Source organism: Strongylocentrotus purpuratus, unplaced genomic scaffold (assembly GCF_000002235.5).
Source record: "Strongylocentrotus purpuratus isolate Spur 01 unplaced genomic scaffold, Spur_5.0 spur5_scaffold_17, whole genome shotgun sequence".
Classification (NCBI taxonomy): domain Eukaryota; kingdom Metazoa; phylum Echinodermata; class Echinoidea; order Camarodonta; family Strongylocentrotidae; genus Strongylocentrotus; species Strongylocentrotus purpuratus.
In genome coordinates this window covers 21,080,848-21,225,026 of record NW_022145602.1, presented here as the reverse complement: position 1 = coordinate 21,225,026, position 144,179 = coordinate 21,080,848, and the positions used below count along the sequence as shown (strand labels likewise).

General features: G+C 36.0%; 4 protein-coding genes and 1 long non-coding RNA gene across 5 annotated transcripts; 3 read left to right on the top strand and 2 right to left on the bottom strand.

The window, feature by feature from the left end:
- Positions 1–8,207: 8,207 nt before the first annotated feature.
- Positions 8,208–19,792, bottom strand: LOC115925106 (synaptotagmin-5-like). Its single transcript, XM_030988302.1, has 5 exons — positions 19,706–19,792; positions 19,129–19,311; positions 16,594–16,714; positions 15,356–15,504; positions 8,208–10,463 (listed from the first exon to the last, which is right to left on the bottom strand). The coding sequence occupies exons 1-5, from the start codon at positions 19,790–19,792 to the stop codon at positions 10,308–10,310; spliced, it is 696 nt and encodes a 231-aa protein (XP_030844162.1). The 3' UTR covers positions 8,208–10,307.
- A 45,687-nt stretch (positions 19,793–65,479) lies between these two features.
- On the top strand, positions 65,480–67,018 carry LOC115925061. The gene is made up of 3 exons (XR_004064541.1): positions 65,480–65,586; positions 66,199–66,309; positions 66,914–67,018. It is a non-coding gene; the product is annotated as an uncharacterized LOC115925061 (long non-coding RNA).
- A 637-nt stretch (positions 67,019–67,655) lies between these two features.
- Positions 67,656–73,728, top strand: LOC115925105. The gene is made up of 8 exons (XM_030988301.1): positions 67,656–67,774; positions 68,540–68,794; positions 69,370–69,482; positions 69,954–70,173; positions 71,230–71,346; positions 72,155–72,276; positions 73,060–73,198; positions 73,688–73,728. The coding sequence occupies exons 2-8, from the start codon at positions 68,545–68,547 to the stop codon at positions 73,726–73,728; spliced, it is 1,002 nt and encodes a 333-aa protein (XP_030844161.1). The 5' UTR covers positions 67,656–67,774; positions 68,540–68,544.
- Positions 71,990–82,271, top strand: LOC105436572 (adhesion G-protein coupled receptor G2-like). The gene is made up of 10 exons (XM_030987908.1): positions 71,990–72,276; positions 73,060–73,206; positions 73,688–73,873; positions 74,668–75,096; positions 75,418–75,582; positions 76,194–76,306; positions 78,003–78,274; positions 79,375–79,441; positions 79,910–80,168; positions 80,361–82,271. The coding sequence occupies exons 3-10, from the start codon at positions 73,838–73,840 to the stop codon at positions 81,051–81,053; spliced, it is 2,034 nt and encodes a 677-aa protein (XP_030843768.1). The 5' UTR covers positions 71,990–72,276; positions 73,060–73,206; positions 73,688–73,837; the 3' UTR covers positions 81,054–82,271.
- Positions 82,272–101,791: 19,520 nt separating this feature from the next.
- Positions 101,792–123,240, bottom strand: LOC752447 (synaptotagmin-5). The gene is made up of 7 exons (XM_030987907.1): positions 123,050–123,240; positions 120,270–120,621; positions 114,996–115,099; positions 114,413–114,619; positions 111,610–111,730; positions 110,367–110,515; positions 101,792–105,483 (listed from the first exon to the last, which is right to left on the bottom strand). Exons 1-7 carry the CDS (start codon positions 123,221–123,223, stop codon positions 105,328–105,330), a joined length of 1,263 nt encoding a protein of 420 aa, XP_030843767.1. The 5' UTR covers positions 123,224–123,240; the 3' UTR covers positions 101,792–105,327.
- Between the last annotated feature and the right edge of the window lie 20,939 nt (positions 123,241–144,179).

The following is a 144,179-nucleotide window of genomic DNA, read 5'->3' as shown; positions in this document are numbered from 1 at the left end:
TCAACGGTAATGTTTACGCTACTACTAACAAATAATAAAATCACAGACCACTAATGACTAAATATTACCAGAGCACTTTCGACAAAATCTATGTAGAATGTAAAGTAGACGGAGTGAGGAAAGATGAATTTTTGTTTAATTGAGACCTCATCTTTTTTTTGTGTGTAAGTATTGACAAATCAGAGAATCTTACAGAATAACCGAAAATGGAAAATGAACTAGTTATTTATTTTAGTTTAATAACATTAGTTTATTGTATAAATTAATCCAAATTCATTCCGATAGTTTGATAACTTTATCGTTATGTTTGATGTTGCCATAACTAGTGTTTAAATAAAAAAAATATATTATATGATTATCATACATTATATTATGGTCGATAATGCTAATAATGATAATAATAATAACAATAATAATAATAATAGCAATAATAATGATATTACTTCTACTACTAATAATACTGAATATAATGATCATACTCATAATATAAACAACAAAATAATTATAATGAAATAATGGATATAATACTGATAATATATAAGTATATCAAAAATTTATCAGATATTTACTGGACGTTTTATTTTTTAACTGTGAACATGACAAGCGGAGCACCTACCTGATAACAAAAATATATATTGTGGAGAAAGCGCCATGAGCGACTAGCTGGCGGACACCGGCGCTATAAAATACATCGTTAACATATGTAACATTTGGTTTATGAAACATAGTGCCTATTTTCGCTGTGGTGGGGGACGGGGGACTTTGAATGGGGATACGCTTCATAGTAAACTCATTTAACTCTTTATATGCCCCACATATAAGTCTTCACCGATTTAAAATGGTGGTCATGGAGCTAAGCAAGACCGCAAATGGATAATTTTGCAAATCCATTGTGATACATAAAGCAATCCTTCCGTCAAACGGTGCTCAATGTTTTTTGGCCAAAAATGCATGCGTGGCAAATGAGCCAACGCGTAGAGAGGCGGTGAAAGCAGGAGAAGTATTAAGGATTGATGAATTGATATTGTTCTCATCTCATGGTCTTTAGTAGGCCACGCATCCACTGGAAAACACAGCTTCAATTCAAGGAGTCGTCCTTTTTCTGTTTTGTTTTAAGGAGAAATGAAAGTGGATGAGCAGCTGTACAGGTTGGACATGTGTTTGAAATGGTACTCTTCTATTGTCTGTGTCCCTGTTATGTTTATTGTTTTTACATTACGTTGTTAATTTCTAGGGTTTTCCCCCCTAATGTATATGTTTACGTGTTATGTGCAATCGTGCAATTTGTTGTACTGTATTTCATGTTGATCAGTGAAATAAACGAAGCATCAAGTGTATCCAACGTTTGGTGATGATCAAAAGAGCCAAATTACACCGAAGGCCGACATCAGACAAACAAATGTATTCTTTACCACGAAGCTAGTGTGGGATATTGGTCGGTTTGGAGTCAGTTTAGGGGCATGGTTACAGTTTATTTCGCGCATGTTGCTACAATTATCTTTACATAATTAATCTTCTTTTTATATATATATAAACATATTTTACCCGGTGTGGCTTTCTTTGTTTTTTGTTCTTTTGGGTATTTTTCTGGTAATTAGCTCCCCAAGTGTTAAACACTTCCTTGGGCCACCATCCCATCTATTCAAAAACTGAAGAAAAAGTAGGAAAAAAAAACCAAAAAAAAGATGAAGAAGGATGGGGAGAAGAAGAAGATGAGGAAGAAGAAAAAGAAAAAGCCGGTTACGCTGATGAAACACAAGGTTGCATACTTAATTACCACAACAGTCTTAAATCCCGCATTGTCTCCAAAACTCTACATGTCATCAGGCGATGGCAGCCTAGTACCTGACACATCAATCATAGAGGTCTAATCTGCTTAACACTCCACTGCTTTTTAAACGATCTTACCATATACACACTACAGGCTAAGGCATTGGAGTACAAGGCGGGTGGATGGGGGTGTTTGGAGGTTTCAGATCCCTCCCCCTCCCCCTCCCCCGAAATTTTTAATTTACCCTCATTCCGATCGTACTCAACTGTTGTTATATCTTACCTTTTCTACTATCCTGGTAGAAATTAAATGTCCACTATTATAATGATAGATGGTCAAACTGATCGCTCACTTCGTTCGCTTGCATATTTAGCAACCAGAAAGCGGATATTTGATGAGCAAAGTATGTTCATAAGCATATGCGTTGGGAAATGAATGAATGACTGGATATATTAAAATCTGTTAGATATTAAGGGGTAGGCCTAAGAAATGTTCATTCATAAAACCAATAGCTAGATATGGTGGTAAAAAATGTAGTCGGGTTTTTTTCTCGATAAAAACTGGTTTTCAAATGAAGGAAACGCAATTCTTACTTTGCACGATACCCATCCCTACTTACTTCACCATCGACGCAAACTTCAAAGAACTACTTCATAAGTTCTGTCAATTTGCTCTGTCCAAATTTACCATTGGATTTCTGAACATATTTTAGCAGGGAAGTTTTTGTGAGTAATAGTTACTAAACCTACATAACTTTTAGCTGTTTACTGGTACATAATAATCACGTATTTGATTAAAAGTAACAACCGATGAAACGATTTGGATTATAGCTTTCATCTCGTCTCGTGAATAATATATCTCCCCCATCTGTCTTTACTGATGACCTTTTAGTACGGTCAGCATTTATTAGCTCTTTATATGCCACACAAGGCTCACTGTGCTACGTCTTTTTTAAACTGCTTGAAGTGGACGATTGATCTTTACTGGAGGAAAAAAGGATTGCCATGGAGCTAATTAAGACCATAAATGAATAGTTTTGCAAGGCAATTGTGTAACGTACAGAAATTCTTACGTCAATTATCTCTATTTCTTGTGGAAAATTGCGCGTGTGGCAAACAAGCAACTATGCACAGAGGCAAGGAAAGCAACCGAAGTGTTAATATCAGAAAACATAGAGAAGATGAAAATGAAGGTTGATTGATGTATCATCATTCCACCTGTTATCAAGTTGATGCCATCTGCTCTGTCTACCAAAAATATATTCCAAATATTCATCGGCAAATCAAGGAGTCTGCGCCGGGGAAAGGGGGGGGGGGGGTTCAAGATCTCAAAAATATATGGATCATCTGCCACTGATAGCCCTTGTCGGATTATGGCAAATCCAACAGAGTTGTAACAATTTGTTGTATGTCTTGACTAAAGCGTAGCCAACCGTAACAAACCACGACACCCATCAATTATTATAATTTATTAAATTATAACATCGTCTAACTCTGACATCATGTAATTCTTTTTATGACATGGCTTAAATACTCACTCCAAGCAATTCAATATTATGTGTACCCAGTGAGAGTATGGGTCTGTTGTAGGATGAGTGTTAAATTATTCGAATCTCTTATATTATTGTTCATGACTCAGTTCACCTGTGAAATAATTAAAAGTCTTTTTTTAAACATGGGATCAAATTGTAATCAATACATTACTGATGGTAATGCGTACAGATCATGCATGCAACTAGAACAATAAAAGATATGTAAAAGCCACTTACTCGTTTGATACTCCTTGTTTCTAATCCAAAAGTCAAACGATGGTTTATGAATTCAATGTCACATGTTATTTACTGAATCAGGTACCTCGCGTTGCATGCCTACACGTAAACACTTAGAATCCAGGTACCTGCGTAGCGTCCAGACGGCATCCCACAGTACAAGACAACATTGATTAAAATCCCGGTTTTGCTCCAGCCAAGAATTCGCATGAGCCCGCGTGAATTTATCTGTAGACGGCACATAGAACCGAGTATTGTGACAAAGATATTCTTGCAATCGATCGCAATGAAGTGCCTTTTCCGCGACAGTGTTCACCTACCACGCGTCGCTGACGCTGTCACTGATAGGCTCGTGTTACCAGACGTTTGATGCAAAATATATTTCATCAGGAGCTGTCATGGTAGAGACATTAAACATCACCCGAGATCCTGCAACGACATGTACCTAGAAATATTTGATTAAAAACATTACAAGCAAATAGTTTTAACCATAAAGTTAACTAACTGATTTCAGTTACATTTATCTGGTCTCGTCAGTTTCGGCAAGAAGGAGAAACAACAATAACAAAAACAACAACAACATAATAATAATTCCATATTTGTTTCAATGTTTGTCACTCTATCTCCCTCTCTCTCCACTTTTGCTCTCTTTGTGTGGATTTATTTTGATAACTATATTTTTCCTCTACAGTCATGAATCCTTCCAAAAAAAAAGTTGTTTTATATATATATATATATATATATAAATATTGTTCATGTTTATAAATATATATTTAGTATAATCATGTTTAACTCTCAGTCTAATGTTTTTGATGAAATAGATCAGATGTTCGACATTCATATGTTCATGACTAAAGACAGAATAATAATTAATGATCAAAATATTTATATTGTGAAGCATAGAAAATAGGCATGATGCTACTACTACTCAGGAATAATAACTGCGACAGACACCCTGCTTTGCGAAGTGTAATTCATAATGGTCTACCGCCCTCTTGCAATAAAAACGTGAAATGTTTCTTTTATGAAGAAAATTGATGTGTTATGCTTTCTTACACTTATATATTTATACATCTCAGTTGTAAAATTGAGTGGATTACAAACTACTAAATCTAAGAAAAAAAAAATCAGATTTCAAGACTTGAATCATTGCAATGACTAATGTATTTGTATATCCTTATATTAGGTTTTCGTATAAAGAAAGAAAATGTTAATATCGGAAACGCAAAAGACAAAAATAACGACAACAAAAGGGTTATTATGAATTAAAATATTCAAAGATTATGTTTAACCCACTGACTGTAGAAGGTTTATTTTATCTGTTCATGTTCATAAATACAGGAGATCCCGATCGATCTCTCTCTCTCTCTCCTTCTTTCTCTCTCTCTCTCTCTCTCTCTTTCTTTATCTCTCTCTCTCCCTCTCTCTCTCTCTCTCTTTCCCTATCTGTCTATCCCTCTCTCGTTCTCTCGCCCTCTCTGTTTATCTCTCTCTCTCTCCCTCTCTCTCTCTCTCTCTCACACACACACAATTCCAATTTCCTCCTCTTCCTCTTCCCTTTTTTTACCCATTCGTCCATGTCTTCTGAACCCTACTTGTAAACTCTTCTAGGACATTCACTAAAGCTGACTTATTTTTCCTTAATACCCATTTACTTCATTGTTTTCCCTCTCTGTCTCTCTCTCTCTCTCTGTTTATCCTTCCCAAATCCTCCCCAACCCTTATTTCCTATTTCACTCTCTATTTACAAATGTTCTTTACCCTCCCTCAATATATCTTCACTCAACATTCTTTTACTAATTACATTATTTTCCTTTCATCGGCATTATTCAGTACTTGGACAGTTTAGCAATTTATCAGTTGGATGTTTTGATTATATGTTTAAGCTGGTGTGACTCTATACATTTTGTATTCACAACATTTCTTGTTATGATTCATATTTTGTTTCGCATAATCTTTGTTTCTTATGTCATGTTTTCAATATTACTTAAGTCTGTAAATATTTTATATACGTTGTTGTTAGTGTGCAAGGCCCTCACGGATAGCAGTTTGTTAACTGAAGAGGCAACACTGCTTTATTAAAACTTGTATGAATAAATAAATATTACTATTTTTTTTTTTACCAGGGAAGCCTCGTCAGAATCAATGCTGTTCTTCCTGAGGTCCACGCAATCATTATTACCCCCATCGATTGCCAGGTATCCCATCAGCCCTCAAATCGACAGAAATAAAGAACACAATGCACTTCATAAAAGCGACTTCCCAATATAATCGAAGTCCATTTCAAAGTGTTTTCTTCGTTTGTACAATTTGCAAATGTCTGCTACATAGAATCAATGAGACATAGACACAAAAAAACATTCCAAACAAAACATCTTACATTAACAAATATATTCAATAATAGGTAAAATATCAGTACAATACAGTTTTGATATACATGTCAACATTTGTTTTAAAGATCTGTTTCATCAAAATATAGAACTTTTATCCAATAAACTATATCACATTCTGAAATTAAAACACAAGAGCACCGTACATACAATTTAACATCGAACATACCTTACGAAGGAAATCAATAAATAAATCTTCTTTATCAATACAGATACTACAATATTTACAGAAATTTATAATTTCAAAAAAGATTAAACGTGAATTCACTGGAAGCTTACGATGACGGTAAGTTTGTAGGATATCATGCAATTCCGATAAGTTCCCAGAGTATATCGTGAGTCTTGTTAATAATGTAAAAAGTGGAGGCCTATTTTGTTTGTGGACTATTTTGTAGCGATTCTTGGTCCTCATGGATTTAAAATGAATGAATACTCGGACACTCAGCTTAAAGAAACCGGAATCATCGTTTCTCTTGTTTGTTTTTTGTTTTTCTGGTAATGTCTTTTAATTTTTGAATGCCTTTATAGACTGTGCAAATATCGATATATTTCGTTTCAAAGATTCGCAATAGAGTTTCGAATATGTATAATACTTTCCAACTCGTTAAGGAATAGTTAAGACATAGTTAGTTACAGACCCAAATACCATGGAATAGTGTTAGATAGATGGTGGGTTATATATTTGCAAGAATATTCAAAGAAAATATCGCGAAATTAAGTTCACCTGCGTATACATATATATATATATATATATATACGTAATACTCACCATAAAATTCTATTTACATCGCTATAGATCATATGACTGTAAATTCATATTTACATAAAATGTAAAATCACAGTAAAACGCCATTTCAATAGGTAATGTTCGATAAATCAGAAACGTGTATCACTAAAAATGTATTAAATTCCACACATACACTGTTGGTCATAATGGTGGAATATTTATTTTTACCCCAGTTTAGGGAAGGATTTGAAAAAATTATTTATTTCTAATAGATCTAGATAATGGCATACATTCTCAGATTTTATTGAATATTAATTTGAGAGTGTTTGTTTTGCATGACTGCTTAATCATATGTGTGCTACTATGCTAATCAGCTAAGGGACCAACGTCCTTAAGTCATAATTGACAGTAATGAGGATTAATGCCTCACAAAAGGGCACTAATATATAGCTGATCGACACGATTTTTATCCTGGGGCCTCACAGTAACGAGGCCATTGCTTAGCCCCTGAATTATGACTGTACGCAGTGTTTGCTAGGGTACGCGGCCCCTTCCACAAATCCCCCAAAACGAAGAAAATGCAATAAATTGTCAAAAATTCATTGCATTTTCCCCCGGCCCCCAACAGGAACAATTCCTCTGTGTGGCCATGCCTTGAACCATAATGCATGGCCCTACAGAGGAATTTTTCTGTTGGGGGCCGGGGGAAAATACAATGAATTTTTGACAATTTATTGCATTTTCTTCGTTTTGGGGGATTTGTGGAAGGGGCCGCGTACCCTAGCAAACACTGCGTACAGTCATAATTCAGGGGCTAAGCAATGGCCTCGTTACTGTGAGGCCCCAGGATAAAAATCGTGTCGATCAGCTATATATTAGTGCCCTGTTGTGAGGCATTAATCCCCATTACTGTCAATTATGATTTAAGGACGTAGGTTCCCTAGCTGATTAGCATAGTAGCATACATATGATTTAACAGTCACGCAAAACAAACACTCGCAAATTAATATTCAATAAAATCTGAGAATGTATGCCATTATCTAGATCTATTAGAAATAAATAATTTTTTAAAATCCTTCCCTAAACTGGGGTAAAATAATTATTCCACCATTATGACCAACAGTGTATTTATCATTAAAACATTTCAAATCCGAGAAAATGTAAAACTCGAGGTAGTATATACAATTTGAAACAACAATCGATACAGGATACGAATATTTAAGAGGCAACACAGATCATTCACAAAACTTAGCCTCATCGTAAACAATTATCATGATTTCTATTTTGGGAGGTGTCTATAATCCATGAGATTATATGCTTTATATTCTCTAGTGGATACGTCGTCGAACTATGTATAACATGGTTTGCAGTCTGAGTCCTTTGACAAGGCATTTATCTTCATTTGCCACTCTCCACCCCTGGCGTTATAATGGGTAACTTGCGTGATGGATACGTGGGCTATAGAAATATCCAATGTTGTTTTTGTTCTTCTTATAATTTTTTCCTTCTTCTTCTTCTTTTCCCTTCTTCTTCTTCTTCTTCCTCTTCTTCTTCTTCTTTTACTTCTTTTTTTCTTCTTCTTCTTCTCTTTCTTATCATCATCATTGTGATGTTTCCACGCGCCATTGTAGTATATTATCTTGGAAATCGACTTTCGAAAGATTCTACATCAATGGCATGGTGGACAACTACCCCAAGAAGACTAATTACTATGGCACGCTACCAGGAAAAGTACCCGGGCTTCACAGCAACCGTAACGCCCATGCATTCACAGAATAAATCCTGCCAGGTATCCACTTACTATTCCTGGGTCGAGAGCAAATGTAGATTCGTGTCGGGCCAAAGGACGGCAGTGCTTCGGCGTGGATTTGAACCCCATACCTTGTGCTGTACAGTCAGGAGACGTATCCACTAGACTTCAACACCTCTATGCAATAGAAATATTACTTCGGAAAACTATCATTAAATTCATGTGAGTCCTAGGTATCTGAGGACACAATAGATTAATTTTCAAAGGGTTTGATGCATTTCTTTCACATATTATTTGTGCATATGTAGGTAAACGGGATTCATACTGTCTTTGGTACATTATAATATAATTATAATAATTTTGTTTTTCATTGGAAACCTCGTCGCATCAATGCTGCTCTTCCTGAGGGCCCTGCAATTACTATCACACAACAGTTTCCATGTACCCATTTGCATCTGGGGTTAAGTGGCAGATGTGGATTACGGCAATGCCGCGCTAGGATTCGAACCATCAACCCTCGGACTGAGGGTCAAGTGAATGAACTTCTTTACCATGGCACCTCCACATTACAGTCGTTAATACCAAACCAACATAATAAATCAAGCACATAAACCATCTACATTCCCTGAGGAGTACTCCTACCTTGTAATCACTGCGGGGACGTAGGAATTAAAATCGGATAGGCATCTGGTGTCCCACAGGGTCCCTCTATTTCCCATAGGTACATAGCGGCAAATTCTGACCGATGTCTTGTCATCCGACTTAAGTTGAGAGCTTTAAAATAAAGGTTTTAGTGCAACTAATTTATGTCTAGCTGTCGGCTGGTCTGTTAATTTGCATTTTCATCCTAAAATGTTGTGAGTTAATAAGCGCTTTGCCGCCCGAATCAAGCTTAAGCGAATAAATATTCTCCAAGGCAATCCAATGTTTGTCAATTAAAAGATTGGCCAACGGAAAGTGTTCTTTTGGACCCGTATTCTACTGACAATTTGAACCCGAGTTTGGCCTTCAGCATTTGTCCAAAATCGTGATTAACTACGGACGCTAGTGTGATGTCGAAGTTTTGTTATACTTTTGTTATTCTTAGACCAATGCGTCGGCTTTAACGGAATTACTCGATTCGGACTTATGTCGACATTATTATGGTATAATACTGTAATTCTCAAATTAATCGTTTTAATGTTCAGACAGTGCTACAATTTTAGTGCGCGGCCATGAAGCTTCCCTACATTATTTTATCTGCGAAAGCTTTAATACTAAACACTATATGAAGCGATACCTGAATTTAGATTTCACCATAAACACCATGTCCTATGAAATATTAACATGTTTCAAACTGTGTCCTATTTGTACACCCATGGTTTTAACGAAGCGTACAAATACAAAACACATTTAGTCGTATCCGTACACAGTGGCTGACATAACGTGGAGTACCAGGGTCATCGATGAACACACTCTGACATCTGATATCAATTAGGGACGCTCAAAATGCCATTATTCCCGCAATGACTTGAATTAATTTTTGTCTGATTCTCATTATTTGATCTTTCATTTACAGGCTATGGCCCCTTCCGTGCCATTGTGTTGACCTATACGCTTTGCTTAAACTAACGTCGATGTTTTTTTCTTCGAGCAAAGATACAGGTTCAGTTTGGAATATGTAACCTGCAAATATTGTTGTACGTACAATTTGTTAATTAAGCGAAGTGAAATAGAGTTTAATGAATTGAAATCTCACTCGTATAATTCATTCGTGAAACTTGTCCTCAAACTTGGTGACGAGTTGAGAAACCTAAAGTTACTTCAATTGAATGACTTGTGACATGGCTTGTGGCACATGGCAGGAGTTTGTTGCTAATCTATCAACATCAATCGGAAGGATTCTTGTGGAATGGGTTGATTCATGGTCTCAGCGTGTGCCATACTGATACCGGTTTCCTTGGAGTCTGGACCATCTCAGTCCATTGGTCCTGGCCGAGTCCTCCGGAATGAGGTCCAACCACTGTTTCTCCTATCTTCTCACATTGACCCAGAAGATCATAGTCCATCACGATCAGCTGAAATGCAATTAATAAAATATAGTTTTTGTCTTCTTTCAAATAAAGTATGTATTCTTTTTGTTTATGGAGTATACTTATCATGAGTACAAATAGATACTGCTCCTATTCTTCCTCTTACTGCATGTAATTATTTCCCTTCTATTACTTTTCTTTTACTATTCTATCACTACGGCTACGATCACTACTAATTTTACTACTACTAGGCCTACTTACACTACCTCCACTACTAACAACAACTCGAACCTTAGTAGAGTCATCGCCTTTTCTATGTAGAAATGGAAAATATTTTCAATGGTACACTTCATTCACAATATTTGAGATTCGCATACAACAAGGGAACTCCCAACTTTTAGATTTCGAAGTTCACTAATCCCCCTCCCCATCCTCCCCCTACCGAAACCGGCATTTGTCTGGATACCGCACTGGTGATAATTTATTTTAATGCTTAATGAGATATTCAGCCTTGATAGACAAAAAATCCAAAAGAAAGTAGAAGAATCAGAGAAGCAGTTGGCGATAGTTCAAACAAAATCTGACAAAAATAAGAAATGTATGACTTTTGGAAAGATTTGGTCACTATACATATGGAAGTTTTAATTGGCTGAATCGGTCATGTCACTGTTATGTAGGTCCGAAAAATTTTCGCATCTGTTTTTTTTTCTTCAAGGTCCTTATTCAGAGGACCTACGGAAATTTATTATCCATAATATATGTGAGTAGTGCCCAAATGAAGAAGGCATTAGGAGGATAAACAAATATTACTAATATTTGTGTACACTAAAAAAAGGAGAGATCTCTGTCACAACGTCATTATCCACTGAAAGCATTGCCAATTTCAGATTCACATAGGTGCTGAACGTATCCCATAGTTAAAACATCATAACCGTCTTATTGTTTGTCCGACTTATTAAAAACTATCTCCGTTCTGTTTCTCTTATTTTTTCTGCTTTCATACAAATGAGCTTAATAAATGGTTGGATTGCCCTTCTAGACTCGTTTAGATATTAAATGGAAGACCACGGTGGTCTTTTTTATGAGGTAAATGTATAGGCTTCATATTTTTGTATCCATATTGCTTCGATTTTCCCATTTTCCCTCGCTGGAACATTGCCAGCACAAACCACTGACCTCTACTTCCTGGACGGATCATCGCCCATTCCCGTTCACTACACCTTACGTACTAAAAGGCTATATTGTCTGACCGTTCATGAATATTCATGTTTTTGCTTACCTCGGCAAAATGTTTGCTTTTATTAAATGGACAAATTACGGTGGGGGGTTGGATGAAATGGACATAATGGACCAAGCAGAAGTGATCTATGATAATTCATGCTTCTTATCCTTCGTGTGCTTGACCTATAATCTTAAAATCGCTTGGCAAACTGAGTCCAAAGTTCGACTTGTTTCACATGTGTATTATAGGCAATGACGAGCTTGCCACCTATTTTGATCAAATTACGGTGGGTGAACTTTCAAAAGTCAATGGGACATGAGGGTTCCAATGAAAGAGCTTGTGATAACGTAAGTTTGGGTGGATGTGCTTTTCGTTTAAACAAAAAATGAATTGTTAACGATTTGTTTTGTACAATTCCATAGGCTAACGTGTATGGCTGCTGACTCTGACGATAGGGGGCGATGTGAAATGAGACTAAACGGAGCTATATGTGTACATATAGCTCCGTTGTACATGAAAAACTATAGGCCAATTACTCTCTTAAATGTAGATTATAAAATATTGTCGAAAGTATTAGCTACAAGGGTAAAGGAGGTATTGGAGGATATTATTCATTACGATCAGGTGGGCTATGTTAAATATCGGAATATTGGGGAAGCGGTTCGGTTAATTGATGATACATTCTTTCAGTCCTTGTATCAGCCTGTAGGCTTTTTAATTGCCGTAGATTTTGAAAAGGCTTTCGATTGCATTTCCCATAAACTTTTATTTAAAGCTTTGGAACAGTTTGGGTTTGGTAAAGTTTTGTGTTCTTGGGTTAAAACCCTCTACACTAATGTTAGCAGTTGCGTGATGAACGGGGGACACTCAACAGGATATTTTGGAATTAATAGAGGGGTAAGACAAGGCGACCCCCTATCTCCATATTTATTTGTAATAGTTATCGAAGTACTAGCTCGTTATATTAGGAAAGATGAGAGCATTAATGGGGTAGGATTCGGGAATAAAGAAATAAAGCAAGTTTTGTATGCAGATGATATTACATTGTTTTTAAAAGATATGGATTCAATTAATAAAGTGAAGAAAGTTTTCAAAAACTTTGAAAAAATAAGTGGATTGAAGATAAATATGGATAAGACAAATTTTATGTGGTTAGGAGAGGAAAGTGATAGGCCAGGTTTACCTTTTTTTGGACATAGGGTACAACATATAAAGATCCTAGGGGTATATTTCGCACGTCATTCCAAAATAAAAGATGATTAATTTTGAACTATAAGGAAATTTTGAGCAAAATCAAAAGACTAATCGGTTGGTGGAAGCAACGAGATTTAACGATGTTTGGCAAAATTAAATTGTTGAAGATATATGTATTTTCAAAACTAAATTATATTTCGTCTATTATGACAGTCCCACAAAACATTTTTGAAGAAATCGAAAAGATTTCTTTTAATTTTATTTGGGGAGGGAGAGACAGAATAAAACGGAAAATTTTATATCAAGATTACTGCGCTGGGGGACTCATATTTCTTTGTAATTATGATATAAATAAAATGGACTTGAAGGGTATACCATCTTTTTATAAAGACATGTTGAAGGCATGGCAAGAATTAGATAAATGCAGACACTTTGGAGAAAATAAGAATAATCCGATTATATTTAGCAATAAGTGTATATGTCTCAGCAATAAAACATTTTTTGATGTCGAACTATTTCAGAAAGGTATACTTCAAGCATCAGATATAATTGTCAGAGGTCATTTAAAACCGATCTTACATTTTTTAAATTCGGGTTTTGCAACTAAAAGCTTGCTTAGAATTCAAAAGATCTTTTCAGCAATCAGAAACGAATGGATACAAAGTGATTTTATGGAAGTAGACACTGAAAATTTTGAAATAGAATTGATGATATTTGGACGTTTACAGAAACTATGTGATATAAAATCTAGGCGGTTATATGATTACTTCATTGAAGACCTTCAAAATGAGTATACATTACATGTTACAGATGGCAACTGTCAATTTGATCTTGGAAAGACGGAGTTGAAAGAAACATTCACAAGGATGAAAGGTGCAATGCTTTGTAATAAACATAGAGAGTTTCAATACAAACAATTACAAGGGGCTGTATATACGAAAAGAGAGCTCTTTAAATTTGGTTTTGAGTCAGACCATGTTTGTTCCTTTTGTAAACTAGAAGTAGAGACATACCAACATTTATTTTTAGATTGTCTTAAAGTTAAAAGATTATGGCAGGAGGTAATTCAAAAGTTACATTTAATCGAAATTGACATTGATGATTGGAAACCAATATTCATGGGAATATCCGGCAATACTACTAGAATATTTGTAATAAATTGTATCATAATTTTAGTAAAGTATATCATTTTTATTTCTAGAAAAGAAGGAACTTTGCCATCTGTACAGAAAACAGTACATATGCTTAAAAATTACAGAGACGAGGAAAACAAAATAGCCTTCAAAAAGGGGAAAATGGGGATGCACTTACAGAAATGGGAACAAATCGATGCATTTTTACCTTAATGGATGTGGGTATTTTGTGGGTATTATTATTATTAGTAGTATTATTAATTCTCTCTCGTGTACAGGTGGACAAACCGGAACAGGTTGCATGCAGCGTGTGTGTCGGCGTGAAGGGGGTGTGAGATGGGTGGGCTAGGGGGGGGGGGTGGAGAGTTTGTGTGGTGTGAGTTGAGGGAACAGGTTGCATGCAGTGTGTGTTTGTGTTTGTATGGTTGTTTATGTGTGTGAAAGGGGGTGTGGTGTGGGTGGGCTAGAGGGGGGGGGGGGGTGTGAGAGTGTTGGGATAGGATGGTAATATGTAACTTTAAACCTTCCTCTACTGTTATTTTGATTATACACTGTTTCATGCAAGACTTTCTTTCTTTTTTTTCCTTTTTTTCCCTCTATGTTTATTGATTAATGTAACTTATGAAATGTCTTGTATCAAAGATCTTGTTTTATATTGCTTATCTTGATAATTTCTTGCTATGTAAATTTCTTGCTATGTGAAATTATGAGGAAGGAAATAAAATATCATTTAAAACAAAAAAAAATCTACACTTTAAACCTTCCTCTACTGTTATTTTGATTATACACTGTTACATGCAAGAATTTTTTTTTTCTATGTTCATTGATTGATGTAACTCATGAAGTGTCTTGTATCAAAGATCTTGTTTTATATTGCTTAATTTGATAATTTCTTGTTATGTGAATTTCTTGTTATGTGAAATTATGGGAAGGAAATAAAATATCATTTAAAAAAAAGAAAAATATGTGTTATAGCACAAAGCTCAGTGAATACGCGTAGAACCTTTTTGCCCTTCTTCCCATTAATTTTGCACGATATAAATCTTGGGGACGTTTCACAAAGATCCTAAGTCGAACTTAACTCTAAGTTGGACTTCAAAATTTATGGAGAGCCATTTGTAGCCTTAAAATAAAATATTTCCAAATGCAAAAATTTAAGTATTTAAGATTTTTCATAACTTCCACATCAAGAACATGAAATCTCCTTGATAATACAAAATATGAATGATTTGAATCAACATTTTATGCCTTTTAAAATATCGTTTACAAAACATTTTAATGATGCTAACGGCTTTCAATAATTGTTAAGTCCAACTTAGAGATAAGTTCAACTTAGGATCTTTGTGAAACACCCCCTGAACGAAACTCGTACGGGAATACAGCCTTACCTCTAAGCTACATGCGTTGAGTGCAGCAGCAGGTACGTTGAATATTATAGCCTCGTTCCATGTCGGATTGCAGTTGCATTTCCTGACGCTGGTTTTCTTTTTCTTCACCCTTCTGCCTCCCTGAAGCAAGGACACCTTCACGAATGGATCTATAAACAAGATGAAAATAAAAAAATACGATTTGAATTGATGAATAGATAAATACATGAATTAATAAATAGACAAATATATTTTAAAAAAAAATAAAAAAAACTAATGATATTTATAAAAAAATAAATAAACTACTAAGCGGTGACAAAACAATTAAATAATTAGACTGAAAAAAGTGTTTCGTTTGACCGTGTTTCAACTAAACGTTAAGGCAGCCGGCATCGTTAGGATATTATGTAATATCATATTCGAAAAGCACTTCCCAGATAGTCAAACTCAATGCGAATTTACAAATTGTTCTCATGCATGAGTTTTAATGATGTAATGCTTTATTATATTAAGAACAAGTTTTCCTCTTATCATTATTATGATTTGCATATTTTAAGATGGAATGGGCTCCGTATCATCCGAATTTCCAATTATTTGACGCTCCCTACTAAAACGCTCGCCGCACATAACACAGCTGTTTGTATAGTTTCACGACTGATTTAAATAAATTAACCATATACGAGATTTCATACTACATTGTGAAAACAATATCAAAACGATAAATATACTAAAACAGCGCCATTTACCAGCACTATACACGTTCTCTTCACTTATAATTAATTTTATATTTTGCAAGGGATGAGGTAAAGAGTAAACGAATCACAGGTTGAATAGGCTAGTTGATACGTCTTCATATTCATTATCCCTGTTTCAATTTTTTTTTATGAAAACAGGGACATTCGGGATAGCATGTATTCGTAATAATGACAATTTGAGAAAAATCCCAACATGTAACCGCATTACGAGTTCATTCTACATCCTTTTTCATGCGAAAAAGACTTCTACATTGTTTTTAAACAATGTGATACAACGTTAACATATGTAGAGACAGATATTCCAAAGAGGTTGACATTTATAATACAATTTTCATTTACCTTTGCCTAATTTACATTCACACTGTTTCATTTAATAGACATTTAAAAAATATTTTTAACTATTTTGAAAAATACAAACAATTTTGAATCAATTGAAAAAGGGGAAACTAATTCATTAAACTTTAGGGGAAAAAATGGGTTAAGGAAGCCTTAATCATGAATTACCCGAGCTTCCATTGATGTCCATTGTTTTAAGATTCCTAGCTTTAAGCACCACAACCGTCAGTCTCTCAGCTGTAGGCAGATAGCTGACTGAAAACAAAATGTCACCGAGTTCCTCCTTTCTCTGAAAACAAGCCAATAATATCTTGATTTGTTATTGTAATATGATTTATTTATTTATTTTATTTTTTATTTTATTTTTTTTTTACGAAAAAACTTTCATTACAATTAAATTACGATTTTTGAAATATGAGATATATTTCAATAATAATGTTGTTGCGGATAAGAAAATGATTGGAAAAATATAAAAATAAAAACATCTTACGTCGAGCATTTGAGATAATAAGCAAGGTAGTCTGGGGAACAGTTAATAGGAGGTATTCTGGATACTTGGACTTGTTATAAATAATTAATAATAATAATAATGTCATAAAGAAATCAAGATTTATATCGTCTTTCATTTATTGCTCCTATAATGCATCTTGAACCAGAGGTGTAGGTTCGGAAGACGGGGGCATCTTTTATCTATTATTATATTAAGAAGAAAATAATGGAAAAGAAATGAAAAATAAGAGGAAAATAAGAAGAGGAAAAGGACAAATGAATATAGTATTGATAATAATATCAATTATGAATTAAATAATTATTGCAAGTAATGAAAAAAGGGTAAACAGGTTAAATTTTAAGACTGGTTTTCAATTAGTCTACAGTGACTGATGGAAGAACATGATGAAAGAACAAATCAATAAAATCAAGTAGAGAAGAATTTATTTAAAAAAGTAAGAAAAGGGATATTCCCTTGAGAAATTATTATCAAACCATCTGCCTTGTTTTTGAAGAAAGGATTACCTCTTATGTTACACTAACCTGTTATAAAATACTAAAGAAGACAAGAACCTAAATCCATTTCACCCCTCCTCCCCCCCCCCCCCCCCCCCCCTAAGTAAAGTAATGTAATATTGTGTTATAGTTATTCTATAGTTGTTGGACATTGTATTTTAATTGTATCATGTACTGTATTCATAGCTCTCTTGTAAAGCAGTCTTTTTGTACTGAGGAGACTGCCCTGGTAAAAACACAAATTAATTATTAGTATATTACAATGTATCGTATATGTTGTACCCCTTTTCATGTCTTTCTTGGAAAAAAGCATATAGTCTGGCGTGTTTATATAAAGACTTCCTTCGTGCGACATTCGTATGAATTGAAGGTATCTATCCATGTAAACAGGTCTGATATTAAAGTGAATAGATGAATGTGTGAACGAGCCCTGGTGAACACCTCGAGGGCTGGACGGCAGATGTTACTTGAATTTCTGATCAGTATTGTATCGATTTCTATAGTGCTGCCCTAGAGAATGTATCATGGCACACTGAACTATAATAAGACTTCTTACAATTTGATCGGAATGTACGATTTATTTGGGAGGATTGATGGCGGGATCGCACGGGGGAAGCAGTCAATATGAAATGGATATCGATAGATGAATATTGTTTCCTGCTTCAGCGGGTATCTTGCCAGTTGCACTCATCTGGAACCAGTTTTTAACATATGAACTGAAAGCGCATGGGAAAATGTTTTAAATTTGACAGCTGAGACGGTGTAGTTCCTCTCCCAGCAATTTTCTCAATCCAATATTTGGATCTTAAATACACAAAAAAATTAAAGTGTTATTTTTGTTTCAGATATCGTCTGCTTTTCAACCATCTTGCCACCAGTTTGTAACATATGAACAGAAAACGCAAAGGAAAATGTTTTATATTTGAGAGCTGAGACGCTGTAGTTCCTCTCCCAGCAGTTTTTCTCAATCCAATATTTGGATCTAGAATACACAAAATTGCTAAAGTGTTATTTTTGTTTTAGATATTGTCTGCTTTTCAGAAAGAAAACATCAGACTTCCTGGCCCGCTTTTTTATATGTTTACGCAGAAAGAAGAACCGAACAATCGAAACAATTGCTTTTGCTTTATTATCTCATTCATATCAAGTTTGATTTTTGTTTGTCTCAAGTTTCTTTTTGTCAGTTCATTTCTTTGCTTGATTTCCCTTCGTTATTTTATTTTCCCCACCGCTAGATTAAACAAAATGTTATTGAATGTGGGGTTTCATGTTGTGCCGCTTGTGTACTTACATTGATAATATATGTGGGGTAAGTAAGTGCGTGCGTGTGTGTGTGTGTGTGTATTGAGGGGTGTATCCAAGATTGGTTATTAATGATGGAAATCCTCCATTTTGTGACTTGGTACATCAGATTCGGTATTAAATTCCCTAAAATATAAAACGGAATTTTAAGAAAACACGTGTTTCCTTTTTGTGTAAGTAATTACGTTCAGTGTCTAGAATTGAGAAGTTGATTAAATAAATGTCAACGATTCCTTTCAAAGGCGGGCATTTTCCATGGTCAAAAGATTTGCGGATATTTGGGGGTCATGTGCCATCTACGAACTTGTTCACTGTAAGAAGAATAGCTGCTAATTGATGTAGCCTTTTAATAGCAACATCAGTTTGCGATGTATGCAATACATCACGTGATCTTACCGACTGCGGTGACCTGAGTTCGCTCCACACATCCAGCTCACGTGACACATCTACGTCATTGATCCTGACCAATACCTCACCGATTGCATCATGGCGGGAAAACTTATCAAAGTCAAAGACTGAAAATCGGACGGTCTTTTCTTGCAGCTCTTCATATGTTGTAGGGAACTTGAAGATTTCATTTCACACCGGGTTTAGAGTCCGCCTTTGTAATAAGAGAGAGGGATAAAAAATATTTTAAAAAATAACAGAGAGCGAGAGAAAGAGATGCGATGAAATCATAGTAAATCATTTGTATCAATGCAATCTTTATTTGAGGAGTATACTCTTTTTTATGGAAATTCAGGGATCAACCGATAAATGGCGTGTCGTACGATGTTTATGAAATAACTTTTAATAATAATTGTATAGATATTACCTTTTTTTTTTAAATATGCCTAAGTGTTTTTTTTAATAATTTTACTAACACTGTGTGTCACCGTTTTTTGGTAAGCAAGAGTGCGTTGTAGATACATTTAATGTATTGTATCATCCCATTGGGTTTCCATTTAAGCATTATTTGGAAATATATACTTACTTGTACTACAGACTGTTTAATCTTTCTTTCCTCATCAGGTTCAAGGGATATCTTGACGTAGGGGTCGCTAGAAACACCAATATCCATCGCGGGTAAATGATCGGCTAGGATCATTGAGAATGAAAAAATAAAGAAATTAATATTAAAAAACCTGTATGTAAAGTTTAACCGTATTTCGTTTACAGTGGTTGGCATATGCATAATGACGAAAAGTGGCTTTGATTAAAAAAAAAAATACTTTAGTACTGAAGTTTCGTCCCATCGACATTGACAATCGACATTAACACGCCTTAAATCAAAGAAAATCATAGCTATTGTTACACATGAATTAACAATAACAAAGAAAACAATATTCATTCAACCACCTCCATCATCTCCTGGACATCAGTTAACGCCACCATCATCGTGGGCGTCATCATCATAATCACCATAGTCATCAGCAGACACTCATCAACTGAAAATCGTTTTACAGTGAATGCACAGAAAACGTTCAACATCCTATCTCGCATCAGAGAAATAATTCGTTTTGCCACCTTCAAAAGACCCCTTAACCCCTTCACTACTGCATTCCAATAAGCTTGAATACAGGAGTCATACCGTTTCTGCAGTATGGACTAAGAAATCATCACCCCCCCCCCCCTTTATTACCATCATCATTACCATCGTTATTATCACCTATTGTCATTTATTTCATCATCGATTGTACACGAATAGTTTTCCATATCACAATTGAAATAAGATATGAGAAGTAACTGACAATAGAACAGCTTTATACCGACTAAATTACTGCGCTTTACGTATGATTTGCATCTAATAGGCGATTAGTTTCCATATGGTATTGCCATGGTAACGATCCGAAAATTAGCCTTGCCTGAGTACAACCGACCCCTAGATGCAATCCCTAGATGCAATACATTAAATCAGAACTCTAATAATTTATCATAAAACCAGGGCAGTTATAATCTATCAAGTCTTTACCACGAATTTAGTATAATTCTTTTTTTAACAAACCGATCATGCACATAATCCAACAGAGTCCAATTTTAGCGACTTCCAAGTTGTAGAAAGACTTATCTATGACTTGGGAAACAAGGACACTTGATAACCAGAGCTTACCTCCCCCTCTTCTCCTCCCCCTCCTCCTTCCCCCTCCTTCATCTCTCTCTCTCTCTCTCTCTCTCTCCCTCTCTCTCTCTCTGCCTCCGTCTCTCCCTTCTTCATCTCACGCACAAATACACACGCACGCACACCCCTTATTTTTATTTTGCTACCACTGTGTCAAATGTATGCTACTAGTACTTTATTCCCCCCTTGTATATTTCTCTGTCTCTCTGTCTCCCTCTTCGCCTCTCTCTCTCTCTGCCCTGAACCATATATATATGATCCACATTTGTTTTAATTTCCCCACTAAGTCCGTCTATAGCTTACAGGCGGAACGGACGAATACAGATTACCTAAATGTCAATCCTAACTGAAAATGAGGCGTTCAGCGATCTTACTCTCCTGTTCTACGTTCACCTGGTTTGTGATGGGTTAAGTAGGGTTCAGATATTAAAATTTATCCAGTCCTTCACATCATCCTAAAGGGTTATTACCCGACTGCATTTTTACGCCATGCCTACGCATTTATAAAATAAAGTCATAATGCGAGTAATTGTGATACCTAACTAAACTCGTGAGACCATCGTCAACATGTTCATCAGTTGTGTTAAAAAAGAGGTCTTTGTATCCCTTTCGGCAAGTTTATCTTAAAATAGATGATTAAGTTTAATGATATTTGTGCGTGTGTAGACCGTTGATTTAGAATTATACGTCAGTTTATAATAGAATTGCAGGTGTTCAGAGGCCATGCGGATTCTGAGAGCACGTATGGAAGTAATCAGATACTCACCATGAAATTGCATTTTTATTATACATGGAATATTCCAAAGTTATTTCAATTCATCGGATTCATTTGTGGTACAAAGCATGAAACCTATGATTAATTGCTAATATCCCCTTTCATTTTCTTGTTGCATTCTTCTCCTTCCTTTCTTTTCCTTTTCATCATTTATCTGTATAAACTCTTCTCTTTTCTTCTTCTTTAACAAGAAAATAAAAAAAATAAGAAGACTAAGCAGATTTCAATATTTATACATTTAGGTTAAAGCCCTCTGCCACCCACATTTATTGTCTCTCAGTCTGTTTCCTTCTCTCTCTCTCTCTCTCTCTATCTCTATTCTCACCTTTTCTCACCTGTCTCTCTTTCTAAGACCTTTTGTCTCAAATCTTGTTGTGTTATCCTATCCCCTCCCCCTTCCCCCTTCTCTCTCTCTCTCTCTCTCTCTCTCCTTCTCTCTCTCTCTCTCTCTTTCTCTTTCTCTATCTTTCTCTCTCTCGTTTTCTTATGTTAGATTCCTTATTTAACACAGTCAGCTGCCGTTCAAGAACGTGGTAGTGCACGCCTGTAACTCTAATACCTATTACGGACCATTCACTTGACCAATATTTGGATCGAACGCATTTTTGTTTCAATGACCCAAATTACTTTTCTTTTTATTCCTTCGCCATCCGTTTGTCGTTCTATTACATTTTGATTCATATCACCTATAACCATATCCTTGATATAACTTACTGTCACCTGTTTAATTGCTAATAATAATACCAATAGTAATAAGAGCACGAAGAAGAAGAAGAAGAATTGTAGAGGTATATTTTTTCAGATCTTTTTCAAAGAAGTAAAGTAAAGTAATTTAATTACATCCATTTTTACATGTTTTTCTTTGACCATACACAGATCGGAGGGGAATGAATTAAAACAGCATGGCTTTTATCTTGTTACGAAAATCGCATGTTGCATGTCGGATATATTGTTGTACTTCAGGTACCCTAATTCTTATTACGTTGGAGTTATGTTAACTATTATGTCAAATTGAAAAATTATATCGTCTTATGACAATTTAAAGCAAGTTGAACAATCAAACAGAAAGATTAAACGTCAGGGCTTGGGATTTGTAATGCTTGTTGGTTCATGGATTTAATACATATAAGCTTAGGCAAAAGGATTGAGATAGATCTGGATAAAGGGATTACAGTGTCTGAGACATATGATATATCACTTAGATAACAGACGACTGACTCACGTCCCAAAGTAAGAGCTTGGTTTATCGACAAACCAGGGGATAGCTCAATTGTTTTCCTTTTAATTAAGAAGACACCATAGCTTATTTCACATCTACCATAGAGCATATGGAATTTATGCTAATTCTAGTTCTGAGTGACGTGTTTGCAGATGCCATGTTTCTTTCGTTTGGGGAAGACGTTAAGGATGCGAAAGTCCTACTATGTTGTTCTAGTTAGCCAGGAAATGTCGCCATAGAAATTGAATACAAAATGCAAACATCTTTGTTAAGTCCTCGTTACGATCATTGTTTTCCAATGGTCAGAATTGCAAACATAACCTGGTGTGAGGTAGGACAAGGTATAATATTTGCACAATGTAGCAACAACTTATGAATGAAATTTGCATCTAGACTATTGAGATACAACTCGGATGGATATGAAACTAAAAGTTCGTTGCTAGATACATTTGAATGAACTCTGACATTGGTTTATGTTAAATTATGCTGCAAAACAGAAAATACGAGTAGATGTAAAACATGTCAACATTTTCCTAGTTGTGGTTGATACATCTTTTTGAAGAATTATTGTTGATTGACGGAGCAACAAAAAAAGCCCCCCCCCCTTAAAAAAAAAGAAGCCAAATGGCCCACCCCGTCCCCCTTCATCCCTCGATCCCCTCCCTCTCTCTTTCTGTATATATCTTCATGTTTCGATATTATGTATCACACACCTCATACAAACACCTCAAATCACACCCAAACGTAAATATTTTCGCGCACACACATTCACCCACACACACCATCTCCCTTTTTTTTTTTTGTATCTCTCGTAATGTTTTGATTTGTCTCTGCATATCTCTCCATTTTCTTTCTCTCTACTGTATCACACACATATCACCAATTTGCATGTACACACATACATATACCTTTTTTGTTCTTCTCTTTTTAAATATTTTTCTTTTATTGATTCCAAACAATACAAATAAATCTTAGAAATAAAATAGTGTGTATACGCGCGCGCATACACACACACGCGCGCACACACACACACACACACACACAATCACACACACACACGCACACACCCGCATAAACACGCACACATACACACACGCATACAAACAAAACAAAATGCACAATCAAAAAGACACTCATGCCTTTGGTTACACTTTGGTTAATATTTGTATTTACCAATTCAGTATTGTTATTATTATTATCGTCGTTGTTAGTAATATTTTGATAATGATTATAACTTTATTTTTATCATTATTCATACTAAAAAATTTTCTCTCTCTCTCTTGTTATTGCTTGGCCCTATTTGTTTTAACCATATTAATTTAGAAATAGACAACAATTAACCTGACATTATGATTGCCTCATATCAAATTTTACGTTCAGGACTACAGCTCCTAATCATTTCTTTATTGAAACATAATCAATGTAAACTACATTTGTTGCTGAATGTATGCTCAATTATAAACAGCGGCAATAAGGCAAACAGCAAAGTTTATAACCATGGTTACGAATACAGACACGAACTGTGTCACCCGACTAGCACGTTCAGACTCAATGAATGACAATCTGCTATCATTCATTGTACATGACCTTCTATGTGTATATTGTTCATGTTCTATATAATATTGTATAATTTCGTCAGCCGGTTTTTAAATGAGTTACATACTAGATATATTCTAGTTCACTGATACATTTTGTCTGTTCTACCGTTCTATACATGTTTTAGTATAGAAGGCAAAACTGCTATACGTAATAATACTAATTGACAAGTATTTCGAATGAACGCTTAATTCAATGCCTAACTCTCTTCCCAAATCTTACAGTAACTATAGTCATAATGAGTAATGGGCGTTTCCAACAATTTCATTTCCGTTTTTTGCCTCCTGCTTTGAATTGAATTTACTGTACTCTTGTATTCATTTATTGTTTACCATAATGCCAGTGAGCAGGAAATGAATGTGAATTTCTGTTGCAATTTCAATTATACGAAACAAGTATAAAGAAACATATCTTAACAAGACTAATTGACACGACAGTTATCCAATCATCGGTGAGAACTCACGGATAAGCCCCGCCCAGTTATGCGGACGAGTTCCCTTTCGAAACGATGCTCAACGTTCGTTTCAGTATACGACGTTTATATGACGTTCATACCATTACAAAACTGCTTAATTAGTGAACCGATATACGATGCTTATACAAATATACAATAAAAGTTGGTAGTGTGAACGCGAGGTAAGGGTGCGGGGGAACAGCATGCAGCGATGGAAAGGGTTATAGCATGTATCATGCCGTTGAATTATTGACGGTCAATCAATCGAGCGGTGTTAACAAGACCTAAATTAGACCTGATGAATCGACTTATGATTTAATCATGACCTGAATGGCTTCTAGCTCGGCCTCAAGAAAGGTGAAGCCAGTCGCGTTCTGTCACAATTATGATAAAAACTAACCATGGTCTTCTTTCTCGTTATGATGATAAAAAATACGACAAAGCATTTATCAAATTTTAATACAGCACCTTTAATAACCTTTGACATGACAAACTATCAATATAATAGATGACGTATTAGGTGAGAGAAATGAAGAGGAAAGGAGCTGAAATAAAATTTAAGGGTAGAGGAGGAAGACAAATCAGATGAAGAGGAGAAGGAGAAAAAGAAGAAGAAGAAAAATAGAAAAAGACCAAAAGTGACAGAAGAAATGGAATAAAAGAAGACAAACAAAAAAAGATGAAGAACAAGATAAAGAGGACAAAAAAAGAGATAACGATGAGATGATGATGATGATAATGATGATGATGATGATGATGATGATGATGATAAAGAAGGCAAATGAGAAGAAAAGTAAGAGGAAGAAGTATAATTTTTACCTTGCATTTTTGTCGTTGGGGGGGGGGGGGGAGAAATCAATTACTTCTCTTTCAAATGAATTTACATCTAAATTTCGCACTATTCCACTATCTCTGTCCCTTTCAACTATTTGAATAAGTTTGCGAGGATAGTAGCGACGGAGCTCCATGACATAAAGCCTAAAGATAGAATGGGATTTCAATCCACATGTTTGAAGAGATAAGTGCGATCGCTACAAATTGAATTCAGTCTAGCTCAAACCATGAAAGAAAAAATGCCGCAAAGGATATGATTATCGCGTATAAATCCTGCTCAGCTGCGTGAAATCCATTATGCCCTCCTGCGTACAGAACGGGTTCAAATGCTATTCTTCAATGCATTAAACTTATTTAATCTGGATTTTTAAAAATAAACCTTCAGATGAGTTTAACTGGTATTCAGCAGAGAAACAAACATAACTCATGTTTTAATAGGTAATTACTAGATACAGTATATTAATGTTTTGTAAACATACGCGCAGACGAATGTCATGGTTGTTGAAAAGGTGAGGTGAATAGCTGATGACACCCCCCTCTCTCACTCCCCTTGCTCTATTTTGTCTCTTTAGTCCCTTTTACTTCCTACCCACACATGACCCCACATACCCACACACGTGCAACGCGCACGCACACAATAATATAATCCCTCTTTATCCTGTGTTCTGAATGGGAAGGGTTGAGGCAGACGCCAAAGAAGAAAACTAAAATAAAAATAGGACCTTTAAAAAAGGAGTAGGGTACTATTGGTGTTCAAAAAGTAAAATGTACAGAAAAGAGAGAATGAGGAATAAAGAATGGACTTAAGAATGATGATGATGATCATATCATCATCATGATAATGATGATATCAATTACAATATTGATAATCCCACAGCAATAGCTCCTTGCACCCCTTTTGTCTCTCTTTCTCTCTCTTTCTCTACATCACTAATTTTCTTTAATTTTGGAATATGATTATCAATGATTATGATCAGTGAAGAAAAGAGTACTGACATATATTAATATTTTGGTATGCTCACTCTTACAAATAAGTTATACAAATACAATATGTGAATACACATGAATAACCTTCACAATTCGTGAAGTAAATATATATGAAAAAATCTCTCCATAATAGCTGAAATCGATTTAACCAAAATTTATTGGTCATGGCCAAAAACAAATTAAGTTTCCTTAAAAATATATATTTTTTTTAAATGGACATATTAGATGAATATAATTAAGACATGAATGTAAATACTTTAGCAAAGTAATATCTGTGCATGGTTTAAAAAAAAAGAATAAAAAACACAACACAGTTATAGAGATGACACAGCCTAACAAAATACATCGATAGGAAAACAAAATAATCGTGCAGACAAGTAGAGAGGGGAAAAAAAACATGTGATAAGAGATAAGCACGGATAAATACAGAACAAGTAAATAATTGTTCAGTTGTAAGAGAAAATTTAGCAGAGTAGGATTTAAAGAAGAAATAAATACAAAGAGATGGAGGAGAGGGGGAAATAGTGAAACAGGCAGAACAGGAATATTGTCCAAAAGGAGAGAAACAACATAGAAGATATAATGATTATAACGGGGGTATTGTAATAGCCAAATTATGAATTTTTTCAAAATCAACAGGGTTCTTTACACGTAATGAAGCAAGGACGAAGGCCGTTTGTTGAGTTAAGCCCAAATCAATATACTGGGAGGGTGGAGAGCGGCAATTTTACCCGTCCAAATGAAGGAAGGAAAGTCGGACAAAATTGTGAAGTAGAATGATAATAGATGAAGCAATCTCGTGTAATGGGCCGGAGGACGATCGTCGCATTTATCTAAATGTTTGCCGGGAGAATTGAGATGTAATTGAGTTTGTCCCTCAACATCAATATTTAATGAACGGAGACAAAATAAAACAAAAATTAAGACTAAATGGCTTTGCCAAACTCACACTTTCATGTTAAATTGACGTTGGCATGATCAAATATGAAAGGGACTGTCATATATTTAAAAGAATGAGCTATAATGCAGCTTATATTCTTTACTTAGAGAAGCTTCGCTTCCGTAAGGATTAAAGTACGAAGTATACCACAGGGATTCGCTTAGATATTTTCTTACAAATAAAGGCTCGTTTAGACATTATAAAACACCGCCGCTACGTCATATCTAAACGAGGCACAAGTATAACTATAAACTATGGTAGAAGCATAACATTAAAAAAGGGAGAAATCCTCCTACTTTGTAAACATTTGCGGGCATCACTATATATGAATATACATAATAATAAAACATATTGAAGGCCATGCAAACATAAGATTTGAAAAGGAATTGGTACTTTTTGAGGACGAAACTCATTTAATTACGATGATAGACAGAAAAACGTTTATTGATTAAACACAACAAAACATAGACATCAATACGGCAAATCTGAATTGTGATGATTTTACAATGCTCAAAGTATATACAAAATTGGTTAAATCCCCCATTGAAGAAAAATAACAAAAAATAACAAAGAAAATTTTGACTGAATGTCTTTCCTTTCCTTACACGTATAAGAAGGCAATTATGTACTAGTTAGTGAAACAACACTTCTGCTAATTGCATTACATTATCAAATATAACCTTCGGTACAACCCCTTATTCTTGATCAGATAACTTTCTCACAAATAATATACCCAAATGAAACATGATAATTCCCCCAACATGACTAAAATATGTAAATTATGCTAATTTTTAGTCATTTGGCAGTACCTATATCGACACGATGCGCCATTGCTGTAGCGCATGCGCATATATGCACTCACAACAGAAAAAATGCTTTACCTCCCTTGACCAATCAGAGCTCGTCTGACTAAAATAGGGTGTAAATTACACCCCTCAAATGACTATTCTGTACACCCTTGCGTATTTCCGTGTTTTATTCCCTAAAAGGTGTAATAGGGGGCGCCCTATTTTTCCAATTTCGTTTTACTCCCCAAGAACACCTTTTATTTATCTGTGTGTACATCTACATGTATATACACCCTTACATGCACCCTTAAATACATACATGCATGCATACACTTTTGTATACATTTCTTATTTGTTATACAAAACAGAGATATCCACTGCATGTTAATTAGCATAATTAGCAAAATGTCCAATTAGCATAAATTTCACCCCAACAGATACATCACTCTATGTACAAAAGGCACTCCTGTACTAATAGATTGCTTCGACAGAAGTTTGACATACGAATACTGTCTCATATAAAATCTCATATTTCTCGTAGTACTGAATCGCCAGAGTTGAACAGAGAGAAAGAGGGAGAGAGAGAGAGAGAGACCAACCCACAGACAGGCACATTTTAAAGGTACTATGTCCCATTTGCAGGCCCAAAAAAAATGAAAAAGGTTAAATTCCAACGGCATTTGAAAGATAATACTAATTTAGAACTTCCCTAAAAAAGGTGGGGCTTGAAAATGTCTTCAAGTGGGAAAATAACGACTATTAGTTGTCAAATCGACTTAGGAGCTATAGAGCCAATAAGTAATGGTCTTGATTTTCAGACCATTGTACCGAATGTTCATACGTTTTAATGCTGCGCAAAGATACAATCAGTTTAATTTTGGCAATCAAAAGAAGTGCGTTATTGATGTAGACAAATGCTCATGTTCCCTTTACAGCTCAGTTTATGTATGTTATTATCAAAGAAGAAAAAAAGCCAGTCAGTCACTCAATAGTGTCTGACAGTGAAGTCTAGCAAGTAAACGGGTTTCCTTGCATAATTTGAATATTAGGACACTGCTAACGTTTAAATTTCAGAGATAGGACATACATGACATATTCATAATTCCTGCAAAGTTCTACAGAATTTGAGGTTGGCTGCAAAAGGGACATAGTACCTTTAATGAACACACGTCGGAGCATTGCACAGCAAGTTGCACCCACCATTCCCTGCCCAAGAGACGGATAAGGACGGAGAGTGGGAGAGAGAGAGAGAGAGAGTAGGGGATGTAGAGCGTGTAGGATACTTTAATAATAGTAATAATAATAGTGGGTTTTGTATAGCGCTCATGTCAGTCAAATTTGACCCTCCTGGTGCTCCCGATTATTACCCTGGCTTTAGCACGGCTGCCATACAGCGCTCTAGCATTTCAAGGAATAAATTACTACCAGGTACCCTTTACTTCACTTGTGTGGAGTGTGGCAAATGTAGATCAATGTCTTGCCATAGATAATACACAACATAATGTTTGTGATTTTGTCTACAAACGGTTGTCATAGAACTGGATGATAAGTTTATAAATGCATTGTTTATCGTAAGATACGTAATATTTCAAAATTGCTAATCACCTATCAAAGTCATTAAAATTGAAATCATTATCTTCAAATAGAGAGAACTTTTCTGAAATTCAATAAACAAACCTAGGTATGTCAATTTCATTCATATCTGTATTTTTTTTGTTCAAAATCTTTATTTCAATTCATCATAGGTCGTAAGGTGAGTGATGGCCTTATATGTAAGAACCAATGCTAACTTCTTACGAAATAGATCGAACCCATAACCTCTCAAAATTGACAACAGACTTAACTCCGTTTCGTTGACGATCACCCGTGCATGAAGTCTTTCGTCTACGGCTAATTGTCAACGAAACGGAGTTATGTCTTTTGTCAACTCTGTTTGTTGCTACGACAGCAGCCAGTGAAAACGAATTCGTTTGATAAAATTATGGAAATGCAAGCACTAATTTAAACAAACAGAACCTTGTCATTCCTTGCTCATTTTTCCTGATTTAGGTGTCATATCAAAGGGCAGAAACTCAACTTTCTAGACATGTGATTTTCTCCTTGCAATTCAGATACCGTCCGTCAAATGACTTGTTGGTTTCCTCTCTTCAAATTGATTTTAATCACTCATGCGTGAGATATGCATTATATGAGATGCATAAAATAAAAGAGGAGGATCTAAGCTTTCTAAAAATGTATCATTTATCAATTATGATTGTGGTTAAGGTATGATAAAACATCGATAACTCTCGGTTTTGTTTTTTATGGGACGCACTGTATATTATGTAATTTGAAATCATTTGTATAATTTGTATAATTTACATGACTTGTATTGAAAGAATACAATGAAATTTTAAAAAAATCACAATTATAAGTAATAAATCTAAGCTGTACAAATATCTGTCATTTATTAGTTATAAATGTTATTAAGTTATGATAAAAGCATCAATAGTTCTCTGTTTCGTTTTTTCTGGGACGCACTGTATAGTATATTAACAAAACAAAATGTTTCCTTGTTCGTACCGGCAGCTTTGTTAGCTTTATAATTATTGTGTTTTCCTTTGGAGCCTACAACCAACGACTGTAAGCCGATATAGTTTTGTATTGTACAGTTATAAAGATTGTCGCGTGATATGTAAGTGATGAAATGGACCGTAATAAACTGGAATACACTAACATATTCAGTGACGGCTTATTCAACTTGAAGGTTGACATTTGATATATTTGTATTTCCCCCGCAAGGGATCGCAGCAGAGCGCAGGGAAAATGTGGCTTTCCCCCTTTATTATTTTTCTTTCTATACTTCCTCTTTTGTGGAATGAATGCAAAGCGTCGTGAGTAATTGATTTCAAGAGAATATTGAGTTATGGTTAAGGTAAAAAAATAAATTTGCTGAGCCTTTCAATTTTGTTTGTTTTGTTTGTTAGGGGGGGGGGGGAGGCGGATAAATGTAGAAAGCTAGGGAGTCAGAGAATAAATTCCCACTATTAAAAAGGGACTGCTTTTCAAATAAAATGCCCTGATACTTAAAATAATTTATAAAAAAGCTTGGAGGACTTGATCAAACTTTTCTGCAAACGACGTGTAAGTCCTACATACAAATTTATCTGCGCAGTGTTGTCCATTGTATTGGATAATTACAATCCCCTGGGAAATTACCAATACGACCTTTACCACCCACCCCCCCCCCCCCCCCATGACAAAAACCACAGAAAATATTACCCCCTGGACAATTTCCCCTGGGCGATTACCCCCTATGACAATCACCCCCTGGAAAATCACCCCTATGATAATTCCCTTCTAGATGATCAACCCCTGGACAGTTATTACCCCCACAGGATAATTATCCCTGGACAATCACCTCTGCAAAATCACCACCTAGGACAAAAAAAAGCTTAGACAATTTCCCTTAGAACGATCAACCCTGGACAATAAACCCTAGGACAATTACCCTCAATAGGATAATTACGAGGTAGTCACTGGTAGAAGAAATTATATAATCGGATGAGGAATATATTAAGTGCTGATCATATACCATCTCCTGCAATTCTGATATTGAAATAAAAGTGAAAATGATGATGATGATAATAATAATAATGATAATCATCCTAAAAACCAAAATAATGATATTAACAAAATAATAATGAATGTTATTATAATAATAAATACAATAATATGGCATAATTATGATAATAGCTTTATAAGTCTTGCCTATGCAACTTTGTACTTTCACGACTAGTCCTCTTCTCTGTTTAGATTAACTTTTTGTTCAAAATTCAAATCATAATGTAAACAGATCTCAAAACAAACAATATCAAGGCCTTAATTTTAATACCTAACTGTAGTTCCAATTGTTAATCCTCATGATTTTATGCAATTGTTATACATGAGTTTCTAGTTCTCCTTCTTAATCTTTCTCTTTTCATTTCATATTTAATCTCTCTAGTATGTCCTTTTCATTTCTTGTGTGTATTCCTTTTAATTTCCCTGTTGATGTAGCCTTCACGGCGGCTTTGCTGCTCTGTCGATCCCAATATGGTTGATCCTCGAAACGTGCGGAATAGTCCTCTGATCGTGGGAAGTCCACACACGCCCATGCATATGGGACTGAAAGAACAGCTAACCCGCCGTGATTAAAAGCTATTATTGACGTTATTATTTAATGATATTTTTACTTGTATATTATTGTATTCTCAATGAATCAAATATTAATGTTTTGTATTTTAATCGACATTTTATATATTTTACTCTGGAATTCTAAATACAATTTATTTCAGCCTAATGGCTACTACTTCGATGATTAAAAAAAAGGAAGAAAAAACCATATCAAATCATTGTACTTTGACTTTGCATTTATTATTTTTTTCAAATATGTGGGTTCTTTTTCAAATATATGGGTTAAATAACACTTTTTTTAAAACCCATATCAAATAACAATTTTTTTAAATTTGCATTTGTTTTCTTTTTCAAATATTTCCTCTTTTATGACGAAACAACGAAAACATAGTGAGCTTATTTAATAAAAATCCCCTGTTTGAACGATATAGTACAAATACTAATGATGTTTTGACAGTGTGCATCATGCGTGCAAGGCATATATCTATGCCAAGTATTGCCACCTATTAAAACAACACACTCCTCGCCGCTTGATTCGAGAACAGTTCGGTCATGTAAGCAGAACTTTGTTTGCGGTATAGGTTACCATTTGCTACATAAAATCATAATGGATAGCTGCATGGAAGTTTAGTTCCCGTCATTTACAAGCTGCAATTCATTCACAGAGAAAAGGTAAGATATCACAACAGAATGGGGATATTGGGGACTTTCTCAGCCACCTTTTAACTCACAACAATGCTAATTTCGTGCATATGCTAACTTTTGGTTTATCCCATCGGAATACGTGCGCATGCTTTCCTCAAGGGGGGGGGGGGGGTTGAGTCCTACTGCTAGAACACCAACCATCCTGTTTCTAATTTCTTTTCTTTATTTGTGGACGGTGCCCTAACGGGGCCCTTACGATTTTGTCTGTTAAAGATAAACTTTAGTACTGGTAATGCGATTGCATTGTGAAAGAAAAGGTGTGGAAAGGATCAGAAACAGTTGATCATGTAGCATGAAAGTATTGGTGTGCACTGCAAGGTTCTGGAGTCATCATAATCATAATAAATTTGACCGAGTCTTGGTAAAGTAACAAGCACTCACATAGAAAGCTATATATGGGACAACACACATGGTGTCGGGGCTAGTACTACCTTGATTTCCTTGTCTTTCTATGCTCATTACTCAGCCAGTATACATTTTCTTCCAAAATTGTTTGGCACATGTCATTTATTTGTAATCTTGAACATTCAGTGTAAGTTTCGTTTGATTCTGTGAGAATTTTTTTTTTTTTACCAATACTGGAGTTTATCTTTAATTCTCAATGTATAACGTAGCTTTGAATACAGAGGCGCTGATGTCAGAGGAAAATAGTTCAGTGCGCCGCACGGCAGCCCGCGAGGCACCGTACGGGCGCCTTGACGACCCCGACCGGGCCCCGGGAGCCATGGGGTGGACATGTTTATCTGACGGAGCCCGTACGCTTACCGACCGGCACCCTTAAAGGGTTTTCATTTTAACTCGACCAAATTTTCACCGGGCACCTTCCGGGCGCCGCAGAATATGTGACCACACACGACGTAGACATAACAATCGGAAGGGTCCCCTACGGTCTCTGAAATCCACGGGAAGCCGCCGGGTAGGGAAAATTGTACGGGGCCCGGTGTATATGTGACCTAAGCATTAGTGGTGATATTTTGAAGAACATCAGGCGAAAAGCTCAAGTTGACAAATAGCGGACGAATCGAAAGAACAGTCGGCGACATTTCGCGAATGTGGCCAATGTTTAGCGATAATTACACTGTTTAGAGACAAATCAACACCAAACTTAAAATGACTAAGTAAAATTGTTGAAGGTTGATGTAAAAACTGCGTACATCTTACCTATCTAACTCTCTTAAATGCAAACAATCCTGACAACATTCTCAAACCACAAAGATATTTATGGTTTTCTTTGAAGGCGTCACTGTGCGACACCCTCTAACAGTAATGATAATTAATATAATAATGTTTATATAGCGCTCAATACATCGATCCAACGATGTGCCTGAGCGCTTTACATATATATTATTAACCCGGTCATCGGATTCAGGCTTACTCACTGACAATGTATGTACATTCTCCACTCCAGTCTCCATTTTACAAGCGCACACTTGCTCGTCCAACTACATGAACTTTCGCATCCTACCGGGTACCCATTTAACACCTGGGTGGAGAGTGGCAAATGTAGACCAATGTCTTGCCAAATGACATTAGTGCCGCGGTGGGACTTGAACCGCGGACCTTGTGATCCACAGTCCGGTGACATATCCACTCTTCAACGCCACCTCTACAAATTCTCCCAATTTTTGAATGCTATCCAGCCTTTTTTCCGTGAAAATAAGTCATTAAACAGGCTTTAAAACTGTTTCAACACTTAAATGTCTGGCATGGTATATAGAGCCAATTCAGTGCTTTGTGACGACTTACACTCGCCTCAAATTTAATTAAATTATAATAATATAGTTGAGAGAATTCAGGAATCGATCAGATCAGTTTTCCCCAATTTGTATCGTTAATAATGGCCTGTTTTCAATCAAACTTTCAGATTATCTTTAAGTGTACATCTAGCATTGAATTCACTACATAAGCACCATTTTCTTTCATCTAAACAATGTTACCTAAGCGCTTAGGTACATCGTTGGATCGGTGTATTGAGCGCTATATAAAAAACCGGATTATTATTATTATTATTATTACCAAGTCCTTTTAAGGATAGCCTTTGAACAGTCTGTGAATATTCCAGAAATAATATCCTCGTGAGATCACACTCCATCACTGTAGCCTACCCTATTGGTTCATAGTTCTTTGCAAACTCTGATTTCCTGCCTGCAGAACTTACTCTCTTTGCAAACTTTTCTCGAAAGACAAATATATGTTTAACTACCCGCTAATCCCCTTTTTTGTATTCATATTTTGTATTTGACGAAGTTGCCTTTTTGCTGAAGAATATACTGTCATTCAACGTTAGTTATTTTCTTAAACAAGAAACTATGTTTTATATAATGATAATTTTCATGTAGGGCCTATTATATATTTCTATTTCATACTCCTCGGGAGAGTTTTGTCTGGTGGTTTGTAAATGAGATATATGTTGCTTATTATTAATGACATTCTAGTACACTGATACATTTAGTCTGTTTGGTGTCATTGCAAGAAGGTTCGAAACAATGGACGCAGTAACATGTATTAAAAGAACCTATCCTCCTATGCCTAACTTTCTTCTCAGTTTCTACAGAAACTTGTCCTTACGTGTAAAGGGCGTTCCCAACACAAGCATTTACTTTCTGGGGTTTCCGACTACTTCTGCTTTTGGATTTATTTACTGATTCCTGTATACTCTTCTATTTGTTCATTGTTTTTCATAGTGTCAGTGAATAGGAAATAAATGTGAATTCCAACCATCTATCTCTAAAAGAAAAGGGTAGTTTTAACATTCCTCCTCATCGTCGGAGGAATAAGAGTTTAGCAATTTCCAAATATTGAAAACGGCAGTACCCTGTTACATTTAAAGAGGGATTTCCAGAATCAAGAGATGGCTTACACAATTTCTCAATTAATCTGTAACTATTCTTCTAGTATTCCTCAACCATCCTAGTTTTCGCTAACTATTCTGTAATTATTTTTAAACTATTCGTCACGTTTTAGGGGGGGGGGGGGCGAATAATTGAATAAAAGTTCTCGATTTAAAAAAAGGTTTCCAGACTATTTGAATTAGGAATAGCTTATGACAGTGGTGGACATTTGCAGACCACAAGGGATCGTTTAACAATGTTAAATCTGAGATACACTGTCCTACATGTTACCAGTGTCTGTGATATGGTGTAATATTGAAGCCCTAAAAAAATCGCGCTTCAAAATGATCAAGAAGTGCCTCAAAAGAGTAAAAATCTTTTAGTGACCGGTTTTACCATACTCGTTTTCCCCAATAGACTGTAGTGTTATGGAAACCGTTCGGCGAACGGTTTTCAAAATTTGTAATTCCAATCATTAATATCTTAATAATCAGACAGGCGATCGGCTTGTAAAAGTCATGGAGTTCCTGACTGACCTAGAGGTTTATAATTATCATTGCAGCATGAGCTAAATCAAGGATTATTTCTAAAGGATCTAAGACAAAGTTACCGGATCCCTAAATGACGGTGCAATTGGGGGGGGGGGGGGCAGTGCAGACTTGCATCCACCTACGCGTTTTTGACAGAGGGTGCTGCTATTATTGCAGAATTGTACCTTTATTTCTCAGTGTGTATTATAAGATGATGACGTGGATCATAATCAAATGATTGGTTAAGAGCGTAAACGTGACCAGGCATTTATTTTGCCTAACGTGTAATTTGGATAATGACCGGTCATTATCAAAACTATGTTATAGAACATAATTTTATGAAAATGAAGAAAAAAAAACATAATTTTATAAAACAAACAAAACACATCATTTTGTTCGTTCATTAATAAAATTACCCACAGTCGGTACCTTCAAAACAGTCCAAACTCCCTCGACCATAACCTCGGGCGTGTTCCAAAGACTGTTCCAAAGGTACCTCGTTGGGTAATTCTTACTAATGCCCTCACTGCTGTGTATTATTTGTATATTGACCGCTTTCGCCAAAATTTCGCAACCCAGGCGACATTCCCACGTTAGACATCTCACTGCCCGAAAATATATAAAAGCCTTACTTCTTATTGCTATCATCATCATTTGCATCACTGTGCGACATCACACATTTTTCACCAAAATAAAAATGGTAATCAAAAAGAGTTTTCTTTTGGAATTTTAATCTAACCAGGAAACTTAATGTAGTATTCTGGTAAAGTCACACATTTAATTTGGAAAACAGTTTCCTATCCTTAAAAGGAACTATATGGGTGAAATGAGAGCTATTTGAATTTGCCCTCTTCCTCTTCTCCCGATGTGCTTGAATAGCAATAGACCTTTGCATGGCTTTCACAGTTCATTCACATGAACGAGAACAAATGCAGTAAATATAAGCGGAACTATGAAACGTCAAGGGTGATTGATCTTGATACATGTTTCATAGAGAAAACGAGTGCCAAAAGCGATGTTCACAAGGGTTTTTCGTATTTAAGGATATTATTTACATTTAGCCTGTGATTGTCTGTATGTGCGTCATTCGAACGAGTCATAAAGGAAAGGATAACAGACAAACTACGAGGGTCAAGTACGTGAGGGCGAAAGGGTGTGCGTGCGTGCGCGTATGTTTGTATGTTGTGTGCAGGCGCGTACGCAGACGGGGGAGGGGAGTTTGGGGGTCGAACCCCCCCCCCCCACATTTTCTTTTATGTGGTGCTAAAGGGTGACCAAAAAAGGTGACCTTACCCCCCCCCCCCCCTCCCCCACCTGAACGAAGTGTTGGACAGCCAAATTTTCAAATTTTCGGGACACAATAATAAATAAAAAAAAAGTGCTATAACACCCTCCTCCCCCCCCCCCCCCCCGCGCGTATTCAGTGGCTGGCTGATTCGTTGCGAAATTTTTCATTAAATCCTGGACCAAAACAATATATTAAAAATGTGCTTTTACGAAACTAGGCCTTCATTTCTAGCGTAGTGCAAACATTACCAAATTATATGTACATTTCTTTTTTAATGATTTATGTAACTGTGCGTCACGATATTAAATTTGGCACTCATTGAGCACTGGTGGATCTGCACAGCTGATGACTTTAGAGCAGAAAAGAAAGGGTATCTCAAAAGGCACACCTATATTAAGGAGAGAAGCTCATCTATAGACTTTGTTCAATATTACAAGCCATGGGAAATGAAGTCGGCAGCATATGAGATGTGATTTGCTCTAGCGTTAGCTCTTGGTGTTCGGATAATGATTTAGACGGATCCCGATTCGAATGATATCAATAATAATATTAAGGTCTTATTGATCCAGGTTAGCCATATCATTAATAAAAAGGGTTCCTCAGGATCATGCAATAACTGGATTTAGAGAAGCACAAATGTGGGCAAAACACCTTGTCAAATTAAAGCACCTGATAAGGATCGAACCCAGAACCTCTCGTATGAGAGTCAAGAATCTTCACCAATATACCACAGTGCTCCCATAACGTTTTTCAAATCGAACAAAGATTGCAATAATCATTGTTTGATTAGACAGTCTGATTTATTGCATTATTATTATCATCATCATTATTTCAACTTCCTGTACACGAATTCGCTCGATTCCATAAGCCCACGTGACTCCCGATGTGCTTGGATAAATAAATGTCTACTAAGTACACTGCTTGCTTATCCAAAACATTTGTTTCTGCAATCATCCTTTACAACCAAATTATTTGTCTCCTATTTCTACATCCTGTTATTTTGTTTACAAGGCAAAAAGAACAAAACAAACCGAGGTCACATATTATTTTATGGTAAGGCATAATTTATCCTTTGTAATGATGTCGTTTGATCTATACCAGTATAATAGTGACTCATTTGTTTGTCGTGGCACGAAGTGTTAACGAAATATACATTACAATAAATTATATTTGTATTCAAATATTAGTATTTGTTTTTAATTAGTCAATATGCATATTAGTCTGATATTCTCAAAATCTAGTATATACATGTATAAAGTGCGTCCCAGAAGAAAACGAAACCAATGTTTAACGATGTTTTATCATAACTTAATCACAATTATAATTAATAAATGACATATATTTGAGCCTCCTCTTTCATTTAATGCAACTCATAGTTTTCTTTAAAAGCGGATCTTGGACTATATAAACAGGCTGGGTTCAAAGGTTTTGCACCCTTTGCCCCACGCCTATGGAATAAAATCTCTGCATTTCTAAGAAATAATACTTCACTTGACTTCTGCAAAAAACATTTGGAAAGATACCTCTACAGTTTATTTTTCCTGATGTGTTGAGTGACTAAGAAACAGCGCTTTGCATGCTCTGGAAAATGTGCTATATAAATCAAGTATCATTGTCATTTTACAGGTAGTTATTACATTCAAAATATTGTCATCATCATTATTACATTAGAAGTTATTGTATCGTATTATATAGATCATAAGTTTTTTATTTGAATTCCAGTGGCATGAACGAAAAGAAAATGAAGAAGTGTTCCGGAAAAAATCACTCAGTTGTCCAGGTTCTCCTCATTCTTTGGATGACATCCCTCATCCACACTGCAGTTGGTGGTAAGTAGCATTGAATAAACATACACCGGCTACGAAATTATCTGTTTAAAAGGTTTATAAGGCCTAGATTTCGGGGAAAATTTGAATGTTCATCTATCACTGCCTACTATATGTATTACACGTACACATCAATGAAATGTTTAAAAAAAACGAAATATTCTAAATTGGAGTAATTACTTTTTTCTATTATTTTACAGTACTATACAATCCACGTTAACAGAAATGAAATATGAAAAAAATGAAATATCCTTCATTGGAGTATTACAAAAAAGAAAAAAAAGTATTTTTTTACAGTCTCCTGTAATTGGTCGTGTTGGTCTAGAGTATAGGCACACGGTGTACACTTAATTTACACGTAGACATTTCCGAGCACGTGAGAGTAGGCCTTTGTACCAACATTAGTCAATATTAATATAATTTCGTAACTTATGTATAAAAAACACACGTTTAGAATAAAGAAAGGGTGCAGGAACAAAACTTAGAGTACATATTGCATTTAACCAAAACAATAATTTATAGAATGAGTGTAGCTATAATAAGAAATGAGTAAATAATAACATTCACTATTCTCTTCATGGTTTTAGATTTTTTTCCTTGTTCGGGGTCGAACATGAACGTGTCAGCGACGTTGGTTTGCGATGGATATTACAACTGTGACAATTATGAGGATGAATCAATGTGTAGTAAGTAACATAATAACTCTTTGACATTAATCCTAAAATTCTTTCTGACTACATCCCCGTGTTCTGACAAATTATGTTCCGCTGCCTACTACCATATACATGCTATAGAATACAACTTAGGACAATTTGCAATACCCAATTAGCATATCCCCTAGTCATTTTTGTCTACCAACGAAATAACGTTTATGAGGTAGATGGCATGAAACCGACTCGACTTTGCGCTCTGTTTTCGGAGCGCTGACAGATATGTCAATATACGGTCAGGTCAACAACCTTTTTTAAGGAATTACCTGTATGGTTTTAAGTAAATTAAGGGGGTCTAATCTTTTGGACAAATATTTTCTTTTGGAGGAGGTTCCTAGATTAGCCAGTGCAAAGTGAGGAAGCTAAACTACTAATGCCTAGTTAAAGAAACATCTACAAATTATAATACGAAAATTACTTGTTTTTCTTTTCTTTTCTTTTTTCCTTTTTTTTAAATTTTTTTCTTTCTTCTTGTCTCATACAAATCTTTTCTTACAGATTATCCAACATCTTATCTTGAGAAAGGCAAATCACATTTCATCTCCTTACCATACACCACTAAAAGACGACTGTATAACGCAACCTTACTACAAACATACGCTACGAATGGATTCCGAGTTGTGTTCCAAGATTTGTATCTCGATTATGGTGATGAAGTACAGATTGGGACAGGCAACGATCCGTCTGACATACAGTCTGTCATCACAAATATCCATGGATATAGATCTTACGCTGATGATGTCTATGTACATACCAATGAGATGTGGTTTGCTGCCATAGGATCAAAGAGTGACTACAGGCGTGAGATGGGCGTTGAGATCATTTCTATTAATTTATCAAGTGAGTGTGGGACTAGTTTACTAAAACATATCGGTGGAATATAAAACTCTGTGTATTAAAGCAGTGATAACTGGCTTCTTACTAGTAGTCAGGTGGCTTAGCGTCAAATGTATCGATTATCGTTAACTACCGGATAAAAGCACCATTTTTGGTACATGGCTTCCTTCGAACCTACTAAACAATATTAGGCTAGGAGCCTCCGGCAAAATATTTTAATAATTTAAGGGTGTGGGGGCGAGGTCGTCTTTTCGCAGCCCCCAAATAATTGTATAACATTGATTTGTTGTTGTATAATTGCCATCTTTGGTTCAGGGCTCTCTTAGGACCTACTGAACGATTAGGGTAGGAGCCCCCGGCAAGAATAGCATATGTGGGGCGGGGGCGTCGCCTCAAGGCCCAGAAATAAATTTTGTTGCCCGGGGCTCCTAGCCTAATATCGTTTAGTAGGTCCTAATGACGCTCTGTACCAAAAATGTTGCTTTTATCCGGCAAGTAACGGTAATTTCACTGAGCTACCTGATTATAGATGTAAATCGACAATTATTCAAAACTGGTCGTAATTACTATAGGTATCAAAGGAAACCTGCTGTAATAAATTGTAAAATTTCCAAGTATTGTGAGTTTCTCATCAATTACGTTTTCTCTATCTTCTATATTTAACTTGTAAATGCTCATGGGAATCACGATAATTTTCATCATTTGTTTTGTATGATTTGTTCTTCTATGTAATCCTCTGTATACACTTTGTTTTGCCGAATAAATAATAATAATAATAATAATAATAATAATAATAATGCTTTTAATAAGATGAACTGAAAGCGCCTAATTACTATAAGTAATCAAGGAAAACCTATCGTGATCAATTGACAAATTTTCAAGTATTATGAGCTTCTCATTAGTTACTTTTTTCTCTATCTTCTATCTTCTATACTTAAACTTTTGCTCATGCCGGACCAGCCCTGTTGAATTCGCCTCTACAGAGGCTGAGAAACTCCAATTCTTCAAAGTCTTTTAAGAGCTGCCTTAATCCCATTTGTTTAATACTTCATTTTGAATACAGACATTCATTCATTCTTTCATGTTTGTATTTTTTTTTTCTTATGTAAATGTACACGATTCCTTTGTCATGATGTAATATGTTCCTTATTATTTTGAAGCTCCTTGATCATTTAATTAGAATGGATGATGGCGCTATGTAAATCTCATCTATTATCATTATTCTATCAGCATTATTTGCTTGTTCGAGCTCCAACATGAGCGTGTCACCAACTGTCCTGTGCGATGGGGTTTACCACTGCAATCATTACGAGGATGAAATAGCATGCAGTAAGTCATAGAACAACTTTAATTTAGTACTGCTTTTCTAAAAAAGTATTACATTTTTTGTGTTTTATGAAGCATATGTTAATAAAAACCTAATGCGTCTTCCCTCTGATACAGGTATTATAACACTGCAGCTAACCTTTTCAATATGTCTTTTTAGTTATTTTACGGCGTGCGTTATCAAAGGAGATGGTAATGCTTTCTTCGTATATAATGGCACATCAATGACAGAGCTTCCGGAAGAGAACCCAAAGCCTTTTCAATAGCACCAAACTTTGTCAATAGGAAGTTGTATGTCATAGATATTAAGCGAATTGTATTGTTTCAACCCATATCCGCCTACTTCATTATTATATGTAAACGCCGTTAGTACCTAGTCACTACACACAAATATTTGCACTAAAAGCATTTTCACTTTACATCTCTTTCAAAGGCACAACAAATAAAGGAAAGTTAAAAATGATAGATCAAAAGAAAAAACATAAAATTGCCTTTATTATGATATAAATTCTCATCCATTTTAGCCAATCAGAAAGATATAACAGTTGACTGAAATCAAATATGAGTTATGAACATGTGAATAATAAATATCAATTTGATATTCATTCATATATAAACAATATTATCTTCCTTTGCAGTTTGACTTGAACATCATTTTCAAAATATTGAAAACAAGAGCTTTACAGTGATTATGATACATGCATATCGTCACCGTTTAAGTATGAATAACTGAAGAAGTAAAAATATAATACCAGTGCTCTGTTTATGATAAATGGTGCATTTTCCATACGAATGTCATCTACTGAGTCCGAGTTTTCCGCACCACAAGGCTATAATAGAGATGTCGTGGTCGAGTGGATATGTCACCGGAATGTGGAGCACAAGGTCCGCGGTTCAAATCCCACCGCGGCACTAATGTCCTTTGGAAGACATTGATCTACATTTGCCACTCTCTACCCAGGTGTTAAATGGGTACCCGGTTGGTTTTGAAAGATAATTAGGTTGGATTAGCAAGTGGCGTTTGTAAAATGGCGACTGGCTGAAATGCTCCCCAGTTAGTGGAAAATGTGCATACGTTGTGTTGCGTCAATTTCATGAAAACAAAGTATCAGAAACCGCAAGATACAAAAAATTATATCACCTTTGGTATTTTGATAAGGAAATAAAACTTCAGAGATAGTAAAGTATCTTATTTAGAACGCGATGAATATCCCCATATGATGATATAATGTTATTCGGGCACTTCGATGCCAGAATATCGTCATTATTGGGGCAGCATGGAGACCGAACATAACCTTATTCAATATTTTAATTGTGTATCCAATTGGAATTTAAACCATTACAAAGTTCCCCTTATCCCCTCGTTTGATTTCCTTCTCACAGATTCTGGCATCAAGATAACCTTCATTGAATGATTCTTTTCATCTAGTATTTAAAATAATACTTTGGCAATATAAAAAAAAATCCATTTTTCCCTCATTGTCTTCCCTCTCTCGCATTATTTGGGATCCGGATAGTATATTTTCGGGCAAGAGGCCCTCACTCCTAAAATGTTGTTGTGACCAAAATAAGTTGAACAGCGCTGATCCAGTAGACTCAAGACTGATTCCCTTCTCCACCCCCCGTATGACTGGGCCCACGCTACGCCAGTGATAATCACAATAATAATAGTAATACAAGGGTACAAGGGTGTGAAATTCAGACTATTTGATTAAACGAGTGCGCTCGCTAAATTCGATTCCACAATTAATGCCTCAGTCACACCTTTGGGTATTGGGCTTGCGTATTGCTGCGTATTCATGGCAATCGTTATATTTACTCCTATTTCTTGATATCGAGAAATTAAAATCTTGATATCAAGAATTACCATTGCTTTACAACTTTTTATATTTTTTTATATCAAGAAATAGGAATAAATGTTAACACGGCTTGCCATAAATACACAGCATTACGCAAGTCAAATACGCAAAGGTGTGACTGAGGCATAACTGTCGCAATTTTTCCACAAAAGACATTTTTAAGGCCTTTTGTTGAAGTTCTAAATTAGTATTATCTTTAAAATGCCGTTGGAATATAACCTTTTCATTTGTTTTGGCCTGCAAATAGGACATAGTAACCTTAACATTAACCACTATCAGACGAGTGTGCAATACATCATTGCCTGGCTACTAACAGTTATTGTAATTTGTTATTGATAACAAGCTTTATGAAACTGGTTCCACGTACATGAACACAGAATTGTTGGAATACGGGTGCGAAAATATGAAAACATTATTATTCGCATTTTTTCACATTTTTTCTCCACAGCTTTATGAAATTATGAAATCCATTAGTGTATTGCATTTTTGCGATGAAATTCCTGGATTATTTTGAAGACTGACTTGTTTTGTCGGTTTCGTGGTCTTTGGGGGAATATTTTAGTGGCTTTTGTTCTCCCGGCTTATTAGGGTATCCCTTTATGTTCCAACGACCTTTCGCAACTTGGTAGGGGCAAGGGACTTGTCCTGAAATAGTCACCAATTTCACTGATAATTAATTGATAAAAAGAGTGGCAGACTTAGTGTAGCTGTCGGGTTAATCCACCTAAACCACGTCAACAGACCCCATGAAATCGTGTCCAAGCACAACATTTATGCATATCAGGACAAGCCAGTCTTTATATTTTGAATGAACAGGGAATGTCTCCTATAAAAGGTATGTCCATTTAATTTAAGGGGAAAATTGCAAAATGCTTTGTAATGTCCAATCATAATTTATACTAACACCATGTTGTGCAAGAGGTAGATGGGTTGAAACCGACCTGACTGTGGGCTCTTTTGGGGGAGCTCTGACAGATACGGTCAGGTCGATAAGCTTTTGTAGAATGGCCTAAATTGGTCTAAGTAATTTATGGGGGTCGAATCTAATGGATAATACAGGGTATTTTTTCGGGTGAGGTTCTCAGACTAATCAGTGCCAGGTACTGATGCTTTTTTTCCAATCTATAGTTGACGAACTGATAAGAATCATCTACAGGTTACTTTTTTCTTCTGTTTAAAAAAAATAAAATTCTTGTCTTTGTTTTCCTAACAGATTATTCTGCAACATATCTTCAGGAAAGCGGATCACATTTCATTTCTTTAATATACACTACTACAAGACGATTGTACAACACAACCTTGCTACAAACAACCACAACGAATGGATTTCTAGTTGTGTTCCAAGATTTGTTTCTCGCTTATGATTATGAAGTACAGATTGGGACAGGCAACAATCCTTCTGACATACAGTCTATCATCACAACTATCCATGGATATAGAGACTACGCTTATGATGATGTCTATGTACATACCAATGAGATGTGGTTTGCTGCCATAGGAGGAAAGAGTAACACCAGGCTTGAAATGGACGTTGAGATCATTTCTATTAACTTAACAAGTGAGTGTGGGATTAATTTTCTTTTAAGATATCGGTGGACTATAAAGCACTGTGTATTAAAGCAGTGATAACTGGTGTTAGCTTATTATATATAAAATGACAATTATTCAACACTAGTCGACTGATGAAGATAAACCATGTTTTCAGTTATACCAGAAATAATAGTATTAAGAAGGTGAATTTAACGCGCCTAATTACAAGTAATCAAAGAGAACCGACTGTAATAAATTGTAAAATTTCCGAGCATTATGAGCTTCTCATTAGTTTTTTTCTTCTCTTTATTCTTTATTCTACCAGCATTATTTGCTTGTTCGAGCTCCAACATGAGCGTGTCACCGACTGTTCTCTGCGATGGGCTTTACCACTGCGATCATTACGAGGATGAATCAGCATGCAGTAAGTAAAAAACAACTGAAATTTAGTATTGCGTTCCTTAAAAGTATTACAGTTTTTTGTATCATATGTTGGTAAAAAATATAATGCCTATTTCCTCAGATATAGATATTATAAAACTGCAGCTGAATTTTTCAATATGTCTTTTGAGTTATTTTATGGCGTGAGTTATCACAGGAGATTGTAATCAATGACAGAGCTTCCGGAGAAACCAAAGCTTGGTCTGTAGCACCACACTGTCAATAGGAAGTCGTATATATGGTTATAGACAGGTCGATTTTATTTTTTAATAGATAGTCTACTAAAACATGTTATCAATAACAAATTCTAAAATTCTAGGAATTTTTTTTTGAGGTCACATTGCGACCGCTTACTTTTCTGTTAGATGCACTTACTAAACCTTGTGGAGTTTTATAAAGCCCAATCTTTTAATTAAAAAAAAAATATATTACTTATTGAGATAATCTATAAATGCAATGGAGCGTAGCGAGCGAGCTTTGTGGATCATTCGAGAAAAATTGCTCGCAGTCGCTTTAAATTAGGGGCACATATCAAGGAGACTGTGATAAATCTATTGTTTCGGGGGGGGGGGGGGGCTGATAGAAAATAAAAACATCTTGCTATATAGCACATATTATGGTAATTATGTCTCAGTCTTCTTTAAAATTAATGACACTTGTAAGATGCATTGAGTGAAAACTCCTGCATTGTCTTAACAGTTTGTTACTTTGACATTTTATGAACTTCAAAAGTAGGTTAAAAAATGGGTCTGTTAGAAGTGGAATAAACATTTTCGTTGTAGTTAAAAGGGGCAATGTTTTGGTGTAAAAAAAGGGCAAACTCTTTATAAATATCTAGAGTAGAGACATCTGTTACCTTTGAAAACGAGCACGATTATATTTCAAAAATTGGACAGTTGCACTTATTAGAAAAGTAAAATAAACTATTATCATAAGGGGAAGAATACTTATTAAAAATGAAAATCGGCATCCGTCAAATTAAAAGAGGCACTTATCGGAGCTGAAAAGGGGTATTTCTAATACCTTAAAAGGGCAACTATGAGTAGGAAGGAAAAAAGGGCATTTATTACAAAGAAAATGGGGCACCAAATATATTAAAGAGGGGAACTTATTTTAGGCGAAAAGGGCAGTTATTTATAGGGGAAGGGTACTTATCTGTAGTAAAAAGAGGCACTTTCCTATTTAAACAAAAGGACACAAAATCCTCTTAGATGAATTTGGAATTGGATTGACGCGAAACTGTTTAACTCTCTAATGCTCGGAGTCCACTGGGCCAGCGCCAGTTAGTGCCAGTTCGCGCCAAAGATTATGTGATTGGCGCGTAGTGGCCCGCTGTGGCGCCGAATTAATGTCCGCTCGGCATGTGTCGCCAAGTGGAATAAACTAGGTGCCATATGGCGTGCGCCAAATGCCACCAGACTTGCTCCAAAATGTTACGCCAGTTTGCGCCAGTTCGCGCCATTACACGGCCATTTCACTCCAAAATTCACCCTGTTGGCGCCATTCACGCCAATAGACGGCTACTTTGCGCCACTTGGTGATTAGTTTGTGCCAAAGGTCGTCAAATTGGTTTAATCTTGCCGCCGCTTGGCACTACTTGCTGACTATATAAATACCGGCCATCGGCTACCTAGTCTAGACCCTCCTCAGCTGCTGTATTAAAGGCCCGGTCACACAGAGGGGACGCATGGGGAACGCACGGCCAGCGCATTGGAAATTTGCAATTTTGGCCAGTGCGTTGTCGTGCGCCCAACTTTTGTCGTAGCTACAGCGAGCTGACACCAAATGCATAGCGTGTTGCTAGCGCGCTGAGCGCATACAGGGCGCATACAGTGCGCATACAGACCGTACCCAGAGCGCACATGATAACAATTTCCACGAATGCACAGCGTGTTGCTAGCGCACTGGACGAATGGTCCACGCATGCACCGCGTTCTACGACGCATGGCCAGCGCATTGGAAATCGGAAAAGGCCGTGTGCTTAACTTTTGTCATGATTTTGGAAAAGCTAGCGAGCTGACACAAAATGCACAGCGTGAAGCTAGCGCGCTGTGCGTATACAGGGCGTGTGCTCCGCGTATGTCATGCGCTGGTCTAGCGCGCTCAACGCACGTCTGGCGTGCCTCTGGCGTGTACATTCATGCGTCGAGCTCCGCGCACACTTTTGAGCATGCTCAAAAAATCCCGACGCACACAGCGAATGACGACGAATGCATAGCGCTGATCCAGCGTTGGTCCAGCGCGCTCGACGAACGAGTAACGAATGATGACGCACGCCTAAATTGCAAATTTCCCATGCGCTGGCCGTGCGTTCCCCATGCGTCCTCTCTGTGTGACCGGGCCTAACAACATCTCTACTAAATATTTACAATTTTGATAGGCGGCAAGTGGCGCCGAATGGCGGGCAACCAGGTGGCATTTGGCGCGAAGTAGTCACCAATCGGGTGCCGTTTGGCTCGTACCACTGCACATTTGGCGTGCCACTTGGCGCCAAGTGGCGCCATGTGGCGCGAGATCTCATTGGCGCAACTTGGCGCGCGCCATTACATTTCAGTGGATTCCAATAGGCGGATTGTTTGCGCCAAAGGGCGATATGTTCGCGCCATTTGGTGCCACTTGGCGGACACTTGGCGCTGATTGCTCGATGCAAGTGGCGCGACGAAAATTTCAAACATTTTGAAATTTTCTTGCCGCCACATTCAAATTTGGTACCGTTACGGGCCACCACGAGCTAGTTGGGAGACAGTTTGAGCCACTACACGCCACTAGGCACCAACTGGCGCTGGCCCAGTGGACTCCTAGCATAAAGGGTGATATGACCGCAACAGGTTGAAAAACACTGATCCAGTAGACTAAAGACTGGTGCCCAGATAATACTATACGAACGCAAAACTGTTGGAACACGAGTGCGGAGATAATACGCCTTACCTTTCGCATTCTCTCACATTCTTCTCCACTGTTTTATGAAATTATTAAATTCATTAGTGTCTTGCAATTTTACGGTGAATTTTCTTCAACATTTTGAAGACAGTCTTGTTTTGTCTGTCTCGGGGACCTTCGTTGGATATTTTAGTAACTTGGGTCATGGCTTTTGTGCTTACGGCCTATAATGGTATTCCCTCTTTTCCCTATGACTTTTCACAATTTGGTTGAGGCCAGGGACTTGTCCTGAAATGGTCACCTATTTTACTCATAAGAGTTGACCCCTCAAAGGTATTGATATTATTTAAGTCACTGATGCAAAATGAGACAGGCTGAGTGTTGATTTAAATTCAATTCAACTAATTTTAATTCTAAAACTCAATCAAAACAATTAAGAATGCTTAATACATAACATTAATATGAAATGATATTTACAATATAACATAGAAAATGAGACTTATTTGCAATTATACAATATGAAATGTCGATAAAGTAATAAGTAATAAAAAGTTTGAATACAAGATATATAAGCATAGTATTTGTATGAAATGAGTCAAATTTTAAAGGGAATTGAGAAATCCACTAAAAAACAATGCTGGTATTGGTGTGGATTACTCAAGAAATGCTAAATACTCCTAAGAAGAGTTTTGACTGGAGGTGATGGACGGTTAAATTGTGGAAAAAAAAGTTCTTTAGTGACAGCTTTAAATGAAAGCGGGGAGCTTTGGTCGATGGTTGATTGTTGTAGGTTGTTCCATGTCTTGACAGTCCTCGGGGAAAATGAGTTGGCATATACGTCCATGGTGGTGTAGCGGATTTCAAAATGGTTGGAGTGTCCTCGTATACGTCTGTCTGGCTTAGGGTTGGTGTAAGATTGGTAGTCGATGGCGAGTTGTCCCTTGGTAATTTTGAAGAGACAGGTTAGACGTTGTGCTTCCCTTCTGTCATTAAGAGACCCCCAGTTGAGTTGGTTGAGCAGCTTAGTGACCCTTCCATAAGTGTTGGTGACAAAACGTGCAGCCTGACTTTGAACTTTCTCGACAGCGTAGATGTTTTAGGCTGTATGAGGGTCTCATGCTGTTGTGGCGTATAGTCCATGTGAGGACGTACAAGAGATAGATACAACTTTTCTTTAGGTTACAGTGGATGAACAGTGATGGACATCGTGATTGCGTTAAGCTAAGTTAAGGACACTGTGGCGTTGTCGGTTGCATAATGAGTCTGACTATTCCAGCGTAACTCTTTATGGATGTTGATGCCAAAGTAAAGGGTCTGGTTTATTTCCTCTAGGATTACATCAAGGATTTTGTAGGATGTAGTACCCTTTCCTGTAGAGCTTTCTCATCTTCTGGAGATTTGATGGGACGGTAAATAAGACAATCATCGGCGAGTAATCTTGTTGTACTAGTAACCTTTTCATGAATGTCATTGAAGTGGAGTAAAAAATAGATGAGGTGGAGTGGCACTAAGGACTGGTAACCATTCAGAGCATTGTCCATTTACACGGACACGTAGTAGTCTCTTTGACAGGAAGATAGATATTCATCTGTTGTTATTTGAGCGAATACCATAAAAGTCTAATTATATATGGAAACGTTTGTGCAGAAAGCCTTTGAAAAATAAAACACTGCCATGTCGGTGGTGATATTGGGAAGCTCCTAGACTAGTCAGTCCAAGATAAAGAAGCTTATTTGCCAATATTTAGTTGAAGAACTAATGAGAATCATTTACGGATGCGAACGTCACTTGTTTTTGTTTCTTTCTTACATTCCTTTTGTTTTCTTGTCTTAAATTGTTTTTTAAACAGATAATTCTAGATATCTGCAGGAAGGCCTATCACATTTCATCTACATTCCGTACTCAACCACCCGCCGATTTTACAATGCAACCTTGCTACACACAAATACTGCAAATGGATTTCGAGTTGTGTTCCAAGAGTTGTATCTCGGTAATTATGATGAAGAAGTCCAAATAGGAACAGGTAACGATCCGTCTGACATACAGTCTGTCATCACACGTATCCATGGATATGGAGACTACGCTCCTGATGATGTCTATCTAGATACTAATGAGATGTGGTTTGCTGTCATAGGATCAAACTCAGAGAGTTACACCGGGCTTAGAATGGACGTTGAGATCATTTCCCTTGACCTATCCAGTGAGTGTGTGATTATTACCGATTTGTCTTAGTTGAATATAATTTTCGCATTTCTAGTAATTTTCTTTGTTTTGTACTTCTCCTTCCGTTTTTATTAACGTATTCTCAGTCTTTTCTTTATTTCTTCATATTTTCTAGCAGATATATCCTCTTTGTTTTTTCTGACCTGCGCCCCTTTTTTCAAGTTTTTTAACAACGTTGGTTTTGAATAAATTTGTCACTTAAAGCAGAACATGTTGTATCTCCTAAGGTTGTTTCATTATTTCTTCTTCACTTGTCAATTTCCCTCAACCGCCACAGTACTATTTTTATTCTTATAAATAAATAAATGTATATATGTATAGGCCTATGTATATGAGTGTGTGTGTGTGTGCGCGCGCGCGTGCACGCGCGTGTGTGTGTGCTTAAGGCTAGGATGTCATTGAAGCATGCTGCTTGTCATTGTTTATAAACTCACCTGCCCTCGACAAAGAATTATGAAATATTGAAGTTTTGTCGATTATTTTGAATTACTGCATAGCTCGCCTCTGTGGTCTAGTGGTAAGAAAAATGCATTCTTTATAGTCAGGGTCCCGATTCTTGGCGGAAACACTTTTCCAGAAATTCATACTTGATGACACCAAGGGGAACATTAATAGAGCTAAGGACTATTGTTCTTTCACTTTCATTTCTCACAATTGTGTATATATTGTATTCTATCGTGAGTTTTGAATATGATTTATTCAATCAAACATTCTCCCTAATCACAACAGATCTACTACAATGCAGAACCTCTGGCATCTCCTTCACAACGCGTGAATTGTGCGATGGAGTCTATACATGTCCAGATTGTGCCGATGAAGCGCAATGCAGTGAGTGTAAAGAACGAATGCGTTTTGTTATTATTGACTTTCAATTTCTTGTTTTAATCTCTATATCCGACAAAATATAATTCTACGCCGAGTTACGACTGACAAATACTGTGTGCGAGAATGTGCATGTTGGTGTGTGTGATTATATACATCCGGGGACTGACCTTAAACATTACCATCCGACAGACGTGATTCTGTTTCGATCCATGGTCGGTCAGTTTGTAAAAGGCAAAGAACTGAGCGTACATCTGAATGTACCGCTAGGTCCCTGGCCAGATCAAACCTATAAAGCGTCTGGGAATGAGATAATTCAGTAGTCGATGGCTAAACCTGTACAAATGTCATCCAAAAAGCAACTTTTTATTAAAGGAAAAAAATACTGACAAATAATATTTGTATTTAACCTCACAGGAGAATTTAAATCTATCTTATTCAACAGATCATCCATCAAAGTTCCTTCTAGAAAACGAATACCACACTCTTTCGTTTCCAGATATCTATGTACAAATGTATAATGCATCACTTCTCAAGACAAACGCTACGAATGGATTTCGAGTAAAGTTTTTGGCTATCTACCTTGATTGCAATGCTCATGAAAATGGTTACCCTAATTACTGCGATGACGCGACCATCAAGATAGGTACGGGAAACGATACGGCTAACAGCCGATCGATCGTCAAGACTGTTGGTGCGTCCACATCTTATGAAGACGATGTTTATGTTGGTTCAAATGAGATGTGGATAACAATCATCGGCTTTCGGGAAAATTTAGATCAGCCCAATTCCGACGGCCGTGTCAAGATGGAAGTCACCCCTATCAGCTTATCAAGTAGGTTTCTGGATTTCGATTGCAAAGAATTTTAAAAAATCGACCAACCCAAGGGCAATTTTAATATTGTAATATTATCACGACCGGATTGTGTATGTCAATGACATGTTTTCACAATTCCATACCTGACGCACAAGGCGGCTATTGAAATTGTCATGTCTTAATATTTGGAAAATCTTTGCGATAATGTTGAAGGGGGTGTGAATAGGTACACATTGTATTGTGATTTATATTCGTTACCCCAAATCAGCGAAGTGTTTGTGGGAAATCAACGGCACAATACTGGGTTCATATATTCAAATATGTTGGGCAATGTAGAAACTAATACAGGAAAAGGGAGAGAGACTAGGAGGAAGCAAAAAGGATCTAAATAGGAAAACATAAAAGATGCGAGAAAGAGAACACTTTGAAACCATAAATGATAGGTGGGAGTGGAATAGAAAAGAGGAGGAGGAAAGAAAAAGCGGAAAGAAAGAAATACAGAAAGTATGTGCGTTTGTTTGTCCATTTTGTATGTGTGTGTGTGGTGGTGAGTGTGTGTGTGTCAGCTTTTGTGATTGCAGTTTCATAATTATGAACCACGTTGTTATCTTTGTTTGTAGGTCTGAGTCCCTGTTCAAACTCTGATAAACTACTTGTCCAAGGTGAAATCTGTGACGGAACGTATCAGTGCGATGATTATTGGGATGAAAAATCATGTAGTAAGTAAAAAGATTTGTTTCAAAGATCACTTGATTTATAACCAATAGGAGTTCAGAGTTGTATAAAGGTATACATGAATCAGCTTTCCTTGCTCAACTTGGGACCATTTATTGGCATTTTCAACTCGTTCGATATTTTCAAAAGTGTATATTAAATGAACAAATGTGAACAAAAAGTACCCCTACCTCAACAAAAATCAACAACAAATGACAAATGTTTACATTAAAACAGTGACAGAGTTAGTATACTTTCCAACAATAACCATTTTTCCTTGCATGTCTCCTCGTATTTGTTGTAGTTTTTCAGTCTCATCAGCGCCCTCTCTCCCTCTTCTTCTAACTTCTGTTGTGTGCAGCTTTTTTTTGTCTTGTTTTGTCCTGTCATGTCCTTTTGTGTGTCTTGTCACATCCTGTCTTGTTTATATTGTCGTGTTATGACTTGTTTTTTCATGTCTCGTCTTATCCTTTTTATGTAATTTTCCTGTCCTTTGTGTCCCGTTTTTGTCATTCTTTTCTTCTTGTATTTTTTCTTATTATTTAGATACTTTAAAATGGTAAACGAAAATATGTTATTATATTATATCTATTTTACTGTGATTATTAAGACACTTTAAAATGATTTATGATAATAATGTTCATATTATATTTATTCTTGAGAACCTACAAAAACAAGCTATGCTTTCCAGTAGGTTCCTGTTTCATTTCATAATTTTGATCTTACTTTGTCAACTATATTCTTTATTGTGCAAACAATTGTTATATGAAATGAATAAATAAAATCAATCAATCAATCAAAGTTGTATGGATTTAAAAGCAAGACGTATACTCTGTTTTGCTCTTATTCATCGACTAAGCTAACCCTGCGTGATATAGTAACATAAACAAGTCAGATCAAAAGAAGTTGACAATTATGCAGAACAAAATGGTGAGATTCATCAACCGTTCTGGTGCGAGAACTCATGTTGGCTACAGTGAACTTTCTAAAGCTGGTTTTCTTGAAGTCAACTAAAGATCAAAACAACTCGTATTGCATCACGTGCATAAAATATCATCATACTAGGTCGAATCATTACATTCGATCCAACTTCGAATTTGTTACTGACTAACACGATTATAATACAAGAAATAGCCGATTCAACTTAACTCACTAGAGTTAGGTAGTATTGAAAATTCGTTTTTATTACTTTGCCATAAAACATTGGAATTCCCTTCCTAATGAAAAAAGGGAAAATAAATCTTTGCTCATTTTAAGAAGAAATTAAAGGAATACCTAACACCTAAGAGTCAGAGGAGAGAAGCGAATGACATTTTATATGATTGAAATCATCTGCCGGTTCATACTTTTTAATTTTGTTTTTACTTATACAAATAATAACAGCAGGTGAATGAAATGCTTTATCACCACACGCACCTGGGAAGGAAGCATCCATGAATTTGAATACATCTACTTTATAAACGACTTCACATAGTACGTCATGTTATCAAGAAAATTGCGATGCCCATGTCGTGCTGAGAAAGTGTACATTATTCTTGCTTTATGCCTCCATCACACACTTTGGTGGGGAATCTTGCAGATTAGTGGGCAAGAATATAAGAAATCCCTCAAAATAAGTAAATTTGTTTCTTGGCGTACGGTTTCCTTTAATATTAAAGTGCAGTACTATAAAATAATATATTCAACAACAGACGAAGTAACTGCTCCGTTTTTTTTCTTCAAGGTCATCCAGACATATTTCTACATGTAGGGGAATCTTTTCACATAACCAATCCGGATATTACACGTAGATCTTACAATAGAACTATGCTTCGTACAAACTCTACATCCGGATTTCGAGTGCATTTGTCTTCTCTTTATGGGGATTGCTGTGGAACCCACATTGTCATTGGCACGGGCAGCGATCCAAGGGACATCTATCAAATCTTCCCGAACGACTATAACTATGATTTTGGCGATGTTTATGTCACAACAAACGAAATGTGGCTTGCTGTCATAGGTGGAGATGAATCCAGCTATGGCTATGTGGACGTCTCTTCCGTAACTTTAACAGGTATCCAAGTTTTCATTGCATCATCACATATTAGAAATACGTACTTACATGCGCGTACGCAAGGGGTGTTTGGGAAGTTAAACACACCCTTGTATGGATCCTGGATTTGGCTCATGTTGCAATCATAATTATAAACCTTTAGGTCAGTCAGGTATCCCATGCTTTTACAAGCCGATCTCTTGTCTGATTATCAAGATTTTTCTATTTGGAAATCGAAATTTCATTTTTCGTTTTCCTAACGGTTTTTATAACACTAAAGTCCATTTGGAAAATGAGTATTGTAAAACCAGTCACTAAAAGATTTTTACTTTTTTGAAGCACTTCATGATGATTTTGAAGCAAATATATTTTTAGGTCTTCAATATTACACAATATCACAGACACTGATAACAAGTAGGACCATGCATCTCAGATTTTAACATTGTTAAACGATGCCTTTAAGCAGTATCTTGGACCATGTAAAGAGAGAAACAAACAATGAAATCATCCCTGATAATCTAATCACAATGTAGGGGTATAAGGGCCTACCAATGTCTAAAAATGGAATATTTTCGCTTTGAGATTTCCCTATGTGGGTGCCCCTTTTTTCAAGAAAGTGCCCATTTTTATTGGTGCCCCCCTCCCCAACTTCGAAAGGCGCTCCGCCGGCTCTGGTCCACTGGTAGAGGTGATTGTTAAATCTCGAAGAACAAAACTTAATTCCTTATGGCTATACTCCTATATGTCCACAATTTCCATTTGGTATTTTTTAGTTCATGATGAATTGATTGTAAATTTCTCTGACATAAATGTCATAAAATGCACTAAAATAAGGCTGATATTGCACTAGAGAGCATTCAGAATCCCAGAACTGCCAGGGGCCTTAAGCGGGCCCTGGAACCCGACCACAAGGGACTTCGCGCACATTCAGATTTTCAGGGGGTGAGCGCCGCAGCCCTCCCCCCCCCCCCCACACACACACACTTCAAAAAAGTTTCCTACGCCTATGATCTACAATGTCTATTTTATCAGCAACCTATAATCTACAAGCACTGCTTTCAAATACTTAGGTTCCTCATATTTTACCAGACATGTGAATTAAGTATCATTGTAAAGTGCTTTTATACAATATACCTATATGATTTCTATGTCATATGTCTGACCCTATTTTTCTGTAAAATTTGGAGGAAAAAAAAGAAACGTGAGACCTTGAAATGCAGAAAATCCCCAGGTATTTTAAAGCTAGGATATCGATATTCACGACGTTGGATGGAATAACCCCCCTCCCACACCCTTTCCTGTTTGGATGCTTCGTTACCTCGCGGGGTAACATTAATGATGCCATCAAATTGTTAAACACCCCCCCCCCCCCCCTTGAAACATTCCTGCGAACGCCACTTCGTACTATTAAGATGATGCATGCGCTTAAGGGGCTGTAGCATGACGAGATTATGCGTCTCTCCCGAGGCCCACTCGGGAAAAAAATCGGGTATAATACGACTTAACTCTTATCGTGCCACAGGGCTAATCCCCATTGTGCCAAGTTGTTTTTGAGATAATCTGATTAACGCGATGGTTCTATGAATGGCGAGTGCAAAACACACAGCACAGCCCAATGAGCATGAACAATAACCGCTACTACGAAAGTGTGCACGCACGCACATGGCACTCAATAGGTAGCGTGCATGCAGCCTCATGGCAGGCTATGAGTTAAAATGGACAACGCGACCGCAGTAGGCCCACTATTCACGTGCGTGCAACATACGCGAAACCGAAGTGTGAGGAGAACCTCGGTCCGTTTCACGAACGTTGGCGCGCTGAACCAGTTAATCAATTCCATTTGTGTACGTGCAGTTGTCAAAAAGAAGACGTAGATGGCGTCAATCAGTAATTCCCATGCTGCAGCCCCTTTAAAGTTCATTATACCAGCTAATCTCAATTGAGTTAAGGCTCTATCGTATGAAGCTCTCAGTCAAAGTACAATATATGGGTTTTTCAGGGAAACTATTAAGGGATAGAATGGCAGATGTGTATTATTTGCATTACTGTCTTCTGACCCTACTTGTAATCAGACAAAACGGTGACTGGGCAAAATATCGCCAGGAATACGTATATAATGGACAAACTCGATGTAGACTCGTATACAAATAATACACATCAGTGAGGGCATTAGCAAGAATTGCCCACAAAAGGTACCTTTGTAATAGTCTCACACGCCCGAGGCGATAGCCGAGGTTGTTTGGACTGTTTTCGAGGTACCGAGTGTGGGTAATTTTACTAATGCCCGAACAAAATGGTGCGTATTATTTGTTTTATAAGATTATGTTTTATTTGTTTTATAAAATGGTGTTTTAAAACATGATTTCACTAATGACCGGTCATTACCGTTGGATAATGACTGGTCATTATCCAAATTACGCGTTAGGCAAAATTAATGCCTGGTCACGTGTACGCGTTCAACCAATCATATGATTAGGATCTACGTCATCATCTTATAAACTGTTTAAAAAATCCGTACGAGCTGGGTAATGGACCATAAAGAAAGAGACATAAATTATCATGATTTCAGGAAAAAGGGGGAAGAAAAGATTATTTCAACTATATTGGCAACAGGATATCATTGTAGAAGTAAGATGCAGGTATTCGTGGATTAGCTACAAAAACAATACTTGGATTTTTATCTGAATTTATGAACTGAAAATGGTCATGAATAACAAGATCGCAAAGACATTCGAGAAAAAACTCATATCAAGGGCAATCTTAATACACTACTATATACCCCCATACGAATCAAGTTCGGGTTACGTAATACGTCTTTGTAATGTTTTGACAGTTCGATAGGTATTATAAACAAGGCTATTGAAATGCATTAGGGTGTTTTTCGAAAGTCTTTGCGATCGTCTTGAATGGGGAATTTTAACAGCATAAAACAGAATGGTTTTGACATGAATACAAATTGCAACTTTCCAAATCATTTTTTGTTGTTGTTAGAACCACGAGATTTGTATTTCTGCTCACCAAACACCAATATCGGGATTTTGCAAAGTAGAACATGTGATGGGATATATGACTGCAGCAATTATGAAGACGAATCTTCATGCAGTAAGTTTATTTGTCACCTTGTTTGTTTACTATTTCAGCTCAATTTGTACAACGACACAAGGTAGAGTTTCATTTACCTAATAATAATAATAATAATAATAATAATAATAATAATAATAATAATAATAATAAAAATAATAATAATTACATTTATAGGGCGCTTTATACAGACGTGTCTAAGCGCATAAGCGGTACTGTCTCACTTATAATTATTCAACGTGTTCATTACCTTAAAGCCCCACTGTCCTACTCGTAGCTACTTGATCCCTCTATATAGAAACTTCCCCAATCGGTGCCTGTTAGTCCCCCGTGATCCTCTTTTTCTTATGTTAAATGAGATCTGAGTTAATGAGATAGCCACCTAAATAGCAACAAAATTAATAAAAACTTAGTCGTTTATAAACATGATTTATGTGTTATCCATACAAATTATTCTTTCACAACATTATGAACCAATAAAATGGGAATATCTCAAACACAAGGAAAAGAAAGAAAAGAAAGACAACACACACTAAATTCGAAGTATTTCGTGATTTGAATAGTGTGTAGGTAGGCCTTATATTATCAATGAGCTTATTTCGGTAGTAAATTATATTACGATTTTTGTGTTGTTGATTTTTTTAAATTTTTTGTTTGTTTTGTATGTTACACGATTGCAGATCAATCTGCAATATTTCTATCAGACGAAGGATGGTTCCCAATCTATAGGTATTTTCATGGTCAACAAACTTACAGCGTCTGGCTCTTTGAAACGCACTCTACCAATGTGTTTCGAATTGATTTAGAATATTTGTATTTTGATTGCTACTACGGTTACTGTGAAGGCGGATACAGCGTTGTTTTGGGAAAAGGACATGATTGGACTAACCAGCAGTCAGTAATCAAAACATATAGTAGTACAATTGGGCACTCTCAACACAATGATACGGAGTGGTATGTGGACAGTCATGAGATATGGTTTGCTGCTATTTTTCCCGAATCCTACGATCAATACATTGATTTTCATATTGACATAACTGCCGTTAATATATCAGGTGAGTATGGAGTATGGACCAAGGAAAGCTTGATAGTATTGTGAATCTTTAAAAAAAGTGAGAACACTGCAATGGCCTATCAACTAATCCTCATATTATTTCTATGACCAATGCAGGGATTACTCGCGATTTGATTTCTTGAAACTCTTTGCGAAGGGAACGTGAACAATAATTTCGAAAGAAAGTGTAGAATGCAAACGTTTTAGAATACGTCCTATGTCTTCCTTGTATTCATGATGAGATTCGTTTAATATTTTCTCAATGCAGGAACGATATAATAGGCCTATATCTTATTAATGATGATGTGCCATCCATACACAGATTACTAGTAATTTAGTATATATCTATAAATTAAGCATTTGAAGACCCCCACCACTTATTTTTTGTCATATTTAGGCATAACAAAGCCTATATGATCGTGCATAACTATGTGCGGGCAACAATGCCTTTCCGAGAGCACTACTTGAATCACATCAAGGTCGGCCACATTTTTCTTTCGACTAAATTTGGTTTACAGGAAGTAGTAATCTGGTTTTTTTTTAATCTTACTTTAGGCTTGTTTCCATGCCAGGAATCAGGCACACGTATATCTCGAAATGACGTATGTAACGGACGGTACGAATGCGACAGTTATGTCGATGAGATATCATGTGGTAAGTTACAACAGCATTCTCTAGAAAGAAACTTTAAAGAAAACAAGTATATAAATAAAGTGCAGTAAAACCTGTCTATAGCGACCGCCCAAGGGAAACACAGAAATCGGCCTTTGTAGACAGGTGGTCTCTATAGACAGGTTCCTCAAGTACATGTTTCGATGAGAAACCATTTTCAAGGGAAACAAAAAATATGGTCCTTGTTGACAGGTGGTCTTTGTAGACAGGTGGTCACTACAGCAGGTTTGACTGTACTCATCAATATATTTGATGAGGACAAAGTATGTGGACAAGATTTCGAACCCCATTATGATTAGACCCAGTCAGTGGCGAGGATAATGGCACCTGGGGAAAATAATGAAATTACGCTTTTTTACAAGAGAGGGAGTAGATCGACAGAGCTGTAAATATTTTGTATATTTAACCCTAACAATGCAACTGTTATGATATTTACTAAAGAAAATGTGCAAGGAATTCAATCAGGTTACTGCTCTTATAAATGTTTCGTATTACGACATGGAATGCAATATATGTTGATGTATTTCATTTACTTAAAACAATATACGGAGGAGCAGTTTGTCATTATACACTAGTACAACAAAATAATCAAACAGAGAAAAAAAAGGAGGGGAAGAAGTAGAAGACGAAGAAGAAGAAGAAGAGTGAGGAGAGGGAAGACAATTTTTAGGAAAACAAATATATGTGCATGTGGATATACAAATAGGATGTTGGAGGTAAAGAGAATGAAATTTTTTCATCAAATTTAGGAGAATGTAATGTTTTGATTCTGACATGATTTGTTCGGATTTCATAGATCGTTCACCAATCACCATCAGAGAAGATGAATCTTATGCCATCTCAAATTTGGAGCTGCATGAACGGGGATATCACGTCTTCCTTTTACAAACCAACTCATCCTATGGATTCCACATCAAGTTTCAACATATCTTTCTTGACTGTTGTGATATGCGTGTTAAGATCCGGACTTGGACTGATCCATCTGATGACGCGTCCGTAGTAAGGGCCATAGAGGATTACACAAATTATGTTGATGAGTTTTACGTGAGAACGAGCCACATGTGGCTGGTCATGACAGGTGGAAAAAACTTAAATGTTGGTCATGTCGATATCATTGTCACTGCAATTCTTGTTTCTGGTGAGTATAGCACATACTCTAATAACAATAGCTAATTACACTTTAGTTTACATTTTTATTTCAGTCTATATCACATCACTTCATGACTTATCATGCCCGATAGAAGAAAAAAATATATCATACAGGAGCATAACACAAAATCTGGATTGGAATATTAGTAATGAGTAGGGCTTATGCAGAAATATTCACTTAAGAGAAAATAAAATGCACTCTTCTCTCCATGAAGACAACTTCATGAAAACACGAAAGCAAGAAAAGGAAAAAAGTCAATGCATAAGTATCAATTAAATGTGAACAAATATGCGCCATGTGAGATGCATTATTAAACATAGATTTGCATTTTAAGTGTACCAATTACCTAAAGAAAATAATTTGCATAGCAATAATGTTTAAAATCAACCTCAAATTCGTGTCTGGAATCCTATTGACTAACTGACAGTACTAATGAAGAATTGAGAAAGCGTTCAAACTTGCAATTTCCCTCTATAGAAGGAGTATTTGAAGCTTATAAAATTGATATAGTGTAGCAACATGGAACCCTTGACAAGTGGGGCAAATCACATTTGGTGGATGGTACACTTGAAATAGGATAAAGAGAGTCCGTATTTAATAATTAAGTGTGTCGGCAGTTCCTTCCAAAGTGACTATATTATGGGCAAAGCTGTGTCATTACGTGGAAAGTGATACTAACGACTTTGTCTGGTTAGATAGGAGTACATTAGAGTAATTCATGACGAAAATGGAATAAAAGGAGCTCACGTTAGTGATGACATTAATGCCTAGTAAAAACCAATATTTTTAGAGAGAATTATCCCGTTTTCACATTTTTCAAAGCCTCCATACCTACCTAATGAATATTTGGCCGTATTTTGTGTATGATCATTATTCATTACGACATGTTGGACTGTGCTAATAGTATTCGATTCACGATGATTTAACACACAATACACCATATATTATATGTGTAGTTTTAATTATCTTCTTAATTCAGAAGGTGAATGTCTCACAACACCCTGTCGAAATGGAGGGACCTGTCGTCATCTCGCTGACAACGGTTACCGGTGTGATTGCATTGATCCATTTATTGGGCCGAACTGTGAAATAGGTATGTGTAATCATAGTTATAATAATGATATTAGGGTAAACTTATAGAGCGCACACACCTTCCAGGGACACTCAGTGAGCGAGCTCATTGCAATTAAGGGAGTTTGAAGATATGCTTACTCAGTAAGAATTTCTCAAACGGGGTTGATAGATAGAGTAGTTTAACTACCTAACATTCCAACCATACAATGCAAATTACCGGGTAGAAAGTATGAGTGTTTACAGTGTTGGAGGTTTAGTGAGATAAGAGGCATAACTACAACCTGCCTAGTCCATCGAAAATGCCCGGCCTACCATGAACTTTGAAATTAAAATTTAAGTCATGTATAGTGATATGCTTACAGGTAAAGTATGAGTCCACTTTAATGAAAGAGATTAAAGAGATTGTAGCATTCTTATCAATGAGAAGGATATTTTGTGTGCTTTTTTATAACATGATTCCTATGTCGAAGAGAGATCCGTAGGAATGACAAACGAAAAGAATGTTTGTGAAATGCCTGTTCCAAAGTGATGCGTTTTTGGACCAATTTCTGATTCCTCACTTTCGTGTGGTCCTTTATATTCATACCCCTGCGCAGTTCTTTTCAGAATAATTTTAAGCAACATGTAAATAATCCTTATCATTTCAATGATCAAGAAATCTCGCAATACATAATTATTCTTATGTTCTACGGAATCAACGAACTAATGTAACTCTTTATACAAAGATACAGTATGTCTATTGCTCAACTTTAAATTTAAATAAAAAATGGACGACCACGTGAAGCTCTAGAATTATACCAACAATTTTATTTCCATTTCCCACTCATTACATTGTTCCCTTGTCTGTATTCAGAAAACTAATGTCTATTGCTCAACTTTAAATTTAAATAAAAAGTGGACGACCACGTGAAGCTCTAGAATTATACCCACAATTTTATTTCCATTTCCCACTCATTACATTGTTCCCTTGTCTGTATTCAGAAAACGAATGTCTCGCAACACCCTGTCTAAATGGGGGTACTTGTCAGCTAACTGAAATCGGATACCGATGTGAATGCATTGATCAATTCATCGGGAAGAACTGTGACATAGGTAAGTGGTACAGGTAAAGCGAATTGGGATTTAGGAAGCTTTTTTCACAATAAAGAGACACGTATACTGATATCTAAAAAATTGTTTGTATACACTGTTGGTCATAATGGTGGAATAATTATTTTTTACCCCAATTTATTGAATGATTTTTGACAATAATTTATTCCTAATAAATCTAGATAATAGTATACATTCTCAGATTTTATTGAATGACAATTGGGGAGTGTTTGTTTTGCGTAAGTGCTAAAACCTGTGTGTGCTAGTATGCTTATCAACTAGGGGACCTTCGGAACCTACTCCCCCACACAAACACAAAAACAAAGAAAATGCAATCAATTTTCAATAATTCATTGCATTTTCCCCCCAGTCCCCAACGGGAAAAATTCCTCCGTATGGCCATGCATTATAGTTCAAGGCATGCCCACATAGAAAAAAATTTTATGTTGGGGGTCGGGCCAAAATGCAATGAATTATTGAAAATTTATGGCATTTTCTTTTCTTTTCTTTTTTTTGGGGGGGGGGGGCGTCGACGTACCCTAGCGCCCGCTGTGTACAGTCATGATTCATTGGCTAAGCAATGGCCTCGTTACTGTGAGCCCCCAGGATCAAAACCGTGTGGATGTGCTATATTATTGCCCTTTTATGAGGTATTAATCCCCATTACTGTCAGTTAAGACTTAATGACGTAGGTCCCCTAGTTGATTAGCATACTAGCACACACATGCTTTAGCAGTCACGCAAAACAAACACTCCCCAATTGTCATTCAATAAAATCTGAGAATGTATACTATTATCTAGATCTATTAGGAATAGATCATTGTCAAAATCATTCAATAAAATGGGGTAAAAATAATTATTCCATTATTATGACGAACAGTGTATATGTAATGCTCATGTATGGATATATACATATGTTATTCACAAAGAAACACGACAATCCGAAACTTGAGGCTAATAGTTGATATGTCACATGTTCCTATTGTTATTATCGTTCTATTTTGTTCAAATGTAAGCTTGATGAGCAACTGTACAGCTTTACAGACTTTTGATGACGTCACATCTCACTGTGGGGGCAAGGGGGAGCCAGCGAAATGCGTTGGTATTTTGGTTATATAGCATTTTCCCGAAGGTTCAAAACTCTGATAATGAAAAGGGTGAATAATTCTGAAAGTTATATAGGATTCGTCATTCAAACAAATGAAACAGGGTTCGTAATTCCTAAAATAAAATAGGGTTCATAATTCAACAAAATTAACAGGGTTTATTTTTTTACAAAGATACATTATGTCTATTGCTCAACTTTAAATTCAAATAGAATGGACGACCACGTGAAGCTCTAGAATTATACCCACAATTTTATTTCCATTTCCCACTCATTACATTGTTCCCTTGTTTGTGTTCAGAAAACGAATGTCTCGCAACACCCTGTCTAAATGGTGGTACTTGTCAGATAACTGACATCGGTTACCGATGTGAATGCATTGATCAATTCATCGGGCAGAACTGTGACATAGGTAAGCGTTACATGTAATGCGAATTGGGATTTAGGAAGCTTTTTACACAATAAAGAGACATGCATACTGATATCTACAAATTGTGTTTATATATATATGTAAGGCTCATGTATGGATATTATGTAATTCACAAAGAAACACGACAATCTGAAACTTGAGGCTAATGGTTGATATGTCACATTTTCCTATTGTTATTATCGTTCTATTTTGTTCAAATGTAAGCTTGATGAGCAACTGTACAGCTCTACAGACTTTTGATGACGTCACATCTCACTGTGGGGGCAAGGGGGAGCCAGCGAAATGCGTTGGTATTTTGGTTATATAGCATTTTCCCGAAGGTTCAAAACTCTGATAATGAAAAGGGTGAATAATTCTGAAAGTTATATAGGATTCGTCATTCAAACAAATGAAACAGGGTTCGTAATTCCTAAAATAAAATAGGGTTCATAATTCAACAAAATTAACAGGGTTTATTTTTTTACAAAGATACATTATGTCTATTGCTCAACTTTAAATTCAAATAGAATGGACGACCACGTGAAGCTCTAGAATTATACCCACAATTTTATTTCCATTTCCCACTCATTACATTGTTCCCTTGTTTGTGTTCAGAAAACGAATGTCTCGCAACACCCTGTCTAAATGGTGGTACTTGTCAGATAACTGACATCGGTTACCGATGTGAATGCATTGATCAATTCATCGGGCAGAACTGTGACATAGGTAAGCGTTACATGTAATGCGAATTGGGATTTAGGAAGCTTTTTACACAATAAAGAGACATGCATACTGATATCTACAAATTGTGTTTATATATATATGTAAGGCTCATGTATGGATATTATGTAATTCACAAAGAAACACGACAATCTGAAACTTGAGGCTAATGGTTGATATGTCACATTTTCCTATTGTTATTATCGTTCTATTTTTTTTCAAATGTAAGCTTGATAAGCAGCTCTACAGACTTTTGATGACGTCACATCTCACTGTGGGGGCAAGGGGGAGCCAGCGAAATGCGTTGGTATTTTGGTTATATAGCATTTTACAGAAGGTACAAAACTCAGATAATGAAAAGGGTGAATAATTCTGAAAATTATATAGGATTCGTCATTCAAAAAAATGAAAGATGGTTCGTAATTCCGAAAATAAAATAGGGTTCATAATTCCAAAAAAATAACAGGGTTTATATTTTACAAAGATACAATATGTCTATTGCTTAACTTTGAATTCAAATACAATGGACGACCACGTGGAGCTCTAGAACTATACCCACAATTTTATTTCCATTTCCCACTCATTACATTGTTCCCTTGTCTGTGTTCAGAAAACGAATGTCTCGCAACACCCTGTCAAAATGGAGGTACTTGTCAGCTAACTGAAATCGGTTACCAGTGTATTTGCTCGGGTCCATTCATCGGCCAGAACTGTGAAATAGGTAAGCGTTACAGGTAAAGCGAATTGGGATTTAGGAAGCATTTCCCCAATACGGAGACACGTATACTGATGTGTATAAATTGTGTATGTATGTATGTAACGGTCATGTATGTATATATATACATATGTAATTCGCAAACAAACACGAAAATCTTAATCTTGAGGCTAATAGTTCATATGTCACATTTTCCTATTATCATTATCATTCTGTTTCTTTTCAAATGTAAGCTTTTTTAAAATTAGATTTAGCAGCTCTACAGCTCTGCAGATTTTGAACGACGTCACATCTTACTGTGGGAGCCAGCGAAATGCGTTGGTATTTTGGTTACATCTCATTTCCCCGAAGGTTCAAAACTCTGGTAATGAACAGGGTGAACAATTCTCAAAATTATATAGGATTTGTCACTCAAAAAATGACACAGGGTTCATAATTACGAAAATAAAATAGGGTTCATAACTCCAAAAAATTAACATGGTTCATATTTCTGAGGGTTCATAAGTCCGAAAATGTGATAGAACCCTGTTTCGTTTATGGAAATACGAGCCTTCGGGATATTAAAAAACTGCAAATATTCAGTGGTAAGTTCCATGCTACTACAAATTGATTTAAACTAAATTTTGACAGATAACACCGATCCTTGCACCCAACAAAACCTGTGTGCCAATGGTGTCTGCAGTCCAATCGGACAAGGACAGTACGAGTGTGAATGCCAAGATCATTATGAGGGGATCCATTGTGAAGAATCGACTCGTAAGTCATACGTTTGGATTTACTTATGTCTTTGAAATATTATATTACGTTGTGCAAATCCATGATTCACATCGTTTCGTAAAACGGGTGAAGTGTAACTAAAATTTGGAAAGTGATTTGACTCAATGTTTTATCCCAGAAATGATGAACCACCTTTCCATTTCTGAATAAGTAAATCAAATGTCTTTTTATCATCTATGGATATGAAATAAAATGTCAATGTTGTTGGGGTGAGGGGGGAGCTTATATTCATCTGTTGTCGCCATTCATTAATGTACATTTTTCACTATTTATGTTAGGAATTTATTCCTTGAATGCTTTAAGGCCCGTGTGGCAAGTGTAGGGCTCATAATACTTGTTTTTGTTGGTGCCTTGAGCATCCCCCGGTACTTACGTATATATGAATTTAGCTGCTCTTATTATCCTTATTACTATTTTATTATAATGAGTAGCAGATAAAGTAGTATTAGTAGTTGTAGTAGTAGTAGTAGTAGTAGTAGTAGTAGGATATTAGTATTAATTCTTATGTTTATGAATATTATCAATATAATTATTGTTATTATTATTAATATTATTGTTATCATAATTATTTGTATTGTTTTGTTATTGTTATTTTCATTCCTCTTCTTCTCCTTCTTCTCCTCCTTATCATTGCTGTTAGTATTGATATTATTTTTATCATTACTATTGTCATGATTTTCATCATCATTATTGATAATGATAACCTCATTCGCTGTCATTTTCTTATTCCTCCCTGGAATACAGTCCCTATGGAGATTTCTGTGCATCCGTCAAGCCAGATAGTCAACATCAATGCCAACGTGGAGCTGACATGTGGTTTCAACAATGCCAAGCGATACCACTGGTACAAAGATGATGTCCTTTTGCCCAACAGAGAAAATCAGAATCCTTTGATAATCCTGTCTGTCGCGCCCAGTGACATCGGGTATTACTTTTGTCGAGGCTCAGGGAGAAATGGAGAAACTTTAGACACGATGCGAGCATCTGTATATGTCAAAGGTAAAGATTTTAAATTAGGCCAACCATAGACAAATAACAAAACTTAGGGATTGTGTGTAGCCTATAATCAAGGCGACCTGTATCATTAATCATGCTTTCATGTCTGCCCTTGAAACGCGTGGAATATCCTGGTGATTGCGAAAAGTTTTATGCGGGATAAATAAATCTAGCAGGCCTACGTTATTAAAGACTGACATATTCTAAGTATTAAACCAAAGTATTATATGCCTGAGTAAATTTGCATTTATCCCAAACTTTGCAAAGAATGAATGAATTATTAATTCAAAATTAATATATGTTGATTTTATTTCAGATCAACGTTAGCAAAATTTGTCTTTATGAAACTTCGGATGAAAAAAGCAACTTAATATATATATATATATATATAATACAAAATGCATTTTTGTTCATGCAATTATGTTTTTAATATATACATTTTCTTATGCTTTACGTGAAAATGTGACATTTATACCGATATTACGATCACAATAGAGACATACTATGACTTAACACAAATCAAACATGATTTTACCAGGTACATTATGTAAAAAGTAAAAAGTATGTTTGCATTTCAGATCTGACAAATATTCAAGTTTTGAATGCTAGATTTGCAATTTCATTCCGCGACGAGCTTCATGACAAAACTTCCAAACTCTTTACAGACACGGCGTTCAACATCAGCACCTATGTAAGTATATTCTAAAATTATTTGGTTCATATCTGTGAGACCTATCCCATTCTTGTGATATTCTGCAAGGCAATGCCTAATATTGTTTTGGGTTTAAACCGTACAATTTCTAGAATGCAAGTAAATTTTGAAAAAAGTGTCCTAGCAGAATTGGGAAAGGCTGATAGCACATGCATGTAGCATGAACATTTTGAGCTTCTCCCACTCATGCATGACTAGCAACTTTGAAAACATTGTTCGTAGTTTCAACCAAACATGACTCAGTAATGCTTCTTTAAACTACATTCATGTAATTTGGTCAGAGATGCGCGAGACACATCTAGTTTTACCATAAGTTTAACTTACTTTACATACAGTGGGTTTTCGGTTATGACGTATACTTTAAGAAGTTACAGGATATGAGTCTTAAAAAGGGAAATATCTAATATACGTTTTACCTTTTCTGTTTGTTGTTTTTTTACCTGTGTAAAGGTGGCGCACGGCCTCCGAACTAGTACTGGATTGGAGAGCCTATCAGTAGTATGCAGAGCCCTTAGACCAGGAAGCGTCAAAGCTGACATGAATATCTACATCGAGCGGACCAATATGACGGCACTGGAGACACAAGATCTTATCGGTCTTTCCCTTGAGAGTCTAGCCAATGAATCGAATGGTTTCCTCGATTCCAACACCATTTTAGTTCAAGATAACGGTATCGAGTTCAGTCATATATATTTAGTATGTTTTAAAGGACGTGTGATAGAGAGATGGCGGGTTGGGGACGCGAAAAACCAGGGGTCATAACGTATTTTGTTTGCATTTGTGTTATTACTCATTGCAAGCATTTATTTTGCATGGACCTTTAAAATAGAGGGGGTAGAGCAGCTGCTATGCTGGATACGCCACGAAGCGGGTCGTCTGGCATTGGTACGCTAGATAATTTGAAACGCAAGATTTATTAAACATACATGTGCGTGTGTACAAACGGGTCATTAATAGTTTTATCTGATAAAGCACTCCTTCATTCAGTGTCTCTGCATTGAATTCATTTAAGAAAGAAACGGGGGAGGTAACAAAGTATCATTCTTGTTTATAATTATCAAATTCTCTGTATTGAACGGAATCCTCAACGTGCAGAAACGTGCGACTTTTTATGGCCAAGAAGGCGAGAGGGCGAGTGCTTAAAGACGCCAAGTCCCCATGCTTAATACGAGAAGACACGAAGGCTAGTAGCTAAAACTAGCTAAGGCACATTGTTTAGGTCGAGAAGGCGACAATTCTAAAGCAGGGCTCCCACTTAGCCGAGTTGGAGCCTCGAGTTGTGGCGAGCTGGCGCGATCTTATGGCAAGCCGTTTTATCATTAAAACATATTTCTTGATATCAAGAAATGATTTTACGTTGTAAAGCAATGGTAATTCTTTATATCAAGAATTGAATTCATATATCAAGAATTCGATTTCGTGATATCAAGAAATGTGTTTTAATGATAAAACTGCTTGCCATAAGATCGCGCCAGCTCGCCAAAACTCGTGCTCCAACTCGGTTAAGTGGGAGCCCTGCTTTAATCATGGTGCCTCGGCGAGTTAAGCAAGTTGCCTTCTCGCTGCACGTTTAAGCATCCTTTACATTGGGCACCCCTTGGTGAAAAATAATATTTTCACAAATCTCAGCAATCATTTTATTGTAGATAAACAAACAAACATTGAATTTAATTTCGATCACGCCTTTCTTCTTTTAAATGCTTTGTTATTCTTTCTTTTTGTGAAGCTATTTGCCAGAATATCTCATGGATTTCTCCTCGCTTTGAAAGAGTCGAATTTCCGGTGGGTGAAAACGGAACTTGGGCAAATTCAACAGGAATGTGTCCATTCAACACTACTCAAGGTTAGTTTTCATTTTCTGTAATTTATTTTAATTCGAGGAAGTAGACTGGAGATTAGGTTGTCAAGAACGACCAATATGACAATTTCCCCAAAGTTTTGTTCAGATATGTCGCGATAAACCGCCGCAAAAAAGCCTACCGGTTTCTTTTTAATGTAAAGTTTTAATGAATATCAACTGCTTGCAACAAATGACTTGGGCGTATTAACTTATCTCTGTGTCAAAAGATGTAGAAAGGTGAAGCGTATAACACGTCATGCCATCATTAAAAACAAAAACCACCGCTGTTTTGCCTCGTCATATCTGAACAGGCCTTTAGGCTTGCAAAAAGGCTCAATATTATGAGCGACATTGAAGCTTTATATCTATATAAAACGCAAATTCCGTTTACACATTTGTGAAAGTCGAATGATAAAAGACTCACTTACTGGCCATATTATTTCCAGAACAGCCTAAGAATCATGATGGTCAACCGACTAGCGAATCAAGAAGGGGGCTTGGAGGCTCAAAGCCCTCTCTAATTATGTTAAAGCCCCCAAACTGCTTGAACAAAACTGATTTTGAGCGAGGCACACGTGGATATTAAATGCAGGAACCCCAAGCCTCCTGCCCTCCGACCCAAATTAAAATTGTAGATTCGCCAATGTTGTTGGATGTGTTGAATATTCCAGAGTCATGAATTATTTGGAAAAACTCTCAATCATAGACAGAACTGCTATACTTTATTTATGTTTCCTCTTTGCTTTGCATATGACTGTTTGCCAGTGTTTTATGGATATTTTTTTTCGTTTTTTTTTTTAATACCGAACAGCAAATGAACCCATTGGACGGGCTCTCTGTATCGGCGATGGTATTACCCAGAGCCAGTGGCAACCCGTGGATAATTGCGGCCCATTTAGAAATGTCACAGATATACTCACCGAAATTGCACAGGTTTTGTTTTATTTTCTTTACTAATCTGATCATTTTTGTAATACCTCCAAATAGTATGTAACGCAATTGTGTTTAGTATATTGTACGTACCACTGACCCTTCAAACCCGAAAAAGGGATTGGTATTTTTTTTTTGTTAACAGATAAATATAGAACGACTTATCATTTTGTAGATTTTACCCGATTTGGTTTATTTTTTTACCCAGTATTGTGTACAATTTTACACAATATAAATTGATCTTCCCTTCTTAATCGACTTTTTGGAGTGTATTCCTACTTTTCATTTGTAAGCCATAAAATCATGGCTGACGGGTATTGAATAGCTCACAGTTCATCAATCCTACTGATTGTTTTAATGTCATTCCATTCACAATCGCTTTGGATAACTTTTAGACAAGGTGGCAACAAATTCACTGACATATTCATTGGCAGTGTTAGAATAACATCACTTGCAACAGGCCTACGTATCTTCATTTTTTAACTGTTTGTTAAGGCTTTGAAATCTGGAAAAAAAGTTGAAATAATAAAATTTTATCAAATGATTGCATTTATAAGATGTTGGTCTGTTTAAAATTCTTTAACAACCTTAGGCGGTTATCTACCGGTTCATGAGTTGTGAAATTAGGTATGACACTATTTTTCTTTTATAATAAAGGTGGTTTACGGAATAATGAACCTAACATGTAACATTGCAATATAAGTGTAACATATTCGCAACTTTTGTATAACCTTAACAGATCACCTAAAATATACATGCTGTAAGATATTTCCCCTCAAACTTTAGGTAATCGTAAGTGAAGAAAATGCAGACGAAGTGAGCCAGCAAGTATCATCTGTTACTTCCAACATCGAAGATATCACATCAGATGACGTCACGTTTGTGGCAGAGATAACATCAAACATTGTGCAGCAAAATCTTACAAGTGAAGAGGTATTTTCAACATGCCAGACTAATCATATTGAACATTAAGTTGCGATGGATGATTAATTTTATCATGTTCCGATGATTATCGAAAGGGAAAAAGATTGGAGTTTCCCCTCCGATGAATGAATAACATTGTCATAGATGTGAAAGAGGTGAATCTCATAATCGGTTTTAACAATATTGGAAGCCTCAAAGCTAAAGTTCTGTGAATGAAAATTTACTTGAGCATAACCCTGTATCTGGCTCTTTTTGGAAATTTTGAATTATAGTTAATTGGTTCTATTTCAGGTTAAAGTATGTCATTGTCCTTTCATATCTCTCCTTGGCGGTTGCTTCTTGCAGAGATTGTGCAATAACTTCAAATAACAGCTGTGTTAAGGCTGTCATGTTATTATACACTATCGTCATCCAGTTTGATTTCCGAGTTTTAGAAACCTTACCCTACTATAGTTTAAATAATCTCCATCTTTTGTGTTTAATTTGACAGGTAACAGAGTCCATTGCCAATATTGCGAGCAATATAGCTGAGGTAGAAGCAGAGGTACTTGAAGCCGCTGAGGAAGAAGGTGGGGCAATAAGTAAATTTGTCCAGGCTTTTGAGGAACAAATCAGTCGTGTTGAGGTTACCGATGGTGGGATGCTCAACATTCAGCAGCCAAATATAGCCGTGCAGGTGATATTAGTTTATATTTTGGCCTTGAACAAATAATTTGACTTAAACTAGGATACTAACATATACAATTATTTACAAGCTAAAGTCTATGTTAAAATGTATGTAATTGTTTGCATTGAGCTCAAATTAAAGAATCTGCATTAACCACAAAGAACTTGAGAAGATTGAACTTATAACATTGAGAGCGACAAATGTTTATATGCCAATTCAGATAGGCGAGTATGTAGATTATTTGTTAATACCTAAACTCATCTGCTACTACGAATCTGTCAAGGGGGGATATTCCACAGCGAAGGTTCCCTCCCTTATTTCCTATTCATAGCTAATAACAATAATATTAAAAAATGATAATGGTAATAATAACGATGTGAATAATAACAGCAATAATAATTATAATGCTGATGATAATGATAATTAAAATGTTGTAAGGTGCTGGATCTACTTTGCATCGCGCAAGGCCCACTCGTGCAAAGAGGAAATCGTCGTAAAGCATCCGCATTATACACAAAAGAATTGAAATAAGATACATACAAAAATAAAATAGGGAACGATTGAAAGTAAACCTACTCAAATTAAAACATTTTGTTACAAGTATTTCGAGGGAGAGCATTCCACAGAGAAAGCCCTGCCTGAGCAATAGTTCCCTTCCTCTACTTATATTTAGCTTGAAGAACAAGTTATCCAGGTTTTCGAGAGCGCAAAAATCTAAAGGGAATAATTGTACTGTGGGACAAAGCCGTGGGCAAATCGAAATAAAGTCAAATAAAATATTGAAGTTTTAATTCACATAACAGGTCCAGAGTGTACCTGCTGATGACGTAAGCCGTGGTCTTGTGCTTTCACTAGCTGGATCGACTCTTTCAGACCTGACCAAGTCCAATATTACTATCAATGCTCCGACCAAAGCTGACCGTGGTGATGTCATTGCTACCAGACCAGACATCATCGCTCAAGTCAGCATTCCACCTTCAGTTTCATCCGTCATTTCGTCCACGGCCCCACTCTCAGGATCGCCGTCGAATGGAAGTGGTGAATACGTCCGGGTCAACTTCAATGTATTTTCAACTCCAGCCCTGTTCATTTCTAAATCATTGCGCACAATCAGTGTAGATAATGAAGGCTTCAATCGATCGGCTAACTCGCCCGTGATTTCTCTCAGTATTGGTCAAGGGAAGGTAGCAGCCTTGACCGAATTCATAAACTTCACCTTCACTACAATAAAGGTAAGACATATAACAATAAAATGGCAGAAAAGGGTTTTACCCGATATATTATACCTACTTGTAATCTGCCTTTAGCAGTATTTATTGAAAATTAAATTCAAAGACATTCATATTTTGGTTAAAACTTAAGCATTATATGTATTTCAAGCCATTTTTGTTTATTAAAACTCCTGTGTTTGATTCTCCTCATAAATTGGTTTAGAAACGTATCAATCTAAATCATTGATCCTTCTTCTCTCATGCTTTATCTAACAAAATTAACTCTGGGTCTATCCTTCTTATTTTTTGTTACTTTTGTTATTTTGTTTTGCTGTTGTATAGTCTGGATACGTGAATCCCAAGTGTTCATTCTGGGATGAGGAGGAGGAAGATTGGTCCGAGGATGGATGTGTTCTTGTTTCTGGATTTGCATCATCTGATGAGCGCTATGACGAAGAGGGCGTTCGCTGTGCGTGTGATCACCTTACCAACTTCGCTGTTATAATGGTCAGTGAAAAGCAATTAGGCAGTTGCTATTACTCCCCAGACAATTTTCCCGGAGAACTGTACCCCGACTTACTAAACGCACTAGGTTACTAGAGCTATAATCCTCATAATGACAAAGGGGTCTAGTTGGTCCTACGGATTAAATGATATGGTCTATGTACTTTAAAGTGGGACACAGTATATCTTATTCCAGCTGTAATGAAAATGGACACGGCTACTACAGTAGTTTCTTTCCAGACTGGTGATAAATATACTACCAGTTATTTGTGGATGAGCGGTCATCATCCAACCTCTAGAAGTTCCCATTTCACTTCCAAATAACAATACAGTTTACAGTTGGTCTACAATTGGGTATAAATATTAATCTCTCTCTTGAGATCAAATAAAGTTTGAAGTTATGGACTCTTATGTGAGAGGTAGTAAAGTGATATCCTTTTCCCTTTTCCATTAGTAATGTGAAGTTTCACCCCTTTCTATTAAAATAAACCCCGAATTTATCGGCTCTCAATTAACCACACTGAGAGTTTTGGAGAGCTTATTTCAAACAATCAGTTTCATTTGAGCATTCGAAGAAGATATATTAGTTTGGCTCAATTGTTTTCATGTTACAGGATATCCATAGACAGGAGCCATCAATCAAAGCATACAACATTCTGACTTACATCGGATGCTCTATTTCTATCTTCAGTCTTCTTGTCACATTGGCAACCTACCTGTGGAACAGGTGAGCTCATTTGAAGGAAAAAAGCTTTCGAACAAAGAATGGTTATATAGACTATAAAAGAGATGCAGTTTTAGAATTTATTAGACAATCATGCAAATTGAAATATGCCCCTTTTGTATTAAATTATCTATTATTTACACCATCATGACATACGTGTAAACCTGCAGCAAAGTTCTGTTAGGTATCACTTCTTTTTAAACCAGCAGAGCTGTTAACTGCATGCGAACTACTACCAACAATGTACAGTTCGTGATAGAAAGGGGAAGAGGCGGAGAGGAGGAGGGGCAGAAGAAGAAGAAAAAGAGAAACAGCCATAATATGATTAGTTGCTTAGTGATGTAAGGGTTGTGCCCGGTGACGAGGGTAGTAAATAGATTACAATATATTTATTTGTTAAATCATATCAATATAGTAAATAGATATTATATCAACTTCATAGATCAAATCTCCGACATCATGATGTGCAGCTTGTACAGTGCGTCCCAGAATAAACGAAACCGAGAAGTATCGATGTTTTATCATAACTTAATCACAACCATAATTAATGAATGATACATATTTGGAAAGCTTAGAATCTCCTCTTTTAGTTGATGCTACTCATGTGATGCATATTTTACGCATGAGTGATTAAAAGCAATTTGAAGGAAGGAAACCAAAAAGTAATTTGGCGGGTGGTATCTGAATTTCAAAGAAAAAAAATCATATTTCTAGAAAGGTCATTTTCTGCACTGTCATTTGATACCTCAATTAAGAAAAATGAGCCAGGAATAACAAAGTTCTGTTTGTTTAAAGTAGCCCTTACATTTTCATAATTTTAACAAACGAATTCGTTTTCACTGGGTGCCTGCCGTAGCAAAAAGCAGATTTGACAAAAGACTTAACTCCGTTTCGTTGACAATCAGCCATACATGAAGACTCTCGTCTACGGCTGATTGTCAACGAAACGGAGTTAAGTCTTTTGTTAATTTCGTTTATTGATACGGCAGGCAGCCAGTGAAAACGAATTCGTTTGATAAAATTATGGAAATGCAAGCACTACTTTAAACAAACAGAACTTTGTCATTCCTCGCTCAATTTTCCTGATTGAGGTGTCATAAGAAAGGGCAGAAACTCTACTTTCTAGAAATGTGAATTTTTCTTCAAAATTCAGATACCGCCCGCCAAATGTCTTTTTGGTTTCCTTCCTTTAAATTGCTTTTAATCACTCCTGCGTAAAATATGCACTATCTGAGTAGCATCACATGAAAGAGGAGACTCTAAGCTTTCCAAATATGTATCATTCATTAATTATAGTTGTGATAAAGTTATGATAGAACATCGATACTTCTCGGTTTCGTTTTTTCTGGGACGCACTGTATAGAGTAGGACTCATAGTCATTTTCAAAACCTTTGGCGTATTTTTTCTTCTCATTTGACATCGCCGTGAATAGTTACAGCCGGGATGATTTCATTCAACATGCGTCGCCATTCGAAGGGTTTGTGCCCAGTAATAGAAGACATATTTAAGTAGAGCACAATCCAGTAATCTCCTTCATTTCACACACATTTACCACCTATTTTTGTTCTTTGTTGTTTACGTTGTGTGACCTTTCTATCCTTCTGTGATGCTGATAAAGTTATGGTAATTCTGTATATGCATGGTATAGTTTTGCTTCGACGCCTTCCTAACCTAATTTTAATGTAAAAATCTTGATAGGGATTTGAGGACCAAACAGACTAACCAGATCTTCATCTGTCTGTGCCTGACCTTGCTGTGTCTCTACACGACATTTGTCATCATGATCTCTCTGGATTCTCGTGAGGTCCAAGCTGGACCCTGCGGGTTCCTGACGGCCCTAGTTCAATACTTCGTGTTGTCCTCCATTGCATGGATGGGTGTGGAAGGGTACAACACCTACCTCATCATTGTGAAGATCTTTAACACCTACATCCAGAATTTCATGATCAAGGCTTTCTTAGCTGCATGGGGTAAGATATATGTTTCCTTAAATATATTTTTTTCTTGGAAAAGTGCGTACCATTAACATGAAGTGTATGTATGTTTTTTTTACATACATATAAATGTCTCTAGATCAGAAACCTTCGCCCGACTTGTTTGTACTTATACCTGTAGGTACTGAAAGTATCCATAAAGCAGTGAGTTTGACAAGGTGCAACAACCTGCTTTAATTCCTGAATCAACCTTCCGCAATCAAAATGAAGATAAATGGGCGATCAAAGGAAATTATTTTTATATTAATATAACAAACGAAATTTTAATTTTCCTTCTTTTGTTATTGAGCAAAATAGTTCAACACGCTAGCAAAATACATTCACTTAGCCATACTAACTGAATGGACATTAGTTATGGGGAAATCACATTAGGACGGGCTATAGTCCTACAGGCATCAACTAATAATGCACATAAATTCGCCATTTTTGCCATTTATGTGTAATTCGTCATTATTATTATTACGCGGCAATCGGCGTAGCATGTGATTTGTACAAACAAGAGTTTAATAATCGAGATATCTAATTCTTTAAAAAAATAATCATAGTGTCGCCATAACCGTGGAAAAAACAACTTAGAACATAGAACGAGAACATGAGTAGGCATAACAAAGTAACGAGGAAAGCATTAATATAGGCCATTGTCCAATCAGGGGTGATAGTGAGCACTAAAAAAAAATAGGTTTTTTTGTTTTCCCCTCAACCACGCTCCCTACAGTAAAAAAAGAAAGAAGAGGATTCGCGGGGAAAAAATGGCTGTAGCAACATTCCCCCTTTCGAGTAAGAAAATTGGGGGGAAAATTGGGCAAAATAGGGAAGAATAGAGAAAATAAGGGGGGAATCTGGAAAATAAGGATAAAACAGGGAAAGAAAAAAAAATCTGGTAAAAAAAAAAAAAGGATTTTTTTTTTTTTTTTTTTTTTTTTTTTTAATTTTTTTTTTTTAAATCGGGAAGAAAAAAATCGGGAAAAAATCGGATAAATATATTAACAAAATCGGGTTTTTATCAGGCCTGTCCAATATATGCATATTATGAATGACTACAAAATGCATTTTCTCATACACGTATCTCATTTCAGGAATTCCTGCTTTCATCGTGGTTCTTACCGGAGCTATTGCTAGAGACTCTTATGCTCATGATGATCTGTAAGTGGTAATACTTAATAAAAGTTTAGCTGGAATATTGGATTGCATAAAATACGGTATACCTAATGATCTTCAAATTCAGATTCAGAAAAATCATGTTTCTGTTATTTAATCTAGATTATAGGCATTTTCTATTGTGGTATCTCATGAGTTAGCAAGTATGCAATGATGATCTCGAATTTCTATCTAAGTATCACTTTCGCGGTCATGTGGTGTGATCCAAGCTCTAGAAAGGCCACCAATTGAATACAGTAAACACACATACTCAAATCTCAGATGTTGTTGGTAACGGATTGGACAACAAAGCTTGGACTTGCCAAAATAAATAATGGGAAATACTGTACAATGAAAGTTCTTCTGTTAAAATGTTGGAAAGACCATGGACATTTCTTTTAACTATCGCTAAAATAGCCAGTATTGAGTGATTTAATTCAGTCACTTTACAAAATGCATATTTACCATCAACAGATGCTTTCTACAATTCTGGGCTCAAATCGGTGGTCTCCTGATTCCCATGTCCATCATTCTCCTCATCAACATTGTCATCTTCATCCTGGTGGTTCGACAATTGATCCGGTCAGCCAACATCGCTGGCCGGGTGAAAAGGGAGGCTAAGGAAGAACGCCGAGAGACTATCGTACGCGTCCAGAACGCGATCTGCATCTTGCTTCTGCTCGGTCTGACCTGGGTCACCGGATATCTTCTTCTGATCCCGTCATTCAGTCAGGTAAAGACAACTAGCTTCATAAATAACTCCTGTGTGGTGTCTATCTCTTCTAAGAAATATTATGAGAACTCAGTTATGATATTAACATACACCAAAATACCTCTTAAGATGTTTAGTATCTAAAGAACATTCGTAGTAGGTCCATGATGCCATATACCGAATTATTAATTCTGAAACATTTGTGTTTAACAGGTGGCTCAGCCAATCTTTGTCGTCCTTAACTCCTTCCAAGGATTTTTCATCTTTCTACTGTACTGCGTCCGGAAGCCTCACATCCGTAAGAAATGGGGGCTAACTTGTTTCGACAAGTTCCTAAAGAGAGAAGCAAGCACTTCCAGCGGTGTGGTTAGCTCGACGGCGCTATCCTCGACAGCTGGCATGATAAGCAAATTGCGCCCAGGAGCCAGGGGTAGTTACATGTTGACTACCAAAGACGACAATCCAGACCCTATGTATACCTTCAATCCAACATTTGATGTTAGCCAAGTTGAAGAAGGAGTCACACCACCTATGAACAGATATATCCAAAGTTCCACCGAGGAACAGAACAAGGACACGGATCGTGATGCAACAAGCACTGATGTCGTGACGGTAAGTCTCCCTCTTGATGCATCTGTCACAAAATCCACTAAGAGAGGCGATGACGTTTCCTCATACATGAATGCTGACACCCTCAGTGTTACTCTAGATTCAACTGATGTCAAGAAGGCTACTGAGGGCACCGATGATGTTGCTACCACCAACAATGATGCTGTCGTCGGTCTTCCTGATGATGCTGCAGATGGCACCATTCACAATGAGAGGATTGATGATGATGCTTCTGCAACAAGTGATGCTGCTGTCAACTTTCCTATTGATTCAACGGACTTCAGCAAAGAAATTTAGAGCAAAGGCATAGATGCCAGTGGTACAACTGATTTTGCAAACGGCCACGGGCACAGTAGAGGTTTTGACTATAGCGATGCATTTATTCCTACTGACTAAAAAAATAGCTTATTCATGTAAATCGCAAGAAAGTCTCATGTAGATAGAATGATCTTATATTGGCATACTAGGCAGAGGTGGGCTGGGCTGGGCGTCAGCTGAACCTTCCCCGACCATTTTGCGCTTACCGATATTCCGTCACCACATATTCAGGAACTATCTGTTCAATTTGTTATATGTTATCATCTTTATTTTAGTTTAATGACGAAATTATATATCTACGTTAATATATGGTAGCTTTAATATCAAAGTACTCGTGATATAATATGTTTTGCTGTATAAATGATACTTTGTGGTGTATTCCATAGAAAGAAGGTTTTTTATTTGTTGAAAAGTATATAATAAGATGGTGATGGTGCGATGATTTTTGTTCAATTCTTTTTAGTAATTTTTAGTCATGACATGTTAAATGTATATATAGTGCAACAAATTGAAGTTACCAAATTGCTGTACTTTTTTATGTTCATGTAAAGGTTGACAAAACTGTTTCCATGAATTGGGTCACTGGCTGAGAACGCCAATGCCTTAACCAATAAATCACAGACACATGCCAGTGGCTTTGGCAACACACAGATTCAATTGACAGACAAATTGACTAATCTCCTTCATTTATTAATTTCTTCGTTGAGGGCAGGCTAGTTTTGAAAAAAATAAAAAGCCGTGTGACTTAGCTCGATCAAAGCGAATGTTTTCAGATACACGTTTAATTTAGAATAATTGGAAACAGACGTAAGGAAATAACATATACAACCGCTTTGGCAAATCATTTTGAAAAATACATACTCTGGAATATGTAAATATATGTTTGTATATTGTTGTATATATAAATACATCGAATTCATTGAATCGAGGCCTAAGATTCAGTTTTACAATTAACAGATTTAAATCGATGTACATAAAAAGTATTTTTCAAAGAATGATATCCATGGCTGAGTAGATACTTGTCTATCCCTTTGTTCTTTAACTTTTATTTCATTCTTTCTTATTTTTCGCTACTTTACATCCTTTCTGCAAAACCTTATATATATGTTGTGTATTTACGTTGGTGTGCTTGTATTATGCAAGTCTTTTACATTTTATTAATTATGTTCATTTTTTTGTTCGTGTTTGTTAAAGGTTCTATGTCCCATTTGCAGGCCAAAAAATGAAAAAGTTAAATTCCAACTGCAATTGAAAGATAATACTAATTTAGAACTTCCCTAAAAAAGGTGGGGCTTGAAAATGTCTTCAAGTGGGAAAATAATGACTATTAGTTGTCAAATCGACTTTAGGGCTATAGAGCCCAAAAGTAATAGTCTTGATTTTCAGACAATATTGTACCGAATGGTCATACGTCTTATGCTGCGCAAAGATTCAATCAGTTTAATCTTGGCCATCACAAGAAGTGGGTTATTGATGTAGACAAATGCTCATGTACCCTTTACAACTCTTTTCATGTATGTTATTACCAAAGAAGAAAAAAGGCCAGTCAGTCACTCAAGTGTCTGACAGTGAAGTCTAGCAAGTAAACGGGTTTCCTTGCATAATTTGAATATGAGGACACTGCTAACGTTTAAATTTCACAAATAGGACATACATGACATATTCATAATTCCTGCAAAGTTCTACAGTATTTGAGGTTGGCTGCAAAAGGGACATAGTACCTTTAAAGGGCCCCAATTACAAGCAGAATCTTGCTTCATAGCGATCATAACCATTATACAGTATATTTTCTTTGTAATTGTAGTTATGAAGGTTAAATATAAATACTTGAATTGAATGTACATATATATATCTTTACAGCGTCATCAGACGGTCATATAAAGTGAAAAAGGAGTCATTAAGTGGAAATGGTCATTAGCAGGATATTTGCGTGTCTGTTTAACGATTGAACAATATAATTAATGCCCTCTGCGTAAGGCCTTCCAAGAAACAACAGGTTTAATCAATAGTCATTAGTTTAATTAGTTATATTGTTTTTAATTTAGGGTTAGTGTAATATAGGGTTATATAAATATATATATATATATGTCATGTTACTACAACATGTAGGATTATATATATATAGAGAGAGAGAGAGAGAAAGAGATACAAAGTAAACTAATTTTTGGCTCAAAGGCAAATTGGTTCAAGACCAGCGTTCTTCAAAACTTGGAAAAGGAGCTACACACTATATATATATATATATATATATATATATATATATATGTATGTATGTATGTATGTGTGTGTGTGTAATCTAGTTATAATAAAGTTTCATGAGCTTCTTAATTTCAAGTATCGTAGTCGAAATTGAAATCACCATAGTTTACTCAGAAAGATGTACCTTTTCCAAGATCATTTTGGTTGTATATGTTACCGATTTTGTTAAAGCATTAACTTCATTGTTCAGAGTGTTCCTGACCAAGGAGACCCAAGTTTATCGTTAAATTACTCAATAATCTTGAATAGTTTCTATGTGCATATAGCAGAAAAACTAATGAGTAAGTAAATGATGTATCTTCATATAGCGATCAAGATTAATTATCTCTAAGCCCTATTCATTATCACTTACACGAATTAATGAGCCTAATCTTATGTAATAAACATGACAGGAACGTATATATAGAAATACAAATGCAAGACAAAAAGACAAATTGTCATGTGACGAAATTAATAATTAAAAGAGAAATTATTTTTCAATGTAATGACTGAGTCCACAGTAGATCTTTAGGCTAGCCTTAAAATAATTCAAACGAAATATGAAAATATCAAGCTTTCTATGATGAGTTTCGATAATTAGTTTTCCCGAATCATTCGTCTTTTCAAAAGAACTATCATTGCCTTGGGATTTTTTTTCTGTCACTGCTACTTTAGACCGTCTGACATCAGCAAAATGTGATTTAATGATCATATTTTTATCGTCATTTGATAGTAAGGAATTTGAGCTTTTCAGTGATGTATATATGAGTGAACAAAATGATTTGGGATTATTGAGTTATTTAGGAATATATACCTGGGTTTCTATTTTCATGGACACCCTGCATCGTAGCTCGTTTTAATTATGGATTGCATTGTTAATTTATAATACAGCTAATACAAAACTTGAACATTTAGAAGATTACTGTAACTATCATTTGTATAATCGTGCGCGACAAGAAATTTGTAAAAGCAAGCTTTTTAATAAAGTAAATGGTGAAATGGGTACTTGGTATTCATACTTGCGTTTCTATTATTTATCATTTTGAATCAGTATTTGCTATTAATATTTCCATTGTAATTAAAAAAATATACGAAATATATATGAAAATAATTATATACAAACTTTACAAAGCTGGCAAAGCTTGTTTACAACAAATATAAAAACAGGAAAACTTGAAAGCAAAGTGATCAATAGCATATCTTAAAACATATCACAACACAAGCCCTCATTGAAAATGGCGGATCACTAATTTATTTCATGCAGTTCATATTAAAGATGTTCATGCATGGGTATATAGTCTTTCGTGAAGTAGGCAACTTGGCGATCACTACATAATACTGATCAAATGGGTATTACACTCACGTGCGTACGTATATGTGTGCTGCCCTCTATATACCCACGAATGAGCAACTTGAAGGTACATACACAGGGATCAGGCATTTGCCCATGACTTTGCATCATAGAGTATCTTTATGTCATCATGTTTTCTGGGCACAAAAAACAACAACAACATATAATAAACTTTATCATAGAGGACAGGAAATCCGACGCATACTGGGGGTGATCATTTTAGACCTTTACTTATTTTGCTAATCAAGTCTACTATTAAAAACAACAAATTACAAGAACGCTTTATAAGAACGTTTATCTTTATCATCAGATAAATTTGATTTCAATTAAGTAATTTCAGTCTTTATCAATTATTCTGTTTACAAAAATATACAAACATTAAAATGAATGCAGAATTATAAGGCGCATTAGGAAATGTATGTGGACAAAGCAGTTTATTAATATCCTTATATTATATTATTATTATTACTAAAGCATTTCAATGGTAAATACAAGGTATATTTAATTAATTTATTCAACAAATTAGAAGAGCCAAAAGGGTCATCATTAAAAGCCAATTGAGGTTGACAGGTTAATTTTAATGATTAAATTCAGAGTATATTTTTTCGCTTGTGTAGTCAGACATAATTGCATTTAGGCAAAAGAAGTATACAAATTCAATTGAGTGATGGATATATGTTTTTTCCTTTTTTAACCAAGACTGGTATAAATAAGCTATCTCTTTTTATACATCCTATTCAAATTTAAATTCCCATAATAATGTTTAAATATGCGAGCGTACATTGCTCTGCTTATTGAAAGGAACACTAATAATGCACATTATCATGATTTTGATGACGACATCTGAACGTAAGTGGGTAGAATGATTGAGTAATATGAACGGCGGTAGAAATAATCAACCCTTTTGAGTAAAACATAATTGTGGTGTATTCTACCAATTCTTATCAATTTCTAGCTTCAAGTCCCTCGAACTGGGCGAGTAATAAGCCCAATATGACCCTGGTTGTCTTGCACGCACGCAGGGCATTACGCTTTGCTGATCAAAATGCTGTTGTTTTTCATATCAACTAAGGTTTTGTTAATGAAAATATGACCTTGTTTCTTTTCTGTGCACCTGGTATATTCAAGCTGATTTTAATTGAAATCAAAGCGATGACAAACAAGATTTGACTTGGGGAAAATAAATTTCTTAATGACCATTCCGTAGACAACTGACATGCCTTTTATTCAATGTTAAATTCTTTAGAGGATACACGTCGTATTATTACAAAAACATAAATAAGTATATGTCAGGAACTAAATATTTGACGGATACAAATGTTAAGTTGCTGTTCTATCGTATTTGAAGAGCCAATTCTTATTCTGCGTTTACTATTATATCCAACTTGAAATGCATGATGGTTTACGAACACATCAATTATTCTTATTCTTGGTTTATTAGCAAACACATTCAAACATTCTGCATTATCGGGATCAATATTGATTAATCAAAACATAAGCTATTAGGAAATTAACTGCGAGACAAAGTCAATCACAAAGTCATACGCCAGAAAAAAAAAGGTTAAAGATATCATGGAGAAAGTCAGAGAATCAAAGTGGAGATGGGCTGGGCATGTAGCAAGACTTCAGGACAACAGATAAACAAATCGTTTAACAGAATGGAAACCAAGGATGGGAAAGAGAAGAAGAGGAAGGCAGAAGAGAAGATGGAGAGATGACCTAACATCATACATGGGAACGGCCGCTTGGATTAGGATAGCTAGAGACAAAAGAGAATGGAAAGGTTAAGAGGGCTTTGTCCAACGTCTGGATGAACTATAGCCTGATAGATAGATAAATAGATATATACAGTATTGTCGAGAAAGTTCGAATGGAATAAGATTGATCTGTATTCACATGAGATGGTAAAAGTCACTAGGGCATTGCAAATAGACTAGACAATCTTGAGCCCGTGACATTCACGTATCTTCACACGTTGAAGGCTCTAGAGTTTCAGTCTAAATAATTCATAACCTCTGATGAGTTAGGTAGAGACGGATTAGTCGCTTATACCAGCTTCCTCCATCATAAAAATATGGAGCCCTAAACCCCTTCATTCTTCTCTACTTATATGCTATACCAATCGACGTATCACAATTTCCATTCCTATTTTATGATAATAATGAGCAGATATAATGTCCAACTATTATCATGATAAAATGTGAAAGTTGTTTAGTGTTACAAATGGTTAATTGCATTCTAGAAAATATAGATATTTCCTGTTCCCATTCAGATTTTTGGAATATGGGCCCTATTTAGTTTTTGGAAATATAAACCTTGCTAACATTTTAGGAATTACGAAAACAATTGCATTATTGGGACGTTGACCTTTGGGATTTAAGACCCTTGGTATAAACAAGCCTGAGGATTGTGGATTTTCGGATTAATTAACCTTCGTATTAACGAATACCCTTCGGAAAATGAACTGTTATAACACAATCGTAATTTGAAAAATCATAAGGAAATTACAAAGCTTTTATTACGATCCCTTTAAGCTACCCAATCCTTCATTTCTGTTTTAGCATATCTGTACAGAATTGTAATTTGCAACTGATAGCTAATTTCATAATGTTTACAATTTGCGCTATGAAAACGTTAACAGATACAGTTAACGTTATTATTCTTACCCCTTGTACTAAATCGGATGTTCGTTTTATCTTAAACTCAGGATTTAAAGGTGGACTGGTTGACTATTGGACTTTGTTGAATACTCTTAGATGTAAGCTTTCATATGTCACATTCTCAAGAAACTTGCATCGGGAAAGAAAGAAAAATCAATTTTCCAAATATTTCATTAATTACAAAATTTGTTAAGGGTATGAGCAATTTAGTTGTTAACTGTTCGTGAAAGGGAAATTGGAACGTAGGAAGACAGAGCGAATGAAAACGCTTCACTAACCTCAATATTCAATACATTATGATCGTCTTTGGGCTCGCATTCTCTGAGTCTAGCACGATAAATGTTTTAATACTTTTCACAACCTTATGGATGATGCTTACATATTGATATACACGTAATCCGAAGCACTACCAATGTGATTATTCATAGCCATATAACCTGTTCTATACCTCAAACCAAAAGCTCGTGCATGTTTAATATGTTCTGATAAAGAATTCATTAGCTTTGCCATTACACGACCTTGTGTTGCTAGAGTGCCTGTATTGCTATCATATAACTTACCTGTGTCAATCCGTGTACAACAATCATGAAAATTGTGCATGTCAATTGAGGCTTCACAGAACAATTATGTCTAATCTAAAACACAATTAGTCTTCATATTAGTGTCGTGTACGTCTATTTTGATGTGTTGTTGGAGAGAAAAAAAAGGATAGTTTGTGGTTATATTGTGTAAGGATTTATCATAAGCCTCGGTCACAAATGTCATTACGAACTGCTGCAAATGCTGTACGAACGATTTTCAGACAATGGAAATTCGGGAAGACAATGGAAAAACAGGGAGATTCGTACGAATTATCGTTCGTACGAACCTTTGTGACCGTAGCTATACCATAATATTGAAATGAGGAGGATTGCATTTTTGAGTTATTTGATTTGTATAAAGTAGGGTTAGAATAACATTGACTTTGCAAAGTCAGGATTAATACTTGCATAATATCCTGATTCACCGATAGTAACATGATATAATTTACCGTATAATGACAAATTCACAGTTTTTATTGTACCTACACACTAAGAAATAAGGGCGCAGTTCTGCTACAATAGCTGCATCCTCTGCCATGTACGCGTAGGTGGATGCAAATCTGCAATCCCGATTGCACTCTTACTTCTTAGCGTGTATATTATAATCCCTAAGCCGGCGTATGGATATGAGACAGTTTGAAACTGTGTGCCTTCCTAATCTTAGATGAATTATACAGTTTATCAGTGAAGATCACATCCCATCACATCACATTACATCAAATGACCCCATCGAATCATCTCATATCACATAACATCACATTAATTCACCACAACTATTTCATCACCTCATCACCTTATTTCACATCATTTCACATCACATCACATCTCATCCTATGAGGTTATGAGAGAACCCAATTTACTTCTGTGAGCTATTCATAAGCTGACTTAGAGATTATACTATAGTTTCTGCTTAATTTTTGACTTTCGTGTGTAATTGGTTAATCTGGTGTATTATAACTGTGTTTTCCTCTTTCAGGTCATTCTCTGGTTTTTGTTCTGTTTTCCTTTCGTCATTTGTCCATTCAACCCACCGCCCCCACCTCTCTCTCTCTCTCTCTCTATCTCTTTCCATCTTTTTATCTCCCTTTCTCTCAATTTCTCTCTCTGAAAATGACCCCCTTTTCACCAACCACTCGTTTTTCACGCCGTCTCCTTTCTGTTCTCCCCATCTATCCATTCCTCTTCTTTCTTCATTTCCTTTTTCTTCCTTACTTCTCCTCTCTCTCTCTCTCTCTCTCTCTCTCTCTTTCTCTCTCTCTCTCTCCCCCCCTCTCTTTCTTAATCGTAACTCTCTCCCTCCCTCTCTCTCTCTCTCTCACACACACACACAATTTCTATCTCTGAAAGTATCCCATTTTCCTCCACAAATCTGTTTCCCGCCGTTTCCTTTCCCTTCTGTTTTCTTGTTCCCTCATTCTGAACAATTAGCATTCATTTTTCCACTGGCTCCCTTCTCTTCCCATCTTTCTAACCCCTCCCTCCATCTCTCTCTCTCTCTCTCTCTCTCTCAACCCCTCTCTCTGTCTGTCTGTCTCTCTCTCTCTCTCTCAACCCCTCTCTCTTTCCTTGATATTCAAACACATCATCGCTCTATCAGTATCTATCTCTGTACAAACAGTTATACGGATGTATCACTATGGTGACATTATGTACAGTCCAATAGTGACTGATGATCCTCATATAGACACACATCGCCGCAAAATGTGCCTTAAATGTTAGAGGTACTTTGTCTAGCAGGTTTCAAATATTTATCATCAATTCAAAAAGAAGATCATTCCAAAAAGCAAAGTTAATGGTTTAGCAGTCAAATCACTTCTATCGATCTAATGCAATGTGCAATTTTCCTCCGTTGCTCTCTACATCTGATCGTAAGCGCGCATGTAGTACATAATAAAATACAGGCCTCATTGGAAAGCGGATGGAAACCCTATGTAGAGTCAAAAAATGAAACATCGAGATAAACGGGCTTACGTAGTATCATCGGTCTTTGCGTCGATTGGAGTTTTGGGGTCAAATGAATTATCGTAATTACATCAAGTTTCAAGTTTATTTTGTTTCACATTTCACAAAAAGAATTTACATAATTGACAAAATTAGAACATATTAATATGAAAAATATTAAGAGTATGACATTATATAATTAATTGTATTGAATGGTAAGTTATACGGGGTGAAGTGTGAGGAACCTATTAAAAAGCACAGCTTGAAGATTATAGGTTCCCCTAAATGAAATTAACATTTGATTGAAGTGGTTGCAATGGTGAAGGACGTATAACAATACTAATAGGTGGACAAGAAGGCCTTAACATAAGATGATGTACAAAGTAAAACAGGCAAATTTAGCAACAACAGCAAGCAAATTAGCCTTTACATGCCCCCATGTTCACGAAAGGTCAGGTAATTTGAAGACAAAAATCACTTTTCAAATATCTTGCTAGAAAAAGTTAATATTTTTATATTCATATTAATTGTGAATAGATGCGCCTACAATTAGACACTGATGAGATTGCCATTGGTAGCCTTTGCACGAACTGTTGTGATGATTGATGGCGTCTTAAACAGTGTCACGTCGAGACACATGTTTTCGTTAATATGCTGTAGACTTTTCCGAATACTGAACCGAACACTTTGGGGATAAGTGGGTATGTTTTCACGAAAATGGGTGTCACGCGATAACGCGAAGACCCGAGGGAACGATGTAAGATATTCAAATGAGAAATGATATGACAGAGAAAAACAAAGGCAATTTGAAATGACAGAAGATATCTAAACGAAATCATGAAGTGTGAAAGTCCTAATAACACTTTGTATATTTGGACTCTCATTTTTTCCCCTCTTATTTTACTATTTATATGACACACAAATAAACTCCCGGAGCCACATTGTCTTTCTAATACGGGATAGTTATACTTGGCGGAGTATGGCGAAGAAGTTACCACCTCCCTCGGGAGAGTTGTGGGTATTACGTTGTGTTAGAAACTAATCATATTACGCATGTATCCATCCCAGGGGATGCTCTAGGCCCCTATGGTACTCATCCTGGATTAAGCCCAGCTGGATTAAAGGTAATACAAAGTTTTGGGAAATTTTGAAAAATTGGGTGGATAGTGATTCTTTATAATTGGGATGCTCCTGTACTCGATTTCAACAGCGACAAAGATTACTGAATATTGTAGGCTCACATATGCTTTCATTATGTTCATTTGAACCAAATTCATAACCCTATACCAAAACTTTGTATTACCTTTAAGGCAATGGAAGCATTCAAGGAATTAATTCTTACCAGGTACCCATTTAATACACCTGGGTGGAGAGTGACAAACATAGATTAACTCTTTACATGCCACACAGTTAATCCACTGTTCAGCGTTGTATTTATCGTGGAATACAAATACCAGAGGCTTCAAGATTCGGGATTAGTTTACTGTTTCCAGTGCAGGATTGATCTATACCGGTGTTGAACGTTTTTAACGGCGCCTATGAAGGCCGGAAATTGATAATTTAGCAACACAATTGTATTGCAGAATGCAATCCTTTTTTTTTCATTTGGTACTTATTGTTTTTTTGTGCAAAATTGCATATGTGGCAAGAAAGCGATCCTGTATCAAATACACAATTTAAATATGAGTGCTCTTCTCGTGAAAACTTCCTTCCATTTTTGTCAGATAAACATATCATGGACATACTAATGTCACTAGTAACAGTTTACCCGAGCACATATAATTCATTCGGTTTGCTGCACACAATGCTGTAGGCCTAATGATTCCTATGAAGTAGCTATAAGCGTGAGAAGGACGTGTCTCTTTCTGCGTTCACACTTAATACCAGAATTCATCGTATCCTTATACAAGAGCCGTGTATTTTTATGATGAGTAATCCTACCTTTTTTTGTCCTTGTCTGAACGTCATATAAAGCAACGTCGTATTTCTAAATTGACGTACACTGTATGCATGAGGATCATTTCGAATGAAAACTAGATTAAGAATCAGGGTCCCGTTAAAATCCTAACGTCGTATCGTACGAAAATCGTGTGACTGGCCGGGGCGCAAAATAATTTTTCCACGAGAGATCCATACCCCAGTATGAACTCTTTTGCATACAGCGAATCAGAAGAGTCAAGCTAGCTAGATAAACCTGTACATGCGCACATGGTAAACGTTAGGGTTAGTGATAGGGTTATAATAATCATGCAAACTCACCTTACATCAACCCATCGTTAGCTAAATTGGTAAGGACAGCGTAATACAAGTTTTTAGTTGTGGGTTCGAATCTCAGTAATTATCCATTTCTATTGTTTGCCTTTATAAATAGTGAGGCAAAGCAATAAATAATAAAAGTCTAATTGTTTGTTACCTCCTTCCAAGCTGCTAATGACGTAAACATATCAGCCAAGGTCCGGAACTCTCGTGGGGAAAAATGACGCGGCCCGGGCTTTATGGTGAGCACGCATGTGAGCATGTCACGCGACCTCACTCATACTATTTAAAAAAAAATGTTTCCATACACGATGTTGTTAACTAGTCTGCACACCCCTTTCTCTGTACGACGATGTTTCACATGACGTTTCTTTATACAAGTTTTGTATATATTTTTTCTCTTGTCTAAATCGTCACACGAATCTTTGTTAGTAGCGTGAGTTTTGGGGCTATATTTAGTCTACAGGTTTTCTTTTACCTTCAACCTATATTTGCTGTATGAGACATGATAGATTGGAGAATTGGAATGAGTTGCTCAGCGAGGAATATACATTGCCGAATCCTGGATGCAGTTGCTTAGCAACGGTGATTGCTATTACTCTGGGACGCAGTGGATGATTTACCATCTAGTCTATATTCCGTCTCTTCTACATAACAACATTTGTGTTTATATCATTATTTTCGTATTTTCTTCGTTTTTATAAATTATCGGGGTATTTTTGTTTTCGTTATTCTGATACCAAACATGAAACATGTTAGTAAAGTGAGTTGGAGAAAATGAGAAGTGACCCACCATTCTTGAGAAGACAATACATAATGAGGAGTTTTCACTCGAGTTAGTAAGGTTATGTTATATTTGTTAACCTCTGTGATGAGGATCAATTAGCACTGTTAATAATAGAAGCTTGTTTGTTTTTTTCTTTAAAAATTAATATGTGACAATCGGTCATTTACGGGATTGTCGTTATAACATTTCGTTTTCTCTTCAACGTTAACAGTATTTTATGATATCAAAATTCCTGAGCATTAGAAAAAGAAAGCCAGAAAATGACGAATTATTCTAGAACAGCACACACACTCAATTTTATTACCGTATATTCGTAAACAGAAGGGTGTGATCAAATGATCTGAAAACGTCAACGAAACGGAGTTAAGTCTTTTGTCAACTCTGTTCATTGCAACTGTGTCATATGTGTCATTTGTTAATTATGATTGTGATTAAGTTATAATAAAACATCGATAGTTCTCGGTTTCGTTTTTCTGGGACGCACTGTATTGGCCTTAAGGGAGCAGGGAAGGGGGAAGTAGGGCACTCTTATTTTATCGAGAAGGGGCAATTAAATAGCAATAAACTAATTTTCAGAAGCAAGATGCTGATGCGAACGTATTAAAAGTTTTTTTTTTATAATAAATACAAGTTAAGGGGTGAATGCCATAACCCTCAGGAGTAAAGTAAATGAAGGTAGAAGCTATGGGAAATGTGAGTCGATCGAGTCGAAAGCGACCAGACGATAGAGCAATGTGCGGTATGATATCACTGTAGATAATTATTTACATGTAGATAGGTTGCTGAACATTTCGATAACCTGTTTTTCTAAAGATGAAATGATAATAATTAATAACATGATCATGTAGAAATAATTTGTTTGTTTTAATACCGCAAGGATTACAAAATTACAGAACTTGAAGAGAAACATGAAATACATAGACTCATGAAAGTAAGCTAGATAAAATCCTTTAAGTTGATAAGAGAAGAAGTATGTTTTAGGGATCTTTCAAAGAGGAAAGACAGGTGAATTATCTATTACTGAATGTAGTATTAGTCCGTGTTTTCGAAGCAGCCACTTTAAAACTTGTATTGGTAGATGAAAGTCTGGATAAGGGAATGATTAGTTTATATGTGTAAGTTGTTGAGCGAAGGTTGCAAGCCGGTGTGTATATTTGGAGGGTGTCGTTAAGATATTCATGTGCCATATGACTTACTCATATGCCATGTGCCATACGAATTTTGAAGACATCCGAGGCCAAAGAATAATCTAGCGGCTCGATTCTGGATGGACGGTTTTTAATTTTCTTCTGATGCAGACAGGACACCAAAAAGAATATTATGATAATCTAATCTAGATAGAACTAAGCCACGAGCAGCATGGTGAAAAAGACTTAACATCACTAAACGGTTGCATTAATGATTGATGCAGACGCTTTACATTGTGTTCCTCATTAGGAACAATCCCATAGCATTTTACAAAATTGCAGAATGCTTTTTTTTAATTGCTTACTAATTGCGTCTTCGTTTATATAGGTTCCCCGTCTACTACTATCTCTACTTTATTTGTAATGTTCTGGTATTATATAACTATTACCATGGTTACCAATCCACAGAATGGCATGACCCATGTACACTCTCTACCTTGCGTACTTCCGATTTTTCTGTCTTACACCAACAACATGAAGAGCTTAAAAACAGGTGCTGCGTATAAAGGAGTTGCACCTGCAGTGTTAAATTCAGCACCTAAATGTGCAGTTTAATATGACAAAAGCTATTATGGTGCAGAAGAAATGGGTTCTAATCTCAACTAACGAGGCAAATGAATCATGAACTATTACACATATTTTTTTTTAAAGTCTATCTTTAATTATTTAATAATCTTTTCTTTGGTCAGCGTTCAAAATACTACTCAGACTTTAAATTAAATGAAAAGTGACTCAGAATTCTCTTCTGATTTGCTAACCATCATCTAAATACGATGAAATATACACAGATATGAAACTTGTGAGCGAGTGAGTGAGTGAGTGCGCGCGAGTGTAGGAGAGAGGGAGGTCAAGAGACATAGAGACAAAGATGAAGAGGAGAAAGGCGGAGCGAGAGAGACAGAGTCAGAGAATGGAGACATAAAGGGAGAGAGAAACAGAGGCACAGACGTGCGTGTGTGTGTGTGTGTGTGTGTATGTGTGTGTGCGCGAAGAAGTTAGCGACACGGAAAGAGAGAAAGAGAAGAAACGAAGTGAGAGAGAGAGAGAGAGAGAGAGTGAAGAAACGGAAATAGAGAGAGGGACACACACACACCCGCACATGCATACATACACACGCACATCTACAAACCCACGCACATGAGTGTTTTTAACTTCGCCATGATTGTATTATGTATTTAGTTACTGATGAGCCTTCTGGCGAAACAGTCTGTATAACTCGTACCAATAAAGTGTAACCTTCCAACTCCTATATCTACATTTGCTCCTACAGTTGAGCACTGTCAGAAATTGCAGTTTCACTAAACTTGCTTATATATATATATATATATATATAAGATCATGCAGTGAGTAACTACATTATTCCTACCGTCACCGAGTCTGTAAATTTAAAGTATGTGAACAATTGATTCTTCCCTTTTTATCTTTAATGTGACATATGAAAGATTACATCTAAAAGTGTACAACAAATGCCCTAATTCAACCTTCAACCTTTCAGTCTTGAGTACCGTAAAACGCAAAGACATCAAATTTACAAGGGACATGAGAGATAGACAAGGAAAAACATGATAGAGACGCTACTTATTATCATAACCGTTCACCCAGATGACACTGTACTTTCTGTAGTCTAGATGACGTGATGATCATGAAGTTGGTAAATAGAGCGTGATGTCAAATCGCAATCAATCTCAACGGTAATGTTTACGCTACTACTAACAAATAATAAAATCACAGACCACTAATGACTAAATATTACCAGAGCACTTTCGACAAAATCTATGTAGAATGTAAAGTAGACGGAGTGAGGAAAGATGAATTTTTGTTTAATTGAGAGCTCATCTTTATTTTTTGTGTAAGTATTGACAAATCAGAGAATCTTACAGAATAACTGAAAATGGAAAATGAACTAGTTATTTATTTTAGTTTAATAACATTAGTGTATTGTATAAATTAATCCAAATTCATTCCGATAGTTTGATAAATTTATCGTTATGTTTGATGTTGCCATAACTAGTGTTTAAATAAAAAATATATATTATATGATTATCATACATTATATTATGGTCGATAATGCTAATAATGATAATAATAATAACAATAATAATAATAATAGCAATAATAATGATATTACTTCTACTACTAATAATACTGAATATAATGATCATACTCATAATATAAACAACAAAATAATTATAATGAAATAATGGATATAATACTGATAATATATACGTATATCACAAATTTATCAGATATTTAACTGTGAATATGACAAGCGGGGCCCCTACCTGATAACAAAAATATATATTGTGGAGAAAGCGCCATGAGCGACTAGCTGGCGGACACCGGCGCTATAAAATACATCGTTAACATATGTAACATTTGGTTTATGAAACAAAGTGCCTATTTTCGCTGTGGTGGGGGGGGGGACTTTTAATGGAGATACGCTTCAAAGTATACTCATTTAACTCTTTATATGCCCCACAAATACACACTCTTTGACACATTGGCTTCAATGTAACTTGTTTTCACTGTTTCCAGTCAAAGATTAGTCTTCACCGATTTAAAATGGTGGTCATGGAGCTAAGCAAGACCGCAAATGGATAATTTTGCAAATCCATTGTAATACATAAAGCAATCCTTCCGTCAAACGGTGCTCAATGTTTTGTGGCCAAAAATGCATGCGTGGCAAATGAGCCAACGCGTAGAGAGGCGGTGAAAGCAGGAGAAGTATTAAGGATTGATGAATTGATATTGTTCTCATCTCATGTTCTTTAGTAGGCCACGCATCCACTGGAAAACACAGCTTCAATTCAAGGAGTCGTCCTTTTTCTGTTTTGTTTTAAGGAGAAATGAAAGTGGATGAGCAGCTGAACAGGTTGGACATGTGTTTGAAATGGTACTCTTCTATTGTCTGTGTCCCTGTCTCTGTCTTCTCGCACCATGTTGTGCTGTTACTGCAAGATAATCCAGTATCAATCTAACAATTGGGTTTTATGTCAAGTTCTCCTAATGATCTTAAATCTTGACCATTTAGTTCATGTTTATTGTTTATATTACGTTGTTAATTTCCCCATAATGTATATGTTTACGTGTTATGTGCAATCGTGCAATTTGTTGTACTGTATTTCATGTTGATCAGTGAAATAAACGAAGCATGAAGTGTATCCAACGTTTGGTGATGATCAAAAGAGCCAAATTACACCGAAGGTCGACATCAGACAAACAAATTTATTCTTTACCACGAAGCTAGTGTGGGATATTGGTCGGTTTGGAGTCAGTTTAGGGGCATGGTTACAGTTTATTTCGCGCATGTTGCTACAATTATCTTTACATAATTAATCTTCTTTTTTATATATATAAACATATTTTACCCGGTGTGGCTTTCTTTGTTTTTTGTTCTTTTGGGTATTTTTCTAGTAATTAGCTCCCCAAGTGTTAAACACTTCCTTGGGCCACCATCCCATCTATTCAAAAACTGAAGAAAAAGTAGGAAAAAAAAAAAAAAAAGAAGATGAAGAAGGATGGGGAGAAGAAGAAGATGAGGAAGAAGAAAAAGAAAAAGCCGGTTACGCTGATGAAACACAAGGTTGCATACTTAATTACCACAACAGTCTTAAATCCCGCATTGTCTCCCAAACTCTACATGTCATCAGGCGATGGCAGCCTAGTACCTGACACATCAATCATAGAGGTCTAATCTGCTTAACACTCCACTGCTTTTTAAACGATCTTACCATATACACACTACAGGCTAAGGCATTGGAATACAAGGCGGGTGGATGGGGGTGTTTGGAGATTTCAGATCCCTCCCCCTCCCCCTCCCCCGAAATGTTTAATTTACCCTCATTCCGATCGTACTCAACTGTTGTTATATCTTACCTTATCTACTATCCTGGTAGAAATTACATGTCCACTATTATAATGATAGATAGTCAAACTGATCGCTCACTTCGTTCGCTTGCATATTTAGCAACCAGAAAGCGGATATTTGATGGGCAAAGTGGCCCCCTGCCGATGAAAGTGTGTTCATAAGCATATGCGTTGGGAAATGAACGAATGACTGGATATATTAGAATCTGTTAGATATTAAGGGGTAGGCCTAAGAAATGTTCATTCATAAAACCAATAGCTAGATATGGTGGTAAAAAATGTAGTCGGGTTTTTTTTCTCGATAAAAACTGGTTTTCAAATGAAGGAAACGTAATTCTTACTTTGCATGATACCCATCCCTACTTACTTCACCATCGACGCAAACTTCAAAGAACTACTTCATAAGTTCTGTCAATTTGCTCTGTCCAAATTTACCATTGGATTTCTGAACATATTTTAGCAGGGAAGTTTTCGTGAGTAATAGTTACTAAACCTACATAACTTTCAGCTGTTTACAGGTACATAATAATCACGTATTTGTTTAAAAGTAACAACCGATGAAACGATTTGGATTATAGCTTTCATCTCGTCTCGTGAATAATATATCTCCCCCATCTGTCTTTACTGATGACCTTTTAGTACGGTCAGCATTTATTAGCTCTTTATATGCCACACAAGGCTCACTGTGCTACGTCTTTTTTAAACTGCTTGAAGTGGATGATTGATCTTTACTGGAGGTAAAAGGATTACCATGGAGCTAATTAAGACCATAAATGAATAGTTTTGCAAGGCAATTGTGTAACGTACAGAAATTTTTACGTCAATTATGTCTATTTCTTGCGGAAAATTGCGCGTGTGGCAAACAAGCAACTGTGCACAGAGGCAAAGAAAGCAACCGAAGGGTTAATATCAGAAAACATATAGAAGATGAAAATGAAGGTTGATTGATGTATCATCATTCCATCTGTTATCAAGTTGATGCCATCTGCTCTGTCTACCAAATATATCTTCCAAATATTCATCGGCAAATCAAGGAGTCTGCGCCGGGGAAAGGGGGGGGGGGTTCAAGATCTCCTAAATATATGGATCATCTGCCACTGATAGCCCTTGTCGGATTATGGCAAATCCAACAGAGTTGTAACAATTTGTTGTATGTCTTGACTAAAGCGTAGCCAACCGTGACAAACCACGACACCCATTAATTCGTCGCTGTTTTCACGAAGTGACGGTAGTGAAAACAAATTGCATTCACTTTGCGTTACGATTTTCCTCACTACCGTCACTTCGTGAAAACAAGGACGAATTATTATAATTTATTAAATTATAACATCGTCTAACTCTGACATCATGTAATTCTTTTTATGACATGGCTTAAATACTCACTCCAAGCAATTCAATATTATGTGTACCCAGTGAGAGTATGGGTCTGTTGTAGGATGACTGTTAAATTATTCGAATCTCTTATAGTATTGTTCATGACTCAGTTCACCTGTGAAACAATTAAAACTTTTTTTTAAACATGGGATTAAATTGTAATCAATACATTACTGATGGCAATGCGTACAGATCATGCATTCAACTAGAACAATAAAAGATATGTAAAAGCCACTTACTCGTTTGATACTCCTTGTTTCTAATCCAAAAAATATACGATGGTTCATGAATTCAATGTCACATGTTATTTACTGATTCAGGTACCTCGCGATGCATACCTACACGTAAACACTTAAAATCCAGGTACCTGCGTAGCGTCCAGACGGCATTCCACAGTACAAAACAGCATTGATTAAAATCCCGGTTTTGCTCCAGTCAAGAATTCGCATGAGCCCGCGTGAATTTATCTGTAGACGGCACGTAGAACCGAGTATTGTGACAAAGATATCCTTGCAATTGATCGCAATGAAGTGCCTTTTCCGCGACAGTGTTCACCTACCACGCGTCGCTGACACTGTCACTGATAGGCTCGTGTTACCAGACGTTTGATGCAAAATATATTTCATCAGGAGCTGTCATGGTAGAGACATTAAACATCACCCGAGATCCTGCAACGACATGTACCTAGAAATATTTGATTAAAAACATTACAAGCAAATAGTTTTAACCATAAAGTTAACTATCTGATTTCAGTTACATTTATCTGGTATCGTCAGTTTCGGCAAGAAGGAGAAACAACAATAACAAAAACAAAAAGACAATTATAATTCCATATTTGTTTCAATGTTTGTCCCTCTCCCTCTCTCTCCCCTTTTGCTCTCTTTGTGTGGATTTATTTGATAACTATATTTTTCCTCTACAGTAATGAATCCTTCCAAAAAAAAAGTTGTATATATATATATATATATATTGTTCATGTTTATAAATATATATTTAGTATAATCATGTTTAACTCTCAGTCAAATGCTATTGATGAAAAAGATCAGATGTTCGACATTCATATGTCCATGACTAAAGACAGAATAATAATTAATGATCAAAATATTTATATTGTGAAGCATAGAAAATAGGCATGATACTACTACTACTCAGGAATAATAACTGCGACAGACACCCTGCTTTGCGAAGTGTAATTCATAATGGTCTACCGCCCTCTTGCAATAAAAACGTGAAATGTTTCTATTAAGAAGAAAATTGCTGTGTTATGCTTTCTTACACTTATATATTTATACATCTCAGTTGTAAAATTGAGTGGATTACAAACTACTAAATCTAAGAAAAATAATTCAGATTTCAAGATTTGAATCATTGCAATGACTAATGTATTTGTATATCCTTATATTAGGTTTTCGTATAAAGAAAGAAAATGTTAATATCGGAAACGCAAAACACAAAAACAACGACAACAGAAGGGTTATTATGAATTAAAATATTCAAAGATTATGTTTAACCCACTGACTGTAGAAGGTTTATTTTATCTGTTCATGTTCATAAATACAGGAGATCCCGATCTCTCTCTTTCTCTCTTTCTTTCTCTCTGTCTCTCTCTCTTTCTTTATCTCTCTCTCTCTCTTTCTTTATATCTCTCTCTCTCCCTCTCTCTCTCTCTCTCTTTCCCTATCTGTCTATCCCTCTCTCGTTCTCTCGCCCTCCCCCTCTCTCTCTCTCTCTCACACACACACACACTTCCAATTTCCTCCTCTACCTCTTCCCTTTTTTTACCCATTCGTCCATGTCTTCTGAACCTACTTGTAAACTCTTCTAGGACATTCACTAAAGCTGACTTATGTTTCCTTAATACCCATTTACTTCATTGTTTTCCCTCTCTGTCTGTCTCTCTCTCTCTCTCTCTCTCTGTGTTTATCCTTCCCAAATCCCCCCACCCTAATTTCCTATTTCACTCTCTATTTACAAATGTTCTTTACCCTCCCTCAATATATCTTCACTCAACATTCTTCTACTAATTACATCATTTTTCCTTTCATCGGCATTATTCAGTACTTGGACAGTTTAGCAATTTATCAGTTGGATGTTTTGATTATACCTTATGTTTAAGCTGGTGTGACTCTATACATTTTGTATTCACAACATTTCTTGTTATGATTTATATTTTGTTTCGCATAATCTTTGTTTCTTATGTCATGTTTTCAATATTACTTAAGTCTGTAAATATTTTATATACGTTGTTGTTAGTGTGCACGGATAGCAGTTTGTTAACTGAAGAGGCAACACTGCTTCATTAAAACTTGTATGAATAAATAAATATTACTATTACTTTTTTTACCAGGGAAGCCTCGTCAGCATCAATGCTGTTCTTCCTGAGGTCCACGCAATCATTATTACCCACATCAATTGCCAGGTATCCCATCAGCCCTCAAATCGACAGAAATAAAGAACACAATGCACTTCACAAAAGCGACTTCCCAATATAATCGAAGTCTATTTCAAAGTGTTTTCTTCGTTTGTACAATTTGCAAATGTCTGCTACATAGAATTAATGAGACATAGACACAAAAAACATTCCAAACAAAACATCTTACATTAACAAATATATTCAATAATAGGTAAAATATCAGTACAATAGAGTTTTGATATACATGTCAACATTTGTTTTAAAGATCTGTTTCATCAAAATATAGAACTTTTATCCAATAAACTATATCACATTCTGAAATTAAAACACAAGAGCACCGTACATACAATTTAACATCGAACATACCTTACGAAGGAAATCAATAAATAAATCTTCTTTATCAATACAGATACTACAATATTTACAGAAATGTATAATTTCAAAAAAGATTAAACGTGAATTCACTGGAAGCTTACGATGACGGTAAGTTTGTAGGATATCATACAATTCCGATAAGTTCCCAGAGTATATCGTGAGTCTTGTTAATAATGTAAAAAGTGGAGGCCTATTTTGTTTGTGGACTCTTTTGTAGCGATTCTTGGTCCTCATGGATTTAAAATGAATGAATACTCGGACTCTCAGCTTAAAGAAACCGGAATCATCGTTTCTCTTGTTTGTTTTTGTTTTTTCTGGTAGTGTCTTTTAATTTTTGAATGCCTTTATAAACTGTGCAAATATCGATATATTTCGTTTCAAAGATTCCCAATAGAGTTTCGAATATGTATAATACTTTCGAACTCGTTAAGGAATAGTTAAGACATAGTTAGTTACAGGCCCAAATACCATGGAATAGTGTTAGATAGATGGTGGGTTGTATATTTGCAAGAATATTCAAAGAAAATATCCCGAAATTAAGTTCACCTGCGTATATATATATATATATATATATACGTAATACTCACCATAAAATTTTATTTACATCGTTATAGATCATATGACTGTAAATTCATATTTACATAAAATGTAAAATCACAGTAAAACGCCATTTCAATAGGTAATGTTCGATAAATCAGAAACGTGTATCACTAAAAATGTATTAAATTTCACACATATTTATCATTAAAACATTTCAAATCCGAAAAAATGTAAAACTCGAGGTAGTATATACAATTTGAGACAACAATCGATACAGGATACGAATATTTAAGAGGCAACACAGATCATTCACAAAACTTAGCCTCATCGTAAACAATTATCATGATTTCTATTTTGGGAGGTGTCTATAATCCATGAGATTATATGTTTTATATTCTCTAGTGGATACGTCGTCGAACTATGTATAACATGGTTTGCAGTCTGAGTCCTTTGACAAGGCATTTCTCTTCATTTGCCACTCTCCACCCCTGGCGTTATAATGGGTAACTTGCGTGATGGAACCGTGGGCTATAGAAATATCCAATGTTGTTTTTGTTCTTCTTACATTTTTTTCCTTCTTCTTCTTCTTTTTTTACTTCTTTTTTTCTTCTTCTTCTTCTCTTTCTTATCATCATCATTGTGATGTTTCCACGCGTCATTGTAGTATATTATCTTGAAAATCGACTTTCGAAAGATTCTACATCAATGGCATGGTGGACAACTACCCCAAGAAGACTAATTACTATGGCACGCTACCAGGAAAAGTACACGGGCTTCACAGCAACCGTAACGCCCATGCATTCACAGAATAAATCCTGCCAGGTATCCACTTACTATTCCTGGGTCGAGAGCAAATGTAGATTCGTGTCGGGCCAAAGGACGGCAGTGCTTCGGCGTGGATTTGAACCCCATACCTTGTGCTGTACAGTCAGGAGACGTATCCACTAGACTTCAACACCTCTATGCAATAGAAATATTACTTCGGAAAACTATCATTAAATTCATGTGAGTCCTAGGTATCTGAGGACACAATAGATTAGTTTTTAAAGGGTTTGATGCATTTCTTTCACATATTATTTGTGCATATGTAGGTAAACGGGATTCATACTGTCTTTGGTACATTATAATATAATTATAATAATTTTGTTTTTCATTGGAAACCTCGTCGCATCAATGCTGCTCTCCCTGAGGGCCCTGCAATTACTATCACACAACAGTTTCCATGTACCCATTTGCATCTGGGGTTAAGTGGCACATGTGGATTACGGCAATGCCGCGCTAGGATTCGAACCCTCAACCCTCGGACTGAGGGTCAAGTGAATGAACTTCTTTACCATGGCACCTCCACATTACAGTCGTTAATACCAAACCAACATAATAAATCAAGCACATAAACCATCTACATTCCCTGAGGAGTACTCCTACCTTGTAATCACTGCGGGGACGTAGGAATTAAAATCGGATAGGCATCTGGTGTCCCACAGGGTCCCTCTATTTCCCATAGGTACATAGCGGCAAATTCTGACCGATGTCTTGTCATCCGACTTAAGTTAAGAGCTTTAAAATAAAGGTTTTAATGCAACTAATTTATGTCTAGCTGTCGGCTGGTCTGTTAATTTGCATTTTCATCCTAAAATGTTGTGAGTTAATAATCGCTTTGGCGCCCGAATCAAGCTTAAGCGAATAAATATTCTCCAAGGCAATCCAATGTTTGTCAATTAAAAGATTGGCCAACGGAAAGTGTTCTTTTGGACCCGTATTCTACTGACAATTTGAACCCGAGTTTGGCCTTCAGCATTTGTCCAAAATCGTGATTAACTACGGACGCTAGTGTGATGTCGAAGTTTTGTTATACTTTTGTTATTCTTAGACCAATGCGTCGGCTTTAACGGAATTACTCGATTCGGACTTATGTCGACATTATTATGGTATAATACTGTAATTCTCAAATTAATCGTTTTAATGTTCAGACAGTGCTACAATTTTAGTGCGCGGCCATGAAGCTTCCCTACATTATTTTATCTGCGAAAGCTTTAATACTAAACACTATATGAAGCGATACCTGAATTTAGATTTCACCATAAACACCATGTCCTATGAAATATTAACATGTTTCAAACTGTGTCCTATTTGTACACCCATGGTTTTAACGAAGCGTACAAAAACAAAACACATTTAGTCGTATCCGTACACAGTGGCTGACATACCGTGGAGTACCAGCGTCATCGATGAACACACTCTGACATCTGATATCAATTAGGGACGCCCAAAATGCCATTATTCCCGCAATGACTTGAATTAATTTTTGTCTGATGCTCATTATTTGATCTTTCATTTACAGGCTATGGCCCCTTCCGTGCCATTGTGTTGACATATACGCTTTGCTTAAACTAACGTCGATGTTTTTTCTTCGAGCAAAGATACAGGTTCAGTTTGGAATATGTATCCTGCAAATATTGTTGTACGTACAATTTGTTAATTAAGCGAAGTGAAATAGAGTTTAATGAATTGAAATCTCACTCGTATAATTCATTCGTGAAACTTGTCCTCAAACTTGGTGACGAGTTGAGAAACCTAAAGTTACTTCAATTGAATGACTTGTGACATGGCTTGTGGCACATGGCAGGAGTTTGTTGCTAATCTATCAACATCAATCGGAAGGATTCTTGTGGAATGGGTTGATTCATGGTCTGAGCGTGTGCCATACTGATACCGGTTTCCTTGGAGTCTGGACCATCTCAGTCCATTGGTCCTGGCCGAGTCCTCCGGAATGAGGTCCAACCACTGTTTCTCCTATCTTCTCACATTGACCCAGAAGATCATAGTCCATCACGATCAGCTGAAATGCAATTAATAAATAAAAGTTTTTGTCTTCTTTCAAATAAAGTATGTATTCTTTTTGTTTATGGAGTATACTTATCATGAGTACAAATAGATACTGCTCCTATTCTTCCTCTTACTGCCTGTAATTATTTCCCTTTTATTACTTTTCTTTTACTATTCTATCACTACGGCTACGATCACTACTACTTTTACTATTACTAGGCCTACTTACACTACCTCCACTACTAACAACAACTCGAACCTTAGTAGAGTCATCGCCTTTTCTATGTAGAAATGGAAAATATTTTCAATGGTACACTTCATTCACAATATTTGAGATTCGCATACAACAAGGGAACTCCCAACTTTTAGATTTCGAAGTTCACTAATCCCCCTCCCAATCCTCCCCCTACCGAAACCGGCATTTGTCTGGATACCGCACTGGTGATAATTTATTTTAATGCTTAATGAGATATTCAGCCTTGATAGACAAAAAATCCAAAAGAAAGTAGAAGAATCAGAGAAGCAGTTGGCGATAGTTCAAACAAAATCTGACAAAAATAAGAAATGTATGACTTCTGGAAAGATTTGGTCACTATACATATGGAAGTTTTAATTGGCTGAATCGGTCATGTCACTGTTATGTAGGTCCGTAAATTTTTCGCATCTGTTTTTTTTTTTCAAGGTCCTTATTCAGAGGACCTACGGAAATTTATTATCCATAATATATGTGAGTAGTGCCCAAATGAAGAAGGCATTAGGAGGATAAACAAATATTACTAATATTTGTGTACACTAAAAAAAGGAGAGATCTCTGTCACAACGTCATTATCCACTGAAAGCATTGCCAATTTCAGATTCACATAGGTGCTGAACGTATCCCATAGTTAAAACATCATAACCGTCTTATTGTTTGTCCGACTTATTAAAAACTATCTCCGTTCTGTTTCTCTTATTTTTTCTGCTTTCATACAAATGAGCTTAATAAATGGTTGGATTGCCCTTCTAGACTCGTTTAGATATTAAATGGAAGACCGCGGTGGTCTTTTTATGAGGTAAATGTATAGGCTTCATATTTTTGTATCCATATTGCTTCGATTTTCCCATTTTCCCTCGCTGGAACATTGCCAGCACAAACCACTGACCTCTACCTCCTGGACGGATCATCGCCCATTCCCGTTCACTACACCTTACGTACTAAAAGGCTGTATTGTCTGAGCGTTCATGAATATTCATGTTTTTGCTTACCTCGGCAAAATGTTTGCTTTTATTAAATGGACAAATTACGGTGGGGGTTGGATGAAATGGACATAATGGACCAAGCAGAAGTGATCTATGATAATTCATGCTTCTTATCCTTCGTGTGCTTGACCTATAATCTTAAAATCGCTTGGCAAACTGAGTCCAAAGTTCGACTTGTTTCACATGTGTATTATAGGCAATAACGAGCTTGCCACCTATTTTGATCAAATTACGGTGGGTGAACTTTCAAAAGTCGATGGGACATGAGGGTTCCAATGAAAGAGCTTGTGATAACGTAAGTTTGGGTGGATGTGCTTTTCGTTTAAACAAAAAATGAATCGTTAACGATTTGTTTTGTACAATTCCATAGGCTAACGTGTATGGCTGCTGACTCTGACGATAGGGGGCGTTGTGAAATGAGACTAAACGGAGCTTTATGTGTACATATAGCTCCGTTGTACATGAAAAACTATAGGCCAATTACTCTCTTAAATGTAGATTATAAAATATTGTCGAAAGTATTAGCTACAAGGGTAAAGGAGGTATTGGAGGATATTATTCATTACGATCAGGTGGGCTATGTTAAAGATCGGAATATTGGGGAAGCGGTTCGGTTAATTGATGATACATTCTTTCAGTCCTTGTATCAGCCTGTAGGCTTTTTAATTGCCGTAGATTTTGAAAAGGCTTTCGATTGCATTTCCCATAAACTTTTATTTAAAGCTTTGGAACAGTTTGGGTTTGGTAAAGTTTTGTGTTCTTGGGTTAAAACCCTCCACACATAATGTTAGCAGTTGCGTGATGAACGGGGGACACTCAACAGGATATTTTGGAATTAATAGAGGGGTAAGACAAGGCGACCCCCTTTCTCCATATTTATTTGTAATAGTTATCGAATTACTAGCTCGTTATATTAGGAAAGATGAGAGCATTAAAGGGGTAGGATTCGGGAATAAAGAAATAAAGCAAGTTTTGTATGCAGATGATATTACATTGTTTTTAAAAAATATGGATTCAATTAATAAAGTGAAGAAAGTTTTCAAAAACTTTGAAAAAATAAGTGGATTGAAGATAAATATGGATAAGACAAATTTTATGTGGTTAGGAGAGGAAAGTGATAGGCCGGGTTTACCTTTTTTTGGACATAGGGTACAACATATAAAGATCCTAGGGGTATATTTCGCACGTCATTCCAAAATAAAAGATGATTTGAACTATAAGGAAATTTTGAGCAAAATCAAAAGACTAATCGGTTGGTGGAAGCAACGAGATTTAACGATGTTTGGCAAAATTAAATTGTTGAAGATATATGTATTTTCAAAACTAAATTATGTTTCGTCTATTATGACAGTCCCACAAAACATGTTTGAAGAAATCGAAAAGATTTCTTTTAATTTTATTTGGGGAGGGAGAGACAGAATAAAACGGAAAATATTATATCAAGATTACTGCGCTGGGGGACTCATATTTCTTTGTAATTATGATATAAATAAAATGGACTTGAAGGGTATACCATCTTTTTATAAAGACATGTTGAAGGCATGGCAAGAATTAGATAAATGCAGACACTTTGGAGAAAATAAGAATAATCCGATTATATTTAGCAATAAGTGTATATGTCTCAGCAATAAAACATTTTTTGATGTCGAACTATTTCAGAAAGGTATACTTCAAGCATCAGATATAATTGTCAGAGGTCATTTAAAACCGATCTTACATTTTTTAAATTTGGGTTTTGCAACTAAAAGCTTGCTTAGAATTCAAAAGATCTTTTCAGCAATCAGAAACGAATGGATACAAAGTGATTTTATGGAAGTAGACACTGAACATTTTGAAATAGAATTGATGATATTTGGACGTTTACAGAAACTATGTGATATAAAATCTAGGCGGTTATATGATTACTTCATTGAAGACCTTCAAAATGAGTATACATTACATGTTACAGATGGCAACTGTCAATTTGATCTTGGAATGACGGAGTTGAAAGAAACATTCACAAGGATGAAAGGTGCAATGCTTTGTAATAAACATAGAGAGTTTCAATACAAACAATTACAAGGGGCTGTATATACGAAAAGAGAGCTCTTTAAATTTGGTCAGACCATTTTTGTTCCTTTTGTAAACTAGAAGTAGAGACATACCAACATTTATTTTTAGATTGTCTTAAAGTTAAAAGATTATGGCAGGAGGTAATTCAAAAGTTACATTTAATCGAAATTGACATTGATGATTGGAAACCAATATTCATGGGAATATCCGGCAATACTACTAGAATATTTGTAATAAATTGTATCATAATTTTAGTAAAGTATATCATTTTTATTTCTAGAAAAGAAGGAACTTTGCCATCTGTACAGAAAACAGTACATATGCTTAAAAATTACAGAGACGAGGAATACAAAATAGCCTTCAAAAAGGGGAAACTGGGGATGCACTTACAGAAATGGGAACAAATCGATGCATTTTTACCTTAATGGATGTGGGTATTATGTGGGTATTATTATTATTAGTAGTATTATTAATTCTCTCTCGTGTACAGGTGGACAAACCGGAACAGGTTGCATGCAGCGTGTGTTTCGGCGTGAAGGGGGTGTGAGATGGGTGGGCTAGGGGGGGGGTGGAGATTTTGTGTGGTGTTAGTTGAGGGAACAGGTTGCATGCAGTGTGTGTTTGTGTTTGTATGGTTGTTTATGTGTGTGAAAGGGGGTGTGGTGTGGGTGGGCTAGAGGGGGGTGTGAGAGTGTTGGGATAGGATGGTAATATGTAACTTTAAACCTTCCTCTACTGTTATTTTGATTATACACTGTTTCATGCAAGACTTTCTTTCTTTTTTTTCTCCTTTTTTTCCCTCTATGTTCATTGATTAATGTAACTTATTAAATGTCTTGTATCAAAGATCTTGTTTTATATTGCTTATCTTGATAATTTCTTGCTATGTAAATTTCTTGCTATGTGAATTTATGAGGAAGGAAATAAAATATCATTTAAAACAAAAAAAAATCTACACTTTAAACCTTCCTCTACTGTTATTTTGATTATACACTGTTACATGCAAGAATTTGTTTTTCCTTTTTTTTCTATGTTCATTGATTGATGTAACTCATGAAGTGTCTTGTATCAAAGATCTTGTTTTATATTGCTTAATTTGATAATTTCTTGTTATGTGAATTTCTTGTTATGTGAAATTATGAGGAAGGAAATAAAATATATCATTTAAAAAAAAGAAAAATATGTGTTATAGCACAAAGCTCAGTGAATACGCGTAGAACCTTTTTGCCCTTCTTCCCATTAATTTTGCACGATATAAATCTTGGGGACGTTTCACAAAGATCCTAAGTCGAACTTAACTCTAAGTTGGACTTCAAAATTTATGAAGAGCCATTTGTAGCCTTAAAATAAAATATTTCCAAATGCAAAAATTGAAGTATTTAAGACTTTTCATAACTTCCACATAAAGAACATGAAATCTCCTTGATAATACAAAATATGAATGATTTGAATCAACATTTTATGCCTTTTAAAATATCTTTTACAAAACATTTTAATGATGCTAACGGCTTTCAATAATTGTTAAGTCCAACTTAGAGATAAGTTCAACTTAGGATCTTTGTGAAACACCCCCTGAACGAAACTCGTACGGGAATACAGCCTTACCTCTAAGCTACATGCGTTGAGTGCAGCAGCAGGTACGTTGAATATTATAGCCTCGTTCCATGTCGGATTGCAGTTGCATTTCCTGACGCTGGTTTTCTTTTTCTTCACCCTTCTGCCTCCCTGAAGCAAGGACACCTTCACGAATGGATCTATAAATAAGATGAAAATAGAAAAATACGATTTGAATTAATGAATAGATAAATACATGAATTAATAAATAGACAAATATATTTTTTAAAAAAAATAATAATGATATTTATAAAAAAAAAATGAACTACTAAGCGGTGACAAAACAATTAAATAATTAGACTGAAAAAAGTGTTTCGTTTGACCGTGTTTCAACTAAACGTTAAGGCAGCCGGCATCGTTAGGAAATTATGTAATATCATATTCGAAAAGCACTTCCCAGATAGTCAAACTCAATGCGAATTTACAAATTGTTCTCATGCATGAGTTTTAATGATGTAATGCTTTATTATATTAAGAACAAGTTTTCCTCTTATCATTATTATGATTTGCATATTTTAAGATGGAATGGGCTCCGTATCATCCGAATTTCCAATTATTTGACGCTCCCTACTAAAACGCTCGCCGCACATAACACAGCTGTTTGTATAGTTTCACGACTGATTTAAATAAATTAACCATATACGAGATTTCATACTACATTCTGAAAACAATATCAAAACGATAAATATACTAAAACAGCGCCATTTACCAGCACTATACACGTTCTCTTCACTTATAATTAATTTTATATTTTGCAAGGGATGAAGTAAAGAGTAAACGAATCACAGGTTGAATAGGCTAGTTGATACGTCTTCATATTCATTATCCCTGTTTCAATTTTTTTTATGAAAACAGGGACATTCGGGATAGCATGTATTCGGAATAATGAAAATTTGAGAAAAATCCCAACATGTAACCGCATTACGAGTTCATTCTACATCCTTTTTCATGCGAAAAAGACTTCTACATTGTTTTTACACAATGTGATACAATGTTAACATATGTAGAGACAGATATAAAGGGGCAGATATTCCAAAGAGGTTGACATTTATAATACAATTTTCATTTACCTTTGCCTAATTTACATTCACACTGTTTCATTTAATAGACATTTAAAAAATATGTTTAACTATTTTGAAAAATACAAACAATTTTGAATCAATTGAAAACGGGGAAACTAATTTATTAAACTTTAGGGGAAAAATGGGTTAAGGAAGCCTTAATCATGAATTACCCGAGCTTCCATTGATGTCCATTGTTTTAAGATTCCTAGCTTTAAGCACCACAACCGTCAGTCTCTCAGCTGTAGGCAGATAGCTGACTGAAAACAAAATGTCACCGAGTTCCTCCTTTCTCTGAAAACAAGCCAATAATATCTTGATTTGTTATTGTAATATGATTTATTTATTTATTTTATTTTTTATTTTTATTTTTTTTTACGAAAAAACTTTCATTACAATTAAATTACGATTTTTGAAATATGAGATATATTTCAATAATAATGTTGTGGCGGATAAGAAAATGATTGGAAAAATATAAAATAAAAACATCTTACGTCGAGCATTTGAGATAATAAGCAAGGTAGTCTGGGGAACAGTTAATAGGAGGTATTCTGGATACTTGGACTTGTTATAAATAATTAATAATAATAATAATGTCATAAAGAAATCAAGATTTATATCTTCTTTCATTTATTGCTCCTATAATGCATCTTGAACCAGAGGTGTAGGTTCGGAAGACGGGGGCATCGTTTATCTATTATTATATTAAGAAGAAAATAATGGAAAAGAAATGAAAAATAAGAGGAAAATAAGAAGAGGAAAAGGACAAATGAATATAGTATTGATAATAATATCAATTATTAATTAAATAATTATTGCAAGTAATGAAAAAAGGGTACACAGGTTAAATCTTAAGACTGGTTTTCAATTAGTCTGCAGTGACTGATGGAAGAACATGATGAAAGAACAAATCAATAAAATCAAGTAGAGAAGAATTTATTTAAAAAAGTAAGAAAAGGGATATTCCCTTGAGAAATTATTATCAAACCATCTGCCTTGTTTTTGAAGAAATGATTACCTCTTATGTTACACTAACCTGTTATAAAATACTAAAGAAGACAAGAACCTAAATCCATTTCACCCCTCCTCCCTCCCCCCCCCCCCTAAGTAAAGTAATGTAATATTGTGTTATAGTTATTCTATAGTTGTTGGACATTGTATTTTAATTGTATCATGTACTGTATTCATAGCTCTCTTGTAAAGCAGTCTTTTTGTACTGAGGAGACTGCCCTGGTAAAAACACAAATTAATTATTAGTATATTACAATGTATCGTATATGTTGTACCCCTTTTCATGTCTTTCTTGGAAAAAAGCATATAGTCTGGCGTGTTTATATAAAGACTTCCTTCGTGCGACATTCGTATGAATTGAAGGTATCTATCCATGTAAACAGGTCTGATATTAAAGTGAATAGATGAATGTGTGAACGAGCCCTGGTGAACACCTCGAGGGCTGGACGGCAGATGTTACTTGAATTTCTGATCAGTATTGTATCGATTTCTATAGTGCTGCCCTAGAGAATGTATCATGGCACACTGAACTATAATAAGACTTCTTACAATTTGATCGGAATGTACGATTTATTTGGGAGGATTGATGGCGGGATCGCACGGGGGAAGCAGTCAATATGAAATGGATATCGATAGATGAATATTGTTTCCTGCTTCAGCGGGTATCTTGCCAGTTGCACTCATCTGGAACCAGTTTTTAACATATGAACAGAAAGCGCAAAGGAAAATGTTTTAAATTTGACAGCTGAGACGGTGTAGTTCCTCTCCCAGCAATTTTCTTAATCCAATATTTGGATCTTAAATACACAAAAAAATTAAAGTGTTATTTTTGTTTCAGATATCGTCTGCTTTTCAACTATCTTGCAACCAGTTTGTAACATATGAACAGAAAACGCAAAGGAAAATGTTTTATATTTGAGAGCTGAGACCCAGTAGTTCCTCTCCCAGCAGTTTTTCTCAATCCAATATTTGGATCTTGAATACACAAAATTGCTAAAGTGTCATTTTGTTCAGACATTGTCGGCTTTTCAGAAAGAAAACATAAGACTTCCTGGCCTGAATGTAAAATGTTTAAGCAGAAAGAACAACCGAACGATCGTAACAATTGCTATTGTTTTATTATCCCATTCATAGCCAAGTTTGGATTTTTGTTTGTCTCAAGTTTCTTTTCGTCAGTTCATTTCTTGGCTTGATTTCCCTTCATTATTTTGTAGAGGTGCTGTGGTCGAGTGGATACGTCGCCGGACTGTCGATCACAAGGTCCGCGGTTCGAGTCCCACCGCCGCACTAATGTCCTTTGGCAAGACATTGATCTACATTTGCCACACTCCACCCAGGTGAAGTAACTGGGTACCTGGTAGAAATTTATTCCTTGAAATGCTAGAGCGCCGTATGGCAGCCGTGCTAAAGCCAGGGCAATAATTGGGAGAGCCAGGAGGGTCAAATCTGACTGACATGAGCGCTATACAAGAACCCACTATTATTATTATTATTTTATTTCCCCTACCGCTAGATTAAACAAAATGTTATTGAATGTGGGGTTTTATGTTGTGCCGCTTGTGTACTTACATTATTAATATATGTGGGGTAAGTGAGCGCGCGTGTGTGTGTGTGTTGAGGGGTGTATCCAAGATTGGTTATTAATGATGGAAATCCTCCACTTTGTGACTTAGTACATCAGATTCGGTATTAAATTCCCTAAAATATAAAAACGAATTTTTAAGAAAACACGTGCATATTTGTATATTAAGTAATGTCGTTCAGTGTCTAGAATTGAGAGGTCGATTAAATAAATGTTAACGATTCACTTGAAAAGCGGGCATTCCCCATGGTCAATAGATTTGGGGATATTAGGGGGGTCATTTGTCCACGTGCCGTCTACGAAATTGTCTACTGATTGAAGAATGGCTGCTAATTGGTGTAGCCTTTTCACAGAAACATCAGTTTGCAATCACGTGATCTTACCGACTGTGGTGACCTGAGTTCGCTCCACACATCTAGCTCACGTGACACATCTACGTCATTGATCCGGACCAATACCTCACCGATTGCATCATGGCGGGAAAACTTATCAAAGTCAAAGACTGAAAATCGGACGGTCTTTTCTTGCAGCTCTTCATATGTTGTAGGGAACTTAAAGATTTCATTCCACACCGGGTTTAGAGTCCGCCTCTGTAATAAGAGAGAGAGAGAGATAGAAAACAAAATAACAGAGAGCGAGAGAAAGAGATGCGATGAAACCAAATTAAATCATTTGTATCAATGCAATCTTTATTTGAGGAGTATACTCGTTTTATGGCAATTCAGGGATCAACCCATAAATGGCGTGTCGTACGATGTTTATAAAAAAAAACTTTTAATAATAATTTTATAGATATTACCTTTTTTTTAAATATGCCTTAGTGGTTTTTCGTTTTTTTATAATTTTACTTACACTGTGTGTCAACCTTTTTTTTGTTGTAAACAAGAGTGCGTTGTAGATACATTTAATGCTTTGTATCATCCCATTAGGTTTCCATTAAAGCATTGTTTGGAAGTATATACTTACTTGTACTACAGACTGTTTAATCTTTCTTTCCTCATCAGGTTCAAGGGATATCTTGACGTAGGGGTCACTAGAACCACCAATATCCATCGCGGGTAAGTGATCGGCTAGGATCATTGAGAAGGAAAAAATGAAGAAATTAATATTTAAAATTTGTAAATTTTAACCGTATTTCGTTTACAGTGGTTGGCATCTATGCAAAATGACCAAGAGTGGCTTTGATTTTTTTTTTGCACCGTGAATATTCAATATTATAACTATTGTTCTTATAATCATTATTGTTATTAAATTCATTATTATTATTATCAGATTAATCCAGATTATTATCATCGCCCTTATCCTCTCATTATCATTTTCATCTTCATCCTAATTATCATCAAAATCATCTCCACCCTCATTACCACCATTATAATCACCTATTGTCATTTATTTCATCGTCGATTGTACAAGAATAGTTTTCGATATCACAATTGAAATAAGATATGAGAAGCAACTGACAATAGAACAGCTTTACACAGACTAAACTACTGCGTTTTACGTATGATTTGCATCTAATAGGCGATTAGTTTCCACGTGGTATTACCATGGTAACGATCTGAAAATTAGCCTTGCCTGAGTGAAACCGATCCCTAGATGCTATCCCTAGATGCAGTACATTATGCAGAACTCTAATAATTTATCATAAAACCAGGGTAGTTATAATCTATCAAGTCTTTACCAAGAATTTATTATAATTATTTTTTTAACAAAGCGATCATGCACATAATCCAATTTTAGCGACTTCCAAGTTGTAGAAAGACTTATATATGACTTGGGAAACAAGGGCACTTGATAACTAAGGCTTACCTCCCCCTCTCCTCCCTCTCCTCCCTCTCCTCCCCCTCCTCCTTCCCCCTCCTTTATCTCTCTCTCTCTCTCTTCCCCCTTCTCTCCGTTCTTCCCCTTACACACAAATACACACACACGCACACCCCTTGATTATTTTTTTGTTACCACTGTGTCATACGTATGCTAGTAGTACTTTATCCCCCCCCCCCCCCTTTGTATATTTCTCTGTCTCTCTGTCTCCCTCTTCGCCTCTCTTTCTCTCTCTCTCCTTCTCTCTATATCCCTCTGCCCTGAACCATATATATATATATATATATATATATATATATGATCCATATTTGTTTTAATTTCCTCACTAAGTCCGTCTATAGCTTACAGGCGGGACGGACAAATACAGATTACCTAAATGTCAATCCTAAATGAAAATGGGGACGTTCAGCGATCTTACTCTCCTGTTCCGCGTTCACTTGGTTTGTGATGGGTTAAGTAGGGTTCGGATATTAAATCTATCCAGTCCTTCACATCATCCTAAAGGGTTAATACCCGACTGCATTGTTACGTCATGCCTACGCATTTATAAATTAAAGTCATGATGCGAGTAATTTTGATACCTAACTAACTCGTGAGACCATCGTCAACATGTTCATCAGTTGTATTAAGAAAGAGGTCTTTGTATTCTTATCGCAATATTTTGCAGAAATCCCTTTCGGCAAGTTTATCTAAAAATAGATGATTAAGTTTAATGATATTGGTGCGTGTATGGATCGTTGATTTAGAATTATACGTCAGTTTATAATAGACTTGCAGACAGGTGTTCTAAGGCCATGCGGATTCTGGGAGCACGTATGGAAGTAATTTGATACTCACCATGAAATTGCATTTTGATTATACATGAAATATTCCAAAGTTATTACAATCCATCGGATTCATTTGTGCTACAAAACATGATACCAACTTTCTTTTTAAAAACTCCTTTTGCATTCTTCTCCTTCCTTTCATTTCCTTTTTATTATTCATCTGTATAAACTCTTGTCTTTTCTTCTTCTTTTACAGTAAAATAAGAAGAAAAAAGAAGACTAAGCAGATTTAAATATATATATACATTTAGGTTAAAGCCCTTTGCTACCATCTTTATTTCTCTCAGTCTGTTTCCTTTTCTCTCCATCTATTTCTCTTTTCACCCTTTCTCACCTGTCTCTCTCTCTCTCTCTAATTTTCTTTTTGTGTTATCCCATCCCCTACCCACACCCTTCTTCTCCCTCTCTCTCTCTCTCTCTCTCTCTCTCTCTCTCTTTATAATTTAATATTCTTTGTTTAACCCAGTCAGCTGCCATTCAAGAATGTTGTAGTGCACGCCTGCAACTCTCACACCTATTACAGACCCTTGACCGATATTTAGATCAAGTGCATTTTCTTCAATGACCCTTATTACTTTTCTTTTTAATTCCTTCGCCTTCCGTTTGTCATTTTATTACATTTCGATTCCTCCAACCGTGTCCTTGCTATAACTGACTGTCACCTTTTTAATTAATAATAATAATAATAAAAAGAAGAAGAAGAAGAAGAAGAAGAAGATGGAGAAGAAGAAGAATTGTAGAGGTTTATGTGTTCAGATCTGTTTTAAAGAAGTAAAGAAAAGTAAATTGATTACATTATTTTTTACATTTTGTCTGTAATCATACACAGTTCGGAGGGGAATAATAAGTTAATACCGCATGGCTTTTATCTTGTTATGAAAATCGCATTTTGCATGTCTTGTTGTACTTAGGGACCCTAAAACCTATTACTTCGTAGTTATGTTAACTATTATGTCCCGGTAAATGGAAATATTATATCGCCTTATGAAAACTTAAAGCAAGTTGAACAATTAAACGGAAAGATTAAACGTCAGGGCTTGGGATCATTAATACTTTCTGATTAATGGCTTTAATACAAATTGGCTTAGACAAAAGCATTAAGATAGATCTGGATAAATGGATTACAGTGTCTGAGACATATGATATATCACTTAGATAACAGACGACTGACACACGTCCCAAAGTCAAATTCTCGTAATGTAGTCAGACTACTAATTGCAAACATCTTTGTTAAAGAGAAGGTTGAGTTCTGGGAAGAGGTGAAAAATATTTTGTGAGCGTTATCATTCTTATTATGCAAGTGTGGAAGAACATCAGATAAGACATGTTCCCTGAAAAGCATGGCTCTTCAAATGCCTTCATATTCTAAATATGTCATGTAACATCATAAAAATCCGGGTAGTATTTTTACCCCATGTGTTCGTGTAGTCCCATATACATCTTTCTGTGTACAGTGTTTGTAACGTTACCAAGACTTGGCCAATTTTCTTATCATTTTGATGATTCCAGAGCCTTGCAATACACACAAATTCTTATATGCTAGATGATCAACCTTTTCTGGTCGATTCCACACCGTTTCTTTCACAATACAATCACATGACCAGAACTCAACTTCATCTTTAAGTCCTCGGTACGAATTATTGTATTCCAATGGTCAGAATTGCAATATTACCTGGTGTGAGGTAGGACAAGCTATAATATTTGCACAACGTAGCAACGATTTATGAATGCAATTTGCTTTTTGACTTTTGAGATACAATGATAAATATGAAATTAATAGTTCGTTGCTACATAAACTTGAATAAACTCTGACATTGGTTTATGTTTTCTTCTTTTTATGTATTTATGTCTTCTTTCTCGCTACTGCATCACATACTAACGCAGATCATATCAAATCGCACACACACACGCGCGCACGCACCCAAACTATCTCCATCTCATCATCTTACATGTATCTGTGTCTAAACCTCTGTCACTCGTCATTTGTCTGGCGTTATCTCTTTTCCTCTCCTGTCCCTATCTGATGTTCTCTCTTTCTCTACCCCCTCCCCCTCCCCACTCCTCCACTCCACCCCTACACCCCTCTCTTGATATCATCCTCATCTTCCCTATCTACATGTAACCTCTCTCCCATTACCTGTGGCAAATCGTTAGTAACCCTTTTAATGTCGATAATCTGACAAGCCTACTGAATCTTCTTTCAGGGTCAATGCACTCTGCCTAATGGTGTTACCCTCATTTATAGGCCGATAACTTACTTAATTCTAAATCACATTTAAACATAAACCGGAAACTGTTAATAGTTGGTTGTTTGTGAACCTATATGTGTACACGGTGGAAGAACATGCCGTGACTTGGTAATCTCTCTTAGACCGAACTGTTTCTTACATGTTTTTTATTATGTTAAATTCACATTTAGATAACTATAATTCAGAATGTACCGGACCATGGCTGCGAACAAAATCCCGTACAAAACGATTAAGGTTATTTATATGCAGCACAAGAAATTAAACCCCTTGTGCTACATTTTGTTTATCTTGAGGAATACAATAATAATAATAATAATAACATTTATAATGCGCACATATCCGCCCCAAGGGATGCTCAAGGAGCCTTAACAAATTTGAGAAATTATTACGGCGCTCTAGCATTTAAAGGAATTAATTCCTGCCAGGTTTCCATTCATATCACCTGGGTTGAGCTTGGCAAATGTAGATCAATGTCTTGCCAAAGGACATTAGTGCCGAAGATATAAAGATAATTTGTCCGTTTCCAGTGCAAGATTAATGTGTACCGGTGTTAAAAAGGTTTGTCATGGAGACCGGAAATTTGAAAATTCGCTAACCCATTGTGTTACGCAAAGCAATCCTTCGGTCAATGCCTCTCATGTTGTGTAAATTTCCATGTATGGCCAACGAGCGACTTTGTAGAAAGCCAAAGGCGCAACCAAAGTGTTAAAAAATGAGAAATACTATTCATTTGTAGCCTTAGTACTAATGGCTAATAAAGAAATTGTAAATTACGTAGAATAACTAGCCTACTAACATGATAGTTGCAATACTCTGTAATCAACAGCAGTACGATATTATCTTCTAGACTTGTTTTATTTCCCCCTTATTCTAGGTTAATTTGACTGTTATCTATTCCAAAGATGGGTGACTCCAAGTTCAAGGGATGTTAAATAATCAACAACTAGTCGGTAAAGTAAAATTTTGTTTAAATCTTTCTTGAAACGGCTTTGAAATGTCCTTTTCGCCATTCCGCATTTTCTTCAAGCGTTTATAGTGAGCTTTCCTGTAAAAGTTCTGCATTAATTATTTGCTCTTTTTTTTTTGGAAAAAACAGAGGACCTACTACAGGTTGTCCTTGTATGAATGTCATCGACAAAAATTCAGGTTTTAGAGTAACACGATTGCGACGACTTGGACAAATTAGCTGAGGCAATTTCAGTAGCCTTGTCATTCTTATTTGTATATATTTAAACAATAACCTACTACGAAATTCGAACATCTGAACATCTCTATAGGACCGTAATGGAATTGACCTTGAGTTGATTTTCAAAAGCCTTTGCAAAAAGGACTATTGATCTTACCTTCGACCACTTTGATGACAAAGTCGGATGTATTGAAGTCATATTTAAGTTTGACGTGAAGCCGTCCAATCTTCTTGCCTTGTTTGGAACGGATAGTCGAACCGCTGATTCCATACTGGTCCGACTGATTCATCACCAGTCGGTCATCTCTCCTTGGATACAATTCCGGTTTGACGGTGCCGAATTCAGATTCGAATGAACCGCTAAATGAGCCATTGTGGCTGGAGTCACTCGTACTGAGACTGTTCAGCTCCGGATCGGACCGGTTTGGAGATTCGATCTTCTGTGGAGGTGACTGGATACGGTTAGCGATGGGCTGAACGGCTATCCTTTCTTTAGGAATGAAGAAATTCTGGAAGAGATGACATAATGATTTACAAGAGAGGTTATCAAACGAAAAAAGAAAATCGACATTATTTCAATTTTCCAAACAAACACAAACCAAAAATAATGATACAAATGGTTGTAATATTTTAAATATTAAAAGTGTTCACGTGACTTGTTCCTTTTTGTTTATGCAAATTAATGAGCACTATGGAGAACCATTAACATTGTGCAGAATGCGCTGTGAATGTTTTATTTTATCCCGTTTTTCATAATTGATTGATCAAAAAACAATAATCGAACACGATCGAATAAGCTATAGAAATTGCACGTATGTGTGCATTCACGATTTGCAATCTTTTCATCAAAAGGACTCGGAAATGGATATTAAAATACAGTGCGTCCCAGAAAAAACGAACCCGAGAATTATCGATGTTTTATCATAACTTGATAAATGACATATATTTGGAAAGTTTAGATCCTCTTCTGTCATTTGATGCAACTCATATAATACATATTTCACGCATGAGCGATTGAAATGAATTTGAAGAGAGGAAACCAAAAAGTCATTTGGCGGACGGTATCTGAATTTCAAGAATAAAATCACATTTCTAGAAAGTTGAATATCTGCCCTTTCATATGACACCTCAATCAGGAAAAATGAGCAAGGAATGACAAAGTTCTGTTTGTTTAAAGTAGTGATTGCATTTCTATAATTTTATCAAACGCCTTCGTTTTCACTGGGTGCCTGACGTAGCAACAAACAGAGTTGAAAAAAGACTTAATTCCATTTCGTTGACAATCAGCCGTAGACGAAAGACTTAATGCATGGCTGACTGTCAACGAAACGGAGTTAAGTATCGTTTTTCCTGGGACGCACTGTATAACAATCCGAAGATGTATGGCTCACTCCAAACAACACCAAGCTCCATGAATAAGCGTGAGCGAAAATCATGTCAGAAGTGTATGTTTAAAATTATAATCTATAGGATCTGGTAATGACTCTCAAAGAAATGAAAAACAAAGACAAAGCAAGACGTTTGTGCTTGTTTTTGGCGTACGAGAACAGACACGTAGATGTTGCTAGGAAACCACCCTACCTCTGGCAAGGTCGCAGAAAAACAAGGTCACGTAATCAGACACTAGACGATCATTGGCCGGGAGGGAAAAGGAAAATCTCTTTTTCTTGTTCTTCTCAAACAAAACGATAATTGTCTTTCTTAAGAAATGCCCTATTTTTCTTATTTGCAAAAATGTATCGTTTTAATTAGCACAATCCAACCACAAAAGAAGGATGTTATTATGTAAGTGTTACTAAAATTAATAAAGGTTAGTTCATTACCATTGTGATCATACAGATCTGGAATGGAAATCCATTTGGGGGATTTATATTAAGGAATACCTTAATGGGGGTTGAATCCATGCTCACAATAATGAACTCAACTATCAATAAAATATTGGACCACTGCTTAAGAGTGTATTCCATTATAATGTGGAGTGAATTCAATACCAAAAACAGCGATCCTTATACAAAATTACTCCAAAACCACTGGATTTTCACTCATCTGTAGAGTAAAGCCTAGCGTACACTATATGATCTAACTGCGATGAGGCTTTGGAAGTCATGTATTAATTGGATAAATATAAAACTCTTTGTGGGAGGGAAAGCCCGAATCGTAGTGTTGTCGGGTTTTGTTTTCGCGATCTCCTACGATTTGAAAAAACTAAGACCAAATAACAAAATTGAAGTGTTCTTCTTTCTGCCTGCATCCCTTTTGGCCGCCAGCTCCTTTTTTCCTACTATTATCTATTCAGAGAAAAGCCAGACAAAATGAAAAAAGGCCTGTGATAGACATTTTGTTTAAATAGCTTCTTAAGTGAAACAAATCATATGTGTTGTCATACATTGCATCCGTATACTTGCATAGCACAATATCTGTGAATAAATAGGCTTGGCCAGCTTTAATAAACATGGCAGCCATCTTGGAAAAAATAGCAAAACAAATGGAAAAAAAATAGCAAAAAAGTAAATAGTAATGCACTGCTTCCCCGTTTTTTTGTACAGTCCAAACGAAACACGTTATTTCTGTAATTTGGCCTTATGTTCACCAAAATTTCAGTTTAATAGTGGTATTGCTATCTTTTTACAGAACCCCAATCAGGAAGGACTTATCACTATGAATATGACGGACAAAGAAAGAGGACTAAATATACAGTTCCTCATTCTACCCTCAAAAATTGCTGTGGTAGACAAAGTATTCACTGCTATTGTGTAAAAATGTGTAGAACAGGTGAATATGCAGGTGCGCCTGTTCTACACATTTTTTTTTACATAATAGCAGTGAAGGGATGTTCCTTTGTTGAGGGTAGAATGAGAAACTGTATATTTTGTCCTCTTTCTTTGTCCGTCATATTCATAGTGTATGGTGTATATTGGGCTTAAGAAGAGATAATACCTTGGGCGGTTCAGCAATGTTAATAGTTCCGGCTGCTTCTTGCTGCTCTCTAAGAGTCTTCTCCTTACATCGTGCGCATGCGCGTGAGTAGGTGTAGACAGCGTAGAGGGAGATGAGGAAGAGGGCTCCACCTATACCGCATGCGATACCGAGTATGATGGTCGTAGACAACATTTTTCTCTCGGGGTCGATCTATTGAGAAACATTTGATGAAAGAAGAAAAGTAAATGTAAATTGAATTGTTATAAATTAATAAAATGGGACGGCAACAAGGTTAAGTCTACAGCAAAATTAAGCCTTGTTAAGAAATGGTGCGGTTAGCCACCACCAAGAAAAACAAACACAGAAGGTTGTTTTATATTTGTATTGTGTTTACAATAAATAAATGACAATTGCGCAGAACAAATGTCCGGCGCGTATTCACTGACGCTTGTATTTTACTGCACTGAAATATGAGAGGTATTACACTTTACGTCATCACAAAAAAGCCGGCGCGAGTTTGCCTCGTCATACATAAACAAACATCGATGGTGTCCATCATAAGAACAAAAATACTAAACAAAAAATGTGCTCACTCGCCTTGCTGCTAAATAGGCGTACGGACACATTATCGCAAAGGGGTGTAGCGACGCCTTTTAACCCAATGTCAACTCAGTTTCTTAATTTCCCACCCCTCAGCGAAACTAAAGTTGTGCACAGAGACTATTGGGCCATCTCGTAGCCCGATTACGATGATAGGCTATTTGGGCTCCTCGCTACACTAATATGAGCAAATTTGGGCACATCGTCTCCAGAATTGGACGTGAAAGTTGAATTCCCGGAGCCCCTCCCCCCCCCCCCCTGTATACGCCTACGCTGCAAGATTATTCTTTTCTTTTCTTTTAAGAATCTACAGACAGTGCTTGTGAGCACTTTTAAAGACAAGTTAAATGTCAACTGCAATCCAAAGATTAAGTGTTTGTTCACCCAGAGTTTTTTAATAATATTCCTTAAGATCACAAATTTGAAGGATGAATCGGATGATATCTTGTAGGAAATATTGACAAGTAGATAGGATTTATCACTGTAATATCAAAAGCTACTGTAGTAATGAAAGCATTTTATTCGACACTTAACTGGTGATGTAATTCCACAATAAATCAGACGACATATGTTCATGATTTTGTTTAGTCTTGTTGATAACGTTTATGAGACATATTTTGAATGTTCCTTTAGAGATAATATTTCTGAATTATGAGCGTCATAATAAATCTCTTTCAGCACATGACTTATAAACAATTATGCGTGATGTGTTACAGTATGATTATGAATAAGTTAATCCATGCTTATGGTCAATCCACTCTCCAATCGCTCTTTATGTTTCGCTATAACGACAATCTCTTGCCCAACTGCTTTTCTAACATGTTTCGGCGAAATGCTGATATTCACTCTTATCCCACGAGGCAAGCAGCCAATCTTTATCTTCCGTTTTCTGCCTTTCTTTCAACACTTCTCTTTCTTGCCCAATTTTGAACACAACTTTCCCGTCGTGGAAAGATTTCATCACGCCAAACGATTATGTGGTCACTTGGGAAATATATAAAGAAAGAGATATCCGGCTCACTTGTATACGTTCAAGAAGAAGAGACAGTTTCGCATGACAACGTTTTTATCATCTTTCAGAAACGCCTTAACGACAATATCTAATAAATTGAATTTTCGGGCCATCATTTTTCCCCGAAGAGTATAAGAATACGGATGCGAGTCACACACATTAAACGACATCATTTTATATTGAGTACAGAGAACGACACCTAAGTACTTTGACTTGAAAACACATTTAAACAAGTATACTTTCAGTTTGAGCATATTTTACATTATAATATGTAGTGCATCGTTCCAAGCGTTATTTTCTTTTTTTCATGTCAATTTCTTCAAGAATTTTCTTTCAGAAAAGCATCAATCCCCCCCCCCCCCCCGATTTAACTCTCTCTCTCTCTCTCTCTCTCTCTCTCTCTCTCTCCCTCTCTCTGACTCTCATTATACCTTCTATCTTTCACTCTGTATCTGTACTCATCAATTTACTTCCAGGCTGTTTCCGTCTATTTGTCCCTATCGTTTTCTCTTCTGTTTCTGTGTCGTTGACGTCACTCCGTGCTCATACACCACTTTCCCTCCCTTCTCTCCCTCTCTCTCTATCTCTCTCTCTCTCTCTCTCTCTCTCTATCTCTCCCTTTCTCCGTCTCTGTCTCTGTATTCGTCTTTCTCCCTCAAAAATAAGTGTTTACCTTGTAATGTCATTCTAAAGCCCTTTCACAGGACCCCCCCCCCCCCCCGTCTCTGCCTGCCTGTCTGTGGCTCTATCTTCTGTGCCTCTCTCTGTCCATTTTTCCCTCACCCATTAGTATCTACCTTGTAGTGTCATTCTAAATCTCTTTCACACGAACGTCTGCCAATCAAACTGTCCGATTCGAGTCCCTATTTACAAAATTACATTTACGAGCCGTCTTCAGCCAGGTATTACACCTATAGTCCCACGAACTCATATATCCGTTGGTTTCATACCTGGCTTCACGCTGACCCGACACTCGTGCCGAGGATAAATCAGGTTGACTTGAATACTAATTTGCTAATGGCTTCTCTAGGACAAGACTCGACCTACATACTAGACACTTCTTCCGATGTTTATTTCAATGGCAGGCCGATATTTCATTCCTTGGATCTTTTTATTTCATATACATTTCGAGTTCAGAACTAAGCCCATTTATACCTTTATTCTCGAAAATTTGGGTCACTCAAACAGGAAAGTTTAAAATTTCAATTCGCTTAATCTCCTCTACCCCTTTTGTATATTAATTTGTCTCACCTTCTGCGGATGTTTACGAAAACTAGCTTATTCTGTCCACCAATTTCTAATTCTATTTCACTTTATTTCTTAATTTGTTAATGATTTTAATACTTTTAAGGTCAATGATAGCAATTTAAAAAAATTAAAAACCACATGCTGAACATCGATAAACCTATACCATTTGCAGCTGAATAATAAATTATACATATTCCCGTCAGTACAACTTTCTTCAACATGTGTTTGCGCATTTTCTAATCAATATTATGCTATTTCCGAAACTAATAGAATGGTGATAAAGAGATTAGAAGATTGTTATGAACACTATAATGACCATTTAAACCATTTAATGAATAAAATAAACGTACAAAGATAATTTAAGGAATGAAAACGACAATGGCAGATCTACGAGCTTATTGATCCTGTTTATTTTCTCTGTCTGTCCTTCAACCCCCCCCCCCTCCCTTCTTTATATAGGCCTAAATTGCATTAGCTCACAATATATAGTACTTGATTATTCATTATGGTTCTTTCAAATCGTTCGCATACGTACCGTAAATATAATAACCATGTTAACAGTGGCACACTTATGTCTAGTCTTATTTCGCTGAAATCAAATTTATATTCCCATTGAACCCGTAAACTACACCATGCCAGATACTCCGTGGGCGCAGCGAACTTGAAACCCCTTGGTGGTAGTTGAAGGTGAATTATACACATTTTCCATATAATATTAACATTTAACAAACTACATAGTTGTTGTTTCATTACCTTTCCAACGCTTAAAGCTAAGAGTTTATTACAAATACTGCAAACTAATTTGAAAGGAAATTTTGTTTACAGAAATTAATAATGGAATGATTTTAGTACACACTTCATGATTATACTTGAGACTGAAACGGAAAAATTTACTGCTGTATTGAATTAAGGTAAGAGGTAAGAATACAAGTTGTATTAATTGAATTGATGTATTTTCCATAACAAATGGAAATTAATTGTTCACTGGTACATGTGTGTTACAAAGAAATGTAAAAAATTATACAAAGTCACGAAGAAAATATGTAATCACGGCGAAGGGGAGAAAAAGAGGAGACGTGTTTTTATCTTTGATCGAATCTTGGGGGAATCAATTACAAGTGGCATTTCGAAGGAGCTTTCCAAGTAGTGCGGGCGTTTGTTTAGCTTGTGGCGCAATGGATAATGGCATGAATCGATTCTAAAGTAACGTCTGTGTATTGACATCAACTTACCAAGAGGGAGTAAGTCGATGCTGACAACCAGGTCAAAATATCTGCCCGAAGATTCAGATTTTTTTTTTTTTTTTTTTTTTGCTCGAAATTCTATAATATCTTCTGTTTCTTGTTGGATGTTTTTGTTAGATCCTTTCGAAAAATGTGTCGGCCAAACGCTACGCCCCTAACATGATTAGTCACACCAGAAGAATCAACTATCTAAAAATCGGCAGCTGAATGGGGCTGAGCATTTTTGTTAAACTGTGTTATTGTATTTATTATTTCCATTATGTTTCACTATGAGGATACTTTGTTGTTTTCGCTCAGATCGTGCCCCTTTTTGGTCATATATACAGTACGTTTCACACAGCACAGTTATATGTAAGCTATCATGTAATTAGTTTGTTGCGGTAAGTTTCAAACCTTTTTAACTCCCCAATTCCTTTTTTTTTTTTCCTTTCTTCTTCTACTCTTCTTTTCGTCCTTATATAATTATAGTGTATTCTTCTAATAAGGCGTAATCGATAAAAGCTTTATGCTTTGAGGAAGCACCCCGTTTTCCCTGTGTGAAAAATGTTACTCTGCTCTGTTATTAAAATTGATTATGACATTATTTTTGTGCAAATGTATTACTTGAGCACTTTTTTAATATGAAAAAAGGGAATTGCAAGAAATTAAATGTTATTATGAATTAAAAAAAAATTTTGTCAATGCATTGAATATATACACGATTCCTCTTCCTTTCACTCGTGAGCAGAGTGTACAGATCATTGTTAGTAGTCACGTGTAATACTCATGTTTGCAAGCATCAACCCGTCACTTGATCCAGGCCGTATCGTCCCGCTTGTGCTTAGCTGTCAACCCGATCCTCACCCCTGGGCTTCAATACTACACTCAAATTACCATTACGAAAGAAGAGAGCGGAAAATGGCGTCTCACTACTAGATTAAACCAACCACTCTACATATACTTCACATCTTATGGCAATGGCACGGACAAACCTATATCTATCTGCATCATGTACATATGTAAAACATGACGAAGGACGTGGGCAATGGACTTCATTCATTTTCGTTCAGCATTGAAAATCTATGTGTCTTGGTAAAAATAAAAAATAAATTAATGAAAGAAAGAGGAATTGTCGATTTATTTCATGATTTTACAGCACGTTTAATGGGATTCCTAGATGAATTTTATACAACATATACTTGGGAATAGACTCTATTTTGTCATATGTGTATTTTGGCAATTGTTGTTTAAAAAATTAAAAAAGGATAAAATAAAAATGAAGTAAGATCGATTCAATTGTACAAGTTGGGGCCTAGTAATAAAACCAATTTATTTTCTATAACTGAATTTCATGTGTCTTTGGCAAATTATTTTATAATAAAAGAAAGAAGATAATCATATCTATTCATATATTCCTGTCCGATAGACACTGGTACCGTTGTACAGTAGGCCTACATGTATTTTAATACGGATAAAAAAATTCAATCAATATTGAACATTCCGGAAGCAGGGGTTAATACAGGATTGTTAACCAAAGTGGAAAAACGTCCCAAATCCAGCCCCGTTCATTGCTTATCCACTTTAAACTACAGGTGTGCAAATACTGGCTTAGAATTCTCTATTTACCCTCTTCAAATTGAAGGTGAGAGGAAAGAAACTACTCGAGTGATGTCGAGAAGGGCTTTCTTGTGAGCTCTACTCCTTATAGACCACATTTCAACGATCAGTCGGTACATCTTCGGAAAACTTCGAAAAACCTCGGGAAAATGATAGTGCGGCTTTATCTATATCAAAAACTTGTCATGTGAAAGTAATATCATATGACAAATCATTCAAGAGCTTTTGAAAAATGACAATCAATATAGTTATCATCCAGATCAGCTCAGATGGGGTCATGTGGTTTTTAGGGGGTGTACGAATGGTCGGTAAATGAAACAAACTATTCAAATTCTATATAATAATAATAATAATAATAATAATAATAATAATAATAATAATAATAATAATAGCCTAATAGTCCACTCCAAATTTTATTATACAGGATACATTTGTATGTGAGGGGCAGCTGCAATGAAAAAAGAGATATCGTTAACAATAAGATATGCAGAAATACATATCTAGTCCTTGGATGAAGAAAAACACGGTTAAGAAACACTGAAATAAAGGAACAGTTTTCTAATCACGTATAGCCATGAATCATAAAACCAGAATTTCTTATTCCCATCTCCATTCAAGTATTCATAAGATACTGTATTTGGTGCAAGATTACTCTTTTACACCGGGGAGTATATGAATATATTGTACAATATCTATGTTGGTTTTTGTATTAGAGAAAGGAGAAAGATAATCTTTATGATCGAAAAGAAAGAAATCAATTATAAGGTTGGTAGGACGTAGAGAAAAAAGACTTTAATGGTAAAAAATAAGCATAAATATAAGTAAATAAATAATGGGAACAAAAAGAAAAATGAGAGTTATAAGGGCAGAAAGAGACAGACATAAAGAGATATAAACAGATAGATTGAAATGGGGAGATTGCCAATGTAGACATGTAAACGGAAAACCCTACCATATCTAAAGGTTATACCTTTCAAAGATGATTGGTGTAAATTGACATACAATGTGAAACAGTATTTTAGTTTGATGCTGGGTGAGGTTGAGAAGGTTTTAAAATAATGTTTAAGCACATGGACTATTCCATACCTCAACCCCCTACCCACATCGTATTGTGAAAATGAAGGTACTCTTGCTCGAATTTTCAGTGAGATTTTTGGCACACGTATTATTTTGAATATAAGGCAACATTTTAGATCAAGCACCAGAGGAATATGAAATAATTTCTATATCAATTTCACGTCCAAGACATAGGGTTCCCCATCAAAAGGATTATATCAATTATATTGAAAATGAACGTCATTATTGTGACCTAAACGACTATACAGCCTTTGTAACATTAGTCGGTGGGGTGACAAAACCTCGTATCTCAAAAATCATGAATTTTCAGGAGAGCGAAAAAACTTTCCTGTCTCAACAAATTTAGTGCTGTGACACCGTCCTTTCTTTTTAAAACTGGAATATTTATACAATTTTTAATGTCATTAATGTTGAAATACAGTAAAATAATTGTTTTTATATTTGAAAGTGAGTTACGAGGTTTTTGCGTTTATCTACATTGAGATACGAGTTTTTAGTTTTTATTCAAATTGAAATACGAGTTCTTACTTTCAACTCTGAATGAGTTGAATTATGTTCATGTGAATGAAAGCAGAACAAGTTAGACCAATGAGTAAAGAGTTATGAATGTTTGACATATGAGAAAGCTAAATCTGAATAGCAATTTGGTCAGTGGATTATGACGTAGTCACGGACAACTTTTTTTTTCTGAGTACAGAAATATGAATAATTTCTTTTTGTTCTAAGCGCCTTCTCTCTTGGAGTACTACTCAGAATATATCATTGATAGCGTATTACTGTAGGTCCTCTAAAAATTAAAGACTTTAATACTTGAGTCGTGCATTTCAACAAATTGAAAGTTTAATCATTTAGTGTGATGAAGCAGGCACTACGTCAGAGTAACAATCCCAATTCAGCCAATTTGAATTTCCCATATTGTATTGTGATTAAAACGTTAAAAAATACAATAACTGTCTTGGTTTTTCTCTTCATTCAATAATGCTTTCACTTTTTACTTCTCTAATTTCTGTGAAAGAAGTTGTCTATCAACGGATGGATATTCATTTAACAATCTCTCTTTCTTGTGCACCGTAGAAATCAAGAGACTGGTGTAAAAACAAGCCATTGAACCACTTAATCTAATTACGCTTATTCAACAGCTGGTCTCTCCTTCAACATTGCATATCCTTGATGATAGACATTAATTCTCTTACTTGTCAAATAATGTCAGGCAATCATTCTTAGCAATGTGTAAGATATAAATGAAACAATTCAATTTCCGTAATCAGATGAAGACCAAATGAACTTGTGCAATCAGTTGGGCCTAATTATTCCAGAAGATATTTTCTAGCCTGGCAATATTGATACTTCCGGGAGTCCAATCTCGAAGAGTCACTCTTCCCCTCCTTTAATTTCCTCTTTCTTTACCACGTTTCTATTTTGCAATCCCGTTCTTAGCAAATAATTGAAGCAAGTTATATAAAAAGCGTCATCTCACTTGCTTCGGGCAGAACCACTCTCCAATGCCAGCACTATCGATAACACAGATTTAAGGCGACTGTCTCAGTTCTAGACTTCTTTGCTTCGATAAGAAAAGAGTCAGATGTCTTCAGGTTCAAAAATGAAGACGAAGCTCGATAGATTCATTACATTAAATGAGTAATAAACATTTAAAATCAATAAGAGTTGATTGTTTGATGAGATGATTTCAAAGAAAATAATAATATTGCAGTCAATAAAATGATACATGTTTAAACAACAGAGAGCTAGAGAGGGTGTGTGTGGGGTGCGTGTGCGTTGTGGTGGGTATGTGTGTGTGTGTGTGTGTGTGTGTGTGTATATGTGTGTATGTACATGTTTGTGTGTGCGTGGGATAGAGAGTATAAAATGATACATGTTAAAATAACAAAGAGAGAGTGTGTGTGGGTGCGTGTGGATATGTATGAGTGCGCGTATTTTGTGTGCGTGCATTTTGGTGCATATACGTTTGTGATGTGTGTGTGTTTGTGTTAGTGTGTGTGAGAGAGAGCTAGAGAGAGAGAGAGAGAAAATAAGGAGAAAGCGCCATATTTATAAATAAAACGGCACTCAAAGTAATCAGAGTTCTTTCTCTTTATATTGGTCACACTTATTACACTACTAAATTTCAACCATTAGAAAGACGGTGTTCTATATGATGATGAATGGATGTCCTGGGTTTATTCATAAGATCCCTTCTTTCAATTGCCGCCGGATTACCATCGTTCCCCAATAATGTTATTCCTTTGGGAATAATCGTCCCATTCCTTCGATTGCCCACGCTAACCTTTCATTTTATTTATTCATTTTCATTTCCAACTCAGTACAAATATCATAAATACTTTGCAAAATGTATACAAAACATCATTACATTAGAAATAAAGTTTATACAAAAATTAGAAACAAAAACAAAACCTTTGAAAAAGGAAAAGGATAATGATTGAAAATGAAACTTGATTGATGTATATTCTGCGGAAGGTTCGCTGATGAGCAGAACTTGTGAGCTGTGGACCCTTAAATAGTAACAACCAAAAATAGGCACATAAACGAAGCCAAAAAAGAAAAAAAGTGGCCAACGGAGACAGCGTTCACAAAAACTCGAAATTATTGCGAACAAGGTAAAGGTACAAATCCTGACGAAGAAAGAACAGAATGATTTAATAGAAAAAAGAAAAGAAATAAATGTTTGCACAATTATGGATTTGAGGTGATTGTAGAGGACAAAGATATAGAGAGAGGGGAAGAGAAACGGAGGAAGAGAGAGAGAGAGAAGGGGGAAGAGAGGGAAAGGAGAGAGAGAGAGAGAGAGCACGGAATCGAGGGCTTACAAAGTCCTTGGAAATTTAAGATAACAACAAAACAACAAAAACCCGTGAAACAATGTTACAGTCTAAATTATGTCCGAAAGAATGTATTAAGAAACAAACAAAGAGAAAGACGACTATAACATACATATACAAAATAGGCGTTTATGAAATTGTATTTGGTAAGCATGACGGAACAGTCAGTGCATCAATCCAGGCCGGTTCATGAACAAAATCTGTCGTCGCCTCATCATAATCACTGCGCTCTTAAACAACACTGAAATCTTAATGTAATAAGAAGGCTTCAGCATCGTGTGCGTCTCTTTTTTCCAATTTTAATTTCAGGAAGTATGGCCGCTATTCATTGTATGATGACAAGCCATGATATAGTGTATCGCTGCCTAAGATAAGCTTCCATAGCTGGTCGGGAGATATGAGGGGGGATTAAGCGCCAATATGGAAGGAGAAGTGGTTTAATTCTTGAGGCGGTTTGATTTGATATAAGGTTAGTATACAGGTCTCTTTAGTTTGACCGTAAAGTGTGTATGTGAAAGACAGAGAGACAGGGAGAGAAAGAGAGAAAGAAGGGAAGAGGGAGGAAGGGAAGAGAAAGAGGGGGTAAGAAAGAAAGATTGAGGTAGAGTAAAGGAGGGATTGAGGGAGGGGTAGGGTGGGAGGGGAAACAAAATGGGGTGATTTTAATGATAAAGCAGAAAGAGGAATTCCGAGCAAAACTGTTTTACTCGCCCCAAAAAGACATACATGATATACGACAGAAGGCATGCTTCGATAAATCAAATTGATGCTATGCTGAAAATTAAAAAATGTCAAAGTACATTCAGGTTGTAATTCATTTGCTTCTACAATTAGGAAACATGGGGCCTATCTAAAGGATTGTCTATGAGCTTATTTCGATGTACTATTAAAAAGACTTATGAAACGGGTGACCGGCGTAGTATGTAATTAGCGCTTAGAGACACCGTCGATAAACAAAGCAAAGCGATAGATAAACCCAGAATATTATCACTAATAAATTGGACTTTAATGTATGGTTCATTGAAGACATCGAACATTATGCATTGGTAAACAAGGCAAGATATTCATGAAGAAGAAATACAAGGAAAAAAACAAGCATACGTGCTCATTGTGTCACTGAGCAAAACACCTCGTAATTTACTGGCCATCAATATTCCACCGCTTCAAGGGTATTAAAAATGATCTACTTTGATGGGCATTTACATCCCTAAGTGCCATTGAGTAATCATCTTTTAAATCTCGATAATCCATCAATGATTTCTTCGTTTAGAATGCGTAGGCGCCGTGGAGTGTGTTCGAGTGCCAGGGCACTAGCCTCGGGCTACTTTTCCCGATAACGTCCAGAATAAAGCGTTTTGAGCTAGACTCAGTCTTTGTGTAATACGGAAAACGATCGTTTAAGTAATGAAAAAGAAAATAAACAATCAAAATGATTACATTTGGGGTACATTATCTTATCACATGTCAAAATCTAATTTGTATTAAATTCATTCACGTCTAGATATTGCGATAATAATAATCACACTTTGTATATTATGTAAAACTACGTTTCTAAGCGCTTTGCACAGGAATGACTATTAACACCTGTCATTAGATTAAATTGCTAATTTGCACATTGTATTTAACACGTTCCGCTCGATTGTGAGTGTTCCAGCCAAGCGACATTTTACAAGCGCACATATGCCAATCTAAGCACATTAAAGGGAGTATATCATGGCAAATACTGGTTAACGCCATCTACATTTTTGTTTGGACAACTGCACGTAAATAAATGGACTTGATTAATTGGGCCAGCGCGCGCTAACGTTCGCGAAACAAGCCGAAGTTCTCCTCACGCTTCGGTATCGCGTATGTTGCACGCACATGAATGCTGCGGTCGCGTCGTCCGTAGTCGTATTATACCCGATTGACCCCGAGTAGGCGCACGTGAAGGACACATAGTCTCGTCATGACAAACTCCCTTTAACTTTTACATCCTTAACCGGTACCCATTTATTACCTGGGAGGAGAGTGAAACTTGTAAATTATTGTATAATGTCTATTATTAGCGTCTTTCTATATATATTATGTCTGCAGTGCGTAAAAGTCTGACAAAATAAAACCAATAGAGCCACTTTTAAAAGAAGAACTTTTCATTAGGGGTTGACTCAATTTGATTCATTTAACATGTTAATTTGATATTGGTGACAACGGTGAGTGAACATTGTGTAATTTACCTTCTCATAATAATTGACAATGAAATAGCCTGAAGCTATAGCACACACAGTATAATGGTACACTGAGCGGTATTAAAATTACCAACGCAATGTTAATGTAGTAGCAAACAATTTATTGAGTTTCATTTCACAAATATAATCAAGAAGTTCTCATAAAAAAAAATATTTCTTGATGAAAAAAATGCCTATGCTTAGATATTACTTCTGATTCTACGTGTGTCATTTTAATGAGATATTAATGCAAGCCAAGGGCATTGTTCTTGATTAATTTATTTTACATTCTCCTGTCGCTACATCCACTATTAACTTTATTTATTTTGTATTCTCCTAGTTTGTGACGTCACTACTGCACAGGTCTACCACATATGGAGATGGGATTTATCATCCATTTTCCCAGTTCTTAAACTACTGTGTAAATTAAATTCAAAATGGCTCTTAAAGATAAAGACCAGTTATGGTCATGCGATTGCATTGTGAAAGAAACGTTTTGGAATCGATCAGAAAAGGTTGATTATCTAGCATAAAAATGATTTGTGTGTACGGCAAGGTTCTGGTATCATCAAAATGATAAGAAATTTGGCCCAGTCTTGATAAAGTTGCAAGCACTTTACACGTACAGAAAGATGTATATGGGACTACGCGACACGTGCGCGATATCTATGAGGTCCAAATAGATGTAATCATTTACAAAATTTATCATTTAGTAGGCGGTTTCTCGGCAAAATTTGTATCATCACGTATCGGTCAAAACATATTCTTTCACATGATTGGTAATAAGAGCTTCCATTTCATTGTTTGAGAGGGGTGCGTTTCCAAAACTGGTCTTTATCTTTAAGGTTGTTTTATATAATCTGAAATGAACAAGAACGAAACAAAGGCATTAAGTTCACAGATTCATGTAGTATTGTATAATAGTATTTATATAAATGTGTTTTTTTAATTCGTAATTGTCATTATTATTTAGATAACATGTTAACATGGGCAGGGGCTTTTTCCATTACCATTATTATTATTATTATTAAGATTGTGCTTGTGTTCTTATTATTATTAATATGATCATCTTTAGTGTTTTTATCATTATTATTATAAATAATATAATTATCAATATAAGTGTTAATATTATTTTCATCATTATCAACATTTGTATTATTGTATCCTTTTTGCTTTTCATGCACATAAGTGTATTGTAACGGCTCAATGCTGTTATACAAATGAACAGCTGGTCTAAGCAATCAGCATTCGTCACGAACACGTGCATAATTTCAATGATTCAGCGAGCAGATAAAACATATATTACTAGGTTCATGTCAAAAACACCTGCGGGTTGTAGGAGCAGCTTAAATTCAATTTCAATTCAGTTCGACTCAAATCTATATTTCTAACACAAGGAGAATTGGATACAATTCATTTCCTAGTCTTATGCACTTTTTAGTGACATAACTATTAGTGATACGCGTCGATTTATATATTTTTTCATTATTATTATTAATGTTATCATTATTTGTTATCATTATTAATGTTATTATTACTCGTATGACTATCATTTTCATAATTATTATTATAATTTATATTAGTTTTGCTATCATTACTATTACTGTTATCATCATCATGTTATCTTAATTATGATTATCATTACTATTATCCTCATTATCTTAAATGTTATTTTATTATCATTATTCACCGCAATAATACAAAATTTAGCACACAAACATGTATGGAATGGTATTCCACACAGATAATGAATCCCACCATATGGAATATACCAATAAAACTATAATTAAAAGGGTACTTGGTTTTATGTAGTTAAAAGTAGTATACCCGTTGATAGATTGTACATACAGACCACATAGACTGACACACGTTTCCATTTTCATAACGCTTCATCATTCCAGTAATATACCAGGGTAGGTAAATATTTGTCCTGTCAACTAGCATGACTAGTCCAATTCAATCTACTTGATTATGTAAACATGTGATAAAGTCACTTGAGACAGTGTGAGGTTGCCTTCTATCGATCCAACAAAAGTAACTTATACATCATTGAGGATTTCATTTCATTTTATGATTATAATAATAGTTATAATAGTTATTTAGAGAATAGTTATAATAGTTATAATAATAGTTTCATTTATATAGCGCCTATTATACATTTTTTTCTCAGCGTTGAACAATCATGATTGTCCCGGTCAGTAACCGAGTTACCCTACCTCTCATCAGGTTTAAAAGGAAGTTCTTCCTATTGAGTAATTTCGCTTGGTAAATGCTTTAAGCAGTAAGTCCCCGTTTGCAAGATTGCAACAGATATACCTGGGTAGAGAATGTAAACAACTCTCGTTTAATTTTGGTTGCTGGATGCTTAGGGGGAGGCACATTGGAGCAATTAAGCTGAACTTTCTCTGTAATTAAATCGAGATGATATGTGTTCGCAGTTAAAACATTTTTATTCTACTGCTAAGACAGTTTGTGTCTGGCAGAGGGTAACCGGCTCACACTTCTCTCAAAGTTTCATAACAATAACAAACCTTCTTTTATCTTGCTCATTTCAAAAATCAAATGTAAACAAAACAACATAGCTTCAATCGTTGAGACATGGTCTCATATTAAGCATTAAAGATAAAATGCATTGATTGTAATGTTTAATCATTCCCAAAAGCTTTATACAAATATTAGCACGGTTAGACTCTATCTAGTGTTTATTACTGTGGTGGGAACTTTCCATATGGTGCCGAACAAGGGTTCAAATTATAAAAACAATGATTGGCATGAAATAACAATATTCAATACCGTCTGTCTTTAATTCTATTAAATGGTGGTCGTTCAGTGTTCATGCCGCTTCTTGACAGTTTAGTAATGAAAATGTTTTAATGATTTTATTAGAGTCAACCAGTCACAAGTCATATTAGTCTGTCTTCGAGTTGGAATTCGGATTCAACGCTAATTGGGTAGATGTCTGTGGGATGTCGGTTATATTTCAGGTTGGGGGCGTAGCACTGATTAATCTCAAGCACACTGCAATACGCAGACAAAAATCGCTGAATTATCGGGAGCTTGTAGCCCCCCCCCCCCCCCATCTCTCGACAGACGCCACCACCCCCATCCATTTAACATCCATTACAACTGCCAGTGAGCAAAAAATAGCAAAACTTACAGCTTATTATAAGCATAGTAGATTGATTTCATTATGCTGTACAGATGTTATTATGGAGAAGGCCGTCTAGACTTTCTTGCTGATTATTTAGCTGATTGTGTTTCAATTGCGTTTGGGAATAGGCGGAATAGAGCCACCCTGTATAGTCATTATGCAAATGACCTCAGAGTGTAATTTAATTAAATTATTCATCAAGAAAGGTCTCTTGATGTAAATCGTCCATTATTATATATCATAGAGTATATAATGACATTCTAGGCCCCTGCTTGGTCATAAATGCAAGCATGAAGTTCGTTCCTGGCTACTGGGCGGCTTAGCGAAAAAAAATTGACTGCTAATAGTTCACTTGCGCGTACAATGCAGAGAGGCAATAGTTGCCCGTAAAGTTGCCAATGGATAAGCGCAATGCTCTTAGACGGGTAAATTTCCCTACAAATAAACACATTTCAACAGGCAAATTGTTTGTTTTTTTAATAGTAAATTTACAGTTGTGATGAGGTATATATATATAACAAATACTGACTGTTTAGTTTCAGGTCATGGTTAAAACTATAGCTCCTCGGTGATCCCGAGACTGTACTTGGCCCTCGACGTACATGTATTCTCAGGGAAATTTGTACTAAATTACAGGCCTAAATTTAAATGTTAACTATCTGATAACTATCTCTCATCTTATGTAGAAAAATTCAACATGCTTTATCCAATATTTTCACAATACTCATACAGATAACTATAACTCCTTCAACATGAGGCATCTCTTACCAAAACAATGTTGGTCCAAAGTTCAGTCCCGGTTCGTTTTAGTGACCCGAGTATAATATAATAGTTTGGGCATAACATAGCCCAGCTGTGCACACACTATGCTTATCACTATCAAGACTATAACCATACTGAAATATCACCTAGCATTACACGCTGCATTTGATCTTCCTACCATAGACACTAGACATTATATATGTCTATATTATGTATATCCTGTGATTATTAACATTATGTATGTTCTGTATAATATGTATGTATAGCGCTTAATACTACGGTTTTAAGCGCTTTATATTGTAATTATCTTTATCTATATCTATAATCTGTGTTATCATCCCGAAGCCAGATATCTACCAATAGCGGATTTAAAGGGAGAGAGGGTGCCTCGTTTTCTGTTATAATCGTTTGTATTCCCTTTAAGAATGGCATTTCAAAGTTATGAAGAGATTGGCATTGATAGTTTCTGCTATAAATAAAATCGACAAATTCGTGTAAACAAAGCCACAAAGTTTCTAAGTCTCATAAATCTCCAATAATCACAAACGTCACAATCGTTAACGTAGAAGAGAGAGAGTTTCGCTGCCTGTATACTATGTACATAGAACATAATATAGACTATTATGTTTGATATCGCATTTCTCTATTTTAAAGGTAATACAAAGTTTTGGGAAAGATTCTTTACAATTGTGAAATATTTGGATGCCCACGTGGATTTATCATAAGCGCTACAAAAATTAGACCCTAAAACACTTCTGTTTCCGAGAAAAAATTCAATATCAAAATTTACCGGTGCTCCCGGTAAATTTCGATAATTTTCAAATAACGCCTACGGCCATACAATGGTAGCTGCGACCATGAAAATCTCAGAATAGGTAGTTGGGATATATAATTTTCAAACGGAAATAGCCAATCAATCAATTTTAGCCCCAAAACATTGTTTTATAGCTAAATTAATATCTGGACCTTGAGCGGGAGCTATATACAACGATAAGGGTTTATTATTTACAATTTCATTACTTTATTCTAGATTTCAACCGCGATAACGATGACTTAATATTGTAGGATCGCATACGCTGCCAATGTTCATTTGAACCAAATTCATGACCCCATACCAAAACTTTGTAATACCTTTAAGCATTTTCTGGCTTCAGAACATTATCTTCTCGCCCTCTCCGAAGAAGCCGTTGACTTTATTTTACAATATTATAATAGTCTTCACTAAATGAGTCTGGTATTAAAGACCACATGGCCATAAAAACCTCCTGAGACTGTCAGTATTCAAATGTTTGCATACCTAGATCTAAACTACTCACATCAGCTCCGGCGCCTTTTTTGCATATTGACTGATCAACCCTTGTCTGAGTTGGGATTTTCTATGTATCAACTCGGCAACGTTAGCAAGCAATGCTGCCCCGCATGTTTAGCAGTTCTAGGCACGTGTCTATAGCTTTGGGAGCGAGCTGAACATATCGATTGTGTGGTAATATCAACCAGGTGTATCCTACGGTGGCTTTAAACTAGGAAAATGTCACGAAGGGCAAAGATATCAAGCAAACAAGAATGATACCTTGTAGACCAACCCTTGGTCACGTGACTTTCCCCCATCAGGACAGCCACACATCAATGTAAGAAAGTTACACGCCTGATTCTTTTCTGGCTTTATATACAAAGAAAATTTCCCAAATCGATTTTTGTTTTGTTTCAACAGGAATTATATACTGTTAAAAATAGGTTCGACGCGTGTCATTCTTTTTGTTGATCATTCTTTTCATGCATTCAAGCTTCAAAAAATATATTAATACTAACATTTATATACAATTTTGTTGAAGTGGATATGTCGTGGTTAATTGCATACGTCATCGCACTGTGGATCCCATGGTTCGTGGATTGAGTCCCGCCGAGGTACTATTTTCCTTTGGTAAGACATTAATCTACATTCGTCAAACTCGACCCAGGTGAGGTATTAAATGGGAACCTGGCAGGATTTCATTCTTTAAATGCTAGAGCGCCATAATGGCAGCCATGCTGAAGCAGGCGTACTAATTGCGGAGCCCCAATAGTGAATTTAAAGTCCTTTCAAAGTCCAATGCACTTTTAACACTTTTAAAGGACGCCAGCAACATAATTACTGCATCTTAAATGCTTTTGAAAGACTAATATATTAGAAGTTATTTTCACAAATTTAAAAGAATGAAGGACAATGTCTTTAAAAAGGAAAAGATTCTGTAAGGAATACGGAGACAAAACAAAGCAAAGTCGGGGTGCGTTTTACAAAACAAATGAACTTATCAATAGGCCAGTTTCGGCGGTTACGTAATGCGCGGTTACTGTAACCAAGCCCGACAAGCTTTGTCAAATCACCATTTTGAATCTGTGCATTGTGTATTAGACTGTCGGTTCTTGCCGTTAAATTTCATTCATATCTTTCTATAAAAACTGCGTGTATATATATGAATTTCTGTTTTGGCCGGAAATGTCTTCCAACTTGCCATTCATCAAGTTGAGTTTCAGGCAGCTGCAATATTTTCTAAGAAAAAGAGGAGTTTCGACTACGGTATACACCCGAGAAAAGACTCGTTAAATTAGCGTCCGCAGTAGCGGACTAGCCTGCCCGTAGCCCATGACCTACGGGGTCCGTGTCACTCGGTAGACGTGACTGTATGGGGAAATTAAAACGGGCAGGATTTTCATTAAGTGAACTAGTTACATACCTCCCTTTGACGATATTCCTGACTTTGGGACCTATGACGTATTCAATTGTCTAGTAGAGAATATGGCGGACCATGCATTTATGATCGTCGAAAACTGAAGGCTTTTATGAGTTTTGAAGACTTTCGATTGATATTTCCCGATGGCCATAGCTATGTGGCCTGGAAAAGCTCGAGTACAATCCCCCCTCTAGTTAGCTCTCGGCAGCTCATGATAGCGACTTGTGACTAGATTATTTATACAGATCAAACCGACGCAAAAAGACAGAACATACCAACTTGAACAAAAAGAAAAAATATATAAATAATAAACAAATAAGTCTAGACTAGATCTAATAGAAAATGTAATAACAATTTTATTTTTAAATGTTTTTTTAAAAATAATAATTGCTTCTTGAAGTTGAATAACGAAGGTCCGGCATAATTGTAGTCTAATACTATTAACTTTTATTTTATGAAAATCAAACTTAATTCCTAATCTTATTCTAAACAATAAAATTATTCATCATCCTGATTCTTCTTCCTTGCCATCATAAGGTTTTTTAGTATTACTTTTATTATTCCCTTTTTCCATTGCTCTATCATTCTTTTTCCTTGTTCATTGTTTTTCTTCATTTTTTCCGTTCAAAATTATTTGTTTATCATTATTCATCATTCTTTTTCTAGCTCTCTGTCATCGGACGATATTATTTTATAAATATTATTTTATTAACAAAGACCTTATTATATTATTACCTTTATTGTCATTATTTCTCGTTGCTTTTGTTAATAATATTGATTCTGCGGTCAGTGCTTGCTTCTCGTTAGCCGTTTCTTGTCCGCCTTAAAATAGTCCGTATCGAGGCGTTTCACAAACATTTTTTAATCCGTAAAATTGTTTTCATTTTGAAAATGTGAATCGCGCCTACACGAACACGAACACGTGGTACGCGCGCACGCTTCTGCAAGCAGAGGTGACTGTGTGTGCGAACCCGGGGTGCGAACGAGTGGAAAATAGTTCATCACTTCTTTCATTTCTACGTCCGAATTTGTACTCAGATTCAAGCTAAGGTAAATGCAAAATTGAATGGAAATTACCGATATCGGCTGGCTAACTTATATTTTGGTGCTTCGCTTCCTGTTTCATCACTGGCTTTCAAGCCAATGTCGCTTGTATCATCGACCTCGTTTTTCTTCTTTTTGAGGGGGTATCGTGCGCTGCCTGTACATGTACCGGGGACTTGGCCGAACAGGTTTAGCTGCAAGATGTAAATCGCTAGTTCTGTACCAGCAATGCTTTTCTATTATTCTTGCCTAAGACTCAGCGATTTTAAAGATCAAATGTATGAAGAACAAAGTCACATCTCAAAGATATTTATTATTCAAGTTTGAAACTGCCTCCTTTTTCTTCTCTCTCTCTCTCTCTCTCAAAATAGCGAAAACAAACGATACAATCACACCTAACGAACACAGTCACGTATGGTATGCACGCAAAGTGTAGTCTGCTACGCACCGCGAGTTCTTTGCTTGTCCGACCCTCCGATTACGTAATGCGATTTAAAGGTCTCTGAATACATTACGAAACTGGCCTATTGAAAGTGTATCAAGATATTTCTTCACAATGTGAATAGTCCTGCCAACATCGGGCTCACTATCCAGCTGAATTGAGCTTCACTTTATTCAATATGCAATCGATGAATACCAAGCGAAATAAAACACGAAATCCTTACATACACACCACTTCGTACCAATAGGTAATTGCGAAGGCTTTCCATTCGAAGTTCGGAGTGGATATTTAGCCCGGGGCACTAACCTTTCTAGATGAAGTAACATTGAAACAGTAGCTTGATAACACCCCCCCCCCCCCAATCTACAAAGCTCAACCTTTGCATGGGTAAAGCGTAATATTCGTCGGTCATAAAAATAGTTTTTCAAACCTATTTTCTTTTTGGGGGAAGGTGCATCATTCTATTTTGAGGAGGTCGATATGCCTAATGGTTCATGGGTACTGTATATATTGCGAAACCATTATAGAGCACTATTATTGACAATAATAAAACGTTACTACGTCAACACAACAACAAAACACAAAGGTTATTCGATTGAAATCTATGCTGTTCATATTTCGCTTTCATTTCAGCTTGGAAATTCAATTTATTGATCTACATTATGGATTTAACTCCCCGGGTGACCAGATTTTCTATAAAAAAACTGAATATGCGATAAGGTTTATTCGAAATAACAACGAAAGCGGTCATTTTCTTTTACCGCCTTGTACGATTGCCATGTACCACGCATCTAAGCAGGCACGGAAAACAATTATCCAAAGATATTGCAATAAGAATCAAGGCCTTCACTGTATTCAAACGATGAGCTACGAAACTAATACGCATTCAAAATAAAGTGATGATGACGTGAAATGCTATGATTTTACCAAGTACTTCTTGAAAGGGGGCTTCGGCGCCGCAAGAGTTAATGGCCTTTTAGAGAAAAAAAATCTTATATTCAATTCATTACCATCGTTGACAAAATGGAACGACGAACATTGTCCAATCATCGACGAGATGGCCAATCGATTAAACTCAGTCAGATCAGTCTTTTGTCACTTTTCAATCAAATTTCCACCCATACGTGAAAGTACATCACCCTCAGATTTCTCACTTGATGACGTGCTCGAGTCACACTGGTACCGTAGTACGTTATTAAGAACCCTTTGGAAAATTA

Bases quoted from the DNA above. Each gene is read 5' to 3' on its own strand.
- LOC115925106 (XM_030988302.1), bottom strand. From the start codon at position 19,792: ATGGATATTGGTGTTTCTAGCGACCCCTACGTCAAGATATCCCTTGAA. The intron at 16,715-19,128 runs GTAAGATCACGT...GCTTGTTTTCAG, and splicing joins AACTCAGGTCACCGCAGTCG to AGAAAGGAGGAACTCGGTGA. The intron at 15,505-16,593 runs GTAATTCATGAT...TCTTGTTTATAG, and splicing joins GGACATCAATGGAAGCTCGG to ATCCATTCGTGAAGGTGTCC.
- LOC115925105 (XM_030988301.1), top strand. From the start codon at position 68,545: ATGGAGATTTCTGTGCATCCGTCAAGCCAGATAGTCAACATCAATGCC. The intron at 70,174-71,229 runs GTATCGAGTTCA...CTTTTTGTGAAG, and splicing joins CATTTTAGTTCAAGATAACG to CTATTTGCCAGAATATCTCA. The intron at 73,199-73,687 runs GTGAAGAGGTAT...TTAATTTGACAG, and splicing joins TGTGCAGCAAAATCTTACAA to GTAACAGAGTCCATTGCCAA.
- LOC105436572 (XM_030987908.1), top strand. From the start codon at position 73,838: ATGCTCAACATTCAGCAGCCAAATATAGCCGTGCAG. The intron at 75,097-75,417 runs GTAAGACATATA...GCTGTTGTATAG, and splicing joins TCACCTTCACTACAATAAAG to TCTGGATACGTGAATCCCAA. The intron at 79,442-79,909 runs GTAAGTGGTAAT...TACCATCAACAG, and splicing joins TCTTATGCTCATGATGATCT to ATGCTTTCTACAATTCTGGG.
- LOC752447 (XM_030987907.1), bottom strand. From the start codon at position 123,223: ATGTTGTCTACGACCATCATACTCGGTATCGCATGCGGTATAGGTGGA. The intron at 120,622-123,049 runs GTATTATCTCTT...CATCTCTTCCAG, and splicing joins ACATTGCTGAACCGCCCAAG to AATTTCTTCATTCCTAAAGA. The intron at 114,620-114,995 runs GTAAGTATATAC...CTCTTATTACAG, and splicing joins TTAAACAGTCTGTAGTACAA to AGGCGGACTCTAAACCCGGT.